At 45.0% G+C, this 121,896-nt stretch overlaps 9 protein-coding genes across 15 annotated transcripts in view; 5 read left to right on the forward strand and 4 right to left on the reverse strand.

The window, feature by feature from the left end:
* The window catches only part of LOC308122730 (nucleoside diphosphate kinase A1-like), a 3,449-nt gene extending 2,355 nt beyond the window's left edge, over positions 1 to 1,094 (forward strand). The window contains exons 3-5 of the mRNA XM_080484764.1: positions 505 to 606; positions 680 to 792; positions 870 to 1,094. Of these exons, the coding sequence (XP_080340890.1) occupies positions 505 to 606; positions 680 to 792; positions 870 to 984 (330 nt within the window). The 3' untranslated portion in view covers positions 985 to 1,094. The remainder of the gene's footprint in view (positions 1 to 504; positions 607 to 679; positions 793 to 869) is intronic.
* Positions 1,095 to 7,379: 6,285 nt separating this feature from the next.
* mbtd1 (mbt domain containing 1) lies at positions 7,380 to 26,127 on the reverse strand. 3 transcript variants are annotated; one of them, XM_080458922.1, is made up of 17 exons: positions 25,953 to 26,127; positions 20,273 to 20,477; positions 19,867 to 20,000; positions 19,671 to 19,785; positions 19,515 to 19,597; positions 19,323 to 19,440; positions 17,750 to 17,884; positions 17,573 to 17,661; positions 16,808 to 17,042; positions 16,542 to 16,597; positions 14,477 to 14,581; positions 14,029 to 14,176; positions 13,875 to 13,957; positions 13,565 to 13,799; positions 12,380 to 12,451; positions 10,554 to 10,709; positions 7,380 to 7,511 (listed from the first exon to the last, which is right to left on the reverse strand). In XM_080458922.1, the coding sequence occupies exons 1-17, from the start codon at positions 25,971 to 25,973 to the stop codon at positions 7,393 to 7,395; spliced, it is 2,109 nt and encodes a 702-aa protein (XP_080315048.1). In that variant the 5' UTR covers positions 25,974 to 26,127; the 3' UTR covers positions 7,380 to 7,392. The 3 variants fall into 3 exon arrangements, with proteins under 3 accessions (XP_080315048.1, XP_080315049.1, XP_080315047.1); XM_080458923.1 differs by lacking the exon at positions 10,554 to 10,709; XM_080458921.1 differs by having other exon boundaries at positions 19,671 to 20,000; positions 25,953 to 26,112.
* A 2,092-nt stretch (positions 26,128 to 28,219) lies between these two features.
* Positions 28,220 to 39,607, reverse strand: tdrkh (tudor and KH domain containing). The gene is made up of 14 exons (XM_080459723.1): positions 39,523 to 39,607; positions 35,839 to 35,996; positions 35,351 to 35,442; positions 34,487 to 34,679; positions 34,163 to 34,302; positions 33,753 to 34,083; positions 31,619 to 31,785; positions 31,108 to 31,283; positions 30,488 to 30,552; positions 30,245 to 30,396; positions 29,747 to 29,857; positions 29,630 to 29,684; positions 28,715 to 28,784; positions 28,220 to 28,602 (listed from the first exon to the last, which is right to left on the reverse strand). The coding sequence occupies exons 2-13, from the start codon at positions 35,963 to 35,965 to the stop codon at positions 28,729 to 28,731; spliced, it is 1,665 nt and encodes a 554-aa protein (XP_080315849.1). The 5' UTR covers positions 35,966 to 35,996; positions 39,523 to 39,607; the 3' UTR covers positions 28,220 to 28,602; positions 28,715 to 28,728.
* A 3,354-nt stretch (positions 39,608 to 42,961) lies between these two features.
* tmem94 (transmembrane protein 94) lies at positions 42,962 to 77,274 on the reverse strand. Of its 2 annotated transcripts, XM_080466741.1 has the most exons (32): positions 77,153 to 77,274; positions 74,820 to 75,001; positions 65,477 to 65,593; positions 64,305 to 64,432; positions 63,037 to 63,173; positions 61,536 to 61,741; positions 61,181 to 61,332; positions 60,569 to 60,671; positions 60,377 to 60,463; positions 60,135 to 60,251; positions 59,921 to 59,977; positions 58,921 to 59,025; positions 58,036 to 58,209; positions 56,632 to 56,853; positions 56,088 to 56,400; positions 54,837 to 55,010; positions 54,555 to 54,657; positions 51,929 to 52,137; positions 51,191 to 51,372; positions 50,893 to 51,025; positions 50,695 to 50,810; positions 50,512 to 50,611; positions 50,279 to 50,387; positions 49,104 to 49,311; positions 48,866 to 48,943; positions 48,683 to 48,768; positions 48,521 to 48,602; positions 46,662 to 46,825; positions 46,489 to 46,583; positions 46,313 to 46,406; positions 44,550 to 44,720; positions 42,962 to 44,475 (listed from the first exon to the last, which is right to left on the reverse strand). In XM_080466741.1, exons 2-32 carry the CDS (start codon positions 74,841 to 74,843, stop codon positions 44,403 to 44,405), a joined length of 4,119 nt encoding a protein of 1,372 aa, XP_080322867.1. In that variant the 5' UTR covers positions 74,844 to 75,001; positions 77,153 to 77,274; the 3' UTR covers positions 42,962 to 44,402. The 2 variants fall into 2 exon arrangements, with proteins under 2 accessions (XP_080322867.1, XP_080322868.1); XM_080466742.1 differs by lacking the exon at positions 59,921 to 59,977 and having other exon boundaries at positions 77,153 to 77,269.
* A 2,759-nt stretch (positions 77,275 to 80,033) lies between these two features.
* LOC308119887 (ectonucleotide pyrophosphatase/phosphodiesterase family member 7-like) lies at positions 80,034 to 84,880 on the forward strand (the record flags this gene model as incomplete). Its single annotated transcript, XM_080480159.1, has 6 exons — positions 80,034 to 80,199; positions 80,973 to 81,118; positions 81,228 to 81,860; positions 82,107 to 82,350; positions 84,434 to 84,683; positions 84,793 to 84,880. Exons 1-6 carry the CDS (start codon positions 80,115 to 80,117, stop codon positions 84,878 to 84,880), a joined length of 1,446 nt encoding a protein of 481 aa, XP_080336285.1. The 5' UTR covers positions 80,034 to 80,114.
* Positions 84,881 to 87,019: 2,139 nt separating this feature from the next.
* Positions 87,020 to 93,299, forward strand: LOC308123651 (ectonucleotide pyrophosphatase/phosphodiesterase family member 7-like). The gene is made up of 5 exons (XM_080486241.1): positions 87,020 to 87,375; positions 88,451 to 88,596; positions 88,699 to 89,331; positions 89,763 to 90,003; positions 92,457 to 93,299. Exons 1-5 carry the CDS (start codon positions 87,111 to 87,113, stop codon positions 92,570 to 92,572), a joined length of 1,401 nt encoding a protein of 466 aa, XP_080342367.1. The 5' UTR covers positions 87,020 to 87,110; the 3' UTR covers positions 92,573 to 93,299.
* Positions 93,300 to 94,192: 893 nt separating this feature from the next.
* On the forward strand, positions 94,193 to 99,419 carry LOC308111127 (DNA-directed RNA polymerase III subunit RPC4). 2 transcript variants are annotated; one of them, XM_080465891.1, is made up of 9 exons: positions 94,193 to 94,422; positions 94,468 to 95,141; positions 95,689 to 95,735; positions 95,822 to 95,976; positions 96,058 to 96,188; positions 96,374 to 96,473; positions 96,943 to 97,199; positions 97,396 to 97,527; positions 99,029 to 99,415. In XM_080465891.1, exons 2-9 carry the CDS (start codon positions 94,968 to 94,970, stop codon positions 99,170 to 99,172), a joined length of 1,140 nt encoding a protein of 379 aa, XP_080322017.1. In that variant the 5' UTR covers positions 94,193 to 94,422; positions 94,468 to 94,967; the 3' UTR covers positions 99,173 to 99,415. The 2 variants fall into 2 exon arrangements, with proteins under 2 accessions (XP_080322017.1, XP_080322018.1); XM_080465892.1 differs by having other exon boundaries at positions 94,196 to 95,141; positions 96,946 to 97,199; positions 99,029 to 99,419.
* Positions 99,420 to 100,261: 842 nt separating this feature from the next.
* On the reverse strand, positions 100,262 to 107,513 carry tfam (transcription factor A, mitochondrial). 2 transcript variants are annotated; one of them, XM_080468458.1, is made up of 8 exons: positions 107,451 to 107,513; positions 105,661 to 105,882; positions 103,951 to 104,093; positions 103,115 to 103,185; positions 102,630 to 102,779; positions 101,966 to 102,061; positions 101,637 to 101,693; positions 100,262 to 101,566 (listed from the first exon to the last, which is right to left on the reverse strand). In XM_080468458.1, the coding sequence occupies exons 2-8, from the start codon at positions 105,744 to 105,746 to the stop codon at positions 101,279 to 101,281; spliced, it is 891 nt and encodes a 296-aa protein (XP_080324584.1). In that variant the 5' UTR covers positions 105,747 to 105,882; positions 107,451 to 107,513; the 3' UTR covers positions 100,262 to 101,278. The 2 variants fall into 2 exon arrangements, with proteins under 2 accessions (XP_080324584.1, XP_080324585.1); XM_080468459.1 differs by lacking the exon at positions 107,451 to 107,513 and adding an exon at positions 106,058 to 106,112.
* Positions 107,514 to 121,033, forward strand: lrrc45 (leucine rich repeat containing 45). 2 transcript variants are annotated; one of them, XM_080468479.1, is made up of 19 exons: positions 107,570 to 107,636; positions 108,986 to 109,264; positions 110,095 to 110,156; positions 110,237 to 110,307; positions 111,335 to 111,513; positions 111,938 to 112,066; positions 112,253 to 112,365; positions 113,460 to 113,518; positions 113,612 to 113,689; positions 115,108 to 115,243; positions 115,580 to 115,657; positions 115,727 to 115,838; positions 116,173 to 116,243; positions 116,402 to 116,494; positions 116,898 to 116,990; positions 117,091 to 117,264; positions 118,072 to 118,219; positions 119,368 to 119,611; positions 119,699 to 121,033. In XM_080468479.1, exons 2-18 carry the CDS (start codon positions 109,036 to 109,038, stop codon positions 119,565 to 119,567), a joined length of 2,025 nt encoding a protein of 674 aa, XP_080324605.1. In that variant the 5' UTR covers positions 107,570 to 107,636; positions 108,986 to 109,035; the 3' UTR covers positions 119,568 to 119,611; positions 119,699 to 121,033. The 2 variants fall into 2 exon arrangements, with proteins under 2 accessions (XP_080324606.1, XP_080324605.1); XM_080468480.1 differs by having other exon boundaries at positions 107,514 to 107,636; positions 119,368 to 121,032.
* The last annotated feature ends 863 nt before the right edge of the window (positions 121,034 to 121,896 follow it).

Below are 121,896 nucleotides of genomic sequence, written 5' to 3' on the forward strand. Positions count from 1 at the left end.
CCGTCTATTCCTGACTGAGCTGCAGCTGATTAGCACTTTGAGTGGAGGTCTCTGATCCTCTGACTCCACCGTGAAGCGCCCTGATGCATCATGGGAGTGGACGTGTTCTGGTTACTGAGGGAAGTGGATTAAATCCTGGAGTTGGTTTGTCAGCTAGCGGGAAAGAAGCCAGGTGGTTTGTGTCGTTTTCGTCCTGAAATGCTGCAGTGCTTTTATTGTGAAGAACTAAGGAGCTGCAGGAGGAATCAGGCTGTGGAGTAGTGAAGGGGACGCTTTCTAAAATGTAAGCCTCTAGAGCACTCGCTGTAAAATGCAACGCCTGTGTAATCGCATGACATTTTGGTCCGGATGTAATGGCTACACTGACTTCAGTTCAACCTGGCGTGTATACCGTGTGTTGACTTCCTGTTCGGAGGATTGTGAAGGGATTTGAAAGCTGAGCTGCTCAGTAACTCCAGCTGCTGACTGAAGTGAGGCGTGGTAAAGAGTTTGTCTTGTTTGCAGGCCTCTCAGGACCTGCTGAGTAAGCACTACGCGGACCTGAAGGACCGAGCCTTCTTCCCTTCCCTCATCAAGTACATGAGCTCGGGCCCCGTGGTGGCCATGGTAAGAACATGAAGCGTCTCCCGGCTGGACACGGAGCCTCGCTGGTGACTCATGGTGACGTGGCGTGTTGCAGGTGTGGGAGGGCAAAGGTGTGGTGAAGACGGGCCGCGTGATGCTGGGTGAGACCAACCCGGCCAACTCCAGCCCCGGAACCATCCGAGGAGACTTCTGCATCGACGTGGGCAAGTGAGTACAGCTCCCGCCGTCGCACCGTTCAGAAAGGTTCCCGCGTGTCGGAGCTGACCGTTGTGGCTCTTCCTCAGGAACATCATCCACGGCAGCGACTCGGTGGAGAGCGCCAACAACGAGATCTCCCTGTGGTTCACCGACGACGAGCTGGTCACCTACACCAGCTGTGCCTTCAACTGGCTCTACTGAGCTGCCCGCCGTCCCCCATCGTCCTACTGTAACCCCCCCCCCCACACACATTCCATGTTCATTCCTCAGACTGTCGTCACTTTGGTTTAAAATAAAATCCACCAACGCCACCAGTCCGTCTCTCATTCCATTCAGAACATGTCATGTCTCAAGGTGAATCATTTGAAGACGAGCAGGAAGGACTGAGTTTCTTCATGGTGCTTGATGGTTCTCAATGGTTTCCTCATTTTTCCTTAAATCTTTAGTTGTGATCTCAGTCACTAGAGTCGGCTAAACTTGCATTGTGGAAAAGTTTTCACATTGTTGGGTCAAATTCTGTAGCAGACACCCCGACGGTCAGGATGAACTTGATGTGACTGAACGAGTCAAAGTGTTGAGAGTCTCGGTACTGAATGAGACGGAGAGCTGAACATCAGCAGCGAGTCCAGGTTTCCTCAACCTTAAGGATTAAAAGCAGGTTTCATGATTTTCCACCAAATAAAATATCTGAAACAAGTTGCTTTACATACAAAAAAAGATTCATTAATGAACACTGGGTACACTTTAGTTTTACATGTCCTTAGTTCATGTGTCTTCCTGCTTTGAGTCTCATGCTGTTTCACAATGGTTAGTTTGAACTACACAACCCTCTTATCCTCATCAATGGCACACTTGGCTGGTTTTAGCCAGAAGATTTGACCTAAAAAAAAAAGTTTATCTAAAATATACTGAAAGCATCAGGGAGCCGCTACAGAAGAGCCCCAGGTTGCAGACCACTGGTCCCGTCGATCCAGAACCACGACCCTCCAGCAGCAGGGTGGTGGAACCATCAGGGAACGGCTGCTGCAATAAAGGGAGCGTCCTGCATTTTCTCCAGACCTGAAGAATCGTGGGATGGCAGACCTCTGCAGACAAGTCGTCAAGCTGGATTTGATGCTCAAGGTCATAATTTATTTAAATATTTTCTTTGGTTATCTACCCTCCACTGTTGGCTTTTGTTTCAATAAATTGAGATGAGAAAATTACCACTGATGCTTCTACTTTCATGATAGTAAGAACTTTTTATGGCGTCCACCTAACTTGAGTATTAAAGCCACAAAAGTAAAAGACTAGTCCAGGAAATAAACTTCTTGCCCAATCAATCACACTATTGAAGGTTTTTCTGTGGCGCTGCAGCAGCTTTGTTGCCATATGGAGACACCTAGTGGTCACAGATGGTATCTACTGCATATTTTTACATTCAACCTGCCAGCCATTAAAAACCAGTGCGACAAAGTCAAGAATAGTTAATGCAGTAGATCTCGAAACCAAAGGAATAGCATGGCGCTTCTGTGTAGCTGCGATGCAGGCAGGCTTTTAGCATGCCACCTGCTGGTTCCTGATAGGCTGAAGGACGAGGAGGAGTCGTAGTCATAAGCCTTTTTTTTTATTCAGTGTAAAAGATTTTACAAAAAAAAAAAAAAAAAAAAAGCAGATAAACTTTCACAGCCATGCGGAAACGGTTCTGTAAACAAAGCCGTCATTACAACCAGAATGATGATCCAAAGAGTTTGGCTTTATTTACAAAGTCTATCAAAGCTTGATCACAGCACAAAGTTACACTATCAAAAAGATGTACAAACTCTCATCTAATGTACCTGGAGGGTCCCAGTTAATAGACTTTTTAATTTTATTTGTATCCAAAAATAAAACCCTCTCATTTTCAGACAATAGTAATCCAATACATTAAGTCATTTTTATCAAATATATATAGTAGCACCACGATATAATGATTTGATATAGTAGGAGGGGGCTGTCACATACAAAAGACCCGTGTTAGTATCAAAGGGAAACAAACAAAAATCAAAGACTAAATACCCAGCATGCTCCTCGACGCTCCTGGAAGCCCACCAGTGCCAAGTGGAAACAAGTCCTTTAAAACGTAATAAATCACAAACGTTTAGCTAAAGAGTCAAACTAACCCACAAGTTTAACTCCCCTTGTTTTGGTTAGTTTCTTTAGCCTCATTTTGTTTGTGCTTTTAGCTCCAAAACTAGCAGGACTGCAGTTAGCATTAGCGCTAGCACAGCTTTCTGTTCCGAGTACAAACCCGGGACGAACTGCACCCCCTTGTGGTCCAAAGTGGGTCTGTTCTTCAAATCTTTAAAGTGAAAGTGACAAAAGGTCCATATCCCCAACGGTAAACTCCGGAGAGAAACGAGAACTTGCAAGATGTCCGCACGCCGTAAGAAATGTTCACAAACAAGCGCCGCTGCACTGCTGTGGATTTAAGTGTTTGTATTTCGCTCAGAAAGAGCTTGCGAATAAACTTTAGGAAGTGATTGAGAGCAGCATCTACATGCTGATTTTCCAGTATCAAGGATGTTTTGAGGCACTCATCTCTGGGCTTTGTGTAGTACCATTCTTTGACCACAGGGTGGTGCAGTGAGTCCCTCCGGGCCGGTGTGCAGGCCAACGTAAAGCAAGCAGCAGCAGGTGCAACGGGAAAGGAATTAAACATCGACTCAATGAAAGTGGAATAAGTGAAGCAGGAGGGTAAAATGAAGGATTTGATTCATCTTGGCACAGACGTTCCGCGTACGTTCCCGGTCACAGCAGAGGAGGGAAATACAGCAACTGAACGACCAATGACCTTTACAGCAACAACAGAAAGCTCATCACGACACCGGCATAAAGTCTGACATGCAATCAGCTGAGCAGTGCACCCCTCCCCCTCCCGCGCGACTCCGCCTCCCGGAGCGGAGGGGGGCGGGGGCGGAGCCTCGAGGCCAACCTCTAATCGTCTTCAAGGACAAGTGAGAAAGTGAAGATCGGAACAGTGTTGATTGTGCATTAACCTGGAGGAGGGTAGCAGCAGTTCGTCCGTAACAGTCTCGTTTTGTTTGTACTAAGATATTTAACGCCGTTCGGTGGTGCTAATGCGTCCTCCGACCTCTGCCAGGGTCTCGGCTGATTGTGACACCGTGTCTTTTAGTGCTCGTCTCAGTTTCGCGTCGGACCGGATCAAGAAAGGAAACCATCCAATCGGCCGCTCCAAGGAAAAACCGCAGAGAAGCCACATTATCTTCCCTCGTGAAGACATAGCATCAGCGCACGGAAACAAACGAGGGCCAAAATACCTCCAAACTGCTTCAATCATGGAAATGCTTTTAATTGGATTAATGACTTTTTACAAGGACTCTGAATTCAAAGAAATGATTTTTAAGCTCAGCCGTCGCTCAATTAGTAAGATACAAACAGATCTCATTAATAAAAAACATTTATATCCTGAAAATGTGAAGTACTTTAACAGAACCATTGAGTCACTGAAATTATAATAGAAAATTTTAATATATATGTGTATTAAAAAGATTTTTTTTTTTTTATAAAAATAAAAGCTTTGAAATATTGTATTAATCTTCAAAGAAGGAAGTTTTGAACTTTGCCAGCTTTAATTATAATTTCTGTATTTATTTTTTTTTTAAATAAAAAAATCTCCGGAAACGACAAAAATTGAAGATATTTAAAGGATTGAATTCTGTTGTTTTTATGCCATCATCTCCCTGTAGATATATAAAACGTCATTAAAATTGTCCATATGCAGATTAAAAACAGCAGAATCAGTAAATCTGTTTTCGGGATCCGTTCTGCCTCTGAGGTGAGTTCCTGGTGAGCGTGGTTCCTCTGGGTTTTGTGGCACTGGTTTGCCTCCGTAATTTGCTGACTGAGCATTAAAAGAACTTCCTGAGAGTTGTATTGACGTTGCTCCTCTCTGAACACCCCCCCCCCCCCCCCCCCCACCTCAGTCGTATAAACCCCGTTAAAGTATTCGTTCTGTGGAGTGATGGGGACATCTGGCCTGAAATAATAGGGTCTCTTGTTATTGCATAACGAGCTGGTGTGCTGATAGAATTCTGCCATGTTTGGTGTTTTTGCTCGTCTCTTTTGAATCTATATTGGTTTGCATATGCTAACACACTGCCAGAGTGTTCAGCTGAACGCGGCTAGCATCAGGAGGTAGAAGGTAAACAGCTGCAAAAACCGAGCTCCAGAGGAACGAGGACGTCGCGACTCCGTACAGACAGGATCAGGCTCGGTCCTCGGGTTTCAGATGTGACGGTTCGACAGCGTCCTGCAGGATGAAGCGGGCCTGGACCAACCGGGATCACATGAGTCTGAAGACGTCAAACTGTTATAAATCTGATATATATACATCTAAGGTATTGTTGTGGTTGCACCAATTGCAGGCGTTCACAATGTGGCCGACACATGAAGACTATATACTTTACACTTGTCCAGTGGTGTAATCCAGAATCTCCTGTGGTTTTCTCAAAACAATCTGTGACTGACATTTCCATCCTAATGTTTAAAATGCATGACGACTGGCGTAACTAGAAAAAGAGAAATACGAGACGTTCACCCCCGATCAAAATAGAACAATATATGTAGACCAAGTGTGGCTCCAGCGGTGGAACCAGATGTTTTCTCTTGGCTGATAAATTACCATGCCTGTCCAGACATGTGTGACTTTAAAGTGAGCTATGATCAATATATACGAGGTTTTATGCTTTAAATAAAGGCCATTAGTCTAACCACAACAACACTCTAATGTTTGGATTATATTCGGAACTTAATGAGTCAAACTGGAACCAAAAGGACAAGTTCTGGGTTTTGGTTGCACTCGTCAACATTTTCAGACTCATCCTATGAGGAGAACTCTACCTGCTCTGGACGTGGAGGCCCTTTCACCTGCTGTGGTCCCGCCCCCCCTCCCCCTCACCTGCTGTGGCCCCGCCCCCTTCACCTGCTGGAAAAGCAGTGCATCGTTTCTCAGTATGAAAAGCAAAGGCTCAGGTCAATCAAAAACTATCTGCATACATATGGCTCTGACACCAGAAAACACACACACACACACACATACACACACACGCACGCACGCACGCTTTGCATATTACCCAAATAAACCGGTGAAAGCTGGTTGTGGGTGAACGGTGAGGATCACCACGGCAGAAGGTTTCTCTCTGACACTGCTGCTCGCCGCCCTTCACTCTGTTTTAATCTCCACAGCTTCACGGCTCCCGATCAACACTGCAGCACAAAGACTGGAAAGTTTAGCTTATCCTGGTTAATGCCATCTGCATCGCGGCTCAGTGGGAACACGGTTCATTTAAAGGTACAGTACACATTTCCTAACTTTCAGTCCAACTGGCATTAAAAACACAGTAATGTCACTTTTTTTTTTTTGCCCTTGGATTGAAGTAGAGAGTGACAGAGCCTGACCACTACTGTAGCAGTTAGTCTGTCCTTCATCCAGTTGGAAGCACGGGACTGAACACAGGCTCGTCACTGTAGCATTTAGCCTGTCCAACAAGTGAGGACGAAACTTTATCTGCTGAACCGAGGACAGACTAGACGTTACTGACTTATAACACTGTGGTGACACCAAATAAGTCCCTTTGACGACTGTTATTTAATCACATTTTGTTGATTGTTTCTAGAAGTTGCAGCAAGAAATATCTGGTACTGTACCTTTAATGGTCGATTCTGAAGAAACTACATTACAATAAGCAAACAATTGTTTTTAAAGGGCCAGAGTGCAGTTTTTATGACAAGGTTTTAATGCTGTGGTTCTGGATGAGATGTCATCCTGGACTTTGTTCCCACAGTGATTGAGTCGGGAATAAATGCTGCTGTGGGAGAAACCCCAGCTGATCTCTGAACAAACGCCACAAACCCAACAAACAATAGGAGTAATGCTGAGCAGCACTGTACTGTATTCAGATATCGCTTCAATCTCTATACTCTGCATCTATCGGAATATTCTCCACATACTATTTATGAATAGGATCACTTTATCAAACAAAGCACAACACGATTCCCACACAGCCACCCCGAATGGAAAAGAAGGATTTTAAGACAAAAAAAAAAAAAACAATAAAATAATAATAAAAAAAAAAAAAAAAAACACAACTTCAAGTACTATTAACAAATGAAAAGTCCACCTGGCAGAAAAGAATATACACAGCTGTGCTCCTGACCTCTGACCCTGGCCAAACAACAGAAACACAAAATGGTGAGGAAGGGACGACCTGGCTCATTAATGCGGCTCACAGTTAGGACAGGTCTCTGAGGGCGACCCGCGCGGGGGGGGGGGGGGGTTAAATCGGGGCAGGGTGACCCACCGGCGGTGGATCTCTTGTCTGATTGGTCGAGTCAGACGATAAAGAAGAGAAAATTATGTCCCAAGCCGACAAACACTCACACTGGGTCTGTTGAGCAGGACGCTCCTTCAGAAGCACTAACCCCCATGTTACAAAACTCTTGACTCGGTGCAGACTCTTCCTCTTGGTGGGGGGTGGAGCCCCCATTCCCCCCCCCCCCGCCCCCGCCCCGGGCTCCTCCTGCTCCCTCCCCAGGCTCGTCCTGGTGCCCCCGTGACCCCCGGCCCCCTCAGGGCTCCTGCTTGATGTAGTAGCTGCCCGAGCCGTTGCTCTCCTGGTCCGAGGTGCCCTGCGAGAAGGTGAACTCGTCGGCCTCGGCCGCCTCCTCCTTCGTCCTCAGGAGAGACTCTAGAGACGGACAGACACACATAAGAGAAAGGACAGCGGGAGGAATCAGCTGCTGGAGTTCATGCACAGCAGGGGGCGCTGTCCCACTCAATCTGATCAACTCCACATGCAGGACGGGACTCCAAAGAGCTGCTGTCAAGGCACAATATGGAAAACTGCCCAAACATTCAGTCTGTCCTCTGCTCTCTGTTTCAGTCAGCATGACCTTTCGTCAACGTCCTGCTTTTGTCACTCTCACATGTCTGAAGACTATAGAAACAATCTTGCTGTACAGAAAAAACTCAATGTGGTTTGTTGGTTAGCTATCCAACGTGTAATGATTTCCGTTTGTGGTATTTAGCTCATTACCGGAGGTGGACAGACTAGACGATACAGTCTACCCTTTGACCAGCAGGGCATTAAGTCCCGCCTTTAAAATATTTCAAAGCTAAAGAAACTCTCACTCAAAGGTATACTTGAGTTTTCAATGTGACTGTACGTTAGTGGTGCATCCTCCTCTCCTGTTGGCTCGAGGACAGACTGGACAACGCAGTCCAGGACTGGTTTAAGATAAGTTAAAGAAATTTGTTGTGTGCAGAATTTAGAAAAAAAACCAAAACAAACCCTGAATACTGACGAGTGAAATCCCTTTGAGGTGAGCTGTGATCACAGCCGATGGTTTTAACCAGTGTCCTGAGTCCATGATGGATTTCAAAGCAGGACAGACGTCTTCATCCCATCACTTATTCTAGAGCCAGGTGTCAAACTTCAGTCAGGGCTCCCAAACAATAACTGATGAAACTATCAGGAACACCACAGCACAACAACCTTTAAGTACAAAGTGCTGGTCAACTTGTTTTCTTTTAACGAGTATCCTTCTATAAAACCTGGAAGAGACGTCATTGTAAGATTCCTTGTTTTTTTTTTTTTGTTAAGTTTATTTAAAGTGTGTCCTTGATGCTTCACGTCTCAATCCAAATCTTCATCCTGTGAACTGGTTTGAACCTGCAGACGACGACGTCCCTGTTCTGAATATTAAATCTCTTCTGATGAACAGAGTTCACGGACGACGGTTTTATTGCAGTATTTCTCCAAAGTATCTCAATCAGACAATAATATCATCTACTCACACGTTTGCAATACAAATCTTATCTTTAGTCCATGTTTCGCCGATATTGTGCTCTAAACTCATAATCAGTGTTTCTCTGTGACCTTCCAAACATGTGGCTGGCTTCATTTTTCAAATAAAACTAAACTTTTATCTTCTAACTTTCAGATCAATACAAGTTTTAAGGATTTGCACATCACGGCATTGAGTTTTTTTATTTATTTATTTGATCATAGTCTATCGGTAACAACCACAGGGTGGCGCTGTCGAGGATGTTGCTCAGGGTCCTACGGTACATGTTTTTTGGACTGTAGGAGGAAACCGGACACACACACACACACACACACACACACACACACACACACACACACACACACACACACACACACACACACACACACACACACACACACACACACACACACACACACACACACACACACACACACACACACACACACACACACACACACACACACACACACACACACACACACACACACACACACACACACACACACACACACACACACACACACACGTGAGGGGAGAGCGCTGACCACTGCACCACCTATAACATACAAAGTCTGAAAGCTTCTTGAATGACAGAACTTGAATGTGATCAGACTTACATCACGTAATGACTCAGACAACGTGGATGCCTGTTGCTGTTCCATGTCTCTAATGTAGAATAACATATCAGTGCTACAGAAATTATTCTGAGTTGTCTCATGTGAAGTTTTGTATCAGAAGCGAGGAGAAAGAGGTGGGAGGTTTGAATGCATCAGAAACACATTAGAAGTTATTTTAATTGTGCTTGACGCTGGTTTTGACTGAACGGAGGCGGTGTGCTCCCTGGTTGCATCCAGTTTTAGAAAGCTTCAGAGTGTGCATGCACCTTTAATGAGATTTAAAAAGAACACACGAGACCCGGTTCACGTAAACGAGCTGTTTCTGGCCTATCAGACACACGAGGAGTTTTAGAAGTGCGAAAACAGTTTTTTTTGGACGCGGGTCCCAGAGTGGGGAAATCCTAAAACCCCGGTGTGTGCCGTCCACATAGACGATCATCTGTGGAAAAAACAATCACGGACTACAAGCTCCGTCGAGCTGCTGAAGCTACTGATGCTCGCAGCAGGAGGAACGAGGCCAGAGACCTATAGAACTCAGAGTTATATAGAAGTTTATGAGCAGGAGTCTACTTCTAAATTTGTGCTCCCTCTCATCTTCTGCGTTTCTGATGTGTTTGGTGAGTCACAGCGCCCCCAAAGGCCAGGCATATGTACTACATGTCCTGAAGCCTCGTGTTGAGCCGTGTTCACACTGACATGAGAATCAAACTTTATATTTTTTTCAGAACCCGGGGGAGAAAAAAAAGATTGTTTTGGCTTGTGTGGATGTGGCCTTAGCTTGAGGTGTTTTAATTAGGTTCATTTTAATATTATAAAATACATGCCCCCATAAAAGCAAGGGTTGCTTTTTAAAATGTTTTTCCTCTATTATAAACCTTGTAAAATGAAGGAATTGTCTTGTTTTTGGCTATACAGTAAATAACAATGTGCATTTTAACAATAAAATGAGATTAAGCTTAATAAAAGAGAGCAGACTGTTGAATGTTTCATTTCAAGCTCAATTAATGGAAACATGTTGACTGAGATTGTAAAGAAATAAGCGGTATAATGAAAGTGGGTCTGGATTGGGAGAATCTGAGCTGTTCTGTACCGACCGTCTCCCTACGTCTCAGCAGTGTTGCATATTGTACCTTTAAAAGAGAAGCAGCGGATGAAAGAAACATGCAGTTCAGAGCGGAGTGTGAGCCTGCCGACAGTATGAGGATGAGTGTGAGTGAAGATCATGCTCCACAGCACGGCCCTGCCACACTCACAAGACCTCCTCCTGTTCCAAATATGAAAGAAAAGACGCCCGTGGAGCCTCCACAGGCCTGGTGCCGTTACCTGCTTTGTGGGTTTGGTGGAGGTGGGTGCGGGGCCGGGGCCGAGCGGGCCCCTGGGCAGGGTAAGGGGGCGGGCTCTGCTCTTCGTCCCCCGAGAAGCTGCTCCTCCTCCTGCCTGCCTGACTGAAGGGCCGTCGACCAACCGGAATCTTCCTCTCTAAACACCAAGCCAGACTGGGGTGAGCTACCAGGGGCTCAGTATACACAGGTGAGTGACATGGAGGAAGTTTGAAGGCTTCAGGCCCCCTGGGAGCCGTACCAGACCCCCACCGGACCCCCACAGCCCCGGTCGGGATGAGGAGAGACTGGACTCTACCGCACGACGCCAAAACCTTCACAAACTTTCTTTACATTCAATAAAATTCCGAGAAACTTCTTTAAACTTTCAAATAACAGAAAGTTTCAGAATTTAATCTTAAAAACTTTTTGGGAAATTTTACATGTTTTGGCCGTTTTACATTCTGGATTACTTCTGCTTTAGTTGTAGTTAATTTACAGATCGCAGCATTAATAACTAAACAACCCCTTTACATCTTTTAGGTTTTTAGCTTAAAGCCTAAAAACCCAAAACAGCTGAATCACATCTTTAAGCTCTTTAAGACACGTTTAACCTCTTTTAAACTGCTGAAAGGCTTTTGAAGACACCGTCCTGAGTCCTCACACAGTATCAGTGTGTTTGGTTCTTTTCAGTCGCACGTCGTCACTAAAAAATGTAATCTAATCCTGATGCGAGGGCCTCATCTCTGGAATAAAATTACATTACATAAAAACATCAGCTGTTTTTTTTTAATCAAACATTTTAAATTGTAAACCTTAAAATAGCTGTGGATGATATAGTTTATATTCACTTTACATTAAAATAAATAAATAAATAAATATATATATTTTTTTTAATATACTGTACATATATAAAATGTGTGTGTTTATAAGTGTATGGGAATACTTCAATATCGAGCTTTATTTCTCTGAATATATTTTCATAAGCTATAATTAATTTATTTATATTATCAAAATATATATGTATGTATGTGTGTATACACGGACTACATATATTATTATTGGATATTGGTTTATGTATGAGATTGCACGTGTGTTTGTGAAATACTATATGCCTGAAATGAATAAATAATAATAATAATTAAAAAAAAAAGATATATCAATACTTTTCTTATTGTAATCTATTTTATAATAATTTTTATCCATCAATCTTCTAATAAAGTCTGGTCTTATCTTCTATACCTCTTCATCCTGTTCAGGGTCTGACCCCAGCTCACTGAAGGTGAGGGCAGGATACACCTGAGCAGGTCGTACAGGGTGGAATCATTTGTCATTAGATATTAACATACCACTTAATTTGTGAATTTCATTTAATCCTTTGACTGGTTCAAATCGTTCCTAGTTTATTTCTACGTTTTCATTTTTAATGTTCGTTTTGATCTCAGTCCAACACATTTATATCGCAGAACTTCTATGCTGGTGGTGTTTTAAAGACTGAGAAGTGTGTTAATGAATAAGGTAAGAATCCATAGACGTCCTTCCAATGATTTTATGCTTCTAACAAACTGATCTCAGCGAAGCAGGACCGACGTGAACCTGAACCAAGTGGAACCACCAGACCACCTCCAGTTTCTCCCGGGGGCAAAAGACACCACAACACCAGAGCTCAGCACAGCGGACCAATCAGAGTGCAGCAGCGTGTCCATCACAATGTCGGCAGTGAGAGAGGTAAGCAGAGCAGAGGAAGGAGGGAGCGGAGAGATTCAACCAATCAGCAGAAGAAGAAGAAGAAGAAGAAAAAGAAGAAGAAGAAGAAGAGAGCAAACTCACTTTTCTTTTGGCCTTTGTACTGTTGAGCCTTTTTCTTCTGCTTGGGCACCGACTGGGGCATTTCTCTGTTACCTGGAAGGAGGTGAGAAGAAGGAAGCCTCAACAATCCATGGGATGATCAGTAACACCAAGCTTCGGCTGGGACCTTTTGTCATGTTGGTGAGCCACTGTAGCACCTGATTTACTTAACATTTTAAATCTGTCAAAAAATGCATCATGATGGGGAAAATAAATTAAGTCACATTCGTCTCCCGTGCCCAGATGTAAGCGTTGATGATCCTGATCTAGCAGCTGCTGTTCCAGAAACTTCTGTGAATTTGCCCCATGACTCATTTGTTGTTTCCCTTTTTCCTTTATTTGGTGCGGTTGTGTTTTTTATTGAAGCGGGTGGGTTTCACATTGTGCTGAAAACAGAGTCAGATGTGGCAATCGTGAAGAAGACGTGGCTTTCCGGTACCATGGTCTAATGTTTTTAGTGGATTTAACGCCATGGCTCGTAGAAACATGTTCACACCTTCATTTGACTGGGGTGGCGTTCATATTGACTTTTCAAACCGGATCAAACCACCTGGGAAATGTCACGCAATTACAACAGCTGCTGGTTTGGGGGCGCTGTCGCCTTAAACAAACACTGACCAGAGAGGACGTAAAGAACAAACTCGGCTCATTGATTGGTCCGAACCGAAACCGGAAGTCCCGCCGCTTTAGCGCATGGTGGCGAGGCTAGTGAGCTTGTGGCTAATGGATAGCCACAAACAACCGCGATGTAGTATTCAGACCTGATATCAATAAGCACCTTTTTCACTACTTCTTCCTCACTACTCCACGTCTGGCTGCAAGATATTTGGTGAGGGTCATGCTCAAGGACACACACACACACACACACACACACACACACACACACACACACACACACACACACACACACACACACACACACACACACACACACACACACACACACACACACACACACACACACACACACACACACACACACACACACACACACACACACACACACACACACACACACGGAGAACATGCAAACTCCACACAGAAAGTCCCTGTATTTGAACAAATGTGACATATTCTATCTTTAACACCAACTTAAATGAACTGCAGCTGATGTAAGAAGTATTTTCATGATTGTGCTGGTGCGTGTCGTCCATGTGGCTTTCTTACTCTGTGCGGCGGGCGGCTGCAGCTGGTACCCGGTCAGCTGACACCAGCCCACGGGGTAGAGGTCCGGGGACTCGCAGTCTACCCACTGGTCATACTCGTCCTCCCAGCCGTCAAAATGGATCCTCAGCAGCCGGTGAACGATCCTGGTCACCGTGGCGACGCACACGAGCCGTGGCTCCATCAGGTCCACGGCCTCCAGCTTCATGCCCTGCCGGAAGCCGTGATTGGGAACCTCCTGAGGAGCGGTGGAGTGAATGAGTGAATGTTCCTGCGATCCCCGAACACACACAGTGGAGGAGGAGAACTCTACCTTGTTGAAGAGCCTGACGGGAGCGGCTCTGGAGCCCGCGTCTCTGAGGTAGTCAAACCATTTGAATGGCAGCTTAGTGTACCCTGAGGGACAGAGCCGGTGATCAGACCACGGTCAATACAGGAGGAGAGGCTCACAGAGAATCCAAAGCTACCTCTAGGGGGCGTGAGTTCAATGTTGTTGATTTCACAGAAGCCCACAGGGAAGATGGACGGGGAGGTGCCATGGTAGCAGAACCAGTCTGAGCCGTCCACCGCCTCGGAGCCGTCAATACCGATCATGAGGTACCCGTCTGCCAACACCTGCATGGCACAGAGCGGCTCAGGCTAGGCTAGCTGCTTTAGCATGAGGGCGTCAAACTGTCCGTCCACATTGTCAAGATACGTAGCAAAAAAAGACCACCCATCATCAATTATATGTCTGTGTTTACATAAATGGTGCCGTTAAGGTTAACAGGACTAATTATTTCATCAGGGGACAGATGTTAGAAGCACAGAATGACAGAATAAAAAAAACTGAAAACACATAAGCACTGTTCAGTCACAGCTGGTTTGAAGTTGACACGAGAAAGAGCACGGTTTGTTTAATAACAGACTACTGACCTTTCTTACAGTGGCTACACATATAGCTGAGAGGTTGAGGGGGTCGATGGCTTCCAGCTTCATCCCGTCTTTAAACCAGTCGGAGCTCTGGTCCACGTCTCTCACCTGGAATCCAAACAGAAAACAGCTTTTATTCATCACACACTGAAAATCATGGAAAGTTTAAAAAAAAAAAGGAGGAATTCTGTATTACAGTAGTAAAACTCTCAGACAACCCGGAAATGCAGTTTTAGTCATCTCTAAAACTTTGAAGGGTAATGGTCCAACAGTTTACAAAGTACCAATGGTTGGACAGTTAACCAGAAGAGGTTTTCAAAGTAAAATAAAAACATTATTCTCGAGCTTTCTATTCAGTTATACATTTTAAGTTGTATCTATGTACACTTTTATGTCACTTACATACATTCTATTGTTATACTGCTTCCCCCTCAGTGGAAGCAAGAGGAATGTTGTTTTTCTAAATATAAAATATATGAATAAACTGTAATACTGTTGTTCATGCCAACAAACTAACAATGGGTCCTGAACTGTGCTTCATTTTCAACAGATAATCTTCAATAAAAGAGAGGATTTCTTGATTTCTTTCTCTCTAGTAGTCTGTGTGTGTGTGAGCAGCCTGGGGCGATGAGGAAAGCCGCCCTGAGGAGGCGGGGCTTAGTAGCGATCTCACCAATTACTGATAAAACACCAGAGTGACTGACGTAACAGAGCATAATTTGATGTCCGAGACTTGGGGAGCTTTTTAAATCGCTACCGAGTTCAGTGATTGGCTTAAAGTGGTTTCTGGTTTGTTCTCATGTTTTTCTAGTCTCTGATGATTAACTCTGTCTCATCTCTTCTAATTCACCGGTTTGAAAGAAGAAATTTGTCTGAAAAGCTGCAGGCATTCTAAAAATGCTTTGAAAGATGAATTGATGTGTTTGTTTGAAAATATACCTGATATACCTTTTGGTTTTTTCTAAACTCAGACTTTACTCAAGTAAACCAGCCGCATAACAACCTTCATTTTCTAATATGATAAAGCATCTGCTTGTATTTGTTTACAAGCGTGTTTATAAAAGAGTCTTAATAAGTGCTCTCTGTTCATTAGCCATTTGAAAGAACCTTTACATTTCTTTGCGCTTTTTGAAATTTTGTCTTTTTGTTATATAAAGAACTTTTTTCTGACTTTTTGGGTTTTAAGCAGGAGGTGTCAGAAAAGTTAACACAGGGCGTTCATAGCAACGGCGCTTTTTGACCCTTCAATGTCGGCTTCTCCTGTCACTGTGAAGCAGAATTCACCACGAGTTGGAAGGTTCATTCACTCACAGGGAAGGTGAGCTGGGTTAGAACGTCCTGAGAGGGTTAGTTTGACCCGACTGATGACGTGTTGTTGCAATAGTAAAGCTACAGGAATGAGATTTGGTTGGTTAAAAATAACCACAGCCAACCGTGTTTTTCAGGCAACATCAAACACAGACATGATTGTGGAGAGTAAACTACTGCATGGAGTGGAGATGGGCAATCACCACTTATCCAGATGGTCCAATGGCTCATTGTGATCTGTGGGGATCCTGGGGTGTACACTCAGGGGGTGTACAGCCGCAATACATGGTGCACATCACCGTGTTAGATTCCAGTCAAGTGGTGACAAGTTAAAGTATGTATTCATTAGAAAAAGAACTACTTGTATGGGCGTCTTCCTTCTGTGCCAGACTCCTTTTATTACAGCGACTGCTCGAACGTTCATGTTTATGTCCACGGGGGGAAAAAGTTATTTCTCTTGGAGTTTAGTCTGAGATTTAAATTTGGCAGAAAATTGCTGATTGAACCCGTTTGATCCTTTCAACCGGTGACGGACCAGCACACACAACACCATCGACTGTAAACGGCCTTGTTTTCTTCCATTCAGAACAGTTTTGACGATGACATGTTTGACAAAAGGTAGCCCGGCGTACTCCGCAATAATTTACAAGGCCCGTGGATCTTTGTTTCCCCTCAACCACCTTTGTTGAAAGCATTCACTGAAGTGAGCTCTGGTGTCAAACTGAGCCCCAAGCAGACGAGAGAACGAAGCTTCACTCACCTTTGGGAAGAGTTGAGGGGGAGCATCGGCTTGGCCCTCAAGTTTCTTGGTAAAGTCTGGAAAAAAACACAGGAAGTTCAGTTTTTCCAGCACAGGATAGAAGATCTTTCCTCAGTCTAACAGCAGGACAAACTTCAGGTTGCTTTGTTTGAAAATTATTCAAAAGGTTACCAAACATATCCTGTTTTTATCTTTTCACCAAACATGAAGAATTTCCTTGTTTGTTTGTTTTTTTCAAGCCTTCCTCGACAGGTTTCCAAACCCACCGGATCGTTTGAAGCGGTGCCCGATGCTCCGGGACCAGCCTATGTTGTGGATAAGGGGGCTCTGCATGTGGCACCAAAAGTCGTCCGAGCCGTCCTCACTCTCCTCGTAGACCAGCCGGAGACGGCCCCCGATCACCTGCTCCACCAGAGCCACCCGTGTCCGGCACAGGTAGTTCTTATCCACCACCTCCACACGCATCAGCTTCTTAAAGGGGAACTGCATGTTCTCGTATACCTTCAGAGGAACAAACAGAACCTGTTTCTAGTTCCTTTAAAGTAACGTAAATGAGTCAAGAGGATCTAATTCATTTGAAATTAGAATAAGAGTGGCCCCAAAACCGACTCCTACAAGACACCAAAGGGGTCCATCTTTGCTGGAATGACGCAAATCAACGCACATCTGAGCATTAACTTAGTGCATGAATGAACTGACTCAATCACAGACACATTTTAGATGGTACTGAACCACATACAGTCCAGTACCATCTGAACTGGGCTGAAGATAACAGCATCATAACATAAAAAGACCAATCCCTCAGAGGTTTTAGCTCAGTTTTGGTGCAGGATTCTACAAGTATATCCCCAAAAGGTTTATGCTTGTTGGAGGTTCTGAGCGGCCAGAAATGACTCTTAATTACATTTTTGTGGTAGTTTTAAAAGTGAAGTGTCAAAACTCTGAAAGTGTTGATCAAACATGACTAACATCCTGTTTAAATGTTGTTTTACAGATATAAAAGATACAGTGGTGGTGTTTGTGTGTCTCACTTTTGTGTTGAAGTCAGGCGGCAGTGTTTTAGCTCCAGTGAGTCGCTTCACGAGAAAGACTTTCCAGTTAGAGTACTTATGCTGTATGCCTGAGAGAGGACGGCACAAACGGTCAACTCACAGCATTTACTTTGAGGAAATAAAAAAACACTGCGACTGTGGTGGTGGCACACTCACTTTTGGGAGGTACGAGGGGTTTGCCGCTGGACGCGCACCAGCCCACCTGATGCACCTCGGGGATACAGAGGTTACACCAGAAGTCTTTACTGGTGTCGCTGTCGAAGCCCTCATACCGTAGGAGAGCCTTGAACCCTGCAGACACACCAAACACGCTCAAATACAGCAAAGTAAGCATTGTTCCCACGGCGACATCACTGAGTTGGTGTACATTTAAGACCTGGCACACCTTCGCCTTCGGTTGGAGGATGCCCCACAGACGCTTCCTAAGGATTAGGTCAATGATTGGCCACTCCATCACCCTCAGCTCTTTAGCAAGGTAGTGGCCATCTGGGAGGTGTGTTTGCGGTCCGTTTTTAAAGGGAGGCGTATAAAGACACACTTGCCGCATCTGGTTGTCGCCACACACACATGACACCATCTGAACCAAGTTTATCTTTGTCAGGACAGACTACAGGACATGGTTCCAGTAATCCATGTCCTTAGTCTGCATGTCTTGCGCAAACCGTTTCGGGGCTTCCTGGTGCATCATGTTTAGATGAGGCTTCCTTCTGAGATGACATTCCTGTAGACCAATTTGATGCAGTGTGCAACGTATGACAGGCCGACCCCCCCGTCCCTTCAACCTCTGCAGCAATGCCGGCAGCACTCGTATGTCTATTTTTCACAGACCACCTCTGGATATGGCGCTGAGCTTGTGCAGTCAGCTTCTTTGCTCGACCATGGCGAGGCCTGTTCTCAGTGGGACCCGTCATTTAAACCGCTGTATGGTTTCAGTCACTCTGCTGCAGCTCACTTTCAGGCTGTTGCAAATCTTCTTATAGGCTGAGTCATCTTTATATCCATATAAGCAACAACTCTTTTTTGTTTCATGATAAACTCCCAGTGACCAGTATGAGAGTGTGAGAACGATAACACCAACTTTAACACACCTGCTCCCCATTGACACCTGAGACATGGTATCATGAACAAGTTGCATGACACCGGCAAGGAAAAATAACTAATTGTGCCCAATTCGGACATTTTAACTTCGATGTGTACTCACTTTTGTAGCCGGCAGTTTGGACGTTAACAGCTGTGTAGTTATTTTGAGGGAACAGTAAATTTACACGGCCATACAGGCTGTACACAGACTACTTAACATTGTATCAAAGCGTCATCTCTTCAGCGTTGTCCCATTAAGAGATATATTAAAATACTTGCAGATATGTGAGGGGTGTACTCACTTTTGTGAGATAATGTAACTCAGACCGGCGCGTTCTCTAAAACAAAAACACGGCGCACACGGATGATGTTTACATATTAGGCATTATCTTGCACTGTCCTGGTACACATTGCATGCTGTTCACATTACTCGGCCTATGTGACCACTTCGGGAAGTAGTTAAGAGTGAAAGCGCGTTGGTGCCTATTCACACTTGTCTCGAGAGTCCATCATTTGTGATCGGATAACCCGAAACACATGTTAACGCCAGGACGTTTCTGGAACATGTTGAGTCTTAATACACTATCAATTGTCCTTCATGTGCTGTAGTTCAGAGAGAAAGAAAGTCGCCAGGAGCACTCTGTCCGACCTGCTAATTTGATGATTTCTGCGATCCAGTAGACCTTGGTGGAGAGACTGGTGTCAGAGTTGGGAACCTCGATCCTCACTCCTTCCTTGATGTCTCCCCAGCACAATCCCATCGGTGCCTGAAGAACAGACTGAAGCTGTGAACCAGATCCACACCCACAGCCATCGGACACACCACTCTTTTCACACTCACGTGTTTGAAACAGCTGACCGGCGCTCCCACCGTGTTATTGCTACAGATATATCTGCCCCACTCAAAGCTCTCTGTTGGGACCACTGGCAGGAAGGACAAAGAGTTAGGCTGGTTGTCCACAGCGATACGGATCAAGACAGGGTTCTGGTCTCTTACCGGCTTTCGACTTGGCCTGGTTCTGTTGACTTGCCTGGTACTGAGCGTAAGCTGCCAACTTGGCCACCAGAGGCTGTTTCTGCAGGACCTTTGCCTTTTTGGTGGGTGGTTTGCCCTTGAAACCAAGACAGACATCAACATTGGTGTGACCACACACACCGCTCTTTGACCAGCAGGGATCGTCTGATGTGCTCACCTGGAGCCGCGCCAGGATGCTCGCTTTCTTGGAATTGGAGGAGTAACTCCTGGAGCAGGACACGCTGCAGAAACGCTTGGTCTTAGAGTAGAATGCATCGCGGACTCCGACCATCCCGCACATCTCACAGGTGGCTGCAAAGCCAAGCAGAAAAAAGAAAATCATCAAGCTTTTAAATGGTGAAACCCTGCTGTTTCTATATAAAGCAGAGCTGTGCTTATTTTTTTAATGCAAGCCATTAAAATTTAAATGAAACAAGGCTTTTTAATTCAGACTGTTATTCTTCACATTGTTCTCTCCTTCAACTTTACCGGTCTGACCCGGCTTTGGTTTTCCTTGAGGTTTATTTAGTAAAAACTGGCCTCTTATTCTCTGTATTTGTGTTGGAGTAGCACTGTGTACTGACCCATTCCAGCCTTGCCGTCGGGGTAGGTGTACACTTGTCCATTGTTCTTGATGATGGGCAGGCTGGCGGGGATGGAGGGCACCACCTCGTCCTCGCTGTCCTCCGAGCTAGAGCTGCTGGTGGACTCCTCGCTGCAACTGTCGTAGCCATCGAACATCCCAAACGAGTCTCGCCGCTTCCGCTCTGAACGTGGGGTGCGTTCAGCCTACAGCAGAGGAGCGAGGACACAGTGAACAGTTTGTCTGAACCAAAAGACTCTGTCCACTGACTCAGAAATGTCAAGAAATCAACCGATTCTGTCTTCTTTAGCAGCGACATGGAGCAAAGTCATCTGCAATATTGATCAGACGACGAGAGTCTAATTAGCCCAGACTTGCATCGTAACCAGAGTCTGTTCATACCATTGGTTTGCCCTCCGCACCCTAAATGCATGTTTCAAACTGGTAGTGCTGAAGGAAACTCGTAATACGCTGCGATTACAGATAATACAAGAGGCCGTTGGGACTGTGTACTTCCAACTGTGAATTTTTTGCAAACCACTGACATGCTGCTACCGTGGGGTTGTTACATGAGGTGCCGCCATGAAAAATACAAAATCTGATAGGCTCAATCTCATGATTGCCGATCAAATATATGCTAAAAGTGTGCCCTGTGTGTGATCAGGACACACGCCTGAATGTCACGATGCTGCCGTCACCAGGTTCAGCAGAAAGTCTGATAACGAGGCACTCATTACCTTCCTTATATAAAGATATTCAATCCTTTGAAATCCTTTTTGTGTTTCTGTGCCTCTGCTCTGTCGTAAACACATTTTAATGCAATAGAGTTCCATCTGTCTCAATATGTCGACATGCAGAGCATAAGAACTGAATTAATCACAACTCAGTCTTTAATGCAAATATGTTGAAATGCAATAAGCTGACCACAATCACACATATTTCACCACTTCAAGCTTTAAAAATCTAGTTTTCATATATTTCTAACTAGATTTTTGTAAATAATTGAATAACACCACTATATAACATTAAATCAATTTAAAATAAGCTTAAAAAAAAAATAAGTTACCAAATGTGGTCAGCAGCAGCTAAATGTGAATTTATATTGCTTTATGCGCTCAAAATGTACAAATGTTTTCACATTTATTTAGTATAATATTCTAATGATTATATACATTAGTAGGCTGGGATCTCTTTGTTTTGTCTAACAGCATGATTGTTTTGTTCATGACCTTTTTGGAAATTACATGTTGGAAGTTCAAGATGATCTGACGGAGGTTTGTTTACATGCATCACCATAACAACCCATCACAGCTACGGTTGCTGGGGTAATCAAAGCAGGTCTACAACCTCTTGAGAGTGTCTCTTGGGCATCGCGCATCCCTGGTGTTATAGCATATGCTCCTGGGGTCACTGGTGGTAAAATGACTCTGTATTTCCTGGGCATATGTGGCTTTGACCCTCTTGATGCCTGTGATCAGCTCCCTCCGGGCAGCTCTGAGTCGTTCATCAGCCAATCACAGGCCATCTCGCTCACACAGTGCGTTCAGGTGACACAAAAGAATTGGAACCAACAAATATCAGCAATAAACCTTATCATTGCAACAAAAACACAACTGCAGAGATGTCACACCATTTTTCTAGTTTTCCTTAGTAAAAATAAATATTGGCAGAAAGTCCCCTTCCCGATTTTTTTCAATCCATCCATCAATTAATCAATCAATGAAAGAATTTATTTGTCCCCGGAGAGAATAATTAAAAGGTTGCGTAAAGTATGAAGTGCAAATACATAAATAGATCAACAGACTACAACAAACTACAAATACATCTCCGGGTAAACAAATACCAATAATAGTAAAAATCAGATAATAACAGCGCGAGTCAGATATAAATACAACAAAGAATGAAGGTCAAAGGTTAAAATATGTATCAGCAGGAGGCCAGGCAGTGATCAGCAAAGACATTTTAGAAAAAGCGGTTGTCATTTTTATGTTGAGACGGTTGGGGGTGTTGTCGGCAACTGCTGAAAGTAACTAAAAAGTTACTTGTAATCTAACTTAGTTACTTTAAAAAAACAAGTAATCAATACTTTTAAAGAAGTAACTAGTAATCAGTCATTGTATTCATATTACTTTTTCAAGGTAACTGTGGCAACACTGACAATGATTATGTCCACTACAGAAAACTTATGTTGCAAATAGTGTGGAGGGAATCTAACAGTCATATAGTCTATTGCTTTTTACCAACTTACAGTTTGTGCACCAACCGTTGTTAACATACGAACAGAGTCCACCCCTACGAGTTTTCCCTCTGGGGTCTTGTAGCATGTTGGCGGGCCATATTTACATCAAACTAAATTCAACTAACGTCAATGAGCACATGCTGAATTAAAGAAGATTTGGACTGAATTCTACTCCAACAGATGACTTTATCTTTGTAATAGGATTGATTATTCGATATCAGGGGTCTCCAGCTCCGGTCACGGAGAACACGTGCCCTGCATGGTTTCGGCCTCTCCCTGCGGTGGCACATCTGACTGCAATGAAGCTTGTTACTTGGGCTTTTTTGGCGCTTGATGATGACATGGTCATTAGATTCAGGTAAGCTGAGGCAGGTAGAGCGCTAAAACATGCAGGACATGAGGGCTGCCCCAGGGGAGGAAGATCAAGAGTCACCTCTGCTGCTGAAGATGAGCTCCTACGAGTCACCAGCCTCAGAAGTCACAAGTTAGGACCTCAAGTTAAAGCCCAGATAAATGCCACACACAGTGATAGCAGACACTCTACATCAACTCTTCAGAGGAGACTGAATCAATCAGGCCTTTATGGTCAAATGGCTGCTTGGAAACCACAAAGGCAAAGTGTTATTGTGTGACCCAGAAAAGGTGAACGGATGGTTTCTTCATCCTACATGTTCCCAAGGTGAAGCGAGGAGGTGTGATGGTGTGGTTGTGCTGTGCTAGTGACACCGTTGGGGATTTGTTCAAAATTGAATGCACACTGAACCAGCATGGCTAAAACTGCACAAATAAATAAAAAAACTATCGTAAAAACACACAAAAAGGTGCATATAAACATTTATGTACATGATATATTGAAAAAGACTGATAAAAGTGTAATAAATTATGTTTCTATGAATTCAATATGTGGAAACTTCAGACGCACATTATCAAAAAGAAAATCTGAAACTCAAAAATATAAACGCATCAGATGAGAATTAGGTCTAAGACCAGAAATAAATCTGAGTTAAAAGGGAAAAAAACAAACCACAAAGACATTGAAAAATAATCGTTAACCCCAACACCTTTATTCCATGTCAGAGCCCATATATCTATATTTTATCTACTTATTGAACTTGTAATCTGCTGCAGCATTGAATATGTAAATGCGTTGTGATTAGATTAGATTTTCTAATCTCAGGATGGTGCACCTTCAAAAAAGCCTCGACCCTCTGATGTTTGTGAAGGTCATTATTATTTTATTTCTTCATGCTGCATGTTGATCATATTGAACTCGAAGTACTTTAATATGTTGTAGCTTCTGTTTACAAGCTGGACGTCTTTTAATCTGCCCACAGTTTCTGCTCTTGAAAATAATCCAGCAGACACATCCATAATTCACCATTTTCAGTGAATCTGTGACACTTCACTGGGAAACAGACAGGATGCTGTCTAAAGCTTTTGAAAATTTAAAAAAGGACTTCCTCAATACTTCAAGTGTAGACTAGAAAGTCCTTAATGGCAGAAGGACTATTGTCTTCTCTGACTTTATAATCAAATATCTTCATACGGTTCATTCTCATGATGACAATAATTTTTAAATTATTATATTAAGTGTTTACGAGAGTACTGACCAACACATTTTTTTTTTTGCAGGAAAAATTAGGCATGCGCCAATACCGATACCAGGATTGGGTATCGGTCCGATACTAGGCATGAGTACCGGTACTCATACTCATTAAATTGCCACCGATGAAAGTTTACAGGAGCGCACGGTTTATGGCACCTCACTGCAAGACAGTGAGGTGCGCACAGCCTGCTCAAAGCCGTTTAAACGGCGTTGCGCAAACTGTGCTCAATTTTTTCGACCGTCTTTTTCAAAAACTGACCGTCCAAATGACGGCTGGGAGCTCGGTGCCTAAAACAGTGAACTGAAATGGAGCTGCCGCTGCTTTAACTGGCTTTAGCAGCCAAAATACTGCCTGCGTTTAGGCTGTTCCACCGAGGCGCCTCGCCCCCCTATCGGAGAACGAGCTCACGCAGTGCCATAAATTAACTAATTTTGAATGTCAGTACGTCACAATGTAGGAATATTCAAATAACATCTGTGGAAAAAACATAATTATGTATTGGCCTATGTACTCGGTATTGGTGAGTACTCAAATGCAAGTAATCATACACTACTCATTTTAGAAAAAAGTGGCATCGGTGCATCCCTTATAAAAATAAAAGCGTTTATCGAAATAAAATTACCTGTACATTTGAATATCTTTATTTCAGAGATCTGAACACAGATTCAAATTAGGTATTGTTTTGTACTTTTTAATTAACTTTTCCATTTTGAAACGTCATGACGATCATGATGAGAATGGTGTAATCTGGTTTATAACCCCAACAACACTTTTGTTTTCAGTGTGTATTTGCTGCAGTCGGTTACATCGCAGGATGTTTTTATTTCTCAGACAGAGGATGTTTTAGAAACAGGGGTGATAAAACTCTGATCACTGAGTGAATCATTTTGTATAAACCAGCATGAAGAGGAGGCATACAGAAGAAATGTTCACTTCCTTTTTTATTAAACATTTTTGCTCAGCCTTAGTTTACCTCGGCGAGTTAATTAACGTGAAATGTGCATTTTATTTCAATAATTTCTGTAAAACGTCTCAAACCGAACAGAATAAGCTTAATTAACTACAATCACTACCGAAAATGATTACAAATTCAAGATGCAGCCCATTAATAAACATTCTCTGGTGCAAAATACAATGAAACGTCCCCACACTCCCAAGCACCGAGTTTGAGGCCAGTTTGACAACAACAAGGAAGCCTTCCTGGCAGCATCACCGATATCTCAGCTCGGGTCTCAGCGTATTAGCCCAGTAATTTGCTTTAAAAAAAATATTATAATAACAATCTCAATTCGTTGTTTGGCCGGATTGGAGCCTGTTAAGGGCCCGTTTTGGCCCGCGGACCTGACGTTTGACACCCTGTTGTGAAGCCTCTAAAAACAAATAGTGTTGATTGTTTTCTTCCTCCTCTCAACAGGCTGCAGCCACACTAAATATTCACCTGACAACAGAAACTACAACACGGGCAGCCTGCTGCACTCCGTCACACGTTTTAATAGCACACGAGCAGACAGACCTTCAATATTTATTACAATATAAAAAATAATCTCTCAGAAGAGGCGGCCCTATGGGAGTTAGCCACAGTGCTAACAAGCTAGCATACCCAGCTAGCGGAAACCTTGTTTTTCTAATAAAATAACGCAGAATTCACACACGCGTTGCAACGCTGCACATATTAGGGAGTCTTCGGACTAAACTAACGGCAGTTTTCTTCCCATTTTTGGTTTTATTCGGGAGGTTTTCTGCTTGTTGTAGCATTAGCAGCTAGCCCGGACAGATAACAACAAAGGAGAGAAAAACCCTCCGCAGTCCGCGGCCACAGGCCCCAAAACACTCACCAAATCCCGTGTGTCTTCCATCAGCCCCTCATATAGACACCGAGCTGGGTCACTGAGCTGCCGAGAAAGAAGCGGAGCCCCGAACTGGGCTCGAACCGAGCCGTGAAACCGTCCTAAAAATCCGAAATGATCCTAAATGAAGACTACAGAGCTGGACGTCAACAAATCACTCCGCGCAGGGCGCATGCGCCGAGTAACCTAGTTCTCTGTGATTGGACGAACAGGGTGGAGGGAGAGGAAGGAGGAAGACTGCTCCTTCTGCGCCTCCTGCACCCCTTCAGGCCTGTTCCAAACACTTTGATTCACCTCCTCCTGCTCCAAACATATTTGCTTCACCTCTTCCTCCTGCTCCAAAGATTTTCCTTCTCTTCCTCCTCCTGCTCCAAACATCCTCATTCACCTCCTCCTCCTGCTCCAAACATTTTACTTCACCTCCTCCTCCTCCAAACATTTTCCTTCTCTTCCTCCATCTGCTCCAAACATCCTCCTTCACCTCCTCCTGCTCCAAACATTTTACTTCACCTCCTCCTCCTGCTCCAAACATTTTACTTCACCTCCTCCTCCTGCTCCAAACATTTTCCTTCTCTTCCTCCACCTGCTCCAAACATCCTCCTTCTCTTCCTCCACCTCCTCCAAACAGCCTCCTTCTCTTCCTCCACCTTCTCCAAACATACTCCCTCTTTCTCCACCTCCTGCAAACATCCTCCTTCTCTTCCTCCTCCAAACATCTTCCTCCTCTTCCTCCACCTGCTCCAAACATCCTCCATCTCTTCCTCCTCCTGCTCCGAACTTCACCTCTGCAGAAGAGGGCCAGTGTTTCCCTGAAAGGTGGATGAAGCTCAACAAGTCACAAACAGAGAAATTACAATTACAAAATGAGTTGTCTGAAGTGTCACTCTTGGAGAAATACCGACTGATCAGGGCCACTGAAAATAAAAAACATCCTTTTTTAAATTCTGACATTTCTTCTTTAAAGTCTGGGGCTTTGCTTGAAAATGGAAGAAAGACTTTTTCTCTGCAGAATTCAGAGGGTAAAAATCCAAACTTTAAAAAAAAAAAGTCAGAATTGTGAGAATAAAAGGTTGGAAGTATAAAGTCTATCTCAGAAGTTCGAGGGGAAATGGTGATCTCAATAGGCTTAGAAAAAAATGCTTAAAGGGAATTTCCCAAAGGATTAATGAATTACAAGTACAAGTACAAGATTAATGAAGTACAATTCGTTAGTTTGATTTTAAATCAGAAAAAAAAGTCAGGACTACAATCTTAATCTCTCAGTTCTAAGAAAAACACTTTCATCTAAAAAGAGAAAAGGGACTGAAAAATGATTTTTAAGTCTGAGAAAAAACAAAGACAGAATTACGAGGGAAATGATTTTAAAAAGTGAGTTATGGAATTATTCTTCCTCATAGTCTGAATTCCAGTGTTTTAAACATATTTAAAGGCAGAAGTTTGGTGCCAATTCAATGTATTTTATGTAAAAAAGAGATCATGTATGAGAAATGTGTGATTTTGGTGAGTTTTACACTTTAAGAGATGTTCGATGGTTTAACGCTGCATCCTGAATTTAAATTCAAGTGGTTATAACTTTAATTTACATATTTTAGTGAGCGCTGGAAGTGGAACGTAAACAGAGAAAAAACAGGGACCAATACATTTTATGACGCATTTAAATTCAATCATCTTAATACATTTGATTGAAGATTATTTATTATATATATATATATATATATATATCAATTTTAAAACTTAAAATGTTTAAATTGAAACTTATGATGGTTGTGTATTTGAAGTTTTTTCAAAAATGTAAATAGTTTAACTGAAAATTTAATTGTGTATTCATGCTATTTATAAAAATGTGAACATTACAAATTAAATGTAATGAAATGATAAGAGTAGATTTTTAATTTGAAATTTTTGTGTTTTGGATTTATTTGAATGGTTGAAGTTGTAGACAAGTCGGTGTGGCAACACACTCAGTTTATGGAGGATTAAAGGTGTCATATTAACATCAGGACGTTAATCTCTGTGGTTCTTCGCTCCAACATCAGGTTCTGTTGCATTTACTTTTAAATACTAATATCACCACTTAGTGGTAGAAAGGAATATTACATGACCGGATTCATGCAGGCTGCAGTTTTTAAGAAGTTAGTAGACACAGACAAGGCTCGTCAAATAAAATAAATAATTTATTTTATATATATTTATATATAATGTAATCTGTTACACCTTTCAAGATAAACTTTTCAGAACAAAACTGAGGTCCACATTCAAGAATACTCTCTAAACTTTGAAAATATGCAACATGAGAAAATAGAGATGTAGCAGACACAGTGCTTCCTGTTATTGTTCCCCTCTGCATCTCTTCTAACTAAAACTAAAGAGATTGCAGGACTGCACAGAAAGAAGAGCGGGTCATGGAGGTCAGAGTTCACCACCGGGAGGACATGGAGGACGGCTCATCTTCCACCGGGTGTTCTTGAGGAGGGCGGAGGATCTCTGCATATCTTCTGACGAAACTAAAGGGGCGGCAATGCTCAGTGAAGCGAAGAGATAGCAGGATAGTGCAGAAAGAGGCTGAAGTGCAGGTCAGGGAGGTCAGGGTTCACAACCAGGAGGACACGGAGGACAACCCGTCTCCAGCAAGGCGATCCTGAGGACATGGGAAGTAGGAGAGAGGACAAAGGAAGGAGGACGGATGGCAGAGGAGGACACGGTCAGACACGTTGAGACATCGGAGTGTGTCCCGTCCTCGACTCATTTACCTTCATGTGTGGTCTCAGAGCAGCTCGTCCTCGATCCCGTCGTCGACGCTTCCTGAGATGGACGCAGCTTCTGAAAGACAAAATATGAGACGGCTCACAAGTCTGCTGGATCTGGAGCCAAAAAACATCTTCGAACTTTAAAATGAACACGGATCATAAAGCTGAAATAGCTTTACTAAAATACAACACATGTATCTTCAAAACTACAGTTTCTGCTTTGTAACATGTAGTTAGCCTCTGTAACACTTCAGTACCTTTAGTCTCCACAAACACTGTTTTAAAGTAAACTACTAGTCAAACGTTTGCCCACTTCTTGAATATTTACAGTAAACAAAAAAGTGTTTTGTACTTTAGATTCCCCAAAGTATACCAGCAAAAAAGATCTCCTGTCATCTCCTACAATACTGTGCCTCAAAAGGAGGATGCAGGTAGAGGGTGTAGGTAGAAGATGTAGGTAGAGGATGCAAGTAGGTGTAGGTATAGGGTGTAGGTAGAAGTAGTAAGTAGAAGGTGTAGGTAGAGGATGCAAGTAGAAGGTAAGTAGAAGGTGTAGGTAGAGGATGCAAGTAGGTGTAGGTAGAGGGTGTAGGTAGAAGTTGTAAGTAGAAGGTGTAGGTAGAGGATGCAAGTAGAAGGTAAGTAGAAGGTGTAGGTAGAGGGTGTAGGCAGAAGGTGTAGGTAGAGGATGCAAGTAGAAGGTGTAAGTAGAAGGTGTAGGTAGAGGATGCAAGTAGAAGGTGTAGGCAGAAGGTGTAATTAGAATGTGTAGGTAGAGGGTGTACGTAGAGGGCGTAGGTAGAAGGTTTAGGCAGAGGTGTAGATAGAGGGTGTAGGTAGAAGATGTAAGTAGAAGGTGTAGGTGGAGGGTGTAGGTAGAGGATGGAAGTAGAAGGTGTAGGTGGAGGGGGCACTCACCTGATAAACTAATGCAGGACAGACTGAGCTCAGACGATGCTCCGATGACGTCTTCCTACAGAAACACAGCGAGTCAGTTCTTGTCTTTACTGTGCAGACGAGTGAGTCGGTACCCACCAGCATCCTCTGCAAACAGCCCAGGTTCTCTCCCTCCGTTCTCCCGTTCAGAGCCTCCTGGAAGCTGATGGCGTGGTCCCGTCGAATCAGCTCCTCACCGATGTCCAGAGTCTGGGAGGACATGAGGGGTGTGAAGGACCACAGAAAGGATAGACAGGACAGACAACAGGACCGGGTCAGAATACACAGTAGAGACAGGACAGACAACAGGACCAGGTCAGAATACACAGTAGAGACAGGACAGGCTACAGGACCGGGTCAGAATACACAGTAGAGACAGGACAGACAACAGGACCAGGTCAGAATACACAGTAGAGACAGGACAGACAACAGGACCAGGTCAGAATACACAGTAGAGACAGGACAGGCTACAGGACCGGGTCAGAATACACAGTAGAGACAGGACCGGGTCAGAATACACAGTAGAGACAGGACAGACAACAGGACCGGGTCAGAATACACAGTAGAGACAGGACAGGCTACAGGACCGGGTCCCACCTTCCCCTGGCTGTTGTCATAGAGCTTCACGCTGGGCCAAGAGGACACGTCAGAGTGGGAGTAGCTGCACAATTTGGCCTGCAGGGGTCTCCACAATGCGCAGTACGTCAGCTGGTCAAACTGGTCCAGAGCGTCCTCGGTCCACGCCTCTCCTGAGACAGGACGACCAATCAGAGAACAGGGACAGGTCCCAGTGAGAGGACCATCAGCTGGATCAGGACACTGAGACAGTCTTTAATTTACCTCTGGGCCTCACTCCTGCTAAGCTGCACTCAATGGCCTGGAATGGTAAGCTGAGGAAGTCGCTCCTGAAACCATCAAGAGCACAGAACAGAAACAAATAATCCAGATTAAAGTCACAGAAAGAACATCCAGCATCTCCACTCTGAAACACTGGAGGAACTGCAGCGTCCAGGCTGCTCACACTGCAGATAGTCATGTCAGTAATACAGCTCGGCTGTCTCCTAGTAATGTTAGTATTAGCAACTCTAGATACTATTAGAATTTAATTTATTATTGTAGTTATCATATTAATAATAATAATATCACATTGTGCCTTTAAATGAAAAATACCTATTGTACCTCTAAATTATATTTTTAAATCTAAAGTATGACAGGTTGTCCATTCAAATAAAGAACCTTATTGTTAATTTAAATTGTACTTTTAATTGTAGAATACTGCACATTGTGACTTTAAATAAACAATAGTACATAATGTAAACAGAGAACATCATCCGGGGTAACCAGATTAAATCAAGTGTTTTCCATGTGTCGGTACAACCGCTCAGATTGAAGTGCATCATAAAGACCAAGTTCAGCAGCTCGTCCCTCTGGGTTCTTTTCCTCTCAAGTCCTAATCTCACCTCATGCGTCGGAGGCCGTCTCTGGGCAGCTCCCCATTGTCCCCAAAGTCCACGTAGTAGAGGTCCACCAGTCCAGAGTCCAGCACCCCGAGGACTCTGGCCCTGTTCCACGTGCCGTGGTCCTGGTAGTGAGCCGCCACAATGTCCCCGACCACCAGGGTCTCCACACCCTGATCCTGCAGGACCCAGAATACTTCTGTTACAACCACAAAACTACCCATGGAGACGCTGACCAACAAAGCCCCCGGTCCTGCAGGAACCACACACCTTCTGATACAGAAGATGATGCTGACCTGCAGCCTCTGTGTTGTTTAGTCACAGGAAATCACAGCTTCATCCACACGTTAGTCTGACCCTGTTGTTTCGTCTAAACAAACTGACAGTTGATGCACGAGCCTCCACTGTCCACACACTCGCTTAGTGAAGCTGGAGGCAGCAGCTCTCATTTCAGCGTGGAGCTCATCGATGTTCAGACCAGACCGAAAATGAATGAAGTTGTGTGGGTCCTTACGGCGGCGCTGCCGCTGCTGTAGAACCGGGTCATTTCTTCATGCAGCTTGTCCAGCTGCAGCGAGCGGACCCCCAGGATCTGGATCCAGAAGTGGTTGGGATTCTCCACCGCAGACACGTACACTTCCAGATGTTCATCAGGCTGGAAGCTCAGGTCAGGGCTGGGAACTGACACACACACACACACACACAGTTATTATGGTCTCACAAACCCTTCATCATACGCAGTATAATCTCATCCAGTCCATGAAAGGGCAAACACACAGGGACAAGACACTCACACTCCTCGGGGCAATTTGGGGTCAGCAATTAACCTGACTTTGGATTGAGGGAGTACCTGGAGGAAACCCACACATGCACAGGCAGAACATGCAAACCGAAATAATTCAAGAACACCGTGAACCAATCAGACTTCATGAGATGCAGGAACATTGTAATCTGTATTTTGGGGTCTGGAGGAAGGTTTCGGATTAAATCTGCTTTGTGTCTTTCTTTTCAGACATGATTACTGTTTGTGTGTATTTGTAGTGTGAGTTTTACCGTAACTGTAGGAATGATTTATACACTGCTCCAAACAATACAGGGAGCACCTAAACAACACTATGTAACTCCAAGTTTATCACACTGGTGTTAAATCAACCTGTCCAGGTAGGAAGCAACACTAATTGTGAATCAGTTTCACCTGTTGTACAAATGAAACAAGAAGGCAAGAAGGTTTGCTGTGTCTCCCAGCACAGTGTCCAGAGCATGGAGGAGACACCAGGAGACGTGGAAGGGGGCGTAGGAGGGCAACAAGCCAGCAGCAGGACCACTACCTCCTCCTTTGAGCAAGAAGGAACAAGGAGGAGCACTGCAAGAGCTCTGCAACATGACCTCCGGCAGGCCACTCATGTGATGTTTCTGCTCAAACTGTCAGAAACAGACTTCACCAGGGTGCTATGAGGCCCACGTCCACAAGGGGGGGCTGTTCTTACAGCTCAACACCCTGCAGGGCCATTGGCATTAGCCAGAGAACACCAACATTGGCAGATTGGCCATTGGCGCATTGTGCTCTTCATCTGAGAGCAGCTTCATACTGAGCACATGTGACAGACGTGAGAGAGTCTGGAGAACGTGGAGAACGTTCTGCTGCAGCAACATCCTCCAGCATGAGCGGTTTGGCGGCGGGTCAGTAATGGTGTGGGGGGGGGAATTTCTTTGGATGGCCCTCAGGAGAACCTCCGCCTCATCAGAAGGATGACCTGGTGTTGTAGGGAGGTCATACAGGCAGGTGGAGGCCCCACACACACACACACACACACACACACACACACACACACACACACACACACACACACACACACACACACACACACACACACACACACACACACACACACACACACACACACACACACACACACACACACACACACACACACACACACACACACACACACACACACACACACACACACACAACTGAGCCTCATTTTCACTTGTCTGGAGGAATTTTCACTGACGTTGGATCAGCCTGCAATGTGATTCTCCACTTTTATTTTGATAGGATTCCAAATCCAGACCTCCATGGGATAATAGTTTAGATTTAAATGGATTATTTTTGTGTTATTTTGTTCTCAACACACTCTAGTATACATTGAATGAAGACTTTCAACTGCAACATTTCAATAATTGTGTTGTTTGTGTTCCCTTTATTTTTCTGAGCAGTGTACATGAACTATTTATATTGTCTAAGCGTGTGAAGAATTTGTGAGGATTAGGATTAGTATTCTCAAAGCACTTTCTGATCGCCCTCTGTACAACTGCAGTGAGTGAAAACTGCTTCCTGCAAATAAAAACTAATTACTTATGAAAATTTGATGAATCGTGTCCTTCAGTGAGGTTGGTCTTCTTCATGTGGACATTCTATTGTTGTGTTAGCACCGTTAGTGGAGGAAGATGCTCCATAATCTGGACGCTCTTGCGCCACACAATCCTTTTACAAGTGAAGTACTTTAACGAGTAACAGAAGTGTGTCCACTGCAGAAGACATATTGACTGGACAGAATAAGACAGCAGCTTTGTTCAGGATAGCGCGGCTCTGGAGCAGATCCGAGCTATCTCTCTCTGGCTGTTTCCACTGAAAGAGCACTCACTTTCAAACTTGGACATTTCCGGGAGCGACTCAGTAGAAAGGCTCTCCTCCTCCTGCTCGTCCTCCCTGTTGTCCGAGTTGCAGATGCTGAGCTCCTCCGTCTTCTGGAAAAGACCTCCGGGTTCACTGTGGGTCTCCATGGGGTGAAGGCCTCCGTTCTTCTCCTTGGGGAGGGGCCCGTTGTTGTTCAGGCACTGAGGAGGAGTGTCGGTCTCCAGACTGTCCGTCTTGTGGTTGAAGACAGTTTGTCCCCGTTTGTGGCGCAGCGCTGAGGACTTGGAGATCATGGTCCTCACCGTGGTGTCCTCAGAGACCTTCTCCAGGATCAGCTCCTGCAGGGACAAGAGGACGTTAGAGTCAGTCTCACCCTCCTGGTACAGAGGCCACATCAGTCCAGAGCCTCGTCTTCACCTTCGCCTGCTGCACCTCCCGTCTGCTCCCCGTGATGGTCACGCTCTCTTTGGCCCCGGGGCCCCTGGACTTGTCTCTGGGGCATGACACCTTGGCCCCGGTAGTCCTTGTGATCCTCTTCAAGCTCTCTCCACCACGACCTGACACACACGTGGACACACACACACAATGTTTCTATGTTTCCTGCAGATTTACTCTACACTCAGTCAAAATCAGCGGTTTTATAACTTAAAATAAGATCATTAATTTATCCATTTCCTTCATCTGAACTTCCAGTTCTGTTCCCACAATGACACTAATAGGAGTACACACACACACACACACCTATGATCCGTCCCAGGGAGGTCTGAGGGACCACCAGCACCTCGGACACGGGTTCACAGTCGGTCACCAGGTTGTCCAGGACACAGCGGGCCAGCAGGACCTGCTCCTTGGTGCCCTGCAGCAGGACGGACACGGCCGTCTGACCCACACAGTCGGACACAAGCCTCACCTGAGCTCCAGACTTCTGGATGACCTGCAGCACACATCATCCAGAGACAAAGAAAAGTAAAGCCGGATCAACAAGTCAAGACAGGTTTTCTGTGGAAATATCAGAAAATACCATCAAGTGGTACATCGACACTCTTCCAACATCAAAACTGAGGCTCTGTCCACACGACAACGTTTCATTGGACCTCATCAGTTTAGGCCGATCATCCACACGGCACGGCCGTCTTGGCTGTGAGGTGTGGACGGACAAGACTCATTTGTGGGAAACGATGATTGTCACCGCCCCACCTGTAACCGCGCGACCCTCTCCTTGACGTCACTTAACGGCATGGCGGACTACCTGCTCCGGGTCCTGCTGCAGAAGCTACTGATGCTATTTAGTTTGATAAGGCAATGTGTTGGATTTCTCCAATACCAGGATTTTTTTCATGCTCCATCTTCTTCTCTGGTTCTGGTGCATTTCTGTGGCAGAGTTCCAGCGCCACCTATAAGCCTGGCATATGTACTACATCGTTTTGAGCCGTGTTCATAGTGACGTTTGGACGGAATTTTTTAAAGAACAAGAAGAAGGAAAAATAGATTGTATTGGTTCGTGTGGACAGGGTCTGAAGAAAATCCCTCAGACATCAACAAATTATTCTGTAATCTGCATGTTGCAACACCAAGCTACGACACCTTCTACTCAAAACTACTCACCACATCCAAAAACTGGTTCTGGTATCTGGAAATGTTCCTGTAAACTTCTACAGGAAGAGTCATCCTGGACACCTCAGAGTCCAAGTCCGGATCTGTGGGAAAGAGAAATCAGAGACCAAGAATTTAGAGAGACATCAGAGTGATCGAGAGAGAGACATGAGAGAGAGAGAGAGAGAGAGAGAGAGAGAGAGAGAGAGAGAGAGAGAGAGAGAGAGAGAGAGAGAGAGAGAGAGAGAGAGAGAGAGAGAGAGAGAGAGAGAGAGAGAGAGAGAGAGAGAGAGAGAGAGAGAGAGAGAGAGAGAGAGAGAGAGAGAGAGAGAGAGAGAGAGAGAGAGAGAGAGAGAGAGAGAGAGAGAGAGAGAGAGAGAGAGAGAGAGAGAGAATTCAGACAGACGTCACAGAGAAATCAGAGAGATCGATAGATAGATCGATAGATAGATCGATAGATAGATCGATAGATAGATAGATAGTCACAAGCGCACACACACCGGTGTTGGTTCCGTTGACGTGGCGATACAGCAGGTAGCCCACCGTGGCGCCCACTGACAGCCCTGCAGCCACAGCCAGAACTTTAGCCGAGCTCAGGCCGTTCGGACAGTCCTTCACTGCGTCCATGACTCGCCGTACACCCGCTGGGAGGCTCCACCTGGACACACGTCATTTCATTTACCTGAAGCAAACAGACTCCAGCGGTCAGACGGTGGCGGCCCCTGCTGGCGTGTGAGGCCTCATGCAGCACACAGAGTCAAAGCATCAGCCAGCCACATACCAAGCAGCCCTTCACATCCCTCAGATCATCTCAGATCCACGTTGGCCCTCCAGCCATATGCTGGGCACCGGCCTACACATGGAGCCCGGGATGTCAAACATACAGCCTACTGGGGGGGGGGGGGATCATAACGAGTAAAAATCCTTTAGCATTTTGCATTGATCTCACTAAAAGACACTTTCAAGCAGAACTGGAGGACCAGTCCAACACAGTAATCATTGACTGTCGGGACCTGATGAAAGGGTCCAGGACCAGACCTAGAGGACCCCTGCAGGAGACGTGTTACATCAGGTAACATCTGTGTGCCAAATATTAGCTTTCACCAATGTGCACAAGCATCTCAAACACAACACAACTCCCTAAATGATGAAGCATTTAGTTCAGGACACACTCACACAAGCAGTGCGCTTCATTTTAGGGCTGCACGATTCCAACACTTCATCAAATCTTGTGGCAACAGAGGAGAAGAGCACCAGACCTCTAGTGAACATTTAGTCCAAGAAGAGAAATCCCAAAAGACCAACATCGTACACTTTAGTGGTTCTTTCATGTGACGCTGGTTCAGACATCGTGCAGCCCTACTTTATTCACACCCAAAGAGCGGGCTAGACCCTAAGACGAGGAAGACGAGGAGGATGAGCAAGACGGTCAGGATGGGGAGGACAGGGAGGACGAGAAAAGACAAGAGAGGTGAGGAGGATGTGGAGAGCAGGGGAGGTGGGGAGGACGAGGAGGACGAGAAAGACGGAGTGGACAAGCAGGACAGGCAGGACGGAGAGGACGAAGGCAGCTACAAGGAGGAAAGGAAACGCATGGAGGATGAGTATGATGGAGCAGGGAGGAAGAGGAGGATGAAGAGAGTGAGGAGGTTGGGGAGGACAAAGAAGAGGGAGGGAGGGTGAGGAGGTAGGGGAGGGGAGGAAGGGGGGAGTGAGGTGGGTGAGGAGGCTGAGGAGGGTGAGGAAGTCTGGGTAGATGAGGAGGATGAGGGTGAGGAGGTTGGGGAGGGTGAGGAAGTCTGGGTAGATGAGGAGGATGAGGGTGAGGAAGTCTGGGTGGGTGAGGAGGTTGGGAAGTGTGAGGAAGTCTGGGAGGGTGAGGAGGATGAGGAAGGTGAGGAGGATGAGGAAGGTGAGGAGGGTGAGGAAGGTGAGGAAGGTGAGGAGCACACAGCACCACCATGCAGATGTGTGTCTCACTGGGAGAGCAGCGCTCGGGGGCTGTAGTTGACAAACACGTGGGATTTGGACACTCCAACGTCCATCTTAGAAGAATGGAGACAACAAGACACGTCTCCTGTCTCTCCTCTGCTTTGATTGTTTTTTTTTTAATTCTCTTTACATCGGAGACCGAGTCTAGTGGTGGAGGGGAGAGAAAAGGTTGAGTGTTTTCAGTCTGCGGCCGTTACAAAGACAAGAACATCTACACACACATCTGGAAAGAACTTTGTAGGAACAAAACCAACAATCAGGTCTTCATCTTGGTTTTCTGACTGACTAACTAACTAACTAACTAACTAACCAACCAACCTGTATTTCCTGATTATAGGATTGTTGGAGAAATGTCTAGCGTCTCATTTAATTACTGTTTGATCTTTGATGTTATGTCACTGATACATTTTTCTCTTGGAGTGTGACCTCAGTTTGATTCCCGTATTACACAAACCAGGCAGAGACTAGAAGTATTTCCAGCTGGTGGCAGACCGATCGACTGGAAACTGCTAAAGTTCAAGTTCAGACGATGATCAGAAAAGTTGTTTTCCACAGGGAGAGGCGCACCTCAAAGGTTGCAGGTTTCACCTCAACATTTTGTGTAAAGGATGAGTCCGACCTTTACCTTTCCAAGTTCTGTGTCAAGGTAATTAACCGTTATTACACGAGGGTCCTGGCGTTTCTGAAGGATCGGTTCGAGAAATAGCATGAAGCTGGTTGGACCGGTGGCGCGAGGCGGTGAAACATGCAGACCAAAACCCATAGACTTGATTCAAATAGCGACGCCTCCAACAGAAGCGTTGGAATCGAGTCCAGGAGAATCCCGATGTTTCATTGATCGTACTATTGTCTCAGTCCATTGACCCATCATTGTTGTCCATTCTTGCCCGTCCACACCTCAAAGCCGAGTCAGTGTTTTTGACTTTGCCAACTCTGGAACCCGTGTTGAAAAACAAACCTTTTAGCTCCTAAAACGCCGCACCGTGTGGATGATCGGACAAAAATTCAGCTTTTTTTTTTTTTTGCAGGAGACGGCATTCTGGTGTGGACGGACCCTGGGACTAACAGACTGTTCAAACGGACAGCACACAGGACTGTTATATCCCGACTGTAGAGGGCAGAAAACCCCATTTTGGATTTTACAGTGTTTCTCAAGGTTTTGCCAGGTTTAGCCTCATTAATGAATTAACATGAATTTACTGCAGATTACTGAATGCAAACCAAATAAATGTAAATCATAGAGATGCCACCTGGTCATTAAGATCTTTAGTATTTGGATGTTTTTTGTCTGTTTTTGTCTTCGGCGGCCCGGGGAACCCCTGTACTAGAATCTGATCTAAAACCCAACACCTGATCTAAAACTTTCAAGGTTACAGGCAATTTTTTTTTGTTTTTCTGTGTAGTTATAGAAATGCAGAGTCATTCAGTTAAAGTGACTCCATACAGAGTCTCAGGGTTTATGAGCAGGTCTAAACACAGAAGGACAGAGGACTTGTTTTTAAAGGATCTGTGGCCTCATCTGTTCTTCCTGGCTCTTCCGATCAAAATCCTCAGTTTGTTAAAGAAATGTAGAGTTTAAACACCAGCACACATCAGGTAACTGAGAAATCTACACCAGGATCAGAAAATAAGGGGTTCAAGACACCGGACCGGACCCTCGGAGGCCGGTTCTGACCCAGAAGAAGAAGTTATAATAACATGTTGATCTGGCTTCACACTCTTTTTAGAGATTATCCCTCCACATCTTCCTCAGTAGGAAGGATCTTGCCTCCAGAGGAAGGAGTGTTTTTAGGTCTTTTGGACAGAGGAGGGGGTGTTTTTAGTATCTTCCCCTCCGGTGGAAGGAGTCTGCAACTTTAAGGATTTGAGACGCGGCCGTACTCAGGTCACACTGGGGATAAATAACGGGATATTACCGATTCGAAACTGTACAGTATCAACGATTTCAATGACACTAATGAAAAAAACAACATATATATATGTTTCCCCGTATTATCTCAACTGTCACAGTTTATGAGGTCGGTTCGTGACGGACTGTGACTTTCTCCTCTGAGGCTAACCACCGTTAGCCGCTCCGCGCCGGCAGACAGACACAAGCGGCGACACGACGCCGTCCCCGGGGCGCACGGAGACGGGTCCAGCTCCGGGTCCGTGCGCTCGGAGACAGGTACCGGGAGAGTTAAAGGACATACCGGGCGAGACACGCACTGTCCGCTGAGCTCCGTCCCGCCGACCGACAGCAACACAGATCAAGCTAGCAATCGGAAGTCCTCAAACCGGAAGTACGGAACTTCTCAGTGGTTAAAACAAATAAAAGAAAAAAAAACTTTAAATAAAGACGAAGAAAAACTAATAAAAGAGTTAAAGGGAAAAAAACACAAAAAATAAGAAGAAAAACAACAAATTAAAAAGTGAAAGATATCACTTTAAAACACCAAAAAAAAAGAGCTAAAGGAAACATGTAAAAAAAAAAGACGAACAAATATAAATTAAAGAAAAAAAAACACTAAAACAGCAAAAACATAAGAAAATTAACACATCAAACAGTTGAATGAAAAAAAGTAAAACAAGAAAAATAATGAGTTAAAAGGGAGCAAAATTATAAAACAACAAATTAAAGCTGCAAGCAGCGTTGAACGGGTCCTCAGACCCCCACATGTCGGAATGAGATAGCAGGTGAACCAGTTAAGAACAGTGCCGGAGAGTCGTACCAGGGTTTGAAGTCTGTTTAACAACATGTGGTGATCTACTGTATCAAAAGCAGCGCTGAGATCCAGTAGCACCAGGACGGAAAGGTTCTGAGCGTCCATATTACACCTGAGGTCATTAACAATCTTTAAAATGTCTCAAGTGCAGGGTTCCAGTAGATGTTAAGGCATAAACAGGTTAATACCTGCTTTAGATCAGTAATTCATTGAAACGATGCAGGCATTGTGTTTTTTTTACTAATTCACAGCTCTCCAGAAAAATCTAAATAAGAATCAGTTTTTTGCAGTTTCTCCTGAAAGGAACCCAAATCTAATGCTCCCTGTGTTTAATTCATCACGACGCAGAAAGCGTTCGTTTAGAGATGGTGACGGGTTAGCGCGAGACCGGAATGTTCTGGAAGACATCCGACCATCTGGAGGAATCCTGTCCGATCGTAAACACACAGAGAAGTCTTCACTTACACCCACACGTGAAACAGTTACAAATAAAAGAGCAGTTTTATTAACACGACCCAATACACAAACAAATCAGCTTCAAAGGCTCCAACGTAAAGACTTTAAAAAATACAAAATATACATTTGTGTCCCGTGAATGACTGAAGCCGAGTCCACCCGAACCACCACCCACCTCCAAATCAACCCCCAGAGGCTTCAGCTGGCGTTGGCTCGCCCACATACAGGATCCATGCTGACAGAGTCCGAGTGTGAGAACAGCTAAACTATACAGCACATGAACATCCACAGCATTCACTACATTGTTTTCATGCAGCGGCGTCCATGTTGGTCGCGGTAGAAACCAGGAAAGTACCGACGGGGGGGCCAAGCCGAGAAACGTCACCGTGGACGAGTCGTCGCTCTGGAAGATGGAAACTATCGCGGGTACTTGTGGGATCAACACGACTTCAGTGACGTGAAACCAGAAAATGAAGGACATTCAAAAGGTACAGTGTGCGTGATTTGAGTCTTCGCACCGATTCATCAAAAATCACGTCCAGTCTTGTAAAACCACAAGATGGTGAACGTCTGAAGTTCTTGGTAACAGTCAGAGACCCGATGATCATCTATTCGTTCAAAATAGTCTGTAGATGGAAGAACAAACTAACCCTGGAGTAGACTCTCTATTCAGCACCACACTGGAGTGGCACAAAGTGTTTCAAGATTATCAGAAAACAAGTTCACATATTGTACTTTCAAGAGGCGGAGCCCCAATACCCTTATTTTACAAAGAAGGAATATCAAAATAATATCGACCAAACCGAACCGTCTTCCACTACACAACCGAAAATGACACCCGGAGGGATGCAAACCAATCTGCTGAAGAAATCTCGAAACATATCCTGAGCTCCCGTCTTGTGAGGCGTCGACATATGAAGAAGAAAGGCCACCAAACGTTCTGAAGCACCTTTCAGAAGACTCGGGTTCGTAAAGCTTCCCAGAAGAAACATAGTGGTGAAAGTGGAGGGATGTGAAGATGTGAGCGTAGGAGAAGACTAATCCACGTCAAATTGTTGCCATTGCACTTTTCTGTAAACCACGGAACAACGGATCCCCTCAGCAGGGGTCGCTATCTCACCTGTGGGACAGAGGTCGCCCTCTGGTGGCCGCGCTACTTTTGACAGGAACCATTTAGAAAAAGTGATCTAAGTTTGACAGACAAACACGTCCAGTAAGCAACGATAAAGAGTTTGCTTATTTTCAACATGAAGGATAGCTTTTCGCTACACCAACTCAAAACTGCTTTAATGAGTTAACTTTTAAAAATGAATCATTACAGCCAATTCCACAAAAATCCCAATGACTTGAATTGCAAGCTCGGGACAATAAAATTTAGCTCGTAGCCTATTTGAAATCAGGCAATTTGAACAGAAGAACAGTTCTTCCATTGTTGAGAAAACTTTTGAAAACATGTAATTTTGATCATATATTATTGGTGTTAAACCCATTTTAGAGCCTAAACTCTTTCAATGGCACAAAATTGGCAGATTTTTTGGATGAACACGAAACAAGACCTTTGAAATTACGCGATATTAGTAAAAAAAAAAAAAAGAAAAGAAAAGAAAGGTTCTCTATGATTTGCAGTCAAGCTGTTTGTATTTCATCTAATCCAGAGTTATGACAGCAAGATGCTATGGCAGAATCTTCGTCTTAAATTAGAGCTCACGCAGTTTTGCGACTCTGCCCGTCACAAATAAAAACGTATGTTGGGTTTACCGACACACACGACGGGTCCGTGGTTTACAGAGGCGCACAATGGCGACATGACAGGGTGAATCCAGCCAAATGTAAACTTTGTTCCAGCGGGTCTGACCGAGGCTCGGCTCAGGACGGGACGCCACAAACACGACGGAAGCACGTTCGCGTGTGTTCAGGGTGTAAACCAGAGGAACAAACCAGAAAGCTCCAGTCACCTCGTCTCTTTTAGAGGTCGAGACATTTTGCCCCGTCTTCTATGTGGAACCCCAAGAGTGCAATAGTCTCTTAACTTGATAAAGGATTCCCTCATCAAGCTGTTTCACAGTGGTGTCGCCCCTTTCATTCATTCCACCGCGCAAAGTTGCGTATCTTTCTCTGTTTTGAACTTAGCGTTAGCTAATGCTAATCAGCGTCAGCATTGACAGTAAAGTTGTGTAACGTTCTCTCCTGATCCTTTTCAGTGTAAAGCGTGTTTCAGTGATTTAGCTTCAGCTGAAATGAAGCGCTGCCGGTCAGGCAGCAGGAATGTGGGCAACTTAAATGTATATACCTGAGGAGGGCGCTAGTTGAGGGGCGTAGTACATTTCTATTTTTGGTTTATTCATAATTATTGACTGCTTATAGACGCACTGGGTGGAGATGAAGATTAGGTGAGAGGGGGATGTAGTTTTCTTAACGCGTATCGTGAGAAGGGTTACGGATTTCTAAGTATATATCCTTTTTTTTTTTTAAGCATTGTTTTTGTTGTTTAAGATATGTATTTATTGTTTGTTTTTTTATGTTTAAGATAAAGAAATTCAATTTAAAAAATATACACTGTATGTATGCACCATCCGTGGCCACTAGATGTCACTGTATGACAGCAGAAAGCTGAAACAGAACCACAGAGTAACGGCGTGTGCATCTCATGCTGTCTGGGGGGGAAACACGTCTTTTACATTTAATATCCGAGAAGAAATTTAAATAAAAACAATAAAATAAAAAAATTATATTTCAATCCTAAATTTTAGTAAAGTACACATTCTTGTTACTGCGTTATGAGGGAAGCTTTAAGCTAAAGAAACGTGAGGGTTGTAGAGTTACGCTTTGTTAATCCAGATTCACAATAAAGATTCTAATCTGGAAAAGGCCAGGGAACCGGCGCGCAATTACTCTTATCGTGGCGCAACACTGAGATGATCTGGTTTGAGCTGGACTAACGGGACTGGAGGGGACGAGGACGAGCAGCATCAGGACTGCAGAGGATTCTGGTCCAGTTATTCAGTGACTCAGGACGAGTTTGGCGCCAGAGGACGAAACTTTGTTTTCTCGCTCCGACTTGGACTAATGTTCGATGACTCATTTCATAAATTTTCAGTGATTGGGGGATTTTTTTCACAATAATGTGAAATAAAAACTGAAAATATGATGCGTCATGAACTTTATTTTAAAAGATCTGGATAAAAACGGTTTTGAGTTTTAAAATGTGACTGTTGCAGACTTCAGGGCTCCACAGTTCTAACGCTGCGACCCGGTCCGCCTGGAGACCTCATGGTGGACTACCAGCTAGAACCTGCTGGACTGGAGAGTCTCCAGGACCCTCCAGGACCAGGACCAGGACCAGGAAAGCCTCCAGGACCCTCTAGGACCAGGACCAGGACTGGAGAGCCTCCAGGACCCTCCAGGACCAGGACCAGGACCAGGACCAGGAAAGCCTCGAGGACCCTCTAGGACCAGGACCAGGACTGGAGAGCCTCCAGGACCCTCCAGGACCCAGACCAGGACCAGGGCCAGGACCAGGACCAGGACTGGAGAGTCTCCAGGACCAGGACCAAGACCCTCCAGGGCCAGGACCAGGACCAGGAGATGATGTTGAGATGTGTGCAGACTGGAGCTTTGGGGTTTGTTCCGGGCTGCAGGGAGTCTGGAGGACCTCCGGACCCCCGGAGGACCAGAAAGCAGGACTCAGTGATTTAGACCAGAAAACCTTCTTCAGCCTTTAAAACTAAAACCAGGAAATAAATAGTTGCTCAGTGGAAACGGCGCCTTTGGAGGGTCCTGGTCTGGAAGTCAGTCTCCTGGACTGAGGTGGACTCATGTCTCCAGGAGGAGCTTTAGGCTCGGCAACCCCCCCCCCCCCAGTCAGTTCAAGGACTGGAGCTGGTCCAGGACCAGGACTGGAGACCCTCAAATCAGAACGGAGAGTTCATGCCCAGCTTCGTCTCAAACTGCAGCTTCTGCCTCTTCTGGTATCGAACTCGCACCCTGCGGAGGAGAGATCACAGCTCAGATCCGGCTCTAGCCTTCAGGTCCTGGTCTAAGTGCGGTGCGCCTCGTACCGGATCTCGTGCAGCTTCACCACCTCGTTCACCAGCACCACCAGCAGCGGCGACACCGACACCAGCAGCCAGGCTTCCAGTGGGATGTGGCGCAGGTCAAAGGTCAGCAGGCTGCGCTTGTCGTGCCACAGCTGATAATCCACGGTGGCCTGGACCACCTGGCTGACCAGCCTGGGGAGAGAGGAGCGGCGGGAACAACCGTCAGAAGGTCCCGGCTGTGCTTTATGTTCCCTGATGTGTCTCTTTGGAAATGCTCACTGAAATTAAGAGTCCCATTAATTCCACCAGATTTACTGAATAGATTGAATCATTGAGCTCCTACAAACATGAATACTGGATCTGACGGCCAGAAACAGTCTGAACACAGGGGAGTTATTAGATGTTAAAACCACGCGCACATGGTTTTTAACAGAAAGAAAAAAGAAAAGATGTTGGAGGAAAAAGCTGTTAAAGCATCAAACTATGTACAAATTCTGGAAACAAAAGAAAAATTGGTATTTTTAGGTGAATAAGAGGGTTTGTGTGGAATGAAAATCAGTTTGGGGTTAAATACATTTAAAGATAAACTGAAGTTCAAAGAAAATATTAAAAATTATTTCAAAAGATGAAGAACTGAGGCAGCACATGATCTGATGGCCACGACCGTCTGATTATTCTCTTTAAAGACAAGTGAAATAATCAATGACTCTTTAGATGATTAATCTGTGTGAGGCGTAAAGGAGAAAACACAGATTGGGCTTGAGATTATTTCCTGAGACAGACTTGCGGTCACTCACATGTAAAGCATAAGAAGTCCAACGGAGACCCTGATCTGAAGTTTAAACTAGGGCTGCCAAACCATTACAACTTTTAATCACGATTAATTCCATTGATGAGTTAACTCGTGATTAATCACATTTTAAAAAATCTATTTAAAATCCACTCCGTTAAGACTGAAGTGAGATTAGTAAATGGAATGACATGTAATCACTCATACAGAATACTTAATAAACAAAAAGTATCTTGAGGGAGTTTTATTGACTCACTCAGCTGAATATAAAAATAACAACACCACAGATCTGGATATTGTAAACAGGCAGATACTTACTTACTATAAACAAAGTGAATTCTGATATGAATGTTGACGTTCGGTGGACAAATCCTAAAGAGTTCCTTTCAACAATCACAGTGAGTTTGACATTATTTACAGTGACAGAGTAGTACTTCTCCAAACTTTCTTTTTAGTTGATTGAAGCTGCTGAGAAACACGTTTGGTCACATTTCCAGATGACAAGGCAGCTCGCCTTTTCTGAACAACATGACCTGAGAGGGAAAACAACCTTTCAGTTTCCAAGTATTCCGGTAAGTCCTGCCTGTCAGAGACACAAGCGTGTTTGGATAAACATTCTAAGGGATGTATCGTTGTTGCTGCTCCGTTCGATTTAATTTCACCAGAAGATACTCAACCCGTACGAATGAGGAGTGAATGAAAGAATTTCCCTCTGGGATCAATAAAACATTGCTGCTAATGGCTTTTGGCAGAAGTCACCACTTAACAGGGGCACCAGTGAAACCAAAACACCGGACAGTGAAGCTCTGATGACTTTTTGAAAGAAAGTGGCATTAAATGGAAAGTTTTTCACGCTTCTGTGCAATGAAACAAAGGAAAACCTTTTGAATTGAGGTTGCTGTGAAGTGGTTATACGTGTCTGCATCAAAGAGTTGCTCTCGAACGTCGGGGAGGAGGAGGAGGAGAAGAAGAAGAAGAAGAAGAGAGAACTCACACGACGGGCACGGTCAGGCACCACCAGGTGTTGCTGAACGGACTCTTACGCCACAGAGGCTGCGATCGGTGCACGTAGCTGAGGGAGATGACCACTGAGGAACAGCAGAAGAAGAGCTGGTTTTACAGTGAACACAATCCAACGTGTTCTGCTGGAGGTGAAGGCCGAGGCAGCACCTGTGTGGAGCACCAGGAACACTGACAGGACCTTCTGAGTGAGCAGCAGGCCGTTGGAGAGCTCGGAGAACCAGTGAAGAGCCTGGTCCGACGAGCTGCAGGAACACAGAGCCCCGTTATGTTGAGCAGTGAGTGAAGCACCACCTCCTCACCCTCCACCTCCCAACCCCCACCTGGCCGTGAACAAGCAGCCGCAGGAGACGGAGGAGTTGTCGGAGAAGGTCAGGTTGGAGCCTTTGGGGCAGACGGCCTGCAGCGTGAAGCCGAAGGCCAGCAGGTAGGCACACATGGTCAGACCGAACTTCAGCAGGAAACAGCCCAGGAAGTAGTTCTGAGTCTAAACACACACACACAGATTAGAAAACACACAGAGAGATTAGAAAACACACACAGGAAGTAGAAAACACACAGAGAGATTTGAAAACACACACACACACACACACACACACACACACACACACACACACACACACACACACACACACACACACACACACACACACACACACACACACACACACACACACACACACACACACACACACACACACACACACACACACACACACACACACACACAGGAAGTAGAAAACACAGAGAGAGATTTGAAAACACACACACACACAGGAAGTAAGAAAACACACACACACACACACACACACACACACACACACACACACACACACACACACACACACACACACACACACACACACACACACACACACACACACACACACACACACACACACACACACACACACACACACACACACACACACACACACACACACACACACACACACACACACAGATCAAAAAACAAACAGTAACAGGAGCAATCAGAGATTCCTGACATCCACCAAATTTCGACCTGGACTCAGGAAAAAAAAAAAGTTTCCAGATCACCCCCAGAATTTAATGGACTCTTCCATGGTCTAAAATACAGGAAGTAGATGGCTGTCGATCATCAATATTCTTATTAGGATTTCAGTGTATATCGTGTTTAAACTTCTAATAGGAACTTCATTGGGATAGAGTACACAGTGTATCTATAGTCAGATACTTTATTAATGCTGGAATCAGGAAGTTTCTGCATGTTTAGTCCACGAGCTGGCGTACAAATATCAAGCTACCAGGACTTTTGTTTTTTAAATTAGCACCACGTAACGGCAGTAATGAGCCAGATAAGTTTCAATGTGGACTTTAATGAATATTTCTCAGTATTGTTGGAGAATCTTTCCTGAAGTGCTGCTCAGTCGCTGCAGACTTCAGAGGGACGTTAATCTGTCTCCTGTCGTCACACGTAAACACTTTCACGTGTTCTCAGGGGAAAAGCTTCGCCAGCGTGTCAGCAGGTGTTTCTGCTGATTTCTTTCTGGGGATAAGACTTCTTTTGTTGACATTCTTTATGAAAGGAAAGCAGTTTCAAAATACAATATTTCATATTTCAAATCAAGAAGCAAATAAAAAAAAAAAAACACAGATGTTTTAAAATAAAAAAAGAAAAGAAATCATTTTCAAAGCGCGGATTGATTTTATTTTTAGGAAAATAAAAGGTTTTTAAGTGAGACATACTCAGTCCATTTTGTCAACATTTTGTTTTGGACTTTAAGAGAGGCCAGTCTTTCCATCATATCACCAGTAGGTGGAGAGGGATTAAGTCACTTCCTGTTAAGAGCCATTTTGTTTGCGATCAGCAGAATTTGGAGAAACTTTTTATCTTCATGACTCCATCCATCGGAAGGAATGTGGCCTGAATGTATGTCATTGCATCACGAGGACGAGCTGGAGGTGTCCATCAAAATCTAGTAATTCACACTAAATACATCAATCGCAATGTTAAAAAAACATTGATTTGTGATCCATTCTGTTTTCTTAGGCTTATCAGGAGTTCAGTGCATGACTTTGTCTTCTTCACCAGAACTCGTTGAGAAGATAAACTGCGTAAACTTCGCATCGACTTTTATTCGAGATCCTATCACGATTCTTGGTCAAGAATTCGGTTCCCGACTCGGCCTGGGGACCTTACCTTCCTCGGGATGGCGTCCAGGTTCTTCCCCGTAGCTACGGTCATGACCGAACTGTCCGGAGGCTTCCCCAGAAGGGACACACTGAGAACGGGAAGAACATTGTCAGGATGGCCTCTTTAACAAATCTCTGATTGATTGGTCACGGGTGCAGACCACCACACCTGAGCAAGGGGCAGCTGAAGCACGACACCCACAGGATGTCGGTGGTGTTGATGGGGGGAGGAAGCTGAGCCAGACAGGCTAAGAACTGGAGACAAAACAGCAGACACACACACATTCACACACACACACTTCATGGTGAAGTAGAAGACATGCAGTTGGAGCAGGGTGGGATCTTCTCTCACCTGGATGATGACCAGGCTGAGCTGACACTGCAGCAGGAACAGGAAGCACTTGCGGATACCGTAGATTGTGTGTCGTGCCTGAAACGTGCGCACACACACACACACTAATAAATCTGACATCTCTCTTCGTGTGTGTGTGTGTGTGTGTGTGTGTGTGTGTGACAGGAGCATGACGGGTGAGTGTGTGATAAGTGTGTGTGATAAGTGTGTACGGGTGTGTGACGGGTGTGTGTCCTACCTGCTCGATGAGCTTCACCATGCTGACGCTCTCCCCCTGGTGGAAGGTGACGGAGCAGCCCAGGGTGTTGAGCTGTCCCGACAGTCTGAGAGGGGACAGCCCCTCCACCTCCCCGTTGAACCCTCCTCCTCCTTCTCCTCCTCCTCCTCCGGCGTAACCAAATGTTTCCCATGAGCACTGGGACGGGTACAGAGGGTCCAGAGCGATGCTGTGGAGGGAAGAGACTCAGCCATCAGGATTAAGCCCAACACACAGGAAATAATGGACCCCTAACAAAGGCATTGACTTCAATCTGAAACCCACAAAAATAGACTGAAAACATCTAGATCTGTGATCCTCAAATGATGGTATGTGAGCTCCCTCTCGTGGTACATGAGGGCAAGTCCTAAATATGTTTTTTCTCAAGAAGTCATTACCCGGAAATTTCATTTTTCCTTGTTAAAACACATATATTGATCTTGGACCTCAGTTGAATCCTGCCTGCAAATCTGGAGTTTGAAAGTAGCTGTTTTTTGGTTTGGGCTCTTTGTTCAAACCAGAATTGCCCACAAGAGCGTGTGCACCACAAAACAGGAGGTTTAAATTGTGCTCCTGTGCTGTTAACACTGAAGGCTAATAACATAAGCCCACCACCCAAGAGTTCATTTTAAATCTCTGGGATGCTTTGACCTGTGGAAAGCTGAAAGAAATGTGATCTGGTTTATTCCCAGTTGCAACCTTTATTGCTTGATGCTGCTGCCACCATGCTTCGCTCTGATACTGGGCTGCCACGTCTAGAAAAAGCTTGGATGTTGAATCAGTGCTGGGAATGAGTGATCAACCTTTGCCGAGGAGACTTTTAAATTCTTGTGTTCGTCCAAAGGCACAAACGACGTACGGATGTCCAGGTCTACAAATTGTGTCTTTATGAGCACGATATTCCCCGCACAGAAACAAGATTCTATTTGAAGAGAGCTGCAATTAAAACATGTTGTTTTCATCGATTTCCACTCAACATCATTACATCCCATGTTTATCGTCACTCGTGAAACAAGTGATCACATTTTGACCAGGCAGGTGTTTTGAACTTTCACTGCAGTTTTGGGAAAGAAATTACACATCTTGGAGAAAATTGGAGGGAAGGTGGAAAATAGAGAACGCTCATGCAATAACCCGAGAAAACACTGTGGGTTTACCTGAGGTCACTCTGGAGGAACAGGCGGCTGTTGCGGAAATTGGCAGAACTTCCCAGACAGCAGGTGACCTCTCTGTTCTCCTGCATGATCTTAATCATCTCACACATGGCTGTAAAGGGAAAAAAAAAAAAAAAAAACACAATGTGAAGTTTAAAAAGGGCCTCATCTTGCATCATTCAGGTTTGATTTGGTGATTAATGTTCTCTCAGAGGATAATATGAGGACAGGCTTACTGTCTGGGGTGCAGTCAGTGAAGAGTGGCACCAGAAGAGGCACGTTATCGATGTTCTTCAGATGCGGACGGACCTGGTGGATCCCGCGAGGTAACTTGGCCTGGAGCAGAATAACACACTCGGGCTTATATTCAGCTGGTTTGTGTTGTTACATAGGCTGGTTTTTAAAAGGGGGATCCTCACTCTGTTGCAGTCCTCTAGAAAGCTGGGCACGTCACTGTCTGTGGGCTGGAAGCTGACCAGGTCGGAGTGGGCTTCCTCCTCAGGCAGCAGCGGCCCTTCTGCTTCATCCCGAGAGTCTGCGCCACACAGGAGGGCCATCGTTCAGACGGCGACTCGGGTTTCACGGCTCAAAGAGCCCATCAGAGATACGAACGGTACCTTGGTTGATGTCTTCATGCAGGGAGCCATGACTGGGGCTGGACGGAGCTCCGTCGCAGGGGCCGTCTCCGTTTGGAGTCAGAGAGATGTGACAGTTCCAGCCTGTCTCCAAACCCATCTTCTCTGCAAACACCTGCACACACACACACACACACACAACCAGCATGAATAGAATGCAGACACCCCACTGTTCGAGAGTTTCAGACAGGAAGGAGGCTGTGGTTTCCATTTTAATTTCTTCTTTCCAACTCTGAAAATACAAAGTATTGCAGCTGATGAAGGTTTGTGAGACGCTCACCTTGCTGCGGAGTTCGTCCTCCATGGAGAAGTAAACAAAGCGGATGCACGCGGTGACAAGGGCGTCGATGAGGCGAACCGTGTCCAGGCGGGCCTGGAACTGGGACGACACCATGCCCATGAAGATCTGCCCACTCAGGGCCTGAACGCAGTCCTCACGCTCCACGCCTTCACCAATCCCCTCTGCGGACAGCGGGGAGGAAACACCTTTGAGCGGATACTCGACTCAGGACTACCATTCAGGAATAATGACGTGCATTTATTACACATCAGCAGGAACAATAATTTGCAGGGGTGTCCAACATAAGACCTGTGGGCCAAAACTGACTCGCAAGAAGCTCCAATCCGGCCGCCGAGCCAAAACATTTAAAAGAAAACGGATTTGTTTTTCTTTACAAATTTCTTAAGTTTGTTGGACACAATATGAATATTGCAACAGCTTTAGGAGAACTTTTTATTACATTACATTTTGCACCAGAAGTATTCATTAAAATTGCCATTATGTTGGGATTGTTGTCATTTTCACTAGTAATTGTTTGGTTTTGTTAAAATACAGACATTTCCATCACATATCCTCTGCACAACAGCAAACAAAACCATCAAAGTTTAAATTTAAAGGTTATCATGGCACCAGTTTATCGGTCCGACCCACTCCAGATGGAATTGTGATGTACCATCTGAGGAACTGAACTAAAATGTGTCTTGACACCCCTGTTCTACAGAATCAGTCTGGACTCACCGTCTGAGCTCCAGCTGTTCCTGCAGGAACTGTGTTTGATGGGAGTGGTGGAGGGAAGCTCCACCCCGGAGAAGAGACAGGGGCCCGGGGCCAGCTCCACACACTTCCCGTCCAGCTGGTTGGACAGGGACACTTGCATTGGTTTATAAGCAAAGGCTGAACAGTAGCCTGACAGGCAGGCACGCTGGTAGAAGTCCAGAACCTTCTTTCTGCAACAGACAAACCACACAGACATGAGAAAAACTCTCATAGAAACCCACCATATTTCATCATTACATATGACTAAGATTTTGTCTCTGTCTCTCTGAGTCACTCCACATCCTTTACAAACTGGCTTGTTTAGCTTGATATCAGAAGTGAAATGTGTCCATGCGTCAGCTTTTCTTTTTCATTTATAACACTGACTTTTTGTCAGTCAGTTTCTTCTCCGTTAGTCCCACTTTACCAGCCTGCCAGGTGGATCAAACTATCTTGTTAAATCTTCTAACCTCTGATTTAAAAACTCTGCACCTCCATCCGCCCTTCCACGTAACGAAGGGATGTTGTCAGTGGATAACTTTCTATCGAGTGCTCGCCTTAAAAAAAGATCTAAATGACTTCTAATTGGTTTTCATCAAATGTAAACTGTCAACTTGTTTTTATTCGTTGACAAAGATGTCAGATACATCGGTCTTAGTTTTTGTGCTCATGAATTTGTTTTTATATTGTGTACGTTTCGTTTTGGTCAGGTCAAAACACATCGTCACCAAAAGTGTGATGGAAACTGTCAAAAGGAAAATTAAGTATGTAACTACAGTTCTATGAATCCCGTTGATCGCGAGAGGCGGTGCTCTAAGCACTGGATGATCATCCTTACACATACGCAGGTCGAGAATACTAGGACAACAAAGTCAAACGTCATTTGCGATGTCCACGAGGCCACTGCACAGACTACGCCCGGTGGGACCCCACCTGATGCAGCCCAGGAAGTCGACAAGCTCTTCGTCGAATGGCAGCGTACCCCAGGCGGCAGCGGACGCCCCTGTTAGACATTGGCGTGCCTAATAATCTCCACAACCCAATGGGAAAGGCATTGTGTGGAGAGGGCATGACCCCACCGAGGTCCCACATAGCACACATACACGGAATCAGCCTTGAGCATGTCCGACGTGGCCGATGTGTACATCTCTAATGCACGGACAGGACACAAGATCAGCAGAGGCCTAAAATGAGCTGGTTGACTGTTGCCGGTAGAGGTAAACACCCTGGGGACAAAAGATGCATCCGTCCGCAAGGTCACTCCAGTGCATGCCCACCTAAGGCAGGACTCATGGATGGATAGGGCCTGCAGTTCCGCGACACGCCTACCTCCATTGCCAAAATAAATGCTGTCTTACATGGGAGCCACTTCAGGTCTGCCTGGTCCAAGGGCTCAAATGGCAAAAACCGCAGAGCCTCCAGCACCATGGACAGGTCCCACGTTGGAGCCACTGGTCCACTAGGTGGGCACAGCCTCGGGGCACCCTTCAAGAAAATGGTCACTCTTTTGTCACTGCCAACTGAAGCACCATCGATGCCAACATGAGAGCATGAAATGGCAGCAACTACACCTTAAGTGTGGATGAAGCCCGCCCTTTGTTAAGAAGCACATGTAGGAATTGCAGTATGGAGGCAATAGGGCAACGTACCGCATCCAACCCACAGCCCTGGCACCAGTGGATGAGCAGTCTCCACCCGTTTGCGTACAATCTCCGTGTCGATGGTGCACGAGCATTTGAGATGGTGAACGCTACGTCCTCACTGTAGACCAGGGGTGTCCAAACTTGGTCCTGGAGGGCCGGCGTCCTGCAGGGTTTAGCTCTCTCCCAGTTGCAGCACACCTGATTGCAATGAAGGGCTCGTAATTGGGCTTTTTCACAACCTTGGTGATGACATCATCATTAGATTCAGGTGTGCTGAAGCAGGGAGAGAGCTAAAACATGCAGGACACCGGCCCTCCAGGACCGAGTTTGGACACCCCTGCTGTAGATTGATGAAGAACCCCCTGGCCCAGCAGCACCCACACCCACAGCTGGAGGCTGGTCTACCACTGCCGGGTGAAGCCTCCACTCCCATGGCGATGGTGACTGGCGGGACAGAGAGTCTGCAGCGACATTCTGCACTCCTGGTATGTGCGTGGCCCTCAGACTGGCCAGGCGCAGTACTGCCCAAGTCAGGGTCTGAGCGGGCAACCTCAATAAGCTCACAGACCTGGTTTCCCCCTGGTGGTTGATGTGAAAAAACCACACTGGTGTTGTCGGACCTCAAAAAAAAATGTCTTCCATGAAGGTGTGTAAGGAAATGGTGTAGTGCCAATCGCACAGTCATCAATTCCAGAACATTGATGTGTTGTCCTTGTTGACAAGGTGACCATGTTCCGAAAATGGACTGAGCTTCCGGTGTCATATGACCATATAGACTCACGTGAGCCACCAGGAGGTCACGAATGACTCTGTTGTCATAATAGTCTCAACCTGCGTATGTGTGGTTTGAGCACTCTGCCGGTCTGAAGGGATGAAATAGAACGACCACTGGTCCAGTCGTGGCTGTTCTACATCAGGACAGACATGCAACAGCGACTCTTTGCTGCCACCCAGTGTTGCAGTACCTGTCGGATCCTGACAGAGGGTAAATATCAGTCCCATCCCAGAAGTCCGTGCAGGCCTCCAGGATGAGGTCTGCAGAACCGTGCGACAGCATCTGGACGTTATCTAGAACAACGAAAATGTACGTCAGCATCAGAACCAAAACAAAAACTTTTCTCAACTTTAAAGCAGCAAGACAGGAGGTGAACGCTTCGGTCAGAAGATGATTCCTACATCATTTGTCCATTTCTACATAAGGACGGATGCTGAGGGTGAGAACATGGCCACTGCTAAGGTGGACTCACTTGAGGAGGAATCCCTCACAAAGAGAGAGATGAGGTGGGAGATGGGGGGCTGGCGCTTGATGAAGTAATGAAGGCGACGAGAGGAGAACTCCTTGGTCTTCTCTCCGGAAGGCAGCTGGTACAGGGCTAGATGGTTCTCCTGTTTAAACAGCTCCCTGGCACCGGGGGTGAACCCTGAGAGACAGAGACAGAGACAAAGATACAGATACAGAAACAGAAACATAGGCTTTAAAAGCAGCAGTTGGTTATTCCGGGACACTGGTTCCTATCCTTTCTCCCTCAATGATTTCTGCACTTTAGCAGCATTTTTGACCAAAAGAACTGTTAGCTCCAGCTACTTCTTTTAAAAGAACCAAAAAGGTTCCTGTATCCAATGTTGCCTGAAAGTCCCGAGAATATTTCTCTTAATTATACGACAGCAGAAGTCAACCTTGTCATAAAAAACCTACAGAGAATAAAGAAGACGAGCTGGTATGATATGATATGATACACAAAACTCAACAAGAGAGTTCTCCAAACCGGACGTATCCAGAACAGAAGAAATGCTCCACACCCACAAAGTTTCTATACCTATCCAAAGTAATAAGCACACCACCAGAGTCTCGTTTACTGTATTTCCCGGTTCTGGGAACTCTGGGAACGTCTTTGTGGTGGTTCTAGGTACAGTGCTTGGGTAAAGTCCCTTCCAGGTACTTGGGAAGCATTAACGCCACACCATGATGGTGAAGCTCAAACACTGTTGGACATGCACACCTTAAATTGCCGATTTCTTTGCTGTGTGCAAATCTACTGTCGACAATATCAGATCAGATAAACCTCTGGACCTTTCGTCCCTCAAAGAGGTCGCTGAGCCCAGGTTGGGAACCACTGCTTTAGGTTTGTGTCTCAGTTAGACCGGGGTGTCCTACCTGAGACCTTGTCCCCTTCCATGTTCTGTATATACAGTATGAAGAACATTAAAACTTTTCAGGCCTGGTGCCCGATTATAGAGTGACTGATTCCTGGCGGGAACGTTTTCCTTCACCATTTTGTTGAATTTTTTTAAGAAATGTTTTCTATAGTTATGATCAGAAGAAGCGTGCACACCAAATCCTCACCAAAGCGCTCATATCAGGGGTCATGCTATGAGCTGTGGTGTAAAAACGTGGGGCAGATGTTGACGACACATAAAGACCAGATTTTTCAAATGAAAAGAAAAAATATATATATTTTTACAGCTCTAAACAGTGTTACGTGGTGGTGGCGGCTCACCGATGAGCCTGGAAAGCTCACAGAGCCCCCAGGGGACATAGACGGGCAGCACGGTGCCGTGGCTCTCCTGCAGGGCCAGGTTGGACAGGTGGTCGGAAAAACGACAGAGCTGCTGGGTCACGCTGGCGTTGCACAGGTTCAGCATGATGTTGAGGCCCAGAGGCTTGAGGGAGGGCAAGTGGCACTGCCAGGAGAGGTCGTCGAACTGGATGCTGGCTGGGTTCTGCTGGTCTTGAGACAGGCTGAGCATCTCCAGGTGGTAGTCGCACACAAAGTCGTCTGCCTCGGCCTCCGGGCAGCCCATGGCAAACTCCTGTAGAGCAACAGCACACAGCATTTCTGTGAGCCGCAGAAGATTCTGCTGAGTTTGAGCGGAGTTTCACGGGGGTCTGTTTTACGAGTGTTTCAGGTGAGTTTCAGCTGGCTGCATGTGTTTCAGCTGAGATTAATGTGTGTTTCTGCTGCATTTCAGCAGAGTTTCAGTTGTGCTTCTCAGCTGTGTTTTAGGCGAGTTTCAGGTGTGCTTCAGGTTCAGGTGCCTTACCTGCAGCTGGTCCTCCTCGCCCCCCTCTGTGTCGTGGCTGAAGCTCACGTTGGACCCAGAGTGATGTTTGGTTCGAGCGTGTGGAGGCTGGCTGCCGGACCGTGGCTGCAGCGTGTCAGACGAGCGGGCCGTGTCGTGTGACGTCTCGCTGGGCTCGGGCCCCTCCCCCGGCTGGGTGGCGGACTCTGTGGGCAGGCAGAGAAGGGCCTCTCCTTCATGGACCTGTGGAGCAAGTTTTATCTTATTTAATCCAGAATGTGCAACCATATACTGTGGTTCTTTTTACTGATGATGTTGCTGTTGGCCTCCCCACAGCAAGTTCCAATCATACTCAGTAAGCAAACCTCCCTCCCTCCCTCACTTGTCAAGAATGAGATGTGTTGCTGCTGTTGTCTGTTGTTTGCTACGATTCAACAAACTGTGGAACTCAAGGGGCTTTTCCACCGGAAAGAATCATGTTCCAGTACGGAGCCAGGGCCAGACTGAGCACCAGTTCTTTGTCTTTCCACCACCAAAGCCCCTGGCTATCAGGGGCTAAACGGGTGCTAAGCTGGCCCCACATCGTTGTTGGACCAGAGTGGGGCCAGAGCGGGGCCTGACACGTCATCAGCTGGGGGCGGAGTTATCGCTACCTACGAGGCGGAAGAGACTCTGAAACGGCATTCTGAAATCTACAGCGAACACGGAACCCGAGAGCGGTTATAGAGAATAAATAAATAAATAATATGAGAGAACGAGATAATTTAATCCGTGATCGCTGAGCCGATGGCTCTCGAGAGTGCTGCAGAGCTCCTGCCCCGCCAGCTGCATCGGCTATATGATTTAGAAGCAGTTTTCCATTGTGTTTTTTTTTTCAGGCTTTTCATCTTATCATCATTGTAACTGACTTGGATCGCATTATGACCGCACACATTGATCCTGGTGGCCCCGTTTTGGCCGGCCAGAACATGGTTTCCACTGTGGCGCAGGCTCTCCTGCAGCTCACCGAGACGTCTATCATACAGGAGGGATCTTCTGTCCCCATTCGGGGGAAGGATTCTGCACCCCGATCCCAGTTGTCTCCAGCTGTGGGTGTGGCTGATGCAGGGCCAGGGGGTTCTTCCTCAGTCCATAGTGAGGACGTAGCGTTTACCATCTCAAATGCTCGTGCACCATCGACAGAGTGGAAACAGGTGGAAACTGCCAGAGCGTTCAGTCCCTCGGAATCCTCGTGTGCTCGCGAGAAGTTAAGAGACTGAGCTTCCGGTGTCACATGACTATGCAGACTCACGTGAGCCACCAGGAGGTCACAAGTGACTTTGTTGTCATAATATTCTCGACCTGCGTTTGTGTAAGGATGATCATCCTGGCGGTCATCCGGGATTCCTAGAACCGTGGTTACATACGGAACTTTCGTTATCTCACCTCATCCCGGTCATCATCGGGCTCCATTCGGCAGTAGGAGCTGATGGACAGGTCGTCTCTCAGGTCATCCTGGCTGTTGTGAGGTGGCTCCACCTGCCCGCTAAAGAACAGCACGGTCTCTGGACTGGGGTTGGGCCAGGACAAGATGCCCTGCTTGTCCACGCAGCACAGGACCTGGACAGCACAGAGACACACAGACAGGGGTCAATACGTCCAGAGAAGTCAGCTGCAGGAAGGTTCCTCAGTTCTTCACAGAGACATTCAGGGTTCTGATCGTGTCAAATTGTAATCTGCACAACTTTTTGTGTTTGCTTTTGTCGAATCAGCCAGAAACAGTCTTATAAAGTCATTCATTGTAGGTTTTAGTTGCTGCAACACGAACTACAGTTTTCTGTGGTCATACAGTGATATCGAGTGGTCACAGATGGTATGGACCAATGTATTTTGAGACACAGTATAAGTCACTTCTTAATTTCAATCACCACAAAAGAGCTACATAGAACTTGTTCCTTTAACTCAGTTTTCTATAATAAAAGTAAGTCTGTTTACATGACCACAACATTCAATATGAAGCTGAATTCTTTTCTTTGTCATTTCAGGAATATCTCAATAACTTGTTCTTATCATTTTGTATTGATAAACCCTTATTTGTAAGAAACAATATTGTATTCACCTAATCCTCCATGCTCTTATAACTTTTAAAAACAACGTCTGAACATTATGCCTTTTGCTGTTAAGGTTTTTTTAAGGTACAAACCTAAGATCAAAACCAAAATTGAGTCTTTTTCTCTTTCTCTAGATTATATTCTTCATCAAAAATATGTGTTTCAGCGTTTCTGAAAGACAATCTGGGGCCTTCAGAGTATAAACAGAGCCCGTACTCACAGTGACTGATCCCAGCGTGTGGAGGAGGCTGGAGGTGTAGCAGAGGGTCTGAGAGTCGCCTTTCAGGACGCCCAGCAGGTGTCTCCACACACAGCGAAGCATCTCCTGCGCGCGCACACACACACACACACACACACACACACACACACACACACACACACACACACACACACACACACACACACACACACACACACACACACACACACACACACACACACACACACACACACACACACACACACACACACACACACACACACACACACACACACACACACACACACACACACACACACACACACACACACACACACACACACACACACCATCAGATCCTTTCCAAAGAATGTTCCATTCAGATTGAAATGACAGTTCCACAGAGCAGAAGAAGAAGAAAAAAAAAATCCAGCTCTGAAACACAACAGTCTGAATCAGCTCTGAGCCGAAACTACAAGGCAAGGAAACAAAAATGGGGGATGGGGGGTTGAACAGGCCCATGCACAATCTGATTGTTATAATTTAGTGTTCAGGTTTCATTAATTCAACTCCTCTCCAGGTTTCTTCTCTGTGTTGTGTGGCAGCTCAAATATGATCATTTTTGGTTGTTTTATCGTTATCATTCTCCTTTTAAACCATCAGCACATTTGACAAGGTTTACAAAATTGTGAACTGTTTGGATTGGATATGACATTGTCAGATTTAATCTTCAGCTGGAGAGTAGTTTGGTGTTGAGCTGGCAGCGGACACAGGAGAGAGCAGAGAGAGTGAAGCTCAGTGTAGGACCAGCACAGATCCACTCTGACACTCAGAGGAGGATTCATCGCTGATCACGGACCAGCTCGGTCCAGGTGATCCGCACAGACACTGAGACCAGAGCGTTTGAGGGGAGAAGGCAACAAATAAATCAAGAGACACATGGAGGTTGTCCGGGGAGGGTTCCACGGCAACGACAGTGATGATAGGAGCTGCAGTGTTTGGGGGGGTGGAGGGGGGTTACCTGGGAGGAAACCACCTCGGTGTAGCTGCTTAGAGTGTCCTCAGAGAACTTAGCAAGCTGGGATGAGAGAAGACGCTGGTTAACACACTGTGCGTGTGCGTGTGTGTGTGTGTGTGTGTGTGTGTGTGTGTGTGTGTGTGTGTGTGTGTGTGTGTGTGTGTGTGTGTGTGTGTGTGTGTGTGTGTGTGTGTGTGTATGTGTGTGTGTGTCTCACCAGGCCAGCTGGCGATGCCCGGCTGAACTCAGCAAGGACCCGGGCCTCCCCAAAGGCGTTGACCAGCACCCACATGACAGGGAACAGCAGGGGCAGGATGGGCAGGACACCCATCACCTGCAAACACATTCATAAAAACCTTTTACTAAGAATTCATGATGATTACTGAACTGGTTCTACTGAGCCATGAGAAGAATAATGGTTACTGAACTGGTTCTACTGAGCCATGAGTAAAATATGACCTGAAGTTGGAAGAAGTTGTAGCAGACGGGGGTGAGGCTCGGAGCATCACAGAAGAACCGGACTGTGTTCACGAGCAGGAATGCCGCCTGTATGAAGAACACACACAGCAGAGAGAGAACACACACCACAGTGAGCAAGTGGTGGAGGAGGAGGCGGAGGAGGAGGAGGAAGGAGGAGGAGGAGGAGCTCACCAACACCACGGGACAGACCACCTTTGTGATGACCGACTGCACCGTGAACCTCTCGTTACTTAGAACCGTGATCGGTCGAGACAGAGCCGACTCCAAACTGTTCCTGCAGGCCAAGAACGGAGTACAGCATTCATTCATTCATTCATTCATTCATCCATCCATTCATCTGATTCCTCTTAACTGTGGAACATCCATCCATTTTTTAAATCAAATCTTAATTCTGATATTCTAATGTCAAATACACCGGGAATAATAATAATTGTGGTCAATAAATGAATAAATCAAAGAAATCCTGTTACAGTCTTCAGGCATCAGTTTCTTTTCTATCTTCAAAAATATCTCCAACAGTCATCTCATTTAGCTGTATTCAATGGTAAAGATATGAGGACCAGATTATTATTATTATCATCATCATTATTTCTTTCACACACAGAAACAAAGAAACTAAGATGTTAAATTTTAATCGCAAAACTATATCCCTCCAGTTTAAAAAATGTCCAGAATAAAAAATAAAATACAGAAACATTGCAGGTCATATGTACTTCAGGCAAATCATAGGAGATCAGGAACTTGAATTCACAGACTCGGAGCCCCCAGGGTGCAGTACTCTACCTGACCATGTCCAGGATGGGGGTCCGCACCACTCTGAAGAGCCGGTGCTGCTGGGGGCTCTGGGGTCCTCTCTTCTCATTGGCTCGCGGAGAAGGAGGCGGGGAGAATGGGGGAAACAAGTCTCCTGGCTCCAACACAATGTGCTCGTCATCCTGATGAGGGAGGAACCCGGATCAGAAACCTTCGTGCCTGTTTAGTTTAACATCCCACAGGTCTTGTACTTTTTTTTTTTAGAACCGTTTATTTCCTTCAATAAACAATTTGCGCTCCTTCTTTCAGCTACTATACCGCTCCAGCAGAGCATCAGGGTGAACAGAAGCTAAGCCACCATTACAAAGTGCTTCTGTGTGCAGACCTTGATCCCTCTGAGGGACACAAACGCCTCCTGGCCCGGCCTCAAGGCGATGATGTCACCCTCCACCAGCAGGCTGACGGGCAGGTTGACCAGCTGAGAGTCTCTGTAGGTCCAGTGGAGGGACCACGACGGGGAGGAGGGTGTGTACAGGTCGGGGTAAAAAGACATGGGCCAGCGCACGTCCCCCACACAGCCCGACAGGTAGTCTGAGAGGAGGAGGAGGAGGAGGAGGAGGAAGAGGACACAGGCATCAACACATCTGATGTTAACCAGTTTGACCTGTTTAAAACCGACAAGTGGGTACATGCTTAAGAGAGTAAAACCTTTTGATCTGATCAGTGAGTATAGCACAACTATACCACATTAGTGAGCACTTCTGCTTTGCCGAGATAATCCACCCCACCTCACAGGTGTGGCATGTCACGATGCTGATTAGACAGCATGATTATTGCACAGGCGTGCCTTAGGGTGGCCACAATAAAAGGCCACTCTGAAATGTGCAGTTTTGCTTTATTGGTCAGAAAACCAGTCATACTGACTGGATCTTTGACTAAATGTTTAAATTTGTTTGATGATCTGAAACATTTAAGTGTGGAAAACATACAAAAAAGTAAGAAATCAGGAAGGGGGCAAACACTTTTTCACGCACCCACCCACCCACCCACCCACCCACCCACACACCCACACACCCACACACACACACACACACACACACACACACACACACACACACACACACACACACACAACTTTCTACAATTTACAACTGTAGACATCACATCATACTTTAAGCAGTTTAACCTATTTTCAACCACTTTGAATTAGTCAGTTTTATCAATTTCAGTTATTTAATCATTTTTAAGAGTTCAGTACATTCATCCATCATATTTCTTTTACCTTTTGTAGTACTTGAAGCTGTTTTAACTATATGAGCCATTTTTCCTCTTTTAAATTGCAGTTTAGCCTTTTTAGTTGATTTTAGCCATATTAGCAGTTTTAACTATTCAATACTCTTTTTGGCAGTATTGAATCGCTGTTGTATCTTTTGTCGTCCTTTTCAGAGATTTTAGCTGTTGCACCTGTTTTTCTATCGAGGGTGTGGTGTTCATCTGTTGGTGTTATGCAGAGATCTGGCAGGAGATGAGTTGTGACTTAGAGTTGGTGATGTGGGGATGAGAAGACGCTCCAGCTGGTGGACTAGTATTGTTAAAGAGAGCCATGTTAAAGCTTTATATTACCGGAAAACATCTGAGATGCTCAGCAAGTATTATTGTTAAGCTTAGGTCTGTGTCCAATTTTTGAAATGGAGAAAACTTCACTCCGGTCTACATAAGAACAAGATTCGGTCTTCTTTACATTTGAGTCTTCTGTGGCGTTTAACTGGGACAAATACAGTACCTCAGATATACAGTCCCGTCTTTCCAGAGCTCAAACTCGTCGCTCCAGTCCTGTCTTTCCACGTTTCTGTGAGGGTGTTGTCAACGACAAAGTGGAGACTCACCGCTGAGCTGCGTGATGATGCCTTTCAGTCGCCGCACCATCTCACTCCCCTTCAGCCTCTCCTGTCGTCCGACCAGCAGCAGGTTCAACAGGAAGAGGAGGAGCAGAGCTGCAGCGTTGATCAGCTCAATCCCAGAGCTGAGCGAGCCAAAGAGAGAAGGTAAGACACCACAAATCACTTTCCACGTCTTCTGTGACAATCAAAGGTCCTAATGATCTCACCGAGGACATAACCTGTGTTTGCGCCTATCATTATGCCAAATAAAGAAGAAACAAAAAGTGAATAAAACTCTATTATTCTCAATACATACAGAATATGTCTGATGTCGTTGCAGCGTGAGAGTAAAAAAAGCTTTGTATGTTTAAAGAGATTAATTAAATTAATGCAAAAAAAAAAAAAACTGTCAGTCACTACCACATTATTTCTATCGATCTATCTATACACATACATATAAGGTAATATGCAATATACAAGCGATAGACACCCTCGGTCCGTGTACCTTTCCACCATTCGATTTTCCTTTTGATGTCGGGAAACCATCTGATTTTCGTTTTCCTGTTTGACACTGGTAGACAAAAAACGTTTCCCGACATCAAAAGGAAAATGAATGGCCGAAAGGTACACGGAAACCCCCCCCCACTCCCGGCCGCTTGAAGCTCGCAGTGCCCTCGTCCCTCCGCAGTCGTCTCTCGCAGGGTGGCGTTCGCCGTGGGGTGGAAGGCAGGTGGGCGGAGGGGGTCGAGTCGGTGGCGGCGACTCTGGACGCGCGCCGGGCCCTTCTAGTGGACATTTTATTCTTAACACCGTCTTTCAAGACTGCCACAGCAAATTCTTCACGTTGTGTTTGTCGACAGCACACTCGAGTCTCGATGTTCGCCGATAACAGGCTTCCAAAAAGTGCACATGCACGGTTTGCAGAAACACTTCCGTGTCAACAAAGGCCTGTGTAATTACAGCATTTCACAAAATATTTTAACCCGCGCTCACATGTTCCCAATAGACACGCACTGCTCGTCTATTGGGAACTATACGGTATACACACATAAATAGCAATTCTTAGCCTCACCACACCCTCTTGTGGGACATTTTGGTACTTGGGGAGTCGCTGAGCTTGTTTCAGTACAGATGCACATATGGTACATCTCAAGGCAGAAATTTATGGTATTTTTTGTTGAAAGCTTTCAACAACAACCTGAAACAGTAAAGAGTGAAACAGCTGGCAGTATTGGACAGGAGGGTCGTGTAAGAGGAAAAAAAAGGTGACCTACCTGCCCTTTGGCTGGCTGCCATGGCAACAGACGAGTCCCAGGATCACCAGCAGAGTGAGGGCGGCTCCCGGCCAATGGAGACAGGAGTGACGGTTGCCATGATAAAGGAAGCTGTTTATCAGCTGCTCCTGTGGAAGCACGGAGACATGATGATAAAAACATGAGGTGTAGTGCTGTGAAAAGGTATTTGGAATAGACAACCAAAGTAAACACAAAATGCAGTTTTTAGATGATGTTTTAATGTTTCAAGTGAAAACAGTTGTCCAAACCTACCTGGCCTTGTGTGAAAGAGTAATTGCCTGCCTTGTTGAAATGAATTAACTGGGGCTAATCGTTTTTTTTTTGCAAAGATGAGCCCAATTTCACTGACCACACCCTAATGTGATTACCTACAGACCTGTTCAATCCCTTAAATAGAACCAGCCTGACAAAATGAAACATCTCAAAGAGCTGCATTTCAAAGACAGATGAGAAATAAATGAATGGACATCTATCAGTCTGGAAAGAGTTTCAAAGCCATTTGTAAAGTCTCCACAAACGAAAAAAACATAGAACAGCAGTGAACCTTCCCAAGAGCACCGCGACGACTCGTCCAGGTCACCAGGGAACCAGAACAACACCTAAAGAACGGAAGGCCTCTCTGGTCTCACATCAGTTAAAGTCAGAGTGCATGACTCAACAATAAGGAACAGAATGGGCAATGAATGGGTAGGACTTTAAAAAGGCAGTTCATGCTTGAAAATCCAGCAGTGTTGCTGATATTTTTTTTATTTTTTTTTAATTTAACAACTGAATTGATCCCCTTGGGGGCGCTTATGACCGAATGACCGGTCAGTAGCGGCCACACAGAGCAGCGCTCAGGGAGGGGCCGGTGGGGACCGAGAGTCTTGCTCAGAGACCCATGGTGCATATTTTTGAGAAACTGTGGGAGGAAACTGGAGTACCCGAGGCTCCCCAGCTGGATTTGAACCAATAAATATTGCAGGCTTTTCGAGAGTGACCGTCGTCACAACCAATCAGCAGACGGCTGCGTTGTCGCTCCCTTTTTATGAGACCCGATCCGTTGTGCTAAGTACTAACTAATGTTATTGCTTCTGCCGGTTTGTGTGTTGTGTATGTGCGGCGTTTTATCGTGTGTGTGTGTATGTGTGTGCTTGTTTTTGACAGCGTACCGGCACTGAGGCCCGTTTGCGTGCCTTCCTCTGGTGCTGATCCAGCAGGCTGCTCAGCTGGTCTCGGAGCTTGACAAGAGCCTGGCCTGTTGAAAGGCCCAGCGGCACCACATCCTCCTGCAACAACACACAACAACAAGCAATGGTCACACTTTGACACACCAAAAACTACAGGTGCTTTCTCACGTTCTCAAGACTACAATTTCAGAAAAGTTGGGAGGTTGTCAAAAATGTACAAATAAAACAACTAACAATTGTTGTGCAAATCATTTAACCACATTACACAACAGAACATGAGTGGTCTGCAATTTTTTATCATCGGTACACTTCAACTGTGCTGAACAGAATTAAAAAAAAAATAATAATCCAGAAGATCACATTGTATGATTTTCTAAAATAATTATTTAGCATTTTATTGCATGAGAACTTAACATTCAGTACAGAAAGCTAGAGAATAGGAGGCTGTCTTAAAGAAAGACTAACAGGTCTTTGCTTGGTTTAATCATTCATTTGCACTAAATGAATGACTAAACCAAGCAATGTGACTTTCTGGATTTTATTTAGACTCCGTCTGTCACAGTTGAAGTGTTCAAATGTATCAAACACCTCATTTTACCCACTGTATATATTGGAAAATCACTGCAGTGAATCACAAGCTTTTCTGAATACCACTGTTTGTGGTATCTCTGCGTCCACTCACAAGCAGGTAATGGAGAGAGCAGAAATGTAGGCTCTTGTAATCCGGTGGTGCCCCACCTTTTGGACTGGATCATTTTTCTGCCGACCGGAAGGACGTGTATGAAAAGGCCTTAACGGGGGGCTTAACGGTGAAGAAAAATTACTGTGACGGAGTTGAGCGTCCTGCTACCATATGATCCGCGGACCGGTGCCGGTCTACGGACCCGGTGGCTGGGATGCTCTGATCTAGACTGATGTAGAAGAACATGAACAGAAATCCTCCAGGGGACAATAGAAGATGTGGCTGTGTAGCGTACGTGAGAGATTTGCACATGGCCGTCCAGGCCACGTCTGTTTATTTCAACAAGATGATGTTAAAGTCCATTTTGCATGTTACCACAGCTCTGTGGTAAAAAGAGTCTGAATCCTAAACTGACCAATACCAACCGAGGACACCTCAGCATCAACGTAAAAATAGATCAGAGGCATTTTAATAAAGTGTTAAAGAGGACGTCATTATTTTCACTGTTGTGGTTCTGGTCGACCTCATCATGAAGGCAAAAAAATATTCTGGTATTGACGATTATAATCAATACCAAGGCTAACAGTATAAATAGTAATTAGAACACAGTAAAATGAAATATACTGTATATGTATTGAAAAATACAGAAATGAAGGAGGAGAATGAAAATCTCGCAGACGTTAATGGCACTTGTTCATTTTGGTCTTTTTTGTCTGTTTTTTTATTATTATGTTTTCATAAATAGCTCGACTGGAGTAGTATTTGGTTTTATCTTGTATTGCCTGTTTAGTTATTTTATTGGATTTTGACATTTGTCAATGGGTGAAGAATGGGGGTGGGACTTGATAAACCGAGGCTTCTTCCGATCACTTTTCGAACGAGTCAAAGTGTATTATATCGAAATAGGCTTTTTCATTTGTTTCATCTAATTTTAAATTGTTCTTTCGTTCAAAATAAATAAATCCATCAACTCGAATCAAAATGAAATGAAATGCCTCATTCTGATATAATCCTTGATTTACAGTGCATTCCATGTCTTATCTGTTTTCAATGTCATAACAAAGTTTAGGGACTGCTCAGGCTACATGCATGTTTACATCTGGAGGGTTTTCGTTGTTACCCTGGGAAATGGGAAGATATTTATAACTGGGGTGCGTGGGACAAGAGCCTGAAGGCTGGACCCAGTGTGTCGTCATATTTGTCTCCGTCTTGGTTTTTATGTGAGCGCGCGCGCACGCACGCACGCACGCACGCACGCACGCACGCACGCACGCACGCACGCACGCACGCACGCACGCACGCACGCACGCACGCACGCACGCACGCACGCACGCACGCACGCACGCACGCACGCACGCACGCACGCACGCACGCACGCACGCACGCACGCACGCACGCACACACACACACACACACACACACACACACACACACACACACACACACACACACACACACACACACACACACACACACACACACACACACACACACACACACACACACACACACACACACACACACACACACACACACACACACTCTCTTTGACCTTGAGTATGGGAAAAGGCTGCTTTCCCATTACCACTGCCTTCATTCACTTCCGCTGTGAAGACGCCGTCATTCCAACAAAGTCATGTAGGAAAAAGACAACAGCTCAGGCCTCGTTCACGCTGCAGGGAAAGGCGACCCAATTCTGATTTTTCTTGCTCAAAGTGACCCAAGAGCCAACCTGTTTTGTGGCCATTGAGGCCTTGATCATGTGTGGTACCAATTTGAATATATATTGAAATTGCATATATTCGCGCTGACCTGTGTTGCCAGGATATGGCGGGTAACCCCCAATTGGGGAGCTGAATCCTCTTTCCTTTTAACTTTGGATATTTCGTGTATTTGGGTGCTTGTGGCGTGTTCTTCATCACACATGTAATAGTTTTATGCTTGTAACATGATCTCTACACAGGCTGAGATTTGGGCTGGTTTTCTATTGAGGTGTGTGGTTCTTACGTTGTTTGGGCTGAAAACAGGGAGTCACATCTGGCAACCCCGGTGCTGACCATGCGTAAATGGTGTGCTCGGCATGACGTCACGTCGTCCTCTGGGGCCCATAACTGTCGGGTCCAATTGCGTTCACAAGGCAGTCTGATCGAGGTCGCGTTTGAAATGTAATGTGAATGATCGTCAAGACCTGCAGTGTGAACGTAGCTCAAGTTAAACAGAATTGGGCCTGGTTAATACAGATGAGAATACGTTTGATACTAATGCGCTTGATTGATAGTGTTCAGATGTTGGAAATAGTAGAAGCTGGAGATACACACAGGCAGTGATTGGCCTGTGTAAGTGATTGCTGTCTAAGCCAAGAGCAGCTCAGAGATAATCTACACATCTTCAATGTGGAAGTTTGTCATTGATGAAGGATTTTCATGAGCAGGACATGCTGCATAAAGATCCTATACTCTGTTATATACAACTCCTGGAAACATGCCATCTCAGCGTCATCAGAAAAAAAACAACTGCTTTTATCAAACACATGGGCCATAGTGACGAGTTTCTAACAATAACAACGGAGGATTCCAGTGTTTGTTGGAGATGCACAGCTCTTCCCCAACAAAGTGAACATTACCTTTTGCTACGCCATCGTCTGCATACGTGGATAACGTTTCTTACAGAAAGTGAACCTATTCCATGAAGAAAGATACTTTAAATGAGCTTTAGTGATTTGATTGCGTGGTTCTCTGAGTGCACACATGTGTGGTTGTACTACAAAACACAGCACCAACTAGTAGCCTGGAAATGGCAGCAGACACAACATTTCTTGCATGAACGGTGCTTGTTATCAAAATGTTACCATCTGCACGGAGAACTTTTCTGAAAGAAAACCAGAAAGAAAAAAAAGAAACACACACACACACAGATCTTTCTGGATCACACCTGAGAATGTGACAAAGGAACTGGGGAATTTATCTGCACATGTCACATTGGGACTATTGGAAACCACACACAGTGTTTGGAGTCGTCCGTAGTAACTCGCATATCATGACTGCATCGTATTAGATGAACAAGCTTTAGTAACTACTTACATTTATTTTCCATTTCTTTTGAAGAAACGCCTTGATTTTATTTTTTTTGCCCATAAACTGCAATTGAGTAATCATTTTCAGGGAACGTCTATTGCTGGTTTCACAGCTCAGTCTAACCGGTGTTGGTTGCCTCTTTTGCCACCAAAGAGAATATTTGCTCGAGTGAGTACATGCACCACCGAGGCTGTTTTAGACCATGGAAGGGGCAGGACTGGTTGGATGGGGATCCAACATTTCGACAGTGAAATACAGTAATTATCTGTTTTGTTGACATATTCAAACAAACCATGTTCAACCTTTGAATTGCAAAATACAATCATGTTGACGCTTCAAATTCCAAAGTCTCACACCTTCATGACTCATCTGTATTTGGTGTATTTACCTTTAACTTCAATGTGAAAAAAAAAAAAGGTTTCAAACAGTCCCTTATAGACGAGCGTAAGCAGCAAAGTAAACAAAGAAGAAAAATAAAAAGAGTGAGGAAATTCCAGGAAAAACATGTACAAACTTATTTCCAGTGCATTGTCGGGCACCTGCTGCTTCCCCGAGGCTTTCAAAGAGCTGATGATGAGGAGAGCTGCGATCACGTGAGAGATGAGGAGGAGTACCACGAGTGGATCACACACTGTGACGAGCCCGTTCGGTGTCTTCTAGACAGAAAGCCTACAAATGCCAAACCCACTGATTTCTGCTCTGTCGGTTTTTGGAGGATGTGTCGCCATCCACAGATCCAAATCGTAATAAAAACCCATTGGGCGAAATCGTTTTACAACTGATGTTTCGCCTTTTACTGGTTTCTGCTTTCCTTTATTATGAGGAGAGGATAAAAAGAAGTTCCACATGATGTCTCAATCAGTAAATTAGAGAAGTACTTCTCCCGTATGCATTCAAGTCTGAACTAAAAAAAGAGGAAGACCTTGGAAGATAAAGGGTTACTGTGATTTTAGCTGCTGCCCTGCCCTGTGTGGATTTCATAAACTTGGTGTGACAGTACATTTAAAAGCATGACGTCTCTCTCTCTCTCTCTCTCTCTCTCTCTCTCTCCACTGAACCAGAGGTGAAGACCTGAACGATGTACTTTAAAAGTTAAGAAAAACGTTATCCTGTACTTCATTTATAATGCCGGGCCTTCAGGAAGCAAGTAAATGAAGCTGAAAAAAGTGTCGCCGTGGTTCGAGGAGCATTTCTTCGCAGTGATAAAAGTGTCGTTGGATAATGTGCACATGACCCAACGTTTTACCTCAGTGAGAATCTGCTGACTGTAGCTTTGGTGCAGCGCTGCTGTGGTTTGACCATCGTATCATTTTCTGCCGTGTTTCCAATGGTTGTTAGGAGCTTTAGCTCATAGCCGCGGTCAGACTGTGACATGGCTCCTCTACAACCCCTCCCCTCCCCTCTTACCTCTTGTCTGAGCTTTGGGTGTTTTTTTCCTTTTTTTTTAACCATCATTTACTCTGGAGAATACAACCAGCTACAGACTGAAAGACAAAGGAGATAAACTTACACGGCTCCTCTTCCAGACACAGATTCCGTCCCTCATCTTCAACACCATGGTGACATGCACTGCATCACCTCTCTAACGCCTGTAGAGAAGAGAAGCTGCCTGCTCAGGGAGCTTGGTGAAGCTGCAAAAACCTCTCCCCAAAAAAATCTCCCTCGTCACCGAGCTGCAGACATCAGAGCCACGCGTCAGACTTTTACTTTAATACAAGGAAGCCAGTCGTCTGGCGGGCAGGAACCGTGATTTGATCAGCTGAGCTCACTTCAGCAACTGGCAGTGACACGGTGTAATAAAAGGAGGTTCAAACAGGCCAGACCCGACGGGGGAGAAAACCAGGCTAACAATAAGGTCAGCAACAATGCAGTACTGTCCTGGATCACCACGGCTGGTCGTTGTTCTCCCTCCTGTCAGCTCAGCGTGGAAAGACGAACACAGAGAAACGGAAATGACGTCGATCATACGATCTGGATGGAATCCTAAATTCAGTCCTTAAACCATACACCCAGTGGCCACTTTATTAGGTACTCTCTACACTCTTCAAATAAACTTGTTAAAACAAATATCTGATCAACCAGTCTCACGTCGGCAACTCGGTGTGTTTCTACGTGATGAAGATGAGCTGATGAAGAGACACCACGAAAGCTGGGATCTGTCCCGCCGAGTAACAACAGCTCTGCCGAAACCCCCTAAGAAACATACTGAAACGCTTGTTCAGTCTATGACGGCAAGAACAGAGACAGTTCTGAAGGGAAATGGCGGGCCTCACCAGTACAAGCAAGGTTTACCTATATGAAAACAATAAATAATATCAAGGGCTGTCAAAATCCATGCGTTAACACAGATTAAACCATCAACAGGATTAATCTGATTACAAATTTGAACACAATGAACCCATCTGCAATGCAGAATCAAGGTGTGTGACCACAGGATCCATCCATTTCTCACACCCCATTAATTGTCTACGTGAAACGCACCGCGGTGCGTACGATACATTTAATTTCTAATGCATTTTTCATTTAAAAATCTCAAAAGTGCTACAAGCACATTAAAAAGTAACAAGACAAACACCCAAAAAAATCAAGAATTTGGGGTTTTATTGAGTGAGCAGTTCTTTGAGGTAGGGTGGGACATTTCCATAAAGGCACTGGTGTGTGATGAGAGAGAGTTTGTAGTTTATTCTGGCGGGGATGGGAAGCCAGTGCAGCGTGCGAAGCACTGGAGTGATGTGCTCATGTTTTCTGACTCTGTTCTGGATGAACCGGAGCTCGGGGAGACTTTTGCTAGTGATCCCAATGATCAGTAGTCCAGCCTGGGGGAGGGGCAAGGCGTGGACGAGCTTCACAGCGTCGGGCACAGCGATGGAGGGACGGAGTCTGGCAGCGCGCTTAAGACTGAAGAAACAGGGTTTACACAGACGCTTGATATGCTGGGGTGAGGGTCCGGTCTCCCACCGAGGTCAGTGACTGCAGATGAAAGGGGGATATCTCGTCCAGAAAAGGAGATGGTGGTTAAGGACTGATGACTGGACCTGGTGAGGGGTGCCAATGATTATGGCTCAGGAGTTTGTGCAGTTTAGCTGAAGAAAATGCTAAAAATGCTAAGACGCTCAAACGTAATTCATAGGTAATGTTACATGAAACATTTATCAAATGATTCTCTGCAAGAACTTCAAATCTTTCTCTAGTCAGGTTTATTCCATCTACATTAATTTATTCTTTTTTTACTTTTGGTATTGACGAGTTCACTTCAGTCAGAAGTTTAAAACAGTCAAACTGAGTTCACAGGAATTACTACAGATTCTAGATGGCACATGTGACGGACGTGACATAGTCTGGAGAACGTGGAGAACGTTCTGCTGCAGCAACATCCTCCAGCATGAGCGGTTTGGCGGTGGGTCAGTAACGGTGTGGGGGGGCATTTCTTTGGATGGCCCACAGCCCTCCATGTGCCAGAGGTACCCTGACTGTCATGAGGTACCGGGATGAGATCCTCAGACCCTTTGTGAGACCAGATGCTGGTGCAGTGGTTCCTGGGTTCCTTCTGATGCAGGACAATGCCAGGCCTCACGTGGCTGAAGTGTATATAGTGTCATTAGGGGTTTAACCATTCCCAATCAAGGTAGGCCCTCCCTTTGACCCTCCAACAAGGCAGCTTTGCTCTGGCACATGGCACCACAAGAGGAAAGACTTCCTCCTCTTCCCAAAATAGACATGTGTGGGCGTGAACGAGTCCAGTTCACACAGACACAGCAGATTGTAAGTGCAGCTCTTATGATCCAATATGAAAATCGAGGAAAAACAACATCATTATTCGAGAGCCTGGTGGGACGGTGCATGAAAAAGCCTAAACGTGGGCTCAACAACGCATTGAAAAACTGTTATAGAGCTACGAGTGGGAAAGAAGCACTGCCGGAAGAGTGGCGTTTTTCAAAATAAAACTCAATACAGACTAAGGTTTCAGTTTAAAAACTGGACAAGAACGAGTACGTGTGCAAAACAGGAACAAAAAAGTTGCAGATGAATTCCAGAGTAAATATAACACTCGTCATCACCTTAAGGTTAACTTGCAGCTGCAGCACTCACAACAAAATTAGAATAAACAAGAAAAGACAAATTATGGTTCAAAGATATGCCGTCTATATTGATTCATTCATTCACCAAAAGCAGATTAAAATAAGATGAACCCAGATCGCATCTCTTACTACCGGCTAATTCATCAAGAGGCATCAAACCATAAAAACGTGAACTTACCATGCCAAGCAAAGAAAAAGGGCTGAGCGTGTACTCTAACCCTGAGTAGGGAGCACATTCATGTGCTCTTGAGACGGAGGGAGGCTCCACGTTTCTGACTGGGAGGTTAATGATTAGAAAATCCAGAGCAGAGGTGGGACTGCTGCCTGGGACAGCAGGTAAAAGCTCCTCCGGGTGGTTCCTCCTGTCATCTATGTTTAACTGCAGAGGTTTGATCTTTCATCCCTCCTCTGTGAAGCTGAAATCACTCAGTAGTGACAAAGAAGCAGGGCTTCACTTTGCCTTTGCTAAGTTACTCCAGTTTACAGGCAGTACGCTTACAAACTCCTCACATTTCTCACATATTGATGCCGCTCCCCTTGATTAAAAGAGTCGAGGTGGTTAACTAATCTGCCTGCAGTCCTCCTTCCAAAACTGTTTTCACTGACTCAACACGCCGTCTTGTGGAGTGACAAGGAATTACAGGACTAAACAGCCAATGGTAGTACGTTTACAAACTGCAAACTTCTGCAAAAACAGTATTTTCATATTTTTTGGGGATGTTTTTCTCACAGTCTGCTAATTATTTGGAAATGTTGTTTTAACTAAAGATCGTGGTTGAAGCGCTCAATGGTTTAAATGGCTAAAGTAGTTTGAAACAACTGAAATGGCTAAACTGCTTAAAAATAAAATAAAAGAAGCTAAATCAGCTTTTTATGGTAAAATCGCTAAAACTGTGCTAAGATGGATCAAATCTAGATAGATAGAAGATGGATCTAAAGATAATAAAAGTCAGCAACTCTGAACTGTAGTTTTTAAATTTCATAAATATAACAAAGTACTTTTTTAAATGACAAAGGTCTTTAGACTATATAAATTTACAAACTGTATCGCAGACGGCCGAATACCTCGTTGTTACGACTCTTTAAAGAAGACTGACTCTGCTCTAAAGAGTTGTGACTCTGCTCTCCAGAGTTGTGACTCTGCCCTCCAGAGTTGTGACTCTGCCCTCCAGAGTCGTGACTCTGCCCTCCAGAGTCGTGACTCTGCCCTCCAGAGTCGTGACTCTGCCCTCCAGAGTCGTGACTCTGCCCTCCAGATCTGCACCTTGTTCAAAGACCAATATTTACCTGGTGCCTGGAGTACCGTCTCCCTGAGGTGTACTAACCACACACGTCTTCAGAAGAACCTGTGATGGTGAACCAAGCGTTCCCACGGCGTGGAGGTACATCTCAGGGGCATCATGCTTTCAGTAAACAACCCCCCCCCCCACCCCCACCGCTCCTCAGGGTAATTCTGCAGCGTCGGCAGAAGACGAGCAAATCAAACTCACCCGCTTCTTATCCTGCGTCTCCATGGCAGCCACAAACACTCAACATGCTCCGCCGACAGCCTGACCCGGCCGGACCCCCGTCGGCCCGAGCGAGCTGCAAGCGGGGGGCCACAGGGAGAATTGGTGGGTGCAGCCTCAGTCCTCCGCCCACACTGTCCCTCAGATCAACAAAACATGCAGGTCTGAGGAAGAACCACAAAAAGAAAGTCGTTGTGAATCACATTAAAGCGACATCTTTTAAAGTTCCCCTCACTGTGGATTCCGTTTGGCTGTGGGCCGAGGCGCAGGAATCCACTGACACCAGATCTGCTCACTGTGGACACAGAAGCTGAACTCCACAGTCAGCAGTCTCCATTGGCAAAGCTCCTAACGCAGGGGAAAAGAGGCAGACACAATCGCACAGAGTGGCGCACTCGTCTCCGGCTGCAGAGCACCATGGAGGACAGTCATCATGACACAGATCCTCACGTTCAACCATATCTACCTGAAAGAAAAATATGTATTGGGACATTTTAGTTTTCTGTATTATTTGGGCTTAAAATATTGGGATGTAAGGATACACTCAACCCACAGTACGAATCCAGATTTTTAGGAAAACTAGACTCAAGTAAAAACATAGATGATTATTGTTTCATTTCAATTATTCAAGAAAAGTAGAAAACAACATATTTTCCTGTTGTGATCTTTTCTTATAAACAAAGTAGACTGTTATCTAACAAACAATAAATACTACACTTTTCCCCAATTACTTTCTTGCAAAGAGTGAAATTTAAAATTTCTTCATGACATACAGTGAAATTACTAAATAGGTGATTCTCTTTAAATACGTTTATTGGGGCCTGAGCACCAAGCAGTGCGAGAACCCTATCGGAATGCAAAGAATTATTATTTTTATACTTTCTTCTTCCGTTGAGTTTCTATGGCCTAAACATGCTCAACCGAGAATGAAAATTTGCACGCACACCGGCAGGAAATTCTACAGTTTTGTGAGCGTTGTGCACGTGTCTGGCAAAATGTCTTCATAGTGCCCCCTGCAGTTTTCACACATTTAAACAGTCTACTCCGGGGAGCACGTTTCACTTACATCCATGAAATTTGGGAGGCATATGCTGCATGTCGGGGGAGACAAACAATGTCACTGACAACCATACTCCAAACCAAACAGGAAGTCCGCCATTTTGCAATAACTGTGCAATTGTAAGGAGTTATTTATTCACAGGGGTAAGTCTTACAGACCTAAAACTTGACCAGTCTATACAACAGGCCACAGATTTCCACAGATCAATATACATGCACAGTGACAGCGCCACCTGGGGGATGGACAGGAAGTGCTGCATTAACTAGCCTGTACCTGCTCCACTCAGCCTGAAACTGATGAGTCACACCCTTTCTCACAACCAGAAGTGTTAACTAGTGTATGCCATAGGTGCAAGTTGATATTGTACTATATTAAAACATGCATAATGCACCAATATAATTTTGTATATACGTCTTTGTTCCCTTAGTCTTGTCTTGTTGTCGTGTGTTGTGTTTTTTCTTTTACTGGCTGCGTATCTTATTGGTTGTATTTTTTTTATTGTTTGTTTATTTTTGTTTTGCTTGTTGTTGGTTGAGTTGAAAAACCAACAAAAAGAAAAAAAGCTTATTTCCTTTTTTTTTTCTGAGGAATAGTACCTGTTAAAGCAGGTGAGTGTTTTGGCACTTACGGAAACAGCTCACCTTGGATCCAATCCAGCTACTAGATCCAAATACACTCCACTAATCTTGGTCCAACGCTTTCCAGTGTTGTTGTTTTTTTATTTATAGTCCACAGGAGTAGTTATCATGTCCAGATGAAACATAAAACACATCAAATTTATAAGACAGCAGACTCCCATTGTAAGTCTTAAACAGACTAAACAGCTTTCAAATCTCTTCACTTTTTCTCATAACTCCAATATTGAAATATAACAAGAATTCCCTTTCTGTCGACCTCCACTGTTGAAAGCCACTGTGGATGAGGAAGAGGGGAGCTTTAGGGGAACTTGTTTATGACTGTGAGATGATTATTGTACATGTTCCTGAATGAGACAGATTTAACAGGACATGATTATTGTACATGTTTCTGAATGAGACAGATTTAACAGGACATGATTATTGTACATGTTTCTGAAGGAGACAGATTTAACAGGACATGATTATTGTACATGTTCCTGAATGAGACAGATTTAACAGTCGTCCCTTCATGTCAACGACAGATGCTAACACAGCGTCGGCCTGGGCCTGAATAACTGGTGCCACAGTCACCCCAACACGCCGTCCTGTGTCTCCATTAACGTCCCGAAGAGACTCACCTGAGGTTTAGTCCCCGCCGAGGGTGACGTCCTCTCAGAAAGACGCTGTCCTCTCAAAAACAAGCCTCAGTGTGAGTCCTGTGTGCACCAGCAGCCATGTTAGGAAGCTCTCTGTGCGGAGCTCGGAAGAGCTGTGATTGGACAGCTTCTGCCGGAGCCACTGTGTGATTGGCCAATCTGAAAGTGGGAGGTTCTACAGGGTTGTTTGTATGAGGATGTTGTTACGCTCGTAGACGTCATACTGCTGGAGCGTGTTAATCCGCCATCTTGGATGAGGATCTCTTTCTCTGCAGTACATTCACTTCTATGGAGGAAGGTACATGATCAAAATAATCTAAACGCACTGAATTTAAGACACATCTTCAACTGTATTGTTTTTTAAAAACATAAAACATGTTGTTGTCATTAAAGATGATTTGGTACAGTACAATGTACAATTGTTCCTAAAAATACTTGATTTAGATCATAGGTTCTCAAAGTGCGGCCTCCGGGCCAATGGCGGCCCGCATTGTATTACAGTAGTTTTAATCCAACTGTGCATTGCTTTGGAGGGGTGAATCTCGATTTACTTAGTAGTCATATAACAATCATTAAAGCATATATTAAAGGTTTGTTTTCAAGTCATTTTAAAAAATTTGGCCTATTGATGATTATTTTATACTCTTGTGGCAGTGGATCATTTATCTTAGTTTTATTATTCTAACTTGTATAATGTTTAAATTAATGCACAAATCCCTTAAAAGTGACAATTTTGTAATTGGGTACATGCTTTAAAGGGACACTGGACATTACAATGTTTAAGATAAAAGATAAATTTTAATGTTCTGTATGTCATCACTGTAGTAATGAAATACAAATATGTGCTTTGTCTTTGCTGGAGCAATTCTGAAATATTTTTGCCGTTCCGGGAATTGATCGAAAGGGATCTTTACAACTTCCTGACCAGGAAGCTCCTGGAACCATGAATGGACCATCCCATTCCTCGGGACCTCCTTCCAACTCGGAAGCAGCGGGACTATCTTCATCTGCAAATTTACATGGTCAGCTGCCGGTTTTTGGTAAAGAACTTGCCAACTTCACCATCTGATGTCATGACTGTTCTAGAGCTTCCAACTTTCATCCACAAAAAATATTTGGAGCAACTGTAACCCAATCTGTGGCATTGCCTGCACTCTGCCCGTGGCTGTGTTCTCAGCAGAGTGGAGCTTCTCAAAGCTGAAGCTCATCAAGACCTACCAGAGGTCATCCAGGGACAGGATCACCTCTCTGGTCTTTTTATAATCAGCAGAGATGGCAAGTGGCTGTCATATGAGGACATCAGAATCAGAATCAGAAGTACTTTATTAATCCCAGGGGGACTAAAGCAAAAAGAGAGAAGGAAAGACGGGAGCCACCGCGGCAGGCTACATACATCTTGGGCATGTAAAAACAGCCAGGAAGCAGATATTTTAAAGGTGATGCACTCTGACTGACTGTAAATAAAATATGTTATTAATAACGTGATGAAATATAATAGCTGTGATGTTGATAAGTGTGGAACTTTGATTTTTATTGTTGGTTTGTTTTCTTTGTTGCACTTTAAATTCAATGTTAGTTGTATTGAATTAATTAAAGCAAACTTTTTTTTAAACCTCAGTATCTGTTTTATTTATTGAGGTATGGAGGATTGTTTGTTGTATTATAGTTTTTTTTATCAGTTTAACTTACCTGAGTGGCTCAACATGATCTATTTGATTTGATTTTATTTATATATTTATTTTTTTGAACTTTTTATTGAAAACAGTCAACAAACAATAACAATAGTCCTGAGATTGGGCCCTCGCTCACAATACAAGATATACTGAATATTATTGAAATAAAAATCTGGGAAAGAGAAGAAAAAAAAAAGAATAGACATAACTCCAAGAAAAAAATACAAAATTAAAAGAGGCATATGTAGCCTATCATAAATCTGGTCCCCGTCTTCTTTCAAAGATGTGAGTCTTCAGCTGTAGTTGTGCTGCCAACTGTTCCATCGAGTATACCTGCCTGCGTTTTTATATCCACTGTGAGACTGTCAGTGGTTCATGTTTCAGATGTATTTGATTTTAAGATGCGGGGTTATCAGAGAAAATCTGAAGGATTAGAAATCTCTACTTTGTAGTTTGACAAACAGCATCTTGCCTTTAGCCATGCATATAAATGTTCACAACAGCCACTATCAATACGACAAAAAAGAGCAACAGGATATTTCAATAAAGTGGTTATGGAGGTCACACAAATTCACTTTTCTCAAAATCAAAACTACTAAAAATGAACTCACCTTGTACATTTTTGAACTGTGCAAATGATGTATAACGCAATAAACAACCAACTTCCGGTAAATATCCAGAACAGAGATGGGGTTATAACTGGAGAGGGGATATAAAGTTGTTCTGCTCTCTGAGCTCAGTTCAGACTCAGTGTTTCACGTGTTGATAAATCTCTGAAGGGATGAACCCAAAACAACAATACAGAATAGTGGAGTACACCTTTACTTTTTTACGAGTTGATTGTGCTTCTTTGATGTGTTCCATCATTGATAAGGTCTGCCGTTATCGCTCACTTCTTTTATCAGATCCTGCTCAGATCAGAAGATAAGCAGCACTCGGGTAAGAGAATCCCAGTAGTACAGTTTTCAGCGCTCAACACAGTGTGTTGCAATAGCGAGACAGAAGAGCTCACACAAAAAAAGGTCAAAGAAGCAGATCAACTCACTCAGTCACATCCACCTTGTTGTTGACAGACGTGTGGATGTGGAGCTGGCATGATGCTGCTGCTCTGCCTCACCGGGCTCTGCCTCCTCAGCAACCCCCCGTGTGCTGCTGCTCCTCCGGCAGACTCCTTCAGACCCGAGTCCACCAGGAACAAACTGCTGCTGGTCTCTTTTGACGGCTTCCGCTGGGACTACGACAGGGACGTGGACACTCCTCACCTGGATGAGATGGCTCTGGAGGGGGTGAAGGCACAATACGTCACTCCGGCTTTCCTCACTGTCACCAGCCCCTCACACTTCACCCTGATCACAGGTACATCAACGGTTTGTCTTCGAATGAATCTGAAAAAGAAACAACAAAATCATTCTGGACCCGATTTAGTTCCGGTTCAATTAAACCTGGTAGAGTGGTCTCTTTTTGGGCACGTGGTGGGTCTGTTCCTCGTGCTGCTCTGGACACTTTCAACCTGATTTTAAGAGTTTCAGGGAGTAAAAACCAAAGACACCAATGTTTATAAAATGTCTCTACATCGTCTATCAGAGTTGAAGGAACAAAGGTCTCTGTTGCCCTTCTGGTCTGGAAACAATCGTTTTGAAAGTATCAGCGCTTTTAGTGAGTTTTTAATGATGTGCTTTTAGCTACGGACTCTGATGATTATGTTGTTGTGCTTTTAGTAGTAGTTTAGACACCCCTGGCCTAGAGCCTTTGAACTAGACATCAAAGAGTGATGGAAACTGGAAGCATTATCAATGATGTTACTTGAGCCGCGGTCCCGCCGTGCTGTTTGTGCCGGGATGGAACGGGGCAGGACGGGACGGGACAGTTACCTTGAAAAAGGGATATGACTACTGATTACTAGTTCAAAACGATCAAAAAGATGTGGACAGTGCAGAGAAGTAAATTCCCCAAATGTCTCTGGAAAGTGTCCTTTCTGTCTTTATTTACAAATTCTTCAAAGGTTCACAAAATTAGCCTTCTAGTCATTCCCCATTGTACAATCTATCTGACTTTCCTTTGCATTTTTAACTGTATTTCACCTTTCTCTCTCTCTCTCTCTCTCTCTCTCTCTCTCTCTCTCTGTTTAGGGCGCCACATTGAGAATCACGGAGTGATTCACAACATGTGGTTCAACACCACCACTCAGGAGAAGAAGCAGTACTACCAAACTCAGTTTGTTGATTCCTATTGGGACAATGGCAGCTTACCCATCTGGATAACAGCACAGAGACAGGTTCCGTCAGTCTATCTATATGTTTTGTTATGTGTCACAGTGTCACGCTCCATGTTAGATTACAATTACCAAATTGATATCTTAATTTTCCTTTTACATAATCCCCCAGGGTCTTAAAGCTGGATCTCTCCACTTCCCTGGCACAGCAGCCATGTACCAAGGAGAAACTGTCGAGGTGAAAGAAGTGGAACCTCCTTTTTATGATTATTCCAATGAGACCGAATGGAGACTGAACATTGACAAAGTGATTGGAGAGTGGCTCCACCAGCAGGACCTGGACTTTGTCTCCTTGTACTTTGGAGAACCAGACTTGGTTGGACACAAATATGGACCAGATTCTCCAGAACGCCGGAACATGGTTCAGCAGGTGGATCGTGCTGTGGGCTACATCAGGGAGAAGATCCATGACCACGGTCTGACTGACCGGCTCAACGTCATTATGACAGCTGACCATGGGATGACCACAGTACTGCGGGGGGGTCTTGTTGATGAAATCATGCTGTCGAAGATCCCCGGCTTCAGCTTCAAGGACATCCAGTTTCACCTGGTGGATTATGGTCCAACTGGAATGTTGCTGCCTAAAGAAGGAAAGCTAGAAACGGTCTACCAGGCTCTGAAAGGAGGCCACCCTCATCTACATGTGTATAAGAAAGAGGAGATGCCTGCTCGATTACACTACAGTAAACATCCTCGACTCCTGCCCATCATACTTTTTGCAGATCCTGGATATGTAATCAATGGGGTAAGGGAATACATTCGTGATTAATGTGTGACTGTAATAAAACCTGCCTTGATGATGTGCTGTCAGAATCTATCCCTTTTATGTGGGAACTCTGTGAATAGTTCTGAATGGTGGAAGGAAGAAGGATGGATAGGGAAATGATAAAACATAAAGTTCATCTCAGTTGAAAAAAGTCTCAGAAACAAATGGAAAACAATCTGAAATATCCACATCGTATCATTTGTTTTAATTTCTCTCCTTGTGTAGTTTTTACCTCTGCAGTTCCACAAAGGAGAGCATGGCTTTGACAATGAAGTTTTGGATATGAAACCCTTCTTCAGGGCAGTCGGTCCCGATTTCCGAAAAAAGCTGGAGGTCGGGCCCTTCGAGACCGTTCACGTGTACGCCCTGATGTGTCATTTACTGGAAATAAGGCCAGAGATCAACGATGGAAACCTTGACCACACCAAACACATGCTGGTGCCAAAGTCCAGTGCAGGGGAAAGAGACAGTAAGGAAGGTTTTGATGTCATATTCTGAATCTCAACATGTTTGATTTGTTCTCCTTTGCTTTTTCCAGCTCAGCATGTCCATACACAAAGACAGAAACTAGTTTTCATGTATTTTTACCAAAGAATGTAATATCTACCTTAAAGTTTACTGATATTGTTTAAACATCACCATGTCCTGACTATCTGGATTATGACTGCAGAATGCATGCCTCCTTTTCATTTCTTTCTTTCTTTTTTTTTTTTTATCCATGACTCACTGGTGGAAACATGTTTCTTAGACTGGAGCTCATTATATAATATGTATTGGTCCACTAATTAGATATCTGTGACAAATCCTAGTACATCAACGGTATGTTGTACACATGCTTATTTGGCATCAGGACATTTCTACATTGGGTTGAGTGGTCATGTCTGTACATGGTCATTCTGTCCTATTGATATGTGTGAAAGAGTTAAAGATCTATTTCATCAAAGAAGAGCTGAACACGCTTGTTCTAAACCACTGAGAGCAGACCACTACATGATATTATGAGTCTGCGACTGCGTTTGTTGACTGTGGCACAAATAACACGGTGTCATGTTGAATCATTGAACAGGTGCCGTGCATTGCATGCAGGCCGGCAACTTTATTTATTTACAACTTGAATGCAGCTTTATGGATGTTGCACTCCGAAGAGGTCGTTCTAACTAGAAAGTCCTGCTCATGGATCATATCAGAGGACTCTACTCCTCTTAGTGGCTCACAGGATCACAGTCCCAGGAACACATCTGAGGTTTGGGACTCCTAAAACTTTCCAGAAATAAATCCAGGACAGTTCCAGTCAAAGCCAAAGTCAGCACTGAGGCACTTGAATAAAGCAGGATTAGGCAAACTTTGGTTGACTAAACAGAAAACGCTTTCAAGTTATTCACTTAAATTATTTCTACACAGAGTTCAGTATCTATACATAATGCTAACTTTGAGCTGTGTATAGTCGCCATATCTACTGGACCTCATGTCACATTCAGATTATTTCACATTCTGCTATTTTCCTCGCTACGTTCCAATAACATCTTATGGGATGGATTTAACCTTACGGGCCTGTTAACCTGCTGTCCACAGGTTTGAAATCCCTGCTTCACGTGATTTGGTTTTGTAAATATGGCTGTGTTTGTGACATTGCCTGATTCTTGTTTGGGACTTCTGCTTGAGTTTCTCTCATCTATAAATGTTTGCACCTCCAGAGATGAGTATCCTTTCCCAAGCGGTGGTTGGTTTGTCAGCAGTGACGGGCTTTCTGGTTCTGGTCTTCATCGCGACCACTTCCTGGACTTTGTTTAGGAGGAGCAAAGCAAGAAACAGGTAACATTTACTGCATCTGCACACGTTTGCTTGTTTACTCCTGACCAAGTCGTCCCTCATGCGGCGTTGCTTTGTCTCTCTCTTTGTTTCTCTGATTCAGAAGGGAGTCTGAGGGCGACAGCATGAAGCAAACTGAATTTTAAGATTCTTTGTAAATGCGTTTTGACCTCATCTATCAAAGTATCCTTCAAAATAAAGCTTCAGTACCAAAGGGCTTTTTGATCGACTGTTGCACTTTATTACTGGTTGATTTACTCCCATATGAAGAAAGCATTTGTCCTGCTGTACAGAGTTAATAAATTGTCATCATAATCACTATTTATTGAAGCATGCAGCCCAAACCTGTGAGTTTTACCTTCATGGGGCTGAAAATGTGCACTTTTTGATCGCGGGTGACCTCTGCATACTGTGACTGTTCGGCATGGTTAACTAGATTTACAGAATAATTCCTATTTTTTTTCTTTCGTTTTCTCAATAAAAGTAGCTTCTGCTTCTGATTTGTTCACTCTTTCAGTGAGATGAGGAGCACTGGGAGCTAAATGACTGCAGTCGGAGCCAAACTGTGAAGTTTGGCTCATGAATGTCGAAGGCTGCGCGGTGCTGTAGTTTGAGGATGATTTCTTTGTGGTGAGTCGTAGCTGCGTTTAAGTTAAACGCGCGACCCAAACGCAGAGAAATATCACAGTTTTTTCAAATACCCGGGTATGTGTAAACTGGGCCTGAGAGGGTGGCGGTCAAAGGGGGCAGAGGCACCGAGGTGGGGGAGCGAAGGCCCGGCACGGCCATTGAGGCGGGAGCAACGCGAGGGTGGAGCAACAAGAGAGTGGCGAACCAGAGGACAACGGCAGGCCGGGAGGAAAAGCCACGGAGGAGCGACGAGGGTCGATGGACGGGGACACCGGGCCTGGATGACCGCAGCGGGAAGCGGGGAGTCGACCACCCAGCCAAGGAAGTCCAGGGTGCTACGACGCCACCAGCGGTATCGGGAGAGTGAGGAGCTCTGCCGGCCGCGTAAGTAACAACGGCTGTAGTAGCACCCGGCACCACCAGAGCGATGGAGCGCAGTGTTGTGTCGTTCACCCCGCGTTCGTGTCTCCAGGTGGGCCGACGGGTGGATCCCTCTCCCTGAAAACGCGCCTGCGTCGGCCCGCCTCCTCTCGGGCCAACGGGGGGAATCAGTCGGCTGAACAGAGACTCTATTGTAAAAAAAAACTAAAAACTTTTATCCATTTTTAGAAAATTTCTAATAAAACACCATTTTACTTCTAATTGATCGTCCTGCCTCTTGGATTTTTAACACGGTGCTCACTGCCGTGACATTAAATTATGTTTTGATTCTTCCCAAACAGAACCCCCCCCCCCCCCCCTTTTCTTTTTGTTTTTTTTTACAAATGAGAATGAGAATTCTTGTTTTATTTGAAAAACACATGTATATTGTTTGGTGCTGGCTCCACTCTTCTGTATCACTCTCTAGAAGTGTTTCAGGACTGATAAAGTCCTGTTTTGGTTTGATTTGACATATTTTTTCACTGCTCTCGTGTCCTGAAATGTAAGAAGAAGAAAACCTGTAGTAATCATTGGATTAACAGTTCGATTAATTATTAGTTTTCCTCACATGACAAAGTTCAAAGACAGTGTGACAGGAGGGTGTTTCTCTTGTTTTACCGGAAACTGATCCACAGATATGCTGAGTGTGGCTGAATAAAGGTTTATTGACCTTGGACTTGATGCACTGGCCTTGTATTGTTTTACAATTTCATCTAATCAAAACATGCTTGAACACAAAAACAGATTATACCAGGAAAGCTTTTACTATTTCTAATATCAGTATCTCATTTAGTACTTGTTTGCATTTTAAAAGCAGCTGCAAACACTTTGCCTGGACCTCTTTTACAATGGTCCAATCTTTGAAACTCAGAACTGGATCTCTGCAAAAAGGAACCATCAAGTTGGGTTATGATTTCTACTTTTGTTTAAGCATGCTCATTGCACTACCTGATGCAAACATGGACGTGGACATTGAAGTGAGGTGAAGCTGGTACAGGATTTGACAGAGACATTGAGAGGTAGCTATATTAATCACCAGATCTCAACCTGTTATGAATTATTTTCTGACTTGAATTTAGGGGGGAAATTTTTCTATGGTGTAGTGCAGAAATCATCTTTAACTATAAAGGACTAGTTTAATAGAGACTAAGGTGCAGGAGGCATAAATACCAGAATGTGCATGTTGCTGAGAGCATCTCAGTTCAATCTGCACCAGATTCAGATGACGAAATGGAAGAAAAGAGATCTACACATCCTATGTTTGGATCTTGATAATACATTCCAGTGGGAGTTGTCATCGTAGTACCATCACATTCTCCTGATATTTGGCTGTCTCAGTGCCAAGGGTTCCATAAGACCCTGCAGAGGCCACAGACAGGTATTATGACAGGGCTAACAACTTTTCATCTAACTTGTACAATGGTGTTCAAAGTAATTATCTTCAAATGACAAAGTAATGAGCTTCAAACTGGGTGGTAGATAGAGGAAACCACTTGGTGCTTATATAGACAACGCACTGCTGACTACAACAGAACTGTGTACGCCGACGCCAGCAGGGGAAATTAAAGACCCAGTCTCACTCCAAAATAGTATAATACCTACATTTGTCCACAGATGAAAAACATAGCAACAATATAGCACTTTCCTCCCACAATAGTTGTTTTTTCATCATATCAGGAGTAATTCAGCAGTCAAATGACCTGAAGTCGGCCCGCAGAAGAAACAGGCCAGATGAAATGGACCCGTGTTCCGATTTCATGATCCGTGGACAAACGTAGGTGTTACACAATTTGGAGTGGAGACTGGCTATAATTGAACCGTTGCGCTGCAATGCGCCATGTTCATAAACTCATTCAGCAAAAAGACAACGAGCTTTTCACGAGTCAAGCTCTCAGTTCTACTTCACAGTGTTATGTCTAATCCTACAGTGTGGCGATGCACAGAGCGCCACACGACAATAAGAGGAGTTACCTTTAAATAGAAAAATCAACTTGGAGTTTTTGTGTCCTTTGTGTGACACACACACACACACACACACACACACACACACACACACACACACACACACACACACACACACACACACACACACACACACACACACACACACTCACACTCACACTCACACTCACAGTCATATCAGTGAATCCTCTAATAAAGATAGACAACATGTTTCTTTATGCGTGAGTAGATAAGGGCTGACTGATCATTAAGTATAGAAATTGGGGGCATATCCGATAACATTGTGCAATACACTATCCAAGTCTGTCGCTATGAAAAACAGTCTACCAGGAGACAAGGAAAGTTACGTCGATAGATGACTACTGCAGACATTTTACATCTTATTCTGCCGGTTTACAGTCATTGATCATGCTGTGGCTCGGGCTCGCTCTTCTCAGCCTAGTTTCTAGTTCTCCAGGCTCTGCCGCTCCTGCAGGAGGTCGGCCGACACTTTCCAACGGGTCGTCCAGGAACAAGCTGCTGCTGATATCTTTTGACGGTTTCCGCTGGGACTATGATCGAGAAATTGACACTCCAAACCTGGATGAGATGGCCCGGGACGGGGTCAAGGCACTCTATGCTACTCCCTCATTCCTCACCATCACCAGTCCTTCTCACTTCACAATGCTGACAGGTATCGACCGCTCTATCAACATTTTTATTACGTATGTTTGCATCACTGAACACACCTAAACAAGAAGAAACAACCAACTGGAAACAGGAGATACTTTTAACTTTGCTGATAAAAAAAAAACAAGTTGAGATAGAAACAGTCATTCCAATGTAAATATCAATACATTAATATTTGAGTGGATCAAGTCATGCATGGTAACACAAGTCTCAGTGTTTCAGTACCAATTTGCTATACCATCATGTGCTTTAGAGCAGAGATTCTTTTTCTGCTGGTGCTCTGGGGGAGCTTGATCTTTCAGTGACGGTGCTGTGAAATTTCGGGATCCCTTCTTTATTTTCTCCTGGAGCACCAACAACATGCGCACCACACCGTGAACCTAACAGTCGTGCACATGCAGTGAAAGCTCCGCTATTTAAAACGTTAATATGCGACAAAATGCACAAGATATTTAGTTCAAAGTGATGAAAGGTTCACGAGCCTGCCACTTAAACTCACCACTGAGTGTAAACTTTAACACCAGAATGTCACTGCACCACTAAATAAGCAATACTCATCACTCACCATGAGATGTCACAATAAAACGATACGTCGGTTGTGGTCGAGAGCGAAGGCATCAGTGATTTTGTCACATGTTTTTTTGCAAAAGGCTGTCCATGTTTTTTTACTATAAGTATATAAAGTATAAATATACTATAAGTAAGTTAAGCAGTCATCAGGAAAAATGCGGTCTCAATAACAGGAAGTGGTAAGTTCAAATGTTAATGCATCTGCTGCCATGATGGGCTGTATCACACTGCTTTTAGGAAGAAAAAATACATAAAGACATATTTTATTGGAGTATTTATTAATTAACCAGACAACGTTCTCAAATAAAATCTCAATAAACCACTTAATTTTTTTTTCTTCATATTTCTTGATGGTGCTTTGAGGGTGCTCTGGCTATCCTCGCGGGAGCTTACAGCACACCCCCGCTGGCGCCACCTATGCCTTAAAGTGTTAACCTGTTGGATGACTTAGTTGGAAGGTTATATAATCTGTGAATTCATTTTTTGGGATCTTTCACTTTTTCCATCAGGGCGCCACATTGAGAATCACGGAGTGATTCACAACATGTGGTTCAACGCCACCACTCAGGAGAAGAAGCAGTACTACCAAACTCAGTTTGTCGATTCCTATTGGGACAATGGCAGCTTACCCATCTGGATAACAGCACAGAGACAGGTTCTTCTGAGGCCACTGTTGTCAGCCTGCATCGCTATTGTGATATGTAAATTATGATGTTTGATGTTATTTTGCTTTACTTTTACTGCTTAATCCCCCCAGGGTCTTAAAGCTGGATCTCTCCACTTCCCTGGCACAGCAGCCATGTACCAAGGAGAAACTGTCGAGGTGAAAGAAGTGGAACCTCCTTTTTATGATTATTCCAATGAGACCAAATGGAGACTGAACATTGACAAAGTGATTGGAGAGTGGCTCCACCAGCAGGACCTGGACTTTGTCTCCTTGTACTTTGGAGAACCAGACTTGGTTGGACACAAATATGGACCAGATTCTCCAGAACTCCGGAACATGGTTCAGCAGGTGGATCGTGCTGTGGGCTACATCAGGGAGAAGATCCATGACCACGGTCTGACTGACCGGCTCAACGTCATTATGACAGCTGACCATGGGATGACCACAATCTTCAAAAGTGGACAAGTACAGAATATCTTGTTGTCAAAGATCCCCGGCTTCAGCTTCAAAGATATCCAGTTTCAGCTGTTGGATTATGGATCTCTGGGAATGTTGCTGCCTAAAGAAGGAAAGCTAGAAACGGTCTACCAGGCTCTGAAAGGAGGCCACCCTCGCCTACATGTGTATAAGAAAGAGGAGATGCCTGCTCGATTACACTACAGTAAACATCCTCGACTCCTGCCCATCATACTCTTTGCAGATCCTGGATACCTTGTTTATGGGGTGAGTGAAGCATCTTTGTGAGTTCGTTCCAGGATTGAAGGTTCGTATCGTCGTACCATTACACGTTCTACATGTCGTGGTATGAAATTCTGTTCCAGAGGTCCGGCCGATACCAAAGACAAAGTTCATTTGTATACATTGGTCCCATACTTGAAAGTACAAACAGTATTAGTTTCCTCCCACAGAGTTAACAGCTGTGTTTAAGGTTAGTTGGTGACTGTTATTGTCCTGTCGGTATGTGAACGTGAGTGTGTGTCTCTCTCAAATGAAAGGATGAGGCACTGGAGTAAATCCAAGCTAAAAAGGCTGAAAGACAGACGCAGACCTACAGGACATTTAGAGTCACCCAGTCCTATCATGTGTGTGCTACCATCGAGGAAAGCAGTAAAACTGTGTGTTTCTGGTCATGTTTGGTTTCTGTGTTCATACAGTTCATCCCTCTGAACATTAACAAAGGAGAACATGGTTTTGATAATGAAGTCATGGACATGAAAGCCATATTCAGGGCGGTGGGCCCGGACTTTCAGAGAAACCTGGTCGTAGATCCTTTTCACCTTGTGGACCTCTACGCTCTGATGTGCCATCTACTCGGCATAAAGCCAGAGGTCCATGATGGACACGTGGACAATAGTAAACACATGCTGAGAACCAGCACGGGAGGAGACAATAATGGTGAGTGTGTCTACTTTTGCTTTATGGGCGCATAGTTATCAGCACACAACCCCACAGTACGGGCCTGAAGAAAAACAACTCACCTGGCTTATCGGTGTGATTAAGGAACGTTTGATACCATTTTCATTGAAGAAGCTTGTTGCTCTCACTGAAGCCAGCGCGTAGGGTATTTAACTGTTAGGTGAGGGACCAATAAGGTCTCATTTAGTGTGTTTGAGCCATGTGTGTCCATCATTGTGCCTGCAGTGTGACTGTGTTGACAGGCGACAATGTGACTGAATATTTCCTGGATGTTTCTGAATTATAAAGGAATTGGACATATGTGAACATATAGATGATCAGTACATACGGTACCCAGTATTTATTGGGATGCTTTTAGAAACTGGCCCTGAGAGCCAGAAATGGTTTAAAAGACGTTGAATCGACGCCTTTGCCTTCCGTCTAAACTCGGTCAAAATTAGGTAGAACAGTGAAAGATATGATATAATACAATGGCAGCCATCAATCCATGCTGGGGATTTTGAACTTGGACTCTGAATGAGGCAATTGACAGAAAAGTGCTGATATGTTTATTTATGTACATGTATTCACAAAATCAAAAGTTATCAAAGTGGCGAGTTTCACCGTATAGGCTTCAAAAGTCCAATGCACAAGTCCAATAGCAACCCAATTCCAACAACTATATTTGGGCTAAACCAAGGCTATGACCGACCGACCAGATTCAGCCACAAAAAACAATGTCTAAATCAGGTCGGGTGTTTGGTGGGATGAGTCCAACATGAACGCAGACACAAAGAAAATCCAATAACAAAGATGATTATTGATGTTTGTGTTTCTTCAGTTGAAATAGCTGATTGAGAAATCAGATTGTCTCTTTTACATAAAGACTTGATCAAGTGTTCAGATTGATCAGAATACCCTATATAGATGGATGGATGGATGGATGGATGGATGGATGGATGGATGGATGGATGGATGGATGGATGGAAATATAGTGAAATGGACGGAGGGATGGATGGATGGATGTATAGTGAAATGGATGGAGGGATGGACGGACGTATAGTGAAATGGATGGAGGGATGGATGGATGGATGGACGTATAGTGAAATGGACGGAGGGATGGATGGATGGATGGACGTATAGTGAAATGGACGGAGGGATGGATGGATGGATGGACGTATAGTGAAATGGACGGAGGGATGGATGGATGGATGGACGTATAGTGAAATGGAGTGATGGGTGGATGGATGGACGTATAGTGAAATGGACGGAGGGATGGATAGATGGATGTATAGTGAAATGGATGGAGGGATGGAGGGATGGATGGATAGTGAAATGGATGGATGGATGGATGGATGGATGGATGGATGGATGGATGGATGGATGGATGGACGTATAGTTAAATGGACGGAGGGATGGATGGATGGATGATGTATAGTGAAATGGAGTGATGGGTGGATGGATGGATTGGGGAGGGATGCAACATACGGATTCAGTATTATAACTGTGGTTAAAGTGTTTTTACTGCACAATGATTTAAAAGGGCGACATGTCTGCAATATACTTTCAATGTTACCAGCAATGTTTCCTTAAAAAACATTGGCCCAAGCACAAGCACTATTTCCAAATGCTGCTAAAAAATGCTGCAAGCACTCCAGACTTAATGCGGTCTCCGCATACTGGACATTCAGTTAAATTAGTGAGAAAGTCTTATTGTATTCTACTCACCGATATCTGTCGCCGCTTCTCTGAGGTCCGTTGATCTGAGGAGTCGGGAACAATAAAACTATCACCTCCGTGCTGCCCCATTCACACAGATGCTTTCATATGAATTTCTTTTTTTTCTTCCTATTATTTTGAAGTCAGATTCTGATTAAAGAGCTGTAAACGTAGTTGATGACGGAAGTTAGTGTCACCATGGCGTTTTACACTGCGTAAATCAGTATATATTTTCACGCAGGGTGAAGAGCGAGGATTTTTCCTTTGGTTTACTCAGACAAACAATCGCTTCGTACAGACATTCTGTGAAGTCTCACCTTCACATATTGGCGTGTCTATTCACCTCTATTCGATTTTCTGGTTGATCCGTACAGGAGAACAGCACCTGTGTCTTTGGTACTGGATGTGTACATTCAGAAGGATCTGAAACTACCCGTCAAATGAACTTTCTTGAACTGAGCGGGATAACTTCTCCTGCTGAGTCCTCTTAATTTACTTTATAACAGGTCATTATGGCTTTGCAAATGTTGATTAAAGATCCAGAGATTGACTAACGCCGTATTATCTCATTATTATCTGGTGGTCAGATAACCAGTCATAGACTTTGCCCCTCACATCGCATTCAAACTTTTTCTTATCTCAGGTTACATCCTGCACTGTTGGAGCCAAACCGTTGTTTTGAATGTTCTTCTTTGTCTTTGTGGCTGATCTACTGTGTCTGTGCACCGTTTCAGATTCTGGGAGGAAAGCGCACACGGAGGTGATGATTGGCTTGTCAGCAGTGATTGGCGTTCTTATACTGGTGTCAGTCGTTACTACGTCTTTCAGCATTTACAAAAGGACCAAATGAGCTGATTTTACAGCTTGAGAAGATCGTGTTAATCCATCCTGTTGTTCAATCTTTCGTGCAATGAAGTTGAGTGCTTGCGACCCTCAGACACTCTGAGAAGGATTTGTTTTATGTTTGAGGTCATAAGATTTGAGTGAATGTATTTGTGCAGCTGGTGAAGCTGCAGGGTTCTTTACAAAGTATTTTTACTTAGTGAACTGTTTTTAAATAGATGTGCTCTTTGTTCTTGTAGTTTGGTGTAATAAAAGCACCTATTCGTCTTTGTTCACAATAATTAAACCATACAAAAAGCTACTGTTCTGCATCTCCTTTATCTCGGTCCAATCATTTCAGTTTCAGTTATTTGGAGCATTTTCACCACTTCAGCAGTATCAACCCGTGTGAGTTCAGAGGCCAGCGATGTTTAATCTTGGACAAGTCAATTAACAGCATAATAATCGGTGAATAACAACTGAAATGTTTCCATTTGTTTTACTGCAAAGACGTAAAAGCACATGATGGCAATTCCATTTAACCCGTTTCACAATAAAATTTACAATGAAAAATAAGTGTGAATCAAAGTACAGTGAAATGTCAAATAACCACATTCTCTATATGTGGAAGGTATTTTTTTCCTTGTTGTAAAATGCAGTAAGTGTTTTATTTTTTCGCCCTATCCAAACCTGTGGAAAGATGTTAAATCCTCTGTGAATAAACATACATCTGGAGCATATTTTCTGGACAATACAATGATTCTGATGTGTTCAAACAGAGTGAATTGCAGCGTAAAACAAATGTATTTAGGGTTTGGCTTTTTGCCAAGATTGGATATTATGTCATAAAATAATCTCAATTCAAATTACTTTTTGTTATATAGCATCAAAACCAACACTGTCATTTCACAGCAGTTTTACAGAGAAGTCCAGGGAATTACTATAGTCTTGTCTGGAAGTGACAAATTGGATTAGTTTTTCAGCGTCACTTTGAGTTAACATGTTCTTTACTTTAGAAATATTACGCAGGTGAAAAAAGGCAGTTCTGCAGATTTGTTTAATGTGGAGGTTGAAGGATAAGTCCTGGTCAAAAGTAACTCCCAGGTTCCTCACAGTGGTGCTAGAGGTCAAAGTAATACTATTTAGTGGTACTAGATGTTTACATCCAGTAACGTCCTGTCAACTTGTCAAACTTGTTTAATGAGTTGATCAGTCTCAAATGGTTTCATAGATAAATAGCTTTTAATTGTAGTATAGTACTGAAATACAATTTTGAGATTTTTTTCCCCAAAATGTGAAGTGCTTTACAAATAAAATGTTTTGTTATAATAATAATAATACTAATGCTACTACTACTACTATTGTTGTTATTACAGATTTGTGAATCATCTGCATAACAATAGAAGTTAACTAACAAACTAATAATACTTTTTTTTCATGTCAAAGGTATAGGGTCAGGGGTCGGCAACCTTCAACACTAGAGCCATTTGGACCCGTTTCCCACTGAACAGAACACACAACACCGTACCGTACCGTCCCCGCCCCACTCAGGGATATACGGGGCCACAGGCCCGCTTGAGTCCACCGGCCTCCGCTCCGGAGCTCCTTGAACGCCTCACGGTAAGATACGGAGCCAGCATCGCCCCCTGGTGGAGGCTCTGGGGTATTGCTACCAACCAACAACAACAAAGCAGCGGGGGAAAGAAAGGACATTTAAAAACTCGATAAATGAGACAACTTTCACCGGATTAACATTAATTTCAGTATTGTATACGTTCTATGATCCACCAGCTGCATGATTTCAGGACGCTTCTCGATTCTGACCGAGACTTAGCTGTTATAGCTCGGAGGCTCCCGGAGGAACACAGACCCGAGCTAGTAGCCTCTTCACCGGGGCTTCCGGAGGAGAGAGTCCGGGCTGAGAGCAGCCTCTTCACCGGGGCTTCCGGAGGAGAGAGTCCGGGCTGAGAGCAGCCTCTTCACCGGGGCTTCTCGAGGAGAGAGTCCGGGCTGAGAGCAGCCTCTTCACCGGGGCTTCCGGAGGAGAGAGTCCGGGCTGAGAGCAGCCTCTTCACCGGGGCTTCCGGAGGAGAGAGTCCGGGCTGAGAGCAGCCTCTTCACCGGGGCTTCTCGAGGAGAGAGTCCGGGCTGAGAGCAGCCTCTTCACCGGGGCTTCTCGAGGAGAGAGTCCGGGCTGAGAGCAGCCTCTTCACCTGGGCACAGCTTGCATCCTCATCGGTGTTTTGAGAGCCAACAGGGGGAAGATGGAGGTTAATCTGCGCTGGAGCTGCTCTGGAGGAGCTCTCGGGGTTACTTTCATGCGGGGATTGAACCGATGAGGAATAAGGAGAATCTTCATCCTCGGGAAGCCCTTTACTACCGGATCCACCTGAAGAAAAGAGTTCGAACCAGGAGCCTCTCTGATGAGTGAACCGGGGGCAGCAGCGGGGGTCCCGGGGCCCTCCGGGCTCAGTGTGTCCGCAGGGAGAGGCCTGCCGGGCCGGGTCAGGACTCTGTCCTCCCCCCCTCCTCCTGGAAGACTGAGCTCTCTGAGGACCAGGGACCTGACTCTGGGGGGGACCTTCAAAAAGACCAAGGTGAGGAAAAACGGTTTTAATGTGGGACTACTCAATAGGTCCTGGGAGACAGACAAGGTCCTTCTGTGTGCAGGGTTATTCCAGGTACTCTGGTTCCCTCCCACTGTGTGTCTGTCCCTGATCACCTGTCCTGGTGGAACCTGAGCCGGCTTTGTCCTCAGCTGGAGCCCATCTCAGCGAGGGCGGGTACACCTGGACAGGCGAGGGCGGGCACACCTGGACAGGTGTCCGTCCATCACAAGGCGAACACAAACACACATTCACCCACCAATGTGCCTCACCCGAGTGTTTTTGGACTGTGGGAGGAAACACACAAGAGGAGAACGTGAAAACTGCACACAGAAAGGACTCGCTGGTATTCGAACCCAGGATTTCTCACGTTGAGGCGAGAGTGCGAACCACTGCTCCATCGTACGATGTGTTCGATTTCCACCCTGATCATGACAAACGTTTCCATCCTCTAATCATCTGTACTCAGTAATTGTGTGTGTGTGTGTGTGTGTGTGTGTGTGTGTGTGTGTGTGTGTGTGTTTGGTCTCGTCCACAGAAAATGTTTGAGCCCAATATCCACGCTGTGAGGAAAAGTAAAGACGAGTGAGTGACGGTCACGGTTCTTTTCTCAGGTTTCTCTGAGTTGTCCCCCGTCTTGCACCGGTGTGGTGACTCTGGGTTGTGTTCAGGTTGAAGGAAGAGCTCCACGTGGCTCCGAAGAAGGACAGACGAGAGAGGGACGAGAGGAGGCGGGAGGGCAGAGGGAGGAGGAAAGACAGACCTCAGACCATCCAGTCTCACTCCATCTTCGAGCAGGGTCCGGCGGACACTGGACGCAGAGCAGGTGACGGGCTCCTCCGTTCCTCTCCTCTGTCCAGTCACCCTTTCCTCCTCCTCTTCCTCACGTTGAGCTTCCCGTGTCCAGGCTGGCGAGCTGCCGCAGACCTGCAGGACTCCAGCGCCTCTCCCGTCTGCCGGCTGGTGAAGAAGGAGCGCCGAGAGGTGGAGGAGGACGACGCTGAAGATCAGATCCTCAGTAAGCTTCAGAGAGACGATGTGAGTGATCTCACTTTAGTAGAGCGTACGTCTCATCTCAGAAGTGTCCTAGAGCAAAATACCGTGAAATGTTGATTAAAAAACGTTTCCTTCGATCCCCCTCAGTGTTTCCTTGAGACATCAAGTCCATGTGAAGAAAAGGCCACGATGAGCCGAGTGTCTGTGCTTTATTTGTGTCCCTGCAGTTCATCGACGACCCGGGTCTGAAGAACGATGAGAAGCTGAAGCCCATCCGGTTACCTCTGAGCCGGTGCAGCAGCTTCACCAAGACCCAGACCCCAACATGTGGGTGACTCACACCACCCACACGCCCACTCCGTGTCTGTTCGCTCACATTTACCACACGTTCTCATGCTTTTCCTAAAATGGCTTGAAAATCATAAAAAAAATCTCAACATGCCGCTACACGTCATCGTCGCTGTGTAACCACAGAGCGCCGCTCCAGAACAACCTCCATTACTACAGTGTCTGACTGAGTCGGTAATCCTGGGGAGTCAACATGGTCCCCGCAGGGACATTATAGCAGACACGTCCTCCCTTCCCAGCATGCATTGCAGTCGGGGTTTTCCTGATGAAGGGTTAAAAGTCAGCAGCATCCTCGTCGGCGCCACTCTTTGACTGCTCATGAGCAGCTGCGAGCCACCCTGTCCTCCTTCAGCCCGAAACACTGATGGAGGACCGCTTCTCCATCTCCATGGTAACGAGCATGTCACATGATCTCTGATTGAATCGTGAACCCCCCCTGTATTCTCAGCAGCTGCTGGAGCTCCGTGTGGTTCCGCCCGGAGCAGGGCGCCGCTCCCCGAGGCAGACAAACCTTCCGTGGGGGAGCTGCTGCAGGAGCTCAGCCTGTCGGGGAGGGAGGAGCTCTTCTTCATGCAGCTGCCGGACTGCATGCCGGGCCGAGCGTCTGCACCGCCGCTGGATCCGCCTCCTGCCGCCTCAGCAGAGAAACCTGCCAAGAAGGAGGCCAGGCCAGAGGAGCGGAGGACGGCACCGGCCCAGCCACCGGTGAGTCCACACTGACGGTGTACACGCTGACCTCACGGACACGGGGCTGTCTCCACACATCAACAGGGAGACTTGAGGCCCCTGCATACTCAAAGTTTGGCTGTGACGTCACACACTCTCCATTTCATCTCCACACTTTTATTATTTTATTTTAACAACCACTTCTGACTTTTACATTTTGTGTGTGTGTGTGCAGACCGTGGTGCTGTCCCACCTCCCTGAGGGTTTTCTCGGGAAGCTGCAGATCCGGAGGTCGGGGAAAGTGGAGCTGAAGCTGGGGGACGTGGTGATGGACGTCTCCGAGGGAGCAGCTTTCTCCTTCCTGCAGGTTGTGAACGCGCCACAGCAAAGGCACCGGTCCACACAGCCCTGCTCTGATTGGTCCAGGACGCTCGCGTGCAGAGCCTGAATGTAAACGGTTCCGGGTTCACTCCGTGTTTTGTGTTTCCCACCATGGGGATTCTGCTGCAGTGCCGGAGTAAACTCCCTGCAGCAATACTCCAGTACTGCAGAAGTGCTTGAGTACACCAGTTTTAAAGGTTGCTGTGTGAAATGAAGCGATGCGATCTCTCTAGACCAGCAGTTTGTCTGAATGTTCTACACGGGGTGTCGCTGCAGGCCTCCCCACAACAGCTCCAACCACACACACACACACACACACACACACACAATGACGTGCATCATCATTAATTCATCATGCATGTCGTGTAAATACAAATATTGTGTATTATGCACTTTAATTTCTGTTATTATTACTTTGCAATTTATGTAATTCGTCATCACACAGACTCATTGGAGCCCCGAGCTTGTTTCCATCTGGCTCTCATAGGAGACGGTGAAACCCGAAGTGTGTTCCAGTTTGGTCTACTCCACGTCCTCTGCTGATTCACTGCACGGCTTTAACACACTCCACGGCGTTAGCACACTCCACAGCTTTAACGCACTCCACAGCTTTAACACACTCCACAGTATTAACACATTCCACTTTGTTAGCAGACTCCACAGTGTTAACGCAATCCACAGCTTTAACGCACTCCACAGTGTTAATGCACTCCACAGTACTCCACAGCTTTAACACACTCCACAGTGTAACGCACTCCACAGTACTCCACAGCTTTAACACACTCCACAGTGTTAATGCACTCCACAGTACTCCACAGCTTTAACACACTCCACAGCTTTAACGAACTCCACAGCTTTAAGACACTCCAGTGTTAACGCACTCCACAGTACTCCACAGCTTTAACACACTCCACAGTGTTAATGCACTCCACAGTACTCCACAGCTTTAACACACTCCACAGTGTAACGAACTCCACAGTACTCCACAGCTTTAACACACTCCACAGTGTAACGAACTCCACAGTACTCCACAGCTTTAACACACTCCACAGTGTGGAGTCATTTCAGTAGGATTCTTGGTTTGGAGCCATCGATTGTCTCATCCTTGTTTGAGGTTTTCTTTATGTTAGTTTGAGGGCTTAACGGTGCGCGGGAAAGATGCGCTGACAGAGATTAAGGTTTTTCCAAATGAAACCCAGAAATGTAAATGTTCATTTTCAAAACAAAACGTGTTATTCTTTCTATGCAGCCCAGTACTAAATGATCCACGTACCGGTCCGCGGCCCGGTGGTTGGGGACCCCCGTCCTAGACCATGAAAAGCAGGCTTGTAGGCTGTGTCAGGAAACGGATGTATAATCCACTGGAGCAACGCAGTAACCACGTGACTTCAGATATTATCCTGCAACAGCCACAGAATTGTGCTAAATTGACAGTTTTATGAGCGTTTGAACCGCTGAACTGAAACCTTGTGTCCCTGTCTCTACAGCAGCTCGTCTCTGTCCGTCTGTCTGAGGGACACACGGGAGACATGATGGTGTTGGGGAACGTCCACCACAAACTGGTTTTATCTCCGGACTTCCAGGCGTTGCTGCAGCAGGCAGCAGCTCAGCAGACTCGGAGCTCCACGTAGAGCAGAAGCTCCTCCAGGGCGTCTTTTCAGTGTGTCCGGAGGGATCGGGAGACCACCTGGAACTCCTCAGGCTGTTGCCATGATACATCTAGAGCCGTTTGAATTTGTAATGTTTGTAGTTTTCCACTGCTTTCTGCCGGTTTCTCTATTACTTCATAGTTTCTCTGTGACTTTTAATTGTTGCTTGTTGTACTTTTTTAAATGAGTCACTGCATTAAAAGGTGTTTTTGGTTGATTCCATGGATTGAATTGATTTGACTTATCTTTTATACCGAAGTTGTGGTTGCCCGTCGCACAAACGCGCAGTTTGGGCTCACATATCAGCTATTCTGAGCGTTGCAGGAAGAACAAGTAAAAAAAAAAAAAAAAAAGAGGGAGAGGAAGTGCAAACACAAGCGCGGTACACCCAGGAATGTTGAAACCGAGATAGTAGTACTAACCACTGCAGTGCCGTGATCCCACAATGTTCAGTTACTTCAGATTTCACATGAAAGGAGCGGATTTGTCCAGGTGGGAGTTTATATCAGGACTCTTACTCTTCGGGTTCCTGGTTCTGATCCCAGCTCCCCAATATAACCGCATTTTCACAGGTAATACTTCAAATCAGTGTTCATTTTCAGATCTGAATTGATGTTTTGTAATTCCAAATCCATTCCTCACCAATATAAGCAGCAGGACTGTTTCGGGGTTGGTTCCTCACCTGATCGCGGCCCCACGTTCGATTCCGGATCCACCAAGATCAGTTTACTGGGAAGACTTGTACGGGAAAATGATTTGGGGAGTGGATGAAAACAGAAGCGAGAGACACAAACCAAATTGAGACAAAAACCTCCAAACTACGCAACTACTGGGGTTTACAGGAAATACAACAATGAAAAGAAAAACTTGTGTCAGTCGAAACACTACCAACCAGCCACCAAGGGATTTGAGGAATCTTAAGTTCCTTCACATCAGTGATCACGATGATCACTTGATTGGACGCACAGCCGATGTTCCGGGTCCCGTCAAAACTGCAGGAAGGAGGTTTTTAAAGTGTTAAAAAGTTTAGATCCAGTGTGTAAAAGAGTCGAGAGACACACACATTGTGTTCTGGTCCATAAACTTCAGGACCGACTGGATATCTTTATTCAGAAAATACAAGAGAACACAGCAACTCTAAATCCATTCTACTAGCAAAACACTCAATACTGAGAGAGAGGTCTTCATCACAGTCCTGAGGACCAGAGCACAGAGGAGAGGACCATAGGTAAGAGCAGAAGACAGAGCGGAGGACCACAGGTAAGAGCAGAGGACCAGAGGACAGAGCAGAGGACCAGAGGTAAGAGCAGTGGACCACAGGTAAGAGCAGAGAACCAGAGGACAGAGCAGAGAACCAGAGGACAGAGCAGAGGACCAGAGGACAGAGCAGAGGACCAGAGGACAGAGCAGAAGACAGAGCAGAGGACCAGAGGACAAAGCAGAGAACCAGAGGACAGAGCAGAGAACCAGAGGACAGAGCAGAGAACCAGAGGACAGAGCAGAGGAGCAGAGGAGCAGAGGACAGAGCAGAGGAGCAGAGGACAGAGCAGAGAACCAGAGGACAGAGCAGAGGACCAGAGGACAGAGCAGAGGAGCAGATCTGCTGAGTCTGTCCATACAGGGAGAAGTCGTCTTCCTCTGTCAGCTGATCACTTCCAGGCTGAGTCACTGGACTTCTTCTTCTGCAGTTTAAGTTTTGGACTAAAGCTAAAAGCTAAGCTAACAGAACAAACTAGAGAATTCAGTCAGGTTGCACGACGGGACCAACAAGTGCTCTGCAACCAATCAGCACTTTGCTTTCTGAAATTCCACTCAACAGACAAGGAGTCAACGAGAAGCACATGAAAAGATCAGAAGTGTTGAGCAGGACGTTCAGACTGATGTCCCCTCGTTGATCTCCCGCATGTCTTCAGCAGAAGGGGGACGTTCTGGACGGCCACTGATTGGCTGAACGGCCTCCTGGAGTCCACGCACTGAGACGTTACTGGAAATGTGTTGCCAGATACGATGTGTTGAAGGTTCAGTTCTTACATGGCCTGAGGCCTCCGGCTGCGTCCAGCAGCTTCCCGGGGACTCTGCAGATAAACTTTATGTCTTCTTGGGAAGTTTGGAGAGCGTTTTGGTGGAGCTGCTTTTCGCCGTCTTCCTGCCCGTCGCCGCCGTCTTCCTCGCCGCCCCGGCTTTCTTCACAGCTTTACTTTTACTCTTCTTCACGACCTTCTTGGCCTTTGCTGCTTTAGTGGCTTGTCTCTTCCTGGCGGACAGCGTGTGCTCGCGGATCAGGTCTTCTCGCCCGATGTCCACCATGTTGTCCTCCCAGGACTTCATCTCGTTCTTGTAGCGGATCTTGTCGTCCTCGGCCAGCTGCGTGTAGACCTGCGGCGAGGACGCAGTGAGCGCTGGATAGAAACCACTGCGGCCGTCCTGCGGACCAACTGCCACTCACCTTCTTCTGATGGCTCATCAGGTTGCTCCAGTCCTCCATCAGGCTCTTCAGCTTCATCTGGAGGAACAGTTCATCACTTTATCAGACCGCTCAAACAAAACTTTAAAGAGCCTATAAACCTTCCTTGGACGGTCAGTTCTGAAAACTTATGCGTTCAAATATGGTGGACAATCTTTATGCGTTACTTGTTTTTCTTTTAAATGTGTTTTTACAGTAGAAGTAAGAAGTTCTCTCGCTGTTGTTTCATAAAGTATGTATGTCACGGCTGTGTTTCTGTACTGGCACAACGTTAAAGAAAGGTAACCTCTGTGACTCTGCTGCTGTCTGACCTGAGTGTTGACTCCTCTGGCCTCCGCAAAGTGCTCCGACATGAAGATATTGAAAGAAGAGCGGGGACGTTTGGGCTTCCCCAGGCTGGTTAACTCCTGCAAAAAAAACAAAAAAACAGAGAGAGTGAGAGAGAGCGAGCGAGAGGACTATTGACAGTTCATGGAACGTCCAAGATGGGAGGATCAAACCAGCAACGATGCGATTAGAAAATGACCTGCTGAACCCACGAGGCCTCAGCGAGTGTGGGAGAGTTCAGCAGTCGACACGAGCTCACGGTGATTCAATCCCGACACGTTCACTTGTGTGGAAAAGCAGTTGCTGCTGAAGCCACTTGATTTGGAATTAAATGTGTTTTTGCAGCGCAAAAGGAGGAAAAGTGTAAAAGCACCGTTTGCCTGGTGACAAAAAGGACAAGTTTGACTTTCCGATGACAAACAGAACTGTGTGTTAGCGACTCTGACTGAGACTTGAGTCTCTTCCTGTATTTACGCGGACGTGAAAGACTCGTTCTAAAGAATAAGAGTGAAGAAGCTCTTTATTTAAGCCCCGAATAACCGGAGCGATAGATCGAGTCAACTCCTGGTCGTAATGACACGACTTTCTTCTCCACTTTGAGCCAAACTGAGCGGAGACACTGTGCTGGTCGTCAGAGCTGAGCGTTACCCTCTTCTTCCTGACGGCCTTCCTCTTGGCCATCCTCTGCCGTTTGTCCTGGGCTTGCTGCTGCAGCTGTGCAGGACTGAGCTGGGCCTGGTAGCGCTGCAGGTCCACCTTGAACTGCTCCCGGGCTCGAAGGAACGCTTCCTGGAACGGCTGGAGGCCAGAGAGCAACACAAGACCAATGACGTCCACAGCAACGCAGAGGACATCGCTTCATCGAGCTCTGGTGTAGCCGCTGAAGCTAACCGTGTCATTAGCATTAAAGGCACACAGCCTGTTTGTAAAAACGTGCACGAGCACGACGGAGAGCTTGGTTCTTGTTTCTCAATACTTTGCACCAGGAAGCATCTTTATAAATATAGTATTAGTTTCAACATTGTGCTACTTTTAACCATTGTTATTCATTCACAACTAACTTGCAATGTTTTGTAATTCCATGTAAACATTTTAATGTTTAAGAGATTATGACGAGGAGAAGGTGGAGATACCTGTTTCTGATCTGGACTCAGTGTTCTCCACTGCTGGGCGATCTTCCGAATGACGTCCACTGGTTTGATTTCTGGAGGCAATGATTAGAAAGACTGAACAGCAGATTCAGCTCGGACAGATTTCCGGAAAATGCAACACGACACGTCTGAGCGTAGGAGTCCAGACGAGGGCGGTGCTGCTGGCTGTGAGGGAGGGACAGAGGCGGTGGAAGATAGCAGAGCGGGCGATGTTAGTGTAGTGAGGCTGAAATGCTATTAACTTTAGGGGGTTGGATGACTCGAGAGCGGCCATAGACATGATGTAAACCAGTTGAAGGGCGGAGGCCTGTGATGCCAATAGAGGAGAGTGTACGGAGGAGGAAGTTGAGGGAGATGGTGTCGAAGGCAGGACCAAATGAGGACGGTGAGAAGTCCGGAGTCGTCGGCCGTGAGGAGGTCGTTTGTTATTTGTATGAGGCGTCTCGGTGCTGTGTTCGCCCCGGAAGCCAGACTGGAACTGCTCATAGGGGTCATTGTTGGTTAGACGTGTGTGGATCTGGGATGCAACTGTTTTTTTGAAGAATTCTAGATATGAATGAGCGATTAGAGCTGGATTATTGAGACTGTTGGGGTCTGAACCAGGTTTCCTGAGAACGGGGGTCACTGCAGCTGATTTGAATAGAGTGGGAACAGTTCCAGTGGATTATTGGATGATGGCAGTTATTAAACTGAAGGATTGATTGAAACCTGGAACATTTTGGTAGGATGGTTGTAATCTCGGAATTTGATCGCACAATGAAGTACACAATGGCAAATGATTCCTTCTCAAACTTCATTTAAAAAAAAAAAGAAGGTACCTGGATTTTGTCTGACGACGAACGGCTTCTGCTGCATCATATATCTCATGTATCCATTCAGCGGTCTCTTTGGTGGTCCGCTGGCCTCTGCAGTCAGATATTTGACTGGACTGAAGTACACAGCAGGTAGGACTCTGCTAAACCTGCACACAGTGAACACTTTGGTTAAGCACATCCTTGTTGCAGTCTTTAGTCACACATGAAGAAACCACAACACAAACTGTTTATCAAGGTAGGTTGAGGTCTTGCTTTTGTTTTGTCAACTTCAGCGGACTTAACTGTCGACCTTACCTTTTAAAACTCTACTTTGGCTGTTTGATCTTACTCATCCACCTTTATGCTCGCATGTCTTGTGATGTTATGAAGGGGAAAATATGTTTCATCATTCAACCTGTTCTTTGTTTCCACAATACTGTTCATTTTCAATAAATAAAAAGGGATTTTATCGATCTCTAAAAACCCCTCCGTCTCCTAAGCGCTCCTCTAAGAACCTTCTCAGAATGGAAAGGTCATTTTCCAAGAGATCTGATTGGCCAGGAGGCGGTGCTTTTATACTTGATCTCTTATCCAGAAAATAACCTGCTCCGAAGCAGGTTATGTTACCATGATATACTTCAGTAAGAACTGAACTGGCATCATCATATTTAAAAACCTGGCTTGATCCCTAAAGTTAACTCGATACGAGAGATCAGGCCTTTGCTGTTCACCTGAGGTTATGAATGTATGGCAGGTTTATCAATAAAGCATCATTCCGACACAAAGCAAATTATGAGCCTGGAATCGCATCGAATTACTTTTCAGAAGCTTTACGACCTCGAACATTATGAACCAGTGTGAGATGCAGAGGATGAATCAGGAATAGCAGTTACCATTGGAAAACTGCACGTAATGACTGAAGCCCCCTTTACACAACAACGTTCCAAGCCAAAACATTTTTATATTTTCATGTCAGAAGTTTCATTTTTAACGCAGCAACATTTTGAAAATGAGGTCCGTTTACAAGGAAGTGATAAAAACCCTGAAGTTTTCATGTTGGGCCACTAGTGGGTGACTTATAAAACTCCCAAAGTCCCAGGAAAATCTGGACTGGGAGTGACGACACTCTGGAGGCGGTCATGATTGTTCTTGTGGCTACAGCCTGACTACAGCCATGCGCAGTGGCAGCGTTTCTATGGAGACGGGGTCGGCGCGTTTCCAGAAAGTTGCAGTTTCCAGGACAATGGAGTCTGCGTGTTTTCTCAAAGTTCCACCTTGGGAGCCGAGCCCCAAAGAGTTGCGTTTCCAGTGGCTCCGAGCGCCGTTATTGTAAACAGACACCCGAAACTCAAACAAAGTTTTGACTTGGAACACCATCTCGTAAATGGGGCCTTAATATGGTCATTCCACATGCTTGACCATCCTGGATTAGACTATAGTGGCTTTCTGCTGCAGCCAAAACACAAAGTGTACTTCAGTATTACAGTTCTGTGTGTGTGATTTAGTTATTCCAGCAGACTCCATATCAACATGAGCTGCCGAGACACACATTGATCTGAGATCTTTAATCCCTTGAATCCTGCACGACACTGGTGGAGAGCATAACCTGTCGTTTGACGGAGAGGACTCCCAGAAGAACTGCCTGATGCTGCGATGCAGTATTCAACCAGGCAGACTGGGGGAGTTTCTCTGCTGGCTCATGCGGCTGGCAGGCAGCTCGCTGCGGCTACCGACCTGCTCAGGCTGCCGCTGCAGGAGAACACGGAGGCGGACTTAGCCAGCAGGCTAACCCCGGCGGTCAGCAGGCTGCACGGAGCCATGGCGGCGAAGAAACACGGAGGAGTCCCGGGGACGCGAGGAAGCAGCGTGCTGGAGCCTTTCTCAGTGCAAGAGCAGCTCCTTCTCCTTCATGTTGACATGCAGCGAAAAGGCGCCTTCTCTCTGCCGCGGAGGATTCTGGGAAAAGGTCAAATTAATTTCCGCTGCACTGGATTTAAATCATTTAAAAACACTTACACACTTTTCACAAATGAACACAAAACAGCACAAAGCTCTGGAAGAGCGATTTGTTAAGCCAACCGAGACAAAACCCCTCAATATTTAAAGCATAGACATTGTAAGTCTTTCTTACAGGAAAAGGTCAAAGGTAGAAATAGATTTCATGTCGTATTTCCGGTTCCTAGTCTGATCGCTTGACATAGACATATACAAATAGAGAATTGTTTACCATGATCTGTACATGCAGAAGTAAATACATAGACATTTAAAACTAGACTTGCATTATCCAATTTAAACACAGAGAGACAGATAGATAGATAGATAGATAGATAGATAGATAGATAGATAGATAGAAAGAACTAGACTGAAATACATGGAACAGTAAACACATACACATATAAAACTAGATTCAAATATTGTTTATGCAGAAGTTAACATATAGATATGTAAACAAGACTCGTATATTGCAAAGTAAACACACAGATAGTTAAAACTGGACTCAAATATATGTAAAAGTAAACACATACACACATAAAACCTCCTCCACCCCCCAGAACCAAGCTCCGCACTGTGGGAGATCGGGCCTGTTGCAGGGTGCACAGACAACTCGTCCACAAAACTGCAACCCTGGAAAACTCGTCCATGTGGTTCTGGACATCTCGTCCATGACTAATTTTTTCAGCATTATTGATTTGAAGGAATGGATTTCAAAGTATATTTGACACATTTCGAAGGATTATTAAGCATATTTGACACACAAACATGCTAGTGTATCTATTTGACAATATTGTGTATTTTTAACATCTTTGATATGGCAAACAAAGGATTTGTTGGAGCATAATAATCACCTTGATTTATGAGTCTAATGGTCTTATTATTATTATGATGATGATGATTTTATACTTAAATGCATGCAAAGTAAACATATAGATGTAAAAAATCTGAACTCAAAAGTCCTTATATGAGGACCAGATATATCAAAGTAGATTCATGAATCCATAATGAACTCAGACATATGGAACAAGACAAATATAATAGACATATTTAGGTCAACACAGACATAAATAACACAACACAAACATTTATAAGTTGACTGAAGAAAATATATAACGTAGGTTTGAATCCCTCCGGACAGTCTGTCTGTCTGTCCTATTGTCTCCTCTATCCCTTCACCCCAATGTCTCCTGAACAATGCCTCACACCCTAATTTATTTCTGTCTTGTTAATATTTTAACTTTTTATTCTATTAAAAAACGTTCTATGCTGTATGGCGCAATGCTACATCACATTCAAATTTGTTTTTAACTTTAATAAATTATTTCTATCCCCTTCCATTCCTTTCAATAAATACACACGAAAACATAAAATGCCTCATTCGGCTCACGTACAGCCATCTTGGATGAGGACGCCCGCATTGGTGAGGGAGATCTTTACCCAACTAAATTAATCATAACTTGCTAAATTTACAGCGAACACAGACCGAGATGCTCTTGTACTTTGGATATGTCTCTGTTGATAATACTTACAACTTTAACTGCAGTGGGCAGTCTACTGCGTCTACTTCCAGGAGTCTAATGTTGATAAACTACACTACCCAAGATGCTGTGCGCCGTTTTTAAACTTCCTAGTTACATTGTCTGTCCTCGGTTTCCTTCAACTGTCAGCTGTGTTATTACTGCTCAGAAGATCCGAGCAGTGTTCCATTCGGCCAGGTCTGTGATTTTGTCTCTAACTACTCTGATTAGTTGTGAAGAAAAAGTTTCGTCTTTGTGGTCTGTGTTTACGCCTTCATTCATAATGTGCCTTTTCTGTCCCCCTGCACTTTTTAAACATAACAAATGACCCACATCCAGTGTCACGCTGGTTCATTCATCGTGATGTGGATTTAATCAGGTCATTCTGCAGGTCCGGATCTTACACATGTCGTGAAAACTCATGGTTTTAGTTGTTTTATCTAATTGTGGTTAATGTGTTGAGATCACTGCTGCAGTGTGTTTGAATACTCCTCTGTATAACGAGAGCACATTTACCAAGAAATACTGGTTACTGCAAAACTTTCCATTTATTTTAGTGCAAAGTGGAACAAGTCGTGAAAAAGCCTGTATTTAAACATGTAATTTTATCATTTTGTTCGGCAAGACTCTTTCAAAAGAACTATATGTCACAATGCCATGTCCCCCGATGACATCCCCAACAGGAAGCCTACCCAGGTTAAAGAGCATTGGGCTTAAGCTTGAGCCTTGGGGCACACCACATTTGATTTCATGAATCCTGGAGGGGCATGCAGCCATACTTACCAGAAATCTGTGAGGTAGGACTTGAACCAATTCAAAACAGTGCCCAAGTCTATCTGACTATCCCTAAAACCCGGTATGAATCTCACCGACATTATTTTGTCCCCCCCCCCCAAAAAAAAAATACATCAACTGAAAAAAAAACCTAAAAAAGTTTCTCTGAGATTTTGCTTAATAATGTTAAGTTGGACACAGGTGTAGAGTTATTAAAAACGTCAGGATTAAGATTAATCTTCTTCTGAAAGGGGCCTCCTCACCACAGCTGTTTTAAAAGCAGAGGAGAAGACCTCCATCTGAAGAGAACAATTCACAATGTTTACAAGCTCAACCTCAAGGGATTCATGAAAAAAGTCTTCAAAGGCGGAATTGAGAAATTGTTCTCATAAAGCTTAGCAGTGTATAAAAAGTTTTTCTCCTCCATTTATTCTGGGCTATCCTGCATTTTTCTTTATTTAAAAATAGTGTTATTTCATCATTTCTCCATGGGCATGCTGGTTTATTTTGAACTGGTTTTGTTTTATGGCTGAGCAACTGCATCCAGACTTGATCTCAATTTTTGGTCCGTTATAAAATGGCGGGATGCAGGCAAAGTGATGAGCTTTGTGGATAAACAGCAGAGGTAACCCCATCCCATTAATCAAAAGGTCGACAGTTCCTTGTTCCTCCTTGTAAAAGGTCATTGTTCTAATGACTGGTTCTACCCTACATCAAACACCACGCCCACAGTTCACTCTGTAAACGGTGGCTGCTCTCCAATTGGTGGACAGGACAAGACACCGAGGACAGAAGGTGATGAACCAGCCTCTGCTCATCCAGGATGGAGGACTTCAGGCGGACATTTCTGCGTCTGTGTAAGGAAGAGGGTGTGGAGCCTCAGGAGAGCGTGGTGTCTCAGCTCCAGGAGAGGTGGTCGGCTCAGGGGTCCCGACTGGACCTGTGCGGACAGAGTCTGTCTGCAGATACCTGCTCTGTGCTTGCCAAGGCCTTCCGCGAAGACACGGTCTTCACAGAGCTCCTGCTCAGTGACTGCATGCTCACTGAGGAAGGTACGTATCGCCATGAGACAGGGGCTCAAACGTCAGACCTCATCGCCAAAGTGAATTCGATTCAGGACATTTTCTGTCTAAAAAAATAAATGAATGAATTTGATTAAGTCTACATTTCAAAGATCACAAATATGTGGTAAGACGATTGAATCTGAAGGCTCCTTCGAACAATCTATGACCGTCTGAGACAAAAGATGGGATCGTGGGAGAATCCTTTACTCATATCGGTCGGGCTTTGTTCTCAGTTCTAGGACAGCCGAGGTATCGGTCATAAGCCCGCGACCACTATTGGACTGTGTCTGATATTTGGGGAGTCGAAATATCAGCTTAAACAAACCAATAGAAATGCAATATGACATGCCGTACTTATTTAAGCAACACCGGAATGCTAATGTAAAGTGCCCGTACGTTCTTACAAGTACGTACTTTAAGCTCTCTTTGCAAAATTGGCCTCCCCCAGTTCGCGTCTCTTTCTGAACCACGACTGCGTCCATGTTCTCCCCTTTCTTTTCGGGGGATTTTTCTCCAAACATCAAACATAAGAATACTGCAAGGGGAGAGAGTTCTGTCCATGTTTGGCACCTTTATCTTTCCTGAATGGATGGCGGAGGCGTACGATGACATTATAAAATAAAAAAATTTTTTGGGGGGGGGGGCTCTTCTGAGTTCTCCCTCTGGTTCTCCCTGGGCTGGGGCTGTGGCTCTCTGGGGTGGTTCACCAGGGTGGCGGCGTCCGGGCCGGGGGTGTCGCTGCAGGCCTCCCCACAACAGTTCCAACCACACACACACACACACACACACACACTAAAAGTGTGCTCCATGTGATGCAGGTGCCAGAGCTCTGCTGTCCGGACTGTTTGAGAACACAACAGTGAGAGTTCTCGATCTGAAGGTAGCGCCTGCATTATCTTTTCTCTGTTCCACTGTTTGGCCTGTGGACGTCCTCGTTCATGTCAGGTTTTTTCTTCACAGGGGAATAACTTGAGGTCGACGGGGGCTGAGGTGCTGGGAAAGCTGTTGGCACATAACAAGACGCTGCACAGGTGTGAAGGAGCTTCTCTTTTCTTTACCACGTTTAATGCAACGTCATCGGTTTCACCCGATGAAACGACCGCTCTATGAAACCTTTTTTTCGCTTCACTATTTCTTTCCTTCTACTATTGATAACCGCTAACTAGAAATCCAGCACATGTAAAAAAGAGTTAAATAATAGGGAAACCGTTCAATAACGCTCCAGTTTTAGAGTCTGGTGGTGCAGGTGGAGCTGCATGGTGGCACCATGTTGAGCCTTCTTGCCTCATAGAGAGACGGTCATGGGTGCAAATACTGGCCGGGCCTTTCAGTGTGGCGCTTGCATGCGTGTGTGGGTTTCCTCCAGCGACTCTGATTTCCTCCCACAGTCCAACAACATGCATATGAGGATAATTAGTGACCCTAGATTGTCTTTAGGTGTGAATGTGAGTGTGTGGTGTTGTCTGTCTCCCTGTGTTTGTCCGGTGATGGACTGAAAACCAGTCCGGGTTTACCCTGTACTCACCCATCCAGGTTTACTCTGTGTCCTCGCCCGCACTGTAGTTTTTGCAGTGCCAGAAAGTAAATACCATGAGTGTGAAGGCAGCGTGGAGGGGAAGTCTATTGTTCATGTGAGAGGACTAAGTTACCAAGGACACTTTTGTATTTTATCAGGTTTAGTTTGTAAATGTGACCAAGGCTACACAATAATGCAATAATGTCATCCGGTATTACGATCGTGATACAGCTTATGAGAAATATACAGACCTTTAAGTAAATGATGTAGATGCTTTTGTATGTTGAGGTCTGAACTTCCAAATAACAGCATTCTTTCTCTTCTGGGACCCGGTTTAAAGCCGATGCAACAGTTTTCAGAAATGAACAACGCTTGGAGACTTAGTTTATCGCAGTTCAGTCAAAATTTTATGTATCGTATATATATATATTTCCACATATATATGTCAATATACATATATTGTGAATGTTGATATCACTACTATCTTGCAACTATACATGTCCCAAACATTTGAAAAGAATGCTGGTGTATTGTGTTGGCAGACTGGTGCTGGAGTGGAATACCCTGGGAGTGTGGGACAAAGCCTTCGCTTGTCTTTGCGATGGTTTGGCTTCGAGCAGCTCCCTCACACATCTGGACCTGCGCAACAATCAGATCAACCACCAGGGGGCGGCTGAACTTGCTCTGGCTCTCAAGCGCAACAGCACGCTGGAAGTTTTAGGTGACGATCTATCCTGAGTTCACAGAGTACCAAAGTACCAGCGCTGCAGCAGTGGAGGAGAGAGTCAACGCATACGTTTGAATGATCTACCCCAGTGACTTAACATTTAACTTAAGATGGCAGCATACAGGTAGAAAAAATAAACAGTAAAATCTGAATGTCATTTAGGTGCAAGCCAACAGGAGAAAGGCTTTCGAGCAGCTAAAAATGAAATATAACAATATCATTCAGAATGAAAAGGCACGTATGCTATGATTGCGCCTCACTTTGATTTTAATTTTAGTGTTTAAGTTGATGTCGGCTTTCAGATAAAAAGCCGACATTTTGTTATCCATGATGGTGGTGCTCGCGCATAATCACTGACTAAAAGACATATATTCAGAAAATTTTGATGTGTAAATAAGAACCGTCTGACTGTTTTCAGATTTAAGGTGGAATAACATCGGTCTGCTGGGCGGCCGGTGCCTGCTGGAGGCGCTTCAGCAAAACAAAAGCATTGTGCAGCTGGAGATGGCAGGAAACAACATTCCCAGTGAAACACTCAAAGCTCTCGGTACAGCACACCGCACAAAGACTCCATACACACTTTGTGCACTCACTACGCTGTACACAAACGAGCAACACAGCCTTCAATGTAGTCACACTCTTACCTTCATGTCTGCTTAAAAGAAAAAGACTAAAAACTATAATGTCTATGGTTTGATTCTGTGCGTCTTTGCTCCTGCCTGGCCTTTTTCAGAGCTGAGCACCGGACACAACTCGGACCGACAGTTCAGCCTGAAGGAGAACCGCTGCAGGACTCAGGTCCTCAGCAAGGAGATCCAGAGCCTGAAGGAGTTGAAAGGCCGTCAGGTAGCTCTCACACTGCTCACACTCCGACGGCGAAAAGTTCACTTTACTTCTCCTATGTTGGAGCTTCATATACAGATGCAATAGAAAAGTTGTTGTGGACCCTGGGGTAGTTTATTTAGACGGTTTTAACTTCAATCTAGTCATTCTGCCACTGGACAAAAAGGCGAGGTCGATCCACCACAAGACTGAGACGCATTTAATTAGTGATGCACTGATACCACTTTTTTAAGTACGAGTAATAACATTTAGCAACTTGTTATAACCAAGTACCAGTACAAGTACTTTGTAAATGCCATAAAGCCTAATTCATATTCCATACGCAAATGATAAATGACGGCTATTTTTTTTGTTGTTGCTACGAACCACGTAGGCACAGATTTGTGTCGGTGCTACGCACCTCCAACAGTCTACAATACGCATCGGACAGTGTGTAGTGTCTACTACTCTCAGCGTACTGTAGACTGCAGACCGAAGGACTAAGGCCACGTTTACACGTACCTGGGTTTTTACAAAAACTGACATTTTCCCCCTCTACCTTTGGGGGAAAAAAAAAAAAGAAATCTTACAGCATCTACACCTGGTTCAGACCTGCTATGAGCATGTCAAACCTGTAGGGGGCAGTGTAGTGAGAAGCATGAAGCTTTGATAGCCTGAAACTCTTTAATATGGAGCGTGTAGCACGGCTCGGATCCTCCTGATCCACTGAGCAGTTAAACCAATGAGTGATGATGATGCGTGAAGTCGCTGGTGTTGTTTGAACTACCTTTTTCATCCTCTTGATATATTGACAGAACATGATTAACAGTCGGTCTTACTTTTGTCATTCTCATTCGTTTTGGATGCGCTATATAAGTGAACTCCATTTACTTCGTCATTTACATCAGTCTGTCCGTGTCGAATAAAAGTCTTTCCTCTTCTTTTGGATTTATTCAGGGTTAACTGGCCAAAGGGTGCTGCTGTAAACTCCAAATGCAGCGGCCAGGAGCAAATTTCAGTGGACAAATGAATCTATTAGTCTAGTTTAAGATAAGCATAGTGGTTGTAGAGACACATGTGACTGCAGACCTGATGTGATTATTCTTTATTTCTTTCAGTACCTGAGTCTGATGGAGACCATAGACCGGCAGAGAGAAGAGATGGGACGCTCCAGTAGGTGAGTGAAGGTCTCCTGTGTTAACCACAAGCCCATAAGTGTCAGATACCCTGAAAACCTTTAAAATAAATGACTTATTTGTCGTTGAATCAGGTCGACCTCCACTCAGATTGTTCAACTCCAGGAGGCTCTGAATGAGAGGAAATCTGCTGTCAACTCGCAGACTGCCAAGTAAACACCTTTTTACAGTCTTCCTCACTCACAGCCTCCTTCGCCCGCAGTGTTTGTCACAGAGAAACACTGGGAATAAACACGAGGAACTGCTGGATGTCTGCGCACGAGGCATACTAGAAGACCTGGGCATGAAACAGCAGGAGAGGAAGGTTTAGATAGGGGGAAGAAACAGGTGACACACATGAGGGTCATGGACACACAGAAGAGAAGACAACTGAGTAAATGACAGAAGCACACGTGGACAGGGCTTGACGGAAGGAGGGAGGTTGTACACGAGCACGCATACACACAGACTCACACGACGCACAGCTGACGAGGAATCGGAGGACAAAGACGGCGATACAGACGGAGACCGCAGAGAAAGGTTCAACTTTCTGCATTGTGACAGAATCGTAAAAATAAACTTTTTGCACTTCTCATAATAAAATACAATTAAATGTCTTTTGCCCCTTTTGGCACCATGTGTGAATTTGATAAACCTTTTATCAAATACAAATGATATATGATTATGTTTCTTAATTCTAATCTAACCTTAAAACCCGCTGAAGTAAACCAAAAATTACAGGAAAGAGGGTGTATATTCCAATTTCAAAGTATTTCATTGAAAGACAAAAAACCATGTCAATGATGAAGAGTAATCTTTGACATAATTCTTCATCAGATTGTTTTGTGCTCACAGACCTGTGTGCTGGTTTAAACCTTCAAACCAACCAGGGTTAGACTGGACAATCTCATCTGATGTCCGTGTTCTGTGACACGTTTTGCCCCTTTTCTTTGTGTCACGCATAAGAAATTTCAAACTAATGTATTTCAATTGGACGTATCTTTGGTGTCCGGGTCAGGCTTCTTTCCCCTTTAGACAGAGCTGTGATGTTTTTGTCTTGCTTTTCTTCCAACAACCAGGCATTAACTGATTTTACTGTACGGCCAGTCCACACTAATGACTATAAAGTTGCCACTAAAGATGTGAGCGTCCACAATGAGTGGCGTTAACATTTTGTAAACACCTGCTCTCGGCAGGTACCTTGTGTTAAGCTGCTTAGAAGCTCTTTATCCCTTCAAATATAAAAGGACAAACAACGTCCAGGACTTTTCTGGATGAAGTGGAAAACACTGGTGATCTTGGTGGTTCTGCAGCGGAGCCGACAGGGGGGACAGGGTGCTGCTGGTCTGGACCCATGGTGACTCAGGGGAGACAGGGTGTTGATGAACTGACATGAGACTGGGTTGGACTGGACTAAACATTGGATTAAGCTCTGGACTAAGCCCAGCGTTGAGTCCAGGGTTGTCAAACTAAAATCCCGGGGGCTAAACTCAGGCCATGTGATCTGTCAGACGACTTTGTAGTGAGAGAACTGTATAAAGAAAGACCTTCTCGCTCATGCAAGTTGCTTTGTTCCTGTTCGGTCCTTCAGGTTGCAGATGACAGAAGCTGCCCTCGCTCTCGCTGAGCAGAAAAATCACAACATGGTAGAAATACTGTCTCGGGCAAAAGCTGAGAAAGAAGAAGAGAGAGAGCGGCAGAGCAGAGAGAGGAGGAAAGAGCAAGAGGTACAGCGTCTTGAAAGAAATCTTTTAGAAGCTTGAGCTTAAGTTCAGGGTGACGCTATCTGTGTTTGCTCCTGCATTTTAAGGCCATGAGTTAAATCCGGTGCATGTCCAGAGACTTTTCACATCGCTCATTTTTATACCCATGTGGGAAAGGAAGGTGAGAAAGAATGCTTACAAAAGATGGTCTTCTTCATTCTTCTCTTCATGATTGATGCATGCAGAGTTAAAGAAACACATGCTGTCTGAGCGGCTGTAGAACCTGAGGTGGGCTGAAGACTCACATTCAACGCCTGCAGTGACCAGCGACTGTTGACCCCGGTGTGTTTCATCCTGTAGGACAGCGCTGTGAGGGAAGGAAAGCTCCTCAGAGAGCTGCAGCAGCTGACGGAGACCAACAGCCAGCTGAGGAGTAAAGTAGGAGTCCAGTCCGAGCTCACACTGCGAGGACGTGAAGCTGGACACTGACCGCTGGGTTTGTTTCAGGTGGAGGAGACGGAGCGCAGGTGTAAGTCTCAGCAGCAGCACGTCTTCCAGCTGAAGCAGGAACTGACCAACAGCACGGCCGAGCTGAAGCTGAGACTGGTGCAGACTGAAGGTAAAAAAAACACACACACACACACACACACACACACACACACACACACACACACACACACACACACACACACACACAGAGAGAACTGGTTCCATCTCAGCTCGCAGCCTCAGGACGACCTACAGGGGGGTCACAGTGGTACCATCAAAAGACATCCGCCGCGTTGCCGATAAGTTTACAAATAAAGTTTAAGGCCGTCCAGGTCATTATGTCTTCACGACAGTCGAGCAGCAGTTTGATACTGAAAGAGTCTGAGCTAGAAACACCATTCAACTCTGTGCTGTCGGAAGCTTTAGAACCAGATTGGAAAACCTGAACAATGTGTGTGTGACAGACCGGCTGGAAGCAGAGAAGCGGAGGTCCAAACAGGCCCTGGAGGACATGGACAGTCTCCGTCAGAAAGAGGTGCATTCTTCAACACAATTTTATACCATTTCCATTTACCATGTTATTATACTTCAATTCCAATATGGGTTTTATATCTATATATCTAGCAATTGAACGGTCGGGCAGGTTCGGTCTTTCTCAGAGCAAAACGACTGAACATGACAGTTCATGTGCAGGTGCAGCATGTCAGTCGACACCAGGAGGAGAGTGAGAGAGCGCTGCAGGAGCGCATCTTCAGACTGGAGGGACAGCGCATACAACTGGAAGAGGTCAGCACGCCACACAAACACTCCGCCATCACGGGGTTCACACCAGTCACGTTTCACACTGCAGCACTGGTCATCCTCTCCCGACTCCAGGTCTCTCCTCGTCTCTGCTTTAGTTTAGAGACGAACACTGTGGAGCAGATGGACTGTCCCTCAGTGTCTTCTCCATGGACATCCCAGCTGTGACACAGTGTCTGCCCTCCGAGCTGGTTTGAGTCTGGAGCTCATGCAGAACTCCAGTGGAGAGGCTTCATGGATTGAATAGCAGTAATAATACTTCCCTGCCACAGAACCAGAACAGAGATGGAGACTTTCTGCAGAACCACCAGGTTTACAACGGAAACCCGTGTTAATTCCTCACAAATACTGACGGGAGTGAGTATGTGTGTGTGTGTGTGTGTTGCAGGAGCTGAGTAAAGCTAAAGCTGCCTGTGTGACGGAGCGCGCCCAGGCGGAGGAGGAGCTGGGACGAGTTCGAGCTCAAGTGCGTCAGGAGGAGGTTGGTGAAAAAGTTTTCTGCACCACTTCAGTGCAGTGGACCCATCTTCAGTTCTTCCTGGTTTCGCATCACGGACACCACCTTGTTTTGCCGTGAGCAGCAGGAGCTGGTGTTGTCGGTGGAGGAGAAGCTCCGCTCGGCACGCTCCTCCCTGCAGGAGGTCCAGCTGCACTGCTCGCAGCAGAAGCAGACCATCGCCGACCTGCAGGCCAAACACAGCCAGCAGAGCGTGGAGACGGACGGACTGCGACGCAGGATCATGGAGCTGCAGCAGGTCAGGAACTGCCAACTCGTTCAAGAGTTTTTGACAAATCTTTTTCTTCTTGAAATTGTTTAATCAGGGTCTCGCTCAGGGAAACGCCGGCACTTGTTTTTGGACATCGAAGGATCAATAAAAATAGAATAATATTGATCAAAATCGTGAAAAATAAAATGGGAAATAGAGGCAACAATAAATGCGAGCAAGTGAAAGAAGTAAGCGGTTGGCGCTTTGGCTTTACATTGAGAAGGTCCGGGGTCAACTACCCGAAGGGGGTGTTCTGGGTGGAGTTTGCATGTTCTCCCTGTGTGTGCATGGGTTTCCTCCCACAGTCGAAAAAAAACATGCACCGGGGGTCAATGAGCAAAGACCCTCGACCCCCACCTGCTCCCCTGAGCGCCACGCTATGGCTGCCCACCGACGGGCCGGTTCAGTTAAGAATGTGATCAAATAGAATTACCAAATACAAGAACATTAACTTCATTTAATCAAGTTACATTCTTTAAGAACAATTTGTTTTTAGTGATCCGGTGCAAAATTTGATGACGATACCAAAAACTATGTTCTGTTTGCAGCTTTTATTTACACTTTTGCATTGAAAAAAAAAATCAAGAAATGACTTTATTTTGGTAAGCTGCCCAAACCTGATGAAAAATCTTAAAGTCTGACAGCTCAGTCTCATGTCGACAAAAACAGTGGTAAGACAGGCGGTCCAGTCTTTGAACAAGAGGTCCAGTCTTTAAACAGGAGGTCCAGTCTTTGAACAGGAGGTCTAGTCTAGCAGGTGGGTTTGCGGTTGAACTGGCGTTCCTCTGTTTGCAGGAGCTTTCCGGTAAAGACCAGGAGAAACTGGCGGAGGTCAGTCGGGTGAGGGTGGAGCTACAGGAGCAGATTGGACATCTCCAAGCGGAGAGGACGGCTCAGGGAGGACTGAAAGAGAAGATCAACGCTTTAGAAAGAGAGATAAAAGGTACACACATCTTCCTCCTTTAACCAGGAAAATGACGTCATTGTGGTCAGTCAGTTGCAGACAGATCAATCACTTCTCATGGAAAGTTATCCGGTATTTGTTTTGTCCAAAGTTCTGGAGGCAGGTCTCCGTCCTTCAGTGCTCTGCACCATTACTACGACATCACTCAGCTAAAACCTCCCTGATCATCTGAAGTAACACCCAACCTTCTGAGCTGGAGCATTTTGGGTTGTAAAAGTCTGGTGGTCAAACTGGCCCACCGGGGGTCCAATCTAACCCCAAGTTTGATTTTTCACAGTTTGAAGATTGAATGGAACAAAATATATGGGGAATCTTTTGGGCAGCTGCAGAGCCTTGTGTGGGAGCGTTCGGGAAACTCATTTTGTCAGTTCTCATAAAGACGGCGGCTATTCGGTTTGGTCTGTTACCAACGGCATCCCACACGGTCCGTTCTCCTGGAGTACGGCAGAATGGTTCCCCAGTCCTTTTAAACAGCGGGTGGATGGCCCGAGTCAGCTATGGTGACCGCCACAGTCTGACCATCTAACAGGACAAGGATCACATCCCTCTGGACTTCACGTCTTCCTCATTGTCTGGCGTGGAGCAGGAGAAAGAGTTTGACGACCCATCATCTTTGGTGGTGTTATTAGAAGAGGAGCTGGTTTGTTACTGCTCTCCCCCCCAAACAAACAGCAGTTCAGTAAGATAGAAGTAGAGGTTGATATTTCATTGTTCTGGTGGGAACTCTGAATATAATATATACTATATTTCCGGACTATAATTATGTCTGTTAACATTTAAGAATCCGTATATTCGCCGCGTCATGGCACAAGCCGCAAAATGAGCGTAGATTAATAAACATGAGCTGATAAAAAGAACTGAACAGAAATGAATAGCTACATTTGTGTTAGCAATAATATATTAGAATAAGTGAGAACGTTTAGACTAAAGGCTTCAGGAAATTGAGAAGTGACTGTGGCCCCTGAAATGGAAAGAATTTGACCCTGCTGACATCTTCCTCACCACTGTTTTATCACATGCTGGTGAAAAAACAATCAGCACCAAAAGAAGGAAATCACTAGAACTGATACTGAACTGAAATCATTCTGGTTCTTCTCTCTGGTTTCTTTCCTCGTGTGGTCCTGTAGTTCTCAGCAGTAACCACAGAGAGGCGCTCCTGGATAAGGAGAGTGAGATGTCCTCCATGCTGGAGAAGCTGCGGCTGAAGGACGCCGAGATCCAGAGGATGAGGGACGATGAGGCCCAGCGAGCCAGCTACCTGCAGAGCGCCATCCTCACCTACGTCCAGGGCTCCCCTCTGGGGCACCACAGCAGCTCCAAGAAATGATCCTTCAACTCCTGGTTCCTCATATCCTGATTCCTCAACTCCTGGTTCTTCACATCCTGGTTCCTCAACTCCTGGTTCTTCACATCCTGGTTCCTCGCCTCCTGGTTCCTCGCCTCCTGGTTTCCTTACAGCCTGGTTCCTCGCAGCCTGGTTCCTCACATCCCAGGATAGTAATAGAATTATTATTGCAACAACACACCCTCAGTAGGGTAAAACGAAGCCGTCTCACAACGCTGCACATCCCAACGTCTCTCCTCCAGCAGGAACAATATCAAGACCCTCAGAGGCTCATCAAGCAGATGAAAGCAACAATGAGATGAGGACGAGGAGAGACACTGAGGCTCTGATTCATTTCTGTGCTTCTTTGGTTGGAGTTGCTGAATGAAGACCGATCGCTCTCTTTTCCAAGCCACATCACGTTTTGTTCAAGTCGGCACATTTCATTAACACAAGCTTTTATTTAGTTTTTTCCCAACTAACTTTGAAGTTGTGCTCCTCTTGATGATGAAAAGCACAACACTTCAGCTTCACAGTCTTCAACAACAACAACACCACAAAGTATGTCTTCTGGCCTTTCGGTCTTACCTGCCACTGTCCAGAGATTCATTAGAATTCATGTTTTATCACAGACATTATGACCCTCATGTACACGTTTCAAACCAATACTATGGGAGTGGGTACATTGGGTGAGCGGCTATCTCCCAAATGGAAGGTTGCAAGTTCAATTCCAATCATCCTGTCCTTGAGCAAGGCACTGAACCCCAAATTGCCCCCATTGGAGTGGCAGCGCCTTGCATGGCCGCAGCCTCCGTTGGTGTATGAATGTGATTAACATTTTGAAAAGCACTATAAAAGTGAAGTCCATTTATCATTCCCATGAACAGAAGGCCGTTTTTAGACATTTGACTGTATTTTGTACCAAGAAGCATTGATAAAAATGTGAAAATAGCAGTTATTAGTGTTTGTTATTGGTGATTTGTACTACTCTCGGCACTAAAGTGGAAAGTGGAGGAGCAGCTGCTCTCACACACTCACATATCTAAGAGATGAAGAAGCACTTTGCTCTTCTTACTCACCTCTGCTCTTCTCCATGTGTCGTTTTCACGATTTCTTTTCGCTTCCTGTCTTTTTTTTTATACATGTGCTTATGTTCTTGCCAAAGACCATAGTGACATTATTGGTGCTCTGCAGTGACCAGTACAAACTGATCTCCTGTGTGAAGCTGAATTAAAATAACTATTGATGTTTACTGATATGACCAATCAGTCGGATGCAGCGCTGCAGGACGCTGGTACCTGAACCCTGACCTGCTGTTTTACACACATTTTATGAATGAAGCCTAAAAACACACTCTGCTTTTTTTTTATTATTTTTTAAAAACATTTTAAAAATGTGATGGGGTTTTGGTGGACTTTGACTTTCTGTGTGGTTTTATATTTTCTGTGTGAATAAAATGGGATTGATGAAAGAGTGTTGTTCATGTCTGTGTATAATGAAGCTGTTTAGTTCAGTAAGTTATCCAGCTGTGGTAAAATGTCACTACGAAGAACTGATGAATAAGCTCTTTATGAAACCAGAACCTCAATTAATATTATCAGTTGGACCAGTGCAGGAGAGGACCAGGGTCACCAAGAAGAGCCTCCGTCTGTTCTTTGAATTGCTTCATAGATTTTTGAGGGTTCAGTTTTATTTATTCTGGTGTGTTTTGAAGGCAAAATAGATTTGGTCTGGACTCCTTCAAGATTATTCTTTTCAAGATTTTCAATAGATAACTCTTCAGTCTATGACTTTTTTCTCTTTATTGTTGTCTCTTTGATCTTTCCTTCCTTCTTTTCGGCCTTCCTTCTTTCCTTCCTTCCTTCTTTCTTTCTTTCCTACACTCCAGATTGAGAGAAAAAACGTATCTTTCTTGAATAGATTAAATCTTTTTTTCAGTTTTTTTTTTGCTGAGTCCATTTCTCTCTTTTAAATCATACGTCCATCTTCTGAAATCCGTCATGTTGACACATTAGAAAAGTGAACATGATTTAACAGCTCGGGCCCGTCAAGTGCTTTCTCCAGTTTTACATTTGACCACATGTCACATGCTTGACCGACGGGACCTTCACTGTGTGCTGGAAGCTTCCTGCTGTCTGCCTCCACATTGAAACTCTCTGATTGCTCCGGCTTGGAGGAAGGGGCAGCTGAGCCTCTTCGAGTGAAGTGACTGATTCAGGATCAGGAAACGAGAAGCATTCAGAACAACATTCAATAATAAGGTCTTTACGGGCCATTCATCATCACTGACTTCATGCATTCATTGATATTGAAATGAAGAGTCACTTCAACA

This window comes from Lipophrys pholis (assembly GCF_963383615.2).
Source record: "Lipophrys pholis genome assembly, chromosome: 1".
NCBI lineage: Eukaryota > Metazoa > Chordata > Actinopteri > Blenniiformes > Blenniidae > Lipophrys > Lipophrys pholis.

Bases quoted from the DNA above. Each gene is read 5' to 3' on its own strand.
- mbtd1 (XM_080458921.1), bottom strand. From the start codon at position 25,973: ATGGAAGACACACGGGATTTG. The intron at 20,478-25,952 runs GTGAGTGTTTTG...CCTCTGCTGTAG, and splicing joins TGGAAGACACACGGGATTTG to GCTGAACGCACCCCACGTTC. The intron at 10,710-12,379 runs GTGAGTTTGCTC...CTTGGTGTTTAG, and splicing joins GTACAAAGGCCAAAAGAAAA to AGAGGAAGATTCCGGTTGGT.
- tdrkh (XM_080459723.1), bottom strand. From the start codon at position 35,965: ATGGACGCAGTGAAGGACTGTCCGAACGGCCTGAGCTCGGCTAAAGTT. The intron at 34,084-34,162 runs GTGAAGACGAGG...TTGTCCCTGCAG, and splicing joins GGGAGGTGCAGCAGGCGAAG to GAGCTGATCCTGGAGAAGGT. The intron at 29,858-30,244 runs GTGGGACCCGGT...ATGTCCTCCCAG, and splicing joins ATGACAACAGCCAGGGGAAG to ACTCTGGACATCGGTGAGGA.
- tmem94 (XM_080466741.1), bottom strand. From the start codon at position 74,843: ATGGAGACGCAGGATAAGAAGCGG. The intron at 61,742-63,036 runs GTGAGTCTCCAC...TCCTCCTCTCAG, and splicing joins CATCATCACGCAGCTCAGCG to ACTACCTGTCGGGCTGTGTG. The intron at 49,312-50,278 runs GTAAACCCACAG...TTCCCTCCACAG, and splicing joins TTCCTCCAGAGTGACCTCAG to CATCGCTCTGGACCCTCTGT.
- LOC308123651 (XM_080486241.1), top strand. From the start codon at position 87,111: ATGCTGTGGCTCGGGCTCGCTCTTCTCAGCCTAGTTTCTAGTTCTCCA. The intron at 87,376-88,450 runs GTATCGACCGCT...TTTTTCCATCAG, and splicing joins TCACTTCACAATGCTGACAG to GGCGCCACATTGAGAATCAC. The intron at 89,332-89,762 runs GTGAGTGAAGCA...GTGTTCATACAG, and splicing joins CTGGATACCTTGTTTATGGG to TTCATCCCTCTGAACATTAA.
- LOC308111127 (XM_080465891.1), top strand. From the start codon at position 94,968: ATGAGTGAACCGGGGGCAGCAGCGGGGGTCCCGGGGCCCTCCGGGCTC. The intron at 95,736-95,821 runs GTGAGTGACGGT...GGTTGTGTTCAG, and splicing joins GTGAGGAAAAGTAAAGACGA to GTTGAAGGAAGAGCTCCACG. The intron at 97,200-97,395 runs GTGAGTCCACAC...GTGTGTGTGCAG, and splicing joins CGGCACCGGCCCAGCCACCG to ACCGTGGTGCTGTCCCACCT.
- tfam (XM_080468458.1), bottom strand. From the start codon at position 105,746: ATGGCTCCGTGCAGCCTGCTGACCGCCGGGGTTAGCCTGCTGGCTAAG. The intron at 104,094-105,660 runs GTCGGTAGCCGC...CACTGTGTGCAG, and splicing joins TGCAGCGGCAGCCTGAGCAG to GTTTAGCAGAGTCCTACCTG. The intron at 103,186-103,950 runs GTACCTTCTTTT...CATTGCCTCCAG, and splicing joins CGTCGTCAGACAAAATCCAG to AAATCAAACCAGTGGACGTC.
- lrrc45 (XM_080468480.1), top strand. From the start codon at position 109,036: ATGGAGGACTTCAGGCGGACATTTCTGCGTCTGTGTAAGGAAGAGGGT. The intron at 113,519-113,611 runs GTGAGTGAAGGT...TCGTTGAATCAG, and splicing joins GAGATGGGACGCTCCAGTAG to GTCGACCTCCACTCAGATTG. The intron at 116,495-116,897 runs GTCAGCACGCCA...TGTGTGTTGCAG, and splicing joins AGCGCATACAACTGGAAGAG to GAGCTGAGTAAAGCTAAAGC.